General features: G+C 39.9%; 7 protein-coding genes across 17 annotated transcripts; 5 read left to right on the top strand and 2 right to left on the bottom strand.

Moving 5' to 3' along the window:
* Window positions 1-7796: 7796 nt before the first annotated feature.
* LOC116260117 (peptide-N4-(N-acetyl-beta-glucosaminyl)asparagine amidase A-like) lies at window positions 7797-9203 on the top strand. Its single transcript, XM_050079470.1, has one exon. It carries the CDS (start codon window positions 7797-7799, stop codon window positions 9201-9203), a length of 1407 nt encoding a protein of 468 aa, XP_049935427.1.
* A 15262-nt stretch (window positions 9204-24465) lies between these two features.
* LOC116259807 (low-temperature-induced cysteine proteinase-like) lies at window positions 24466-29583 on the bottom strand. Its single transcript, XM_031637735.2, has 6 exons — window positions 29054-29583; window positions 27596-27837; window positions 26435-26572; window positions 25883-26138; window positions 25194-25441; window positions 24466-24756 (listed from the first exon to the last, which is right to left on the bottom strand). Exons 1-6 carry the CDS (start codon window positions 29538-29540, stop codon window positions 24610-24612), a joined length of 1518 nt encoding a protein of 505 aa, XP_031493595.1. The 5' UTR covers window positions 29541-29583; the 3' UTR covers window positions 24466-24609.
* A 21170-nt stretch (window positions 29584-50753) lies between these two features.
* On the top strand, window positions 50754-53698 carry LOC116260209 (probable protein phosphatase 2C 43). Its single transcript, XM_031638361.2, has 4 exons — window positions 50754-51313; window positions 52614-52984; window positions 53090-53326; window positions 53408-53698. The coding sequence occupies exons 1-4, from the start codon at window positions 51052-51054 to the stop codon at window positions 53672-53674; spliced, it is 1137 nt and encodes a 378-aa protein (XP_031494221.1). The 5' UTR covers window positions 50754-51051; the 3' UTR covers window positions 53675-53698.
* Window positions 53699-63897: 10199 nt separating this feature from the next.
* Window positions 63898-96130, top strand: LOC116260300 (serine/threonine-protein kinase CTR1-like). Of its 4 annotated transcripts, none has more exons than XM_031638532.2 (18): window positions 63898-64130; window positions 67300-67362; window positions 67722-68100; window positions 69073-69276; window positions 71420-71611; window positions 74385-74641; window positions 75629-75757; window positions 75922-76011; window positions 78211-78303; window positions 79801-79887; window positions 81719-81839; window positions 82725-83001; window positions 92021-92144; window positions 92239-92258; window positions 93640-93796; window positions 95053-95341; window positions 95555-95627; window positions 95771-96130. In XM_031638532.2, exons 3-18 carry the CDS (start codon window positions 67852-67854, stop codon window positions 95866-95868), a joined length of 2460 nt encoding a protein of 819 aa, XP_031494392.1. In that variant the 5' UTR covers window positions 63898-64130; window positions 67300-67362; window positions 67722-67851; the 3' UTR covers window positions 95869-96130. The 4 variants fall into 4 exon arrangements, with proteins under 4 accessions (XP_031494392.1, XP_031494390.1, XP_031494391.1 ...); XM_031638530.2 differs by having other exon boundaries at window positions 78190-78303; XM_031638531.2 differs by lacking the exon at window positions 67300-67362 and having other exon boundaries at window positions 78190-78303.
* LOC126410368 (uncharacterized) lies at window positions 84369-85965 on the top strand. The gene is made up of 2 exons (XM_050079489.1): window positions 84369-85597; window positions 85891-85965. Exons 1-2 carry the CDS (start codon window positions 84886-84888, stop codon window positions 85932-85934), a joined length of 756 nt encoding a protein of 251 aa, XP_049935446.1. The 5' UTR covers window positions 84369-84885; the 3' UTR covers window positions 85935-85965.
* Window positions 96131-98870: 2740 nt separating the features above from the next.
* Window positions 98871-107140, top strand: LOC116260333 (peroxisome biogenesis protein 7). Of its 7 annotated transcripts, none has more exons than XR_004174087.2 (4): window positions 98871-99976; window positions 103039-103068; window positions 106604-106728; window positions 106808-107140. XR_004174087.2 is itself a non-coding variant. In XM_050079579.1 (3 exons), exon 1 carries the CDS (start codon window positions 98994-98996, stop codon window positions 99969-99971), a length of 978 nt encoding a protein of 325 aa, XP_049935536.1. In that variant the 5' UTR covers window positions 98871-98993; the 3' UTR covers window positions 99972-99976; window positions 103031-103068; window positions 106808-107140. The 7 variants fall into 7 exon arrangements, 4 of the variants coding, with proteins under 4 accessions (XP_049935536.1, XP_031494442.1, XP_031494444.1 ...); XR_004174083.2 differs by having other exon boundaries at window positions 103031-103068; XR_004174084.2 differs by lacking the exon at window positions 103039-103068.
* A 3080-nt stretch (window positions 107141-110220) lies between these two features.
* LOC116260752 (GPI transamidase component PIG-T homolog) lies at window positions 110221-139796 on the bottom strand. 2 transcript variants are annotated; one of them, XM_031639210.2, is made up of 5 exons: window positions 139448-139796; window positions 137672-138961; window positions 136327-136476; window positions 113266-113446; window positions 110221-110954 (listed from the first exon to the last, which is right to left on the bottom strand). In XM_031639210.2, exons 1-5 carry the CDS (start codon window positions 139673-139675, stop codon window positions 110785-110787), a joined length of 2019 nt encoding a protein of 672 aa, XP_031495070.1. In that variant the 5' UTR covers window positions 139676-139796; the 3' UTR covers window positions 110221-110784. The 2 variants fall into 2 exon arrangements, with proteins under 2 accessions (XP_031495070.1, XP_049935493.1); XM_050079536.1 differs by lacking the exons at window positions 110221-110954; window positions 113266-113446 and adding an exon at window positions 113501-113601.
* Between the last annotated feature and the right edge of the window lie 4383 nt (window positions 139797-144179).

The raw sequence follows: 144179 nt of genomic DNA, 5'->3' as shown, positions 1-144179 counted from the left end.
TTGGAAAGTATATCAATGGCCCCCACCTTAGGAAAGAAGTCATGCCTCCACCGCTAGTCGGATATTCGGACAAGCTAACATACCAAATTTGAAAAACCAATCCAACTCATGACCAACTCATAGGGATGTACAACGAGTGAGCCAAGCTCGATGAGCTGGAATTCGACTCGACTCACAGATAGCTCGGCTCGAGCTCAACTCGCTTAATCGAGTTTGAGTTCGAGGCTGACTAGTTTAAGCTTGTGTCCCTTAATATATATTTTATGCTTAAAATTTTCACATTTTTATTTAAGCCATTTTAAGTATTAGTGCTAAAATGAGCCTAATCGAGTTGACTTATTCCAACTTCAACTTAGCTCATTTACAAACTTGAGTTATCAGTTAAGCTTGAACTTGACTCATTTAACTCTCAAGTCGAGCTTAACCAGGCAAGTTTGGGTTGAGCCCAAGTTAGCTCAACTCGTTGGACATTCCTAGTTGCGCAACCAGTTATAAAATTAATATCTTCCATATATATTAAAGTGAAAGTGAATTTTATCTTCTCATTTATCATGTCCACTTTTAAATTAATCACCTGTGGGACCTATGGTTTTGCCTCTTTAAATAAATAAACTTGATAGACACATAAACTATACTATACATAAATTCACTTTCCCTATATTTACTAGTCTCAATTCACCATTCGATGCATTTCTTGGTAGGAAGATGCATGGAAAAGTAATTTATCATTGATATGAGGCTTACACTTCTTTGTTGTTGCATTGATCAACTAACAATAAGATATTGTTGAAACCAGCCCTCTGGGCATCTAGTAAGGAAATAGATTGTCTAAATTTACCATTCAATGCATGAGCATACTTATCATCACTACCTGGCTTACATTTTCAGTTGCGCTCATCTCAGAGCTAAAGCACAAGTTTATCATTAAACAATTCAATTGCTGGACTGTTATTGCTGCCTTGACAAGGGGAATCCCTCGTCCAAGATTGCATTTTCTCTTTGTGTTTGGTGACCTTCGATGTCAATGGTCATGGATGAAGAGATTGAGATTCACCATTCTACTGCAATGACTATTTTTTATCTGGTTGGCATCAGAAGAAGACATGGAAATAGCTTGAAGGTCGTTGAGGGATAGGTGGTAAATTCATTGTTAATCGTTGGCATCCATGCATGCCCTTAAAGATTGAGGCAGATGCTCGTGTGCCGATTTGGGTCAGACTTCTAAATCTTCCAATGCAGATGTGAAACAGAAATGTTCTTGCAGGAATCGTTAGATTGGTTGGTGGAATTCTGTTTGATGTAGATATATTCACGAAAGCTTGAGCAAGATATGGTTACGCCTACACTTTAGTCTTAGTTTCTTTGAATTTCATACTAGTAGGATCTGTATGTATGTTGGATGGAGATAATGTTTTAGATTAGTAGATTAAATATGAAAATAGAAGTAAATTTTGCAGTTTTTGTGGTTTTACTTCTCATATTTTGGCTGCTTGAACAAATCGGCCATCATCATCTAAGGTGCAAGACTCGTTTTGTTCAAGCTGGTCCAAAATTAAGACTGCTCAGAGGAAGACTAGACCTCAATCTAATAATATCCAATTCATTCGGCTAGTAATAAATTTAACATATTAAGGAATCCAGATTCAATCATGGAGAAGCCGATAGATCATCTTGACTCTCATGAAGATTTGGGACCTGATCATATGAAACTGATTGCTCATAATTTGGTGGTCATGGAGAAAGACAATAAAACTCCTCCATATATTGGGAATATGTCAGAATCTGAACTAGGAGAAAACTCAAACAATATGGAGAACAGCTCATTAAGATCTGGTCCTAAACCTGATGTTTTGGTTAAAAAAAGGAGATTAGATTCAGACTGGTAAAACTAAATCCAGCACTAAGAAGGGCAATATGATGGCAAGTAAAAAGAAAAAAAGCCTTAAATGTAAAAATGTCAGCCAATTTAAGAAAAAATGGAGTTTAGGAGCTGGTATAGAGAGTCATGTTATGGAGGCATCGATGGATCAGGTGGATGTTAGATGTAGGTGGATCCTAGTCTTGTCATTCCAACTACCTTGATGCCTTCCAACAATATAAAACTAACTATCTTCTTTATGAAAGTTATTAGTTGGAATGTCATGGCATTAGCTAATGCAACCTCCATCAGGGACCTATCTAATTTGATGGAGGAGCTTAAATATATGGTTGTGTGCTTGTATTTGATGGATGAGCTTAAATATATGGTTGTGTGCTTGTATGATACAATGTTTGCTGAAAATAATTTTGAGAGAGTTGCTAAAAGATTTCTAGACTTTGATTTTTGAGTCCAAGATAGATGGTCGATGGTAATGGACCACAATTCTAGTGGGTTGAAGCAGCAATGAATTTCTTTTACAATTTATATTGGATCTTTTGTACTTTTTCTTCCATAGATGATGCTCTGTTCTTTGATGTTGTAGCCACTTACTTTAATATTAATTTTCATATAAGAAGATGTCAATTAGTAATGTTGGGAACTATTTTGGCTAACAAGAAAACCCCTACTCTTGTCTTGGGAGATTTTTACTCTGTGTGAGGTGCTTTTGATAAAATGGGCAGATAACCAGCTTTTAATGCTTGTTTATCCTTCAATGACTTTTTTCAGTTTACTGGTTTGGAAGAGATCAATGATACTAGTTCTTCTTTCACATGATCTAATACAAGAGATCCAACAGGTTTGGTCCATAGCAAAATTGACAAATGCTTCATTAATGATTGTTAGAGTGATGTTTTCAATGACACTAATAATCCTTTATTGTTCCAAGAGCTTCATCCAAGCATTTGGATTTAATTTTCAGATTGCAGGCATAGGCATGTTCCACTTCTTCAATCATTGGAATTTGTTGCCTCATGGTAAAGCGATTATTAGTCAAATTTGGGAGCAGCACTGTCCAGGATGTCCTATGTTCAAGCTGAATTTTAAGTTGAATAATGTTAAAAAATTTCTCAGCTCTTGAAATAAATCGTGCAAGGGTAGGCAGATCTGGAGGTGATTAGACTTAACAAGAATTGTTTAACGTCCACAACTAGCAAAAAGTAGGATCGAGTGATTGGTGTGCTACAGAACAGAAAATCAAGGATAATCTGGCTCAAGCATTAATTGCCAAAGAAATGCTATGGAAACAAAAGGCTTGTGTTTGTTGGCTAAGAGATGGTGACTGTAACAATTGTTTTTTTCATAGTTGTGCCAAGAATAGAGCTCGAAAAAAAGACTTAAAATCCATTATTATTGGTGCTGGAAATTTTTCGGATGCCTCTTAGATTTTTGAGGCATGCACTCAGCACTTTAAAGTTTAAACATTTCTTTTCAGAGGATAACTCTATAAGGTATGCTTCCATATGATCTTTGAACTGGTGAATTGATTTCAAATGAAGACAATGATAGATTACTTTTACCAGTTACAAATGAAGAAATTCATGCACACTTTTTGGAGCAAACTCGGATAGCTGTCCAAGTCCGGATGGATTGTTAAATTCTTTTTTCCAAAAGTATTGGGATATATAGGGACCTTCAGTCATCAATGGCATCAAAGATTTTTTATCGAAGGAAAGATGATGAGGAGAATCGGTCAAACCATATATTATTTCGATTCTAAAGAAAGATGGTGCCAATCATATTTCTGTCTTTCGACCCAAAGCTATTGGCAATTGCATTTTAAAATACATCTCAAGAGTTATGGTCGAAAGAATGAAAGTCATTTTAACTGAAGTGATTTCTAATTCTCAAAGAGTTTTCTTAACGGGAAGGTGCATCCATCATTCATTTTTGTTAGCCCATGAAATGTTACATTCTATGCATCTAAGATAGTCCTCAAGTATATGCATGAAATTACATTTCTCCAAGGCATACGCTAGGGTGAATTGGAAGTTTTTATAAAATGCTCTTATCTATCTTGGTTTCCATATGTGTTGAATTGAGAAGATTATGGGAAGTGTATCAAATGCCTCTTATGCCATGTTAATCAATGGTACAGAAGGTGTTTAATTTGATAGTCAAAGGGGATCAAAACAAGGGGATCCTCTATCTCCAAATGTATTGTTAATAGTTATGGTGATTTTTGTAAGGAGAATCAAAGCAGCCATATGTCGAAAGCAAGTGGGGTTCCTTTCCTTTCTAGGGCTCTGACAGGAGTTGGGGTTGTTTGTTATACGGATGACATGCTCATGTTTCCTAAGCTTTCTTGAAATCCTTAAAGAACATTAATGCATACCTTTATGAATTTTCAGTAGGTGCTGGGATGGATATTAGTTCAGAAAAATCTCTATTTTTCCCTTTTAAGATGAAAATTAATGAGGAAAATCAAATTGGTTCGCTATGTGGGTGGGACAAAGGTAGTTTTCCCACGAGGTATTTAGGTTTGCCTCTCTTCTTATGATCTAAATGTTAATCATGGGATCCTTTTATCATAAAGACTCAAAATAAGTTGAGTACTTGGAAAGAAAAATTCCTTTTCTATGCTGGCCTATTAGTTCTCATTAAGTCTTTCCCACATATTGGCTTTTTGCCCTTGAATGTTCTTCATCGGGTATCAAAGTTTTGGAGAGTTTGGCTTGCACAATATGGGGATATTCATATGAATATCATAGATCTCATCTTTTTTATTGGAAACTCGTATCTTTATTGGTTGCTGAAGGTGGGGTAGGGATAAATAAATATTTCTTAGCCTTCTTAGGTTGTTTGGCTTTGCAAGTTGAAGGTCTTTGTGGTTCCGTTTTTCATTAGAAATATTTGAGAAACTCTAGTGCTTGGCAACTAAGGTTCCAAGGAACAGTTCTCCTCTATGGTCAGACATTTTCAAGTGTTGGAAATCTGTAGCCAACAAAAATCTATTGGATGGTTAAAACTAGTGCTCTGGCTAAATTCTTGTTGGATCCATGGAAGGGTGAGCCTTTATGTGAAATTTGGAGATTTTATTCATGATCTCTCTTTACCAGTCAATTTGGCACTTCACAAGTATAGAATGATACATGTCAGATGGAATGATAAAATTGTCCTTCAAGACTGCAACAATGTTTTTGCCAAGATAAGGATGAGTTAATTTGAAAGCAAGATGGCCAAAATGTTGGTCCTAAACATCAAATTTCAAAAAGAATAGAGGTTGGGGACCTGTTATTAGAAGGAGGAAGGCCTTATGGGATTCCAAATCCCCTCCTCATGATTGTTGGCTTTCTTATATTTGAAGTTAAGGGAGACTCCCTAGAGAATGCAGAGCTCAAAGGAGAGGAATGAGTTTAGCTTCTAGATGTGTTTTTTGCAAGGATAATATAGAAACCTATTTTGTTGTTCTTTTTCTCATTCGATTTGGAAGCAGACTTTATCCTGGTATGAAGTGGATTTCCTTCCAGGAAAGGATTTTAGCTCTATCTTCATGTGGTGGATCAGAAAGAAATTTAAATGGAAGGAGCTTATATCCTGCTGGGTTATGTGTTTCAGTTTTGACAGTATAGAAAATTTGGTCTTTTCAAAATCTAGGTATTCATCAAGACATGTTTAAAAGTATTGATGAGGCAAAAATGGAGATAAGATCTGCAGGGATTCTATCAAAGAGACCATCTCCTTATGGTTTAGAACTGGTATTTTCTCCTCCATTTTTGCTCTTCCATCTTTTGTAGACTAGTGTTTGGAAGTTGTAATATCCAAGATTAAAGGCTTTAGGTCTTCCAGTGCTTTGGGTTAGAGGGGAGATAGTGCTGAAGCAGCTATAACTCGACTAGTTTATGAACAAGTTGAACTCGATTTCAAATGTATGCTTGAAATGTTAAACAAGTCGAGTTGAAGTTATAAGAACTTGACTCCACTAGACAATGAATATTGAATTATAATGATAAAATAATTGAATAAGTAGAAATCAAGTTAAACAAGTTAATCGAAACAAGACATGAGATAACCGAGTTAAATGAGTCGAATTTGATTTCAATGTTGCATCGTCGAGTTGAGGCCTGAGCTTGTTTTCTCAAGTTTTCTAAGTCGAATCAAGCACGAGCTGGCCCAACTCGACTCATTTCGTGTGCAACCCTGGGCTCTTCTACTTGTCGACTCCTTTTAATTTTGTTAGGGAGTGGGATCAGCCCCCTAAAGCTCTTCTTTTACGTGAGGCTCACTCGTGATCTCATCCATTCTTTTTGCTTTTATCAAAACGGTGGCCTATACACCAATTCGACATTAAGAATTTTTTTTCATCGCACATTTGGTGAGCCTACTTATATGTATCAACTACTCTTGTGTCAAACCCACTCATATAAAAGAAAAATGAATATGATAAAGTGTATATCTGATTCAAATCTGATCCATTGATATCCATATTCCTACGTATTTAACAATCATGCACCATCATGTATATCCATGGCAGTTGCAAAATCAAGGTGGACAGAATCAAAACTCAGTTTGACCCTATCCCTTTTTGGTTTTTTGAGGTCGAAATCAAGTCTAATTTGGTAGTGAATTTCAGTAGACATTCCGTCTTGCTTTGTAAATTCAATTAGGGATCTAGGCTGATCTAGTTCCAGAACTGGGTCCAACCGTCCTATGAGTAAAAGCTGTCAAATTTGGGGGGTACACACACATGAAAAAATATAAAACTATCAAAATTACTAATAAAGGGTACGTTAATACTTTTGAAATTGTTGATCTCTTAAGATCCCGCTATGGTCAATATATGAACATTTTGGCAAGCTTTATTATCTTCTGAAATCTGGTTTTTAATTGTACTTCAATCATTTTGTAATTTTCCCTTCGAAAATCAAGGGCACTTTTAAACCAATAAACTTTCTTCCCCCTTTAGTATACGTTCCCACATACATTGCCCTGGCAAGGGGGCATTCGGTTACGTCTAATCTAATCTCATAATGGATTTTAGATTATGTGAAACTCATGGATTTAAGAGTATAATCTTTCCTTTTTGGTATTTAGTGGGATATTTTGAATTTAAGTTAGACCATGATTTTAGCTTGAAATTTTGATGGGAATCATTTGCCACATTAACAAAAGGCCACCACATCAAAGTTATGAATCTAACCCTATGTCTGGATGAAGGGAAAAAAGGGGAAAGGAATGGATGGAAAGGAAAGGAGTGGAAAGGGAAGGGAATGGAATGTGGAGAGAAAGGATGAGAAAGGAAAGGGAATGATCATCCATTCTTTTCCCTTTTAATCTCTCCATTTTCGAAGGGATTGGAATCACATTAAAAACTCATTTTCATCTCCTTCCTTTCCTTTCATTTCCCTTGCATCCAAACACAGTTATTAGTTCTTCATTCCTTTCCCTTCATATTAATTAATTATCCAAACATAGGAAAGACCTTTCTTTTCATTCTTTTCCTTCTCTCTCCCTCCATCCAAACAAATGGTAAGATTTGAATAATCAAATGCCACCTAAATAAAACTAACTTAAATATTTTATAACTTGAGAGTGCAATATTCTCAAGTAGCTTGATGATTTTATAGGCATTTTGGTAACACATGAATTCGCAAAACAAGTTGCGAAGTTTTAAAAATTTGAAACACATGCAAGTTTTATATGAAAATTATGTTTCCGTGTGATCGCAAGTTTTTTAAAAGGGGAGTCTATTCAAGTCCCTACAAGATTGGGTTTCTTGGATCGGATAAGGATGTTCGTAAGACCGAGTCAGATATCCCGGATCGATATCGTATGGGCGTCGGCAGCAAAAGGTACTCCTTGAATTGAGAGTCAAAGAGGCTAAGAGCAGCTGTATTTCCAAAAACCATCCTTTCCCTGCCAAGTCTGCGAGGCAGCCATGGCAGCCGCCTCCTTCCTCCTCCTCCTCGCCACCACCTTTCTGCAACTCTCATCATCCTCCCCACTGCATGCCCACCCTCTGAAAACCAGGCTTTTCGACTTCAAGCAAACCGTGGATCCGCCTGGCTCCCCTACCACCTTCTTTGAGGTAGCAAGGCCCGTCAAAGTCCCACGAGAGCCCCCCTGCTCCTCCGCCCTCATACTCCAGCACGACTTCAGCTACACCTACGGCCAGCCCCCTGTTGAGGCCCAATACACTCCTCCCCAGGACTGCCCATCTGCTGATTGGTCCACAATTGTGCTAGAGTGGTCTGCAACAAGCAAAGGAAGGCAATTTGATAGGATTTTTGGAGTTTGGCTTGGTGGGGTTGAGATCTTGAGAAGTTGCACTGCTGAGCCTAGGGCCAATGGAATCTTTTGGAAGGTTCAGAAGGACATTACAAGGTTTTCTTCTCTTCTTAAGCAGAATCAGACCCTCTCTGTTCACCTTGCCAATATCGTTGATAAGACTTATACTGGCGTTTACCATGTCAATGTTACTATCCGTTTTTATGCTGAGGAAGGTGTTGGGAAGAGGTTGGGTTTGGGATCTGTTTTGAATTCTCCTGCTGACTTGATCCTGCCCATATCTAGGAGTCCACCACTGAATGATGGGTATTGGTTTTTGGTCCAAAACTCAACAGATGTGCATCAGAAACAGTTCAGCATACCCAGAAATGTGTACAGGGCAGTGTTGGAAGTTTTTGTTTCCTACCATTCTAATGATGAGTTCTGGTACACGAATCCTCCAGACGAATACATTCAAGAGAACAATTTGAGTAATGTACCGGGCAACGGAGCTTTCAGAGAGGTTGTGGTGAGTTTGGATCAGAGAGTGGTGGGTGCCGTCTGGCCATTCACGGTGATTTACACGGGTGGAGTTAATCCACTTCTTTGGAGGCCGATAACAGGGATCGGCTCCTTCGATCTCCCATCTTATGAGATAGAGATCACACCGTTCCTGGGGGAGATTTTGGACAAAGAGAACCACACCGTGGAGTTCTCTGTAACTAATGCTCTGAATGTATGGTATATTGATGCAAATTTGCATCTTTGGATTGATGGTGGCCTTAAGAAGACAAAGTGCAAGTTGCTGAGTTATGATGCGCCACCTGCACGGCATAGTATCTTGTCAAATTTTAAAGGTCTTGATGGGATCTTCAATACAAGCGCGAGCAGATATATAGCAGCAACCGGGCGAGTGAAGACATCCCATGGGAAGATTAATGTTCATACCATCCAAAGGTTTGGTTACAGAAATTGGATGAAATTTAGCAACACTGGGAATGCTCAGACTGTGCGTCAGAGAATCAAAACCGATTCTGGTGTTTACTACCATCTGATGATCTATACTCGATTCAGTTGATCAGAAACTACCCACTCTACCTTTATACCAATCTTCAGAACCAGGTCAATGAAAGTTATACAGATGTTACAAGCGTATCGCTTGGATTCAATGAGAATTCTTTTAGAGGTGAAGAGTCTGGATTCTCATCCAGTTCACTTAGAAACACACAGGACGCAACTGGTTATATGGCTGTACAAGGAAACTTGGTCAAAAGTGGATTAGGAAGGACTAAGGAAGTCTACCGTTACGAGAGCAACCAGGGCTGTTATTTTAGAAATGTGAGTAGCAGTAACTACACCATTCTCTATGATTATTCAAGCCCTCTTTGCAGCAGAAGGTTGCCATTGTGATCAGGAATATCACCAGTGGAGAGGCACACTCTCCATTGAAGAGGTCCTTTTTGGCATCTTATGGAATATCCCGTGGTTTGCCTGCTTTCTTATTTGTTTGTTTTGGGGGTGGGGGGAGGGCGTGTTTCTAGATGGGATCTCATACTACTCTACAAGGTTTGCACAATGAAACCTCAGTGGATGTCTTATTTCATCTCCAATATAATGGACAGATACCAGCAAATATGAATGAAAAGGGTTCCCATTCTCCTTTATATTTGTACTGATTTTGTCATCTGTCCCTTCTTTTTTCTGTTCAGCTTCCTTTTATTGTTTGGTTGGACATTGGCCGCGCAGGTTGGTGAAGAATTAGAGTTGTGTGTCTTACTCCATAGACATTGACATTGTAGTGTTCATGTTCTGCATGATCAGGACGATATGCCCTGTTTAAAAAGGGATAAATCACTCTCTTTACATCTATATGCATTCAATTAGAAGCATGAGTCAGGTTTCCACAGAAAAATGGCTTTACAAGGAAGTGAACTCAATTGGTTTGTCCTTCTCAATAATCCATATAGCTTTCAAATGAAGGAAGAAGTTACTGTTTCAAAGCACATTCAAATCATATAGCTGGAATCACTTCAGAATGAACATATGGTTCTTGTTTGAAAATCTGTGCATAATATGGAGGAACCTATTAAGAAACCATTTATTACTTAGCCTTTTCAGAATCCCCTGATCATTTAGTCGAGCTTGATTAACCGCTGTAAGCAATGATCAATTCCTTCCACAAGCAGTAACTAGCCCTTCAATGATCTGTGAACGTTTCTCTTCCACATTGATGCTGTAAATTTTCTTGACTTCTAATGTTAGTGCACATATAGAGGAGATAGTGATCTCAGTTATTATGGAGGATAAGGATCTCATTAATCTCATGCATGATATTTGATGACAAAATCTCTGTGCTTACACATAATTGTCAAGAAAGTTTTACAAGCTAATGTTATATATCCAACTCATCAGCTGAAGATCATGGCTTACGGTACCTGTATCCACAATTGCAAATCTTATGTCATTTTCCTAATCCAGATCAATCTGGTAAATCATGATATTAATTAGAATTTCCTGAGTTTTGCTGCTTTTGTCGACATGACTGATGCGCATTCACCAGTTTCTGAACATGAACTTTCTGACATGACGATTCTGCTGATAAAGGAAGTATAAAATGGGTTTATGTAGCTTAGCCTCCTATGTATCTCCATGTTTCTTAATGTTTGCTTCTTATTCTATTTCTAGAACACTTGATACAAGCATTTCCCAAGTTCTTTTGCTGTATTGAAACAAAATTCTTTTCTTACCTTTCCCTCCTCCAAGCAAGTGTGCTTCTGTTTCTGTATGTATAACTTGACCATGAATTTAAAAAAGCTAGTCAAATATACCTTCTGAGAATCAAAGACAGAATGACGTTGACAAGAAAATGGATGTTAACAAATCATCCATCTGATCCTTGTGTTTGGGAAAATGATATACTAAGTCTCGTGGTCCAATACAAAGGTTCGTGAACTGAGAAATTATATATAGAAGAGAGCAGTTGCAATGGGTTCACCATCTTCTATGTACAATATATTTTGCTAGACTTGCTTTAATATGACTGTCCATAAAATTTATCCCATAATTAGGATTTCCTAACTTTAAAGTACTCTATCTTTTAGTGGAACAAATATTTTTTATAATTTCATTAGGGCAGAGGATTAAAAAGCAAAAGGTTTTACTATCTTAACCAAATAATTATGTCATACAGAGGTCTTGGAGTCTGTCTAAATCCAGCTTACCGATTCAGAGTTCTCAAATTAAGGACAATGCTTTTGCTTTAAATGGAACTCCCCTTTAAATGAGTACTAAGAAAAATTGTGCTTTACAACATCCATGAAATCTGCTTCCATTTAAAGGGGGAAAAATTGGACAGCATTGTTCAACTATAGAGCAAACTGTTGGCAAGCAGAGAAATGTTTATATAGATGAATTAGAGGGCCAATGGAATGATTTCAGTAACCTGGGGGATTTTGCAATTACTATCGTACCAAAATCTAGCTTTCCATGTATTTAATTGGTCGGAACCTTATCTTTTTGCACCTCCTGTTACAAAATACGGATAACTAGAAAAAGAAAGCTCCTCGAGAGGAGGACGGTTTTTAAATTTTCATTGAGAGGAAGGGACTGATAGGACCTTGCTCCGGAGTAGGTCTAGACGCTTTCCTACAGCCGATCCTATCCCCAAGACCTCTTGAGGCGCCTAAGGCAAACCTAAAGAAGGACAAACTCAACGAAAACCCTACTACAAGAAATGCTAACGGGCATGAAGACAACAACGCAATTAAAACAAACTAGACTAAACTGAATGGAATACAGAAAAACAACCACTAGAAATAGAGCAATGAAGATGATAATGTCTTCCGGCCGGGTCTTAGGCCAAGGGCCTCCGAAAAACCGCAAGAGCAACAGAGCCAAACAGATGCAAATAAGCAAAGACAAAATGTAATCCAAATAGCTCTACAGAAATCAAGGAGAATACTGGACTGGGCTAACTCAGAAGAGACATCGGAATGATTGCCAGTCCACGGGTATTGCAGCAATGCAAGAGGGGAAAGCCAATTCTGAAGAGAACTTCTGCCGGCGCGTCGGAATTGCCGCTGAAGCTCGTTCGGGTGCGGGTGCCTTTTGTTGCAGACGACGTCTTGTGGATGGATTGATTGGACCTTGCTCCGGATTAGGTCTAGACGCTTTCCTACAGCCGATCCTATCCCCAAGACCTCTTGAGGCGCCTAAGGCAAACCGGACTGGGCTAACTCAGAAGAGACATCGGAATGATTGTCATTCCACGGGTATTGCAGCAACGCAGGAGGCGAAAGCCAATGCTGAAGAAAACTTCTGCCGGCGCTCCGGAATTGCCACTGAAGCTCGTCCGGGTGCGGGTGCCTTTTGTTGCAGACGACGTCTTGTGGATGGTGCAACGCGGGCTTCGACGAATGGGGTTGCGTCTGCAGGTGAGAGGGAGTGCCTAGCTGTGAGGAAGGCACCAAGGGAAGGCTGCTGCACGCCGATGAGTGCTTGGCCGTCGGTGTAAGGAAACAAGCTCGGTCTAGAGCTTGGGGAAAGTCCTAGCTACAGTTGTGATGAAGAGCTCGGTCAAGAACTCAGACTGCACCTACGGTGTGGCTGGCTAAGTGTAGGTTTAGTTCAAGTGGGCTTGGTAAGGTTAGGCTAGGTTAGATAACTAGGGTTTAGTTGTCTAGGTTTAGGATTAGTAGATGCTGATCGGGTTTGGGTAGGCTAGGTAATATCAAGTTGAACTTAGGGTATAATCGAAATTAGCATTAGGGTAGGCAATAGCTGAGGAGGTCGGACCATGGGCTACCTTCCCCAAATGTAGGAAGGGAGGCAAGGAAACTTCTTAAAATGATGGTGGTGGCTGGGTTAGATAAGGCAACACGTGAGGAAGGAAAGGGCAAAGGTGATGTGAATGGGATTGGGTTTAGGCCAAACGGCTGGCTGGGGTTAAGCTTTCCTAAAATGTAGTCACCTACTCTAGTGGATCCTCAATTGTAGGGCGAGGTGGCACTTGAGGCCCACCAAATGAGGGAGGGAAAAGGGCGAGAGGATCTCTAGCCCCAAATGAAGGAAATGGATGTGGTGCGCCAAATGTGGAAAAGAATCAAGCTAGATCAGCTCGGATCCTTCTTCCTTGGGATGTTGTCACGTGTCCCTAATGGATGACTGGTGTTTCACACGTCAAGGGAGAGAACCACTTAATAAATGTGCGGAATTGGCACCCGAAATGATCAAATGTGCACCGGCGACAAGGGTGAGAAAACCCTAGGCTAGTATTCAACTAAGACACACGTTTTCCCACTTTGCCCACTCCAAATGTAGCTGTTCTTTTGCTGGTTCAAGGGTAGACTTGTCATCTACCAATGCTGACCAAATGTTCACCGGAATAGTAGCAGAGGTTGCCGGGAAAGTGGCAGGGTTCACCGGAATTCAGAAATTCTGGCGAACACCAAGCTTCACCGTTGTGGCTCCAAATCACACCAATCTGTCACTTTTTCTTTCCTTTTCTTGTATGATAATACTTCTACTTTTCCTTCACTTTTTTGATGCCCTTTTCAAATATTTTTCTCACTGTTTTCCGGCAGGAATATCAGACTCAAACCGTGGCTTGAACTTGATATTTTGGATGGATTTTTGCCGGTAGAATTTCCTCAAACTCTCTAGCAAAGAGACGTTAACTCTTAGGATCCTTTGTGACTCGTAAAAACAGCTTTAAAACCAGTTTCAACCGTGGGAAGTTGCCGATCAAACTCTAGAGGTTTGGCCTAGGGAGTGAACCCAACACCTTGGCTGAATCCAATTCTAAAACAATCCAACAAGTTACACACGTTCACCACAAGAATCAATGCACTAACCTTTGAGTTTTGGATGTAAATCAACACCACGTTCACCTTCGTTGCCTTGGATGAATGTAGTCCTTCCATGGGCTAATCTGGCCTCTATTCCTTCTTCATGTTCAAGAAGAGATGCACCTTTTCTAGCCGTGAGTTGATGTGGGGAAACGAGGGCTGTTGAAGTCGCAATACGCCGAAGCACACCTTGATCTTCTTAGCCACCAATCCGTTGGTCGAGTGGATGAGGAAGAGAACAAGAAAACAAGGAAGGGGAGAAGATTGACCTTCGGTTTTGGAAAGAACTCGTGTGGGGAAGGGAACCAGCCACCGCCGGTGAGGTGAGAAGATGATGGCAAGGGATGATGGCAAGGGGGAGAGACGCACGAGAGAGAGAGAGAGAGAGAGAGAGAGAGAGAGAGAGAGAAGTGAGGACAGAGAGAGAAACTGGGCAAATGAAATTCAATTCTCTTAATTGCATATGAAATCCAAATTACACAAAGTTTAAATACTACCCTAAGTGACTCGGTTCACAGATGGATCGAACCGGTTCACTTTAACTCAAAACAAATGACTCGAGATACAAACCATCTCGGCCCACACAACTTGAAGTAAAATGCATAAGCAAATGAATATGGAATTGGGCGTATTGCCCCTATCTACCTAGGTTCATTCTAGACCACCGCTAGTGACTTGGATCAAGTCCGACACTAGGATGGGCTAGACCTAAACCGAAGCTGAGACTTTCAATTTAGCCTTCCTTGGTTGAATCTGCTCCCAACTGCTGGTCATCCCTGGATGTTTTCGGACCTAGAGCCTTTGCATCTCCTCCCTCGCCACCATCTGCTCGTGCACTAAGTCCTGGTTTAGTCTCCCTGGCTGTCACAATGCCTTGCTCATCTTGTAGTTCCAGTCCTTCAACCCTGGCTCAACTACTCTCGCCGTGTTCATGCATGCTCCTAGGAGGAGGCCTAGGTAGACCCGTATCAGATCCACCCTCCTTAGATCGAGCTTGTCCCTAAGCTCGTATGTTGGGAAAAAGTAAGACAATCTGGTCAAAAAACTCCCAAGGGATCCCTCCATCTACTCCTTCCCATTCAACTAACACTTCATGGCGAGACTTGCCCAATCTTGTGACCCATCTATGCTCTAAGATTCGGTAAGGTTGTAGTGTCAAATCTGGTAATGGCTCTTCCTGTTTAGGCACCAGACCATGGTGAGGTTTAAGCCGTGAAACATGAAAGACTGGGTGCACTTATGCCGTAGGAGGTAATGCCAAATGATAGGCTGTTTTTCCTATCCTCTGTAACACGCGAAAAGGCCCGTAATATCATGGTAAGAGCTTTGAATATGGTTGCCCGAGTAGTGACTTTTGCCTCAAGGGCAACCTCTTCAACCAGGCCATGTCCCCTACTTCGAACTCTCTGTCCTTTCTGCCCTTATCATGTGCCTTCTTCATCATTTCTTGTGCCCTCTTGATGTTGCATTTCAATGCTGCTAATACCTCATCTTTGTTGCGCAAGGCGCAATCCACCCTTTCATCTCTAGCTGTATTGCCTTCATAACGGGGAATAGTTGGAGGTGAATATCCATATATGGCTTCATATAGTGTTACGCCGATTCTGGAATGTAGGCTGGTGTTATAAGACCATTCAGCCCAAGACAAGTATCTAACCCAAGTGTCGGGTCTTTCTCCAGCATAACACCTCAGGTAAATTTCCAATGTTCGGTTCATCACCTCGCTCTGCCCATCTGTCTATGGATGGTGGGCTGTGCTAAAATTGATGACGGTCCCTGCCATCCTCATGTATCCTTGCCAGAACGCACTCATGAATATGGAATCTCGATCACATACTATGGTGCGAGGCATCCCACGCAACTTCCCAATAAAGTCTTGGTAGACTGTAGCAACCATCGGCCCTTGGTAGTACTTTGGTAACGGCGCGAAATGATTGTACTTTGTAAGGCGGTCTACCACTACTAACACTGCTTCTTTGCCCTTTGATTTGAGCATGGCATCAATGAAGTCCATTGAAATATCATGCCATGGCTTCTCGAGGACAGGGAGAGGGTTCATGTGACCAGGAGGCTTAGTTGCCTCGTACTTCTCTCGTTGACATATATTGCAGGCTCGAACATAATATCTAACATCAGCCTTCAACCCTTCCCACCAAAATTGGGCTTTGATTCGCCCAATGGTTTTTGCAACACCCTCATGCCCGGCTGCAGTAGAGTCATGGAAGTGCTTTAGCAACTCGGGCTTCAAAGCTGACTCTTTGGGTACTACTGCCTTGCATTTGTGACACAACATGTTTTCCTTCAGAGAGTATCGTGGGATGGATCCTGGACTTTGTTGAAGAGTACGCTTCAACAACCCCATATCTCTATCAGAATCTTGCTCGGTTATCAATCTTTCTCATATGTTTGTTTCCAAAACCGATAGAGTCACTATGTGCTCAGGCATTCGAGATAGGGAATCTGCAGCCGAGTTCTCAGCTACCTTCTTGTATTCAATTGTAAAATCATACCTAAGCAATTTGGCTAACCAGCGTTGCTGCGTCGGGGTTGAAATTTGCTGCTTAACCATATATCTCAAACTACTATGGTCGGTTCTCACAATGAACCTTCGCCCTATCAGATAGGGTCTCCACTTCTCAACGGCCAACATAATTGCTAGAAGCTCCTTCTCGTATGTCGAAAAGGATTTCGCTCTATTGGTTAGAGCCTTTGTCATGAAAGCAATAGGATGGCCATTTTGACTCAACACAGCACCGATCCCTATGTCACTTGCATCGGTTTCTACTACGAAGTCCTTGGAGAAGTCCGGTAATGCAAGAACAGGGGCACTCATCATTGCGGCCTTGAGTTTAGTAAATGCCTCTCTTGCCTTATCAGTCCATGCAAACTCTCCCTTCTTCAACATGTGTGTCAAAGGAGAAGCAATCAGCCCGTAACCTTGGATAAACCGGCGGTAATACCCTGTAAGGCCTAAGAATCCCCTCATGCTGCGAGGGTCCTTTGGCATTGGCCATTGCTCCATTGCCTGAAGCTTCTCCGGATCTGCTCTAACCCCTTCATAAGATACAATATGTCCCAAATACCCTATTGAGGATTGTCCAAAACTGCATTTGGATTTTTTGGCATAAAGGGTATTCTCCCTCAAGACTTGTAGAACAATGCGGATGTGTTGTTTATGTTGCTCTAGGCTCTTGCTGTAGACGAGTATATCATCAAAGAAGACAAGCACAAAGTCCTGCAGATACTGTTTAAACACGTCATTCATACATCTTTGAAAGGTCGCTGGGACATTAGTGAGTCCAAACAGCATGACCAAAAACTTGTAATGGCCGTCATGAGTTCTAAATGTCGTTTTAGAGATGTCCTCCTCATACATTATGATCTGATGGTACCCCGACCTAAGGTCAAGCTTGGAAAAGACGCGTGCTCCTGTCAACTCATCCAAAAGCTCATCAATGACGGGAATGAGATGTCTATCCTTTATAGTAGCATCATTCAGAGCCCTATAATCTACACAAAACCTCCAAGTGTTGTCCTTCTTTTTTACTAGAAGGACCAGTGATGAAAATGGGCTTGAACTCGGACGAATAATATGGCTCTCCCGCATCTCCTTGACTAATTTCTCAATTTCTGACTTTTGAGTATAACCATAACGATATGGGCGAACGTTCACTGGCTCTGCTCCATTGGCCAAGACTATCCTATGGTCATAAGACCGTTTAGGTGGAAGTCCTTTGGGCTCCTCAAAGATGCCTTCGAACTCACCCAAAACCTTCTGAATCTGATTAGATATCTCCTCTTCATGATTCTCCTGTGAGACTACCTCTTCTGCCATTGACACTAACCATGCTGCAGGCTGTTGCACCCGGATGGCTCGTAAGGCTGCCTTCGGTTCCAAGCTGGGATCGATCACCCTTAATACTTTCTCTCTGCCACCCTCCTTAGGTAGGCACATCTCTATGGTGGAGAAGTCCCACCAAATCTGACCTAGAGTCTTGAGCCATTTGACTCCAAGAATAATATCCACACTGGGTAAGGGAATGACCAATAAATCAACCTTGAATAGGACCTTCTACAATATAAGTTCAATATTTGTGCATTTGCGGGTGCAGGGAAGACAATCCTCGTTTGCTACTAGAACTCGAAGTGTGGGATGCTCTTCCATTGTGCAATCCAATTCTTCAGCAAGATGGTTGCCCACAAAATTGTGAGTGGCCCCTGAGTCGAGTAGGACAAGAACACTCCTGCCTCCAATGAGTCCTATCACTCTCATAGCATCTGGATCAGTCATCATATGACAAGCACCGTCGGGAGGTGCTTCTTCTTCTTTCTGAGGCTCCTTTTTAGCCTCTTAATCATAAACCTCTTCGATTTTAGGAGGTTGTTCATCCTCCTCATCATCTGTTTCCTGCTCCAACACAATGTACACCCTAATGTGCCTGCACCTGTGCGTGGGATCCCACTTTTCTTTGCACCAGAAGCATTGTTTATTCTTTATCAATAGCTCACGTTCTTCACGAGTTAGGGCTGGAGGTGCCCTGGCCTTGTAGGCTGGCTCGGGCTCTTCCTTCCTAGGTGGGGCTGGAAGTAACTTTTGCTGATGAACTTCCCTTGGACGAATAGCTCCCACATTCCTCCATGGTCTGTACAATGCTTGCTTCTTGTGTTGTCTATCTTCTATCGACCGTGCCTTAGCAAAACACTTTCTCAATTTCATATTCTTTTCAGCCCGAATATCGATCTGGATTTCTTCTTTTAGACCTCCAATGAAAGCGGCAATGAGGGACTTAGGCGTCCATTCAACCATGCTCGCCAAACTTTCAAATCTAGCCTGATACTCTTGGACGGTCGAGGTCTGTTTCAGGTTACGCAGTTCTATATCATAATCCACATATGAAGATTCATCAAATCTGAGTAAGAGGGCTTCCTTGAACTTTTCCCATGCGGTGACGGGCTCGTTATGTTTGAGCCACCTATACCAACGTCTACCTTCACCATCAAAATACAAAATTGATGTTTGAAGCCATTCCTCCTCATGGATCATCTGGCAGGTGAAGTATTCTTCCACTTGGAAGATCCAATCCAATGGTTCCTGGCCATTAAAACGTGGGAAATCAATGCGAACTTGAGGAATTCTTGGTTGGTTTCTTTGTACACCCTGACGCTCTCTGAAAGGCTCCCACATAGAGGGGTTCACGCTCTACTCTGTCACCCCATCTACGATCATTATTCACGTTCTCCCATTGAGTTCCACCAAATCTAGCCCTATACTGACTAGTTTGTGGGCCATGATGATCGTGGTTCTCCAACTCGGGGGAAGAATAATGTTGTCCACCGTTGCTATTATAAACACCTGGCGGAGGCCTGCTTGGTCCCGCTTGAGACTGTAAGGGGTTATGGTCGGCATTAGGAGGGCCACCCAAAACACCTTTCCCTTTGTCATGGTTGGCTGGGGGTCCTGGTGGGGATGGTCGACTAGCCTCAAAACTAGACGTCATGGACTTAATCATCTCCTTCAAGACCTCTATCTCATTCATATTGTCCAACTTCTTGTTGTACTCACCCATTTCTTGACGAATTTGGAGCATTTCGCTCTCGATATGGACCATTCTGCCTATGGTTTGGGTTTGGAATTCCATGGGGGGTTGCTCCTCGTGGCCTGGACTATACTCCTCAAGCACGGGTTCTTCAGCAGCCGCAAGTTGCTTACCTCTAGTTGTCACCATGTGAGATAGGTTGTAAATCCCACAAACACAAGTAGCAACAACTTAAACTAGCAAGAACGTCGCTCAACTAAGTATTCAAGACTGAATTCAAAGATGCTCAATTTAAACTAAAATCCAAATATGAAATCAACTGGAACACCAAAACTGATCTAATAAAAGCTGAAAACCACTTAAAACATAAACTCTGCTATGCGGAATGCCAAGGTGCTGCAGTCACTGAACTGGACGCAGAGATTTTTCAGGAAAGTGGTTTCACTTGTAAAATCGATATCTTTCTAACCAGATCTCCAAAAATCTTAAAATTTGGTGGTGAAATACTAGACTCAATAAAGAATCCAACGCCACCAAATTCAGCTTATAACTCAATTCCAGTGCTGCACTCGTTTCTCTGAAAGTCACGCCTGAACATGTTCTGTTCAGACGCTGCCTATTGTAAACTGCGCAGGAAACTCTCCAGCGACAGGGGTCTACTCAAAAATTCATAACTATTGATCCGTAACTCCAAAAATTCTGAAATTTGGATTGAAAATTCCTGAGACGTAGGCGCTTCCAACGAGCCTAAGCTCGACCAATTCCGACGACTGAGTTGACAGTGCCTGCCACCGGAATCCGGCATAGTTTCTGGTTTTTCAGAAACTGAAAAATGATGGCTGAAGATGATGAGTTTCAGCTATGCTACTATCAAACCAAACTAACACTGATGGAATCTGAAAACTGAGTACCGCGGACTCTCAAGATGGCTCTAAGACCAAATTGATAGGACCTTGCTACGGAGTAGGTCTAGACACTTTCCTACAGCCGATCCTATCCCCAAGACTTCTTGAGGTGCCTAAGGCAAACCTAAAGAAAGACAAACACAACGAAAACCCTACTGCAAGAAATGCTAACGGGCATGAAGACAACAATGCAATTAAAACAAAGTAGACTAAACTGAATGGAATACAGAAAAACAACCACTAGAAATAGAGCAATGAAGATGATAATGTCTTGCAGCCGGGTCTTAGGCCAAGGGCCTCCGAAAAACCGCAAGAACAACAGATCCAAACAGATGCAAATAAGGAAAGACAAAATGTAATCCAAATAGCTCTACAGAAATCAAGGAGAATACTGGACTGGGCTAACTCAGAAGAGACATCGGAATGATTGCCAGTCCACGGGTATTGCAGCAATGCAAGAGGGGAAAGCCAATTCTGAAGAGAACTTCTGCCGGCGCGTCGGAATTGCCGCTGAAGCTCGTTCGGGTGCGGGTGCCTTTTGTTGCAGACGACGTCTTGTGGATGGATTGATTGGACCTTGCTCCGGATTAGGTCTAGACGCTTTCCTACAGCCGATCCTATCCCCAAGACCTCTTGAGGCGCCTAAGGCAAACCGGACTGGGCTAACTCAGAAGAGACATCGGAATGATTGTCGTTCCACGGGTATTGCAGCAACGCAGGAGGCGAAAGCCAATGCTGAAGAAAACTTCTGCCGGCGCTCCGGAATTGCCACTGAAGCTCGTCCGGGTGCGGGTGCCTTTTGTTGCAGACGACGTCTTGTGGATGGTGCGACGCGGGCTTCGACGAATGGGGTTGCGTCTGCAGGTGAGAGGGAGTGCCTAGCTGTGAGGAAGGCACCAAGGGAAGGCTGCTGCACGCCGATGAGTGCTTGGCCGTCGGTGTAAGGAAACAAGCTCGGTCTAGAGCTTGGGGAAAGTCCTAGCTACAGTTGTGATGAAGAGCTCGGTCAAGAACTCAGACTGCACCTACGGTGTGGCTGGCTAAGGGTAGGTTTAGTTCAAGTGGGCTTGGTAAGGTTAGGCTAGGTTAGATAACTAGGGTTTAGTTGTCTAGGTTTAGGATTAGTAGATGCTGATCGGGTTTGGGTAGGCTAGGTAATATCAAGTTGAACTTAGGGTATAACCGGAATTAGGATTAGGGTAGGCAATGGCTGAGGAGGTCGGACCATGGGCTACCTTCTCTAAATGTAGGAAGGGAGGCAAGGAAACTTCCTAAAATGATGGTGGTGGCTGGGTTAGATAAGGCAACACGTGAGGAAGGAAAGGGCAAAGGTGATGTGAATGGGATTGGGTTTAGGCCAAACGGCTGGCTGGGGTCAAGCTTTCCTAAAATGTAGTCACCTACTCTAATGGATCCTCAATTGTATGGCGAGGTGGCACTTGGGGCCTACCAAATGAGGAAGGGAAAAGGGCGAGAGGATCTCTAGCCCCAAATGAAGGAAATGGATGTGGTGCGCCAAATGTGGAAATGAATCAAGCTAGATCAGCTCGGATCCTTCTTCCTTGGGATGTTGCCACGTGTCCCTAATGGATGACTGGTGTTTCACACGTCAAGGGAGAGAACCACTTACCAAATGTGTGGAATTGGCAGCCGAAATGATCAAATGTGCCCCGGCGACAAGGGTGAGAAAACCCTAGGCGAGTCTTCAACTAAAACACACATTTTCCCACTTTGACCACTCCAAATGTAGCTGTTCTTTTGCTGGTTCAAGGGTAGACTTGTCCTCTACCAATGCTGACCAAATGTTCACTGGAATAGTAGCAGAGGTTGCCAGGAAAGTGGCAGCGTGAATTCCGGCGAACAACAAGCTTCACCATTGTGGCTCCAAATCACACCAATCTCTCACTTTTTCTTTCCTTTTCTTGGATGATGATACTTCTACTTTTCCTTCACTTTTTTGATGCCCTTTTCAAATATTTTTCTCACTGTTTTCTTGCTGTTTTCCAGCAGGAATATCAGACTCAAACCGTGGCTTGAACTTAAAATTTTGGATGGATTTTCGCCGGTAGAATTTCCTCAAACTCTCAAGCAAAGAGACGTTAACTCTTAGGATCCTTTGTGACTCGTAAAAATAGTTTTAAAACCAGTTTCAACCGTGGGAAGTTGCCGATCAAACTCTAGGGTTTGGCCTAGGGAGTGAACCCAACACCTTGGCTGAATCCAATTTTAAAACAATCCAACAAGTTACACACGTTCACCACAAGAATCAATGCACTAACCTTTGAGTTTTGGATGTAAATCAACACCACGTTCACCTTCGTTGCCTTGGATGAAAGTAGTCCTTCCGTGGGCTAATCTGGCCTCTATTCCTTCTTCATGTTCAAGAAGGGATGCACCTTTTCTAGCCGTGAGTTGACGTGGGGAAACGAGGGCTGTTGAAGTCGCAATACGCCGAAGCACACCTTGATCTTTTTAGCCACCAATCCGTTGGTCGAGTGGATGAGGAAGAGAACAAGAAAACAAGGAAGGGGAGAATATTGACCTTCGGTTTTGGAAAGAACTCGTCTGGGGAAGGGAACCAGCCACCGCCGGCGAGGTGAGAAGATGATGGCAAGGGGGAGAGACGCACGAGAGAGAGAGATAGAGAGAGAGAGAGAGAGAGAGAGAGAGAGAGAGAGAATCTTGGCAAATGAAATTCAATTCTCTTAATTGCATATGAAATCCAAATTACACAAACTTTAAATACTACCCTAAGTGACTCGGTTCACAGATGGATCAAATCGGTTCACTTTAACTCAAAACAAATGACTCGAGATACAAACCATCTCGGCCCACACAACTTGAAGTAAAATGCATAAGCAAATGAATATGGAATTGGGCATATTGCCCTTATCTACCTAGGTTCATTCTAGACCACCGCTAAGGACTTGGATCAAGACCAACACTAGGATGGGCTAGACCTAAACCGGAGCTGAGACTTTCAATTTGGCCTTCCTTGGTTGAATCTGCTCCCAACAGCTGGTCATCCCTGGATGTTTTCGGACCTAGAGCCTTTGCATCTCCGCCCTCGCCACCCTCTGCTCGTGCACTAAGTCCTGGTTTAGTCTCCCTGGCTGTCACAATTCCTTGCTCATCTTGTAGTTCCAGTCCTTCAACCCTGGCTAGACTACTCTCGCCGTGTTCATGCACGCTCCTAGGAGGAGGCCTAGGTAGACCCGTATCAGGGACAAAGGCTACCAGGGAAAATATGAAATTTAACTTAATTAAAAAGCTCAGCTTCTTTTAGCCAAACGCCCGTCTCCTGAGCTTTTACATTTGGCCAAAAGCCTCCTGGGCTCTTGCACTCCTTTTTTACAACTGTCCTCCTGGACTCTTGCACTCCTTTTTTACAACCGTTCTCCTAGGTTCTTACACTCCTTTTTTTTTTTTTTTACAACTGCGTGGACGTGGATGGAGGTACTTCAAAAAAGTCCAGTGACTCTTCCTTTCCTGTGAGCATAAAGCAGCTTCCAAACTTGGGTGGGAAATAGGATACCCATCAACTAAAGTACAGCACATCTACTATTTGTAGTTTAAAAAAGTGTCACTCACTGATGATAGATCGTGTAGGAGTCAAAAACCAATGGTGTTAGATTTTGGATCATAAAACCCAGCATATACATCAAAAATTAATGGTCTTTTCTTCAAAACTCACACAATATTTTGATTTTCCAACTATATCTGAATGACTAGATTAAACAAATGAAATGGCCAGATGGCCAAAAAAGCATCCCTGACTAGATTAAAGAAATGAAATGGCCAGATGGCCAAAAAAGCATCCCTGTCTGGATGGAAAACTCTAAAAGCCCAAGGTCTAGTTATAACTTTTTTTTTCTAATTCACTGTGTTGCAGGATTTCATCTTCTGTGAGCATGATAACCGCATTTTTGTACCCGCAGCTTCATATTTATTGTATTTAAAGATACTCACTTTCCTTATAAACATCAAAGTTACAGCCTTCTATTTCACTCTCTAAGAAACATGGTTCGTTTTGTATGGATGCGTAAGGCAGCTTCATATTTCACATAGTTTTTTTAATAGAAGAGTTTCGAATCCGATAACAAGAGATAAGAGTTGGAAACATATGAAAGTAAAAGCCCAACTATCAAACACACACAAAATAAACAGAAACTAAGGCGCCTTCTCTCTCTCTCTTTTTACACAGCCGCTACGCGTTCCCCGCGCCAGGTCAGCTCGCGCTGTTGGTTCGCTTCCTGCCTTTTGTCTTCAAACTTTGTCCAAGGAAACTTGCGTTTGGCCACCCTTCTCTTCTTCATTTTCATGCCCAGGAAGTCGCCAGGGTTCTGCAAGATGCAAACATTGATGGCAGTGACAATATTAACAAGCTGCTAATGATTAAATCTATTCAATGAATTTATTTTAAAAATTGGAATTTTTTGCTGCAGGAGCCCAACTATGGTTTCAAAACTTTCACAAGAGCCAAAATATAGTTTCTAAAATTTTTATATAAGTTAATCTAAAATTTTTTAAATTTATAAATAAATCTTTTATTTTCTAAAAATTTGAGGGAAGGCCATCCCCACTCTTACCTCCTTCCTCTCCTACATAGCATTCCATGAATTTATCAGTCTTTCAGTCATATTCATGAAACGCTTTCGTCTCTTCTTATGTTTGAATCTTCTCAACGCAAAACCAATGAAAACCAATATAATATATATATATATATATACATATATATATATATTGTGTGTGTGTGTGTTTTCACTATTTAACAATTTACCTGGAGACAGAGCCCATCTCGAATGTCACATATGGGGTAGTCGTGAGGGCAGCAGAGGTCGGAATCTTCGCAGCAAACGGCATTTTCGTACTCGCAGCAGCCATGGAGGAAGCAAATGTGCACAAACTCAAACTGGCAGCAGCATGTCTCACCAGGATTACAGTAAGATCCGTCACCACATTGTTCAGGGGAAGGGCTCGGTGGCGGTGGAGGTGGCGGTGGAGGTGGCGGGGGCGGTGGTGGTGGTGGAGGAGGAACTGATGGTGGTGGCTGTGGAGGAGGAACTGATGGTGGTGGTGGTGGTGGTGGTGGTGGTGGAGGAGGAACTGATGGTGGTGGCTGTGGAGGAGGAACTGATGGTGGTGGTGGTGGTGGTGGTGGTGGTGGTGGAGGAGGAACTGATGGTGGTGGTGGTGGTGGTGGTGGTGGTGGTGGTGGTGGTGGAGGAGGAGGAACTGATGGTGGTGGCGGTGGAGGAGGAACTGATGGTGGTGGTGGTGGTGGTGGTGGAGGAGGAACTGATGGTGGTGGTGGTGGTGGTGGAGGAGGAACTGATGGTGGTGGCGGTGGAGGAGGAACTGATGGTGGTGGTGGTGGTGGTGGAGGAGGAACTGATGGTGGTGGCGGTGGAGGAGGAACTGATGGTGGTGGTGGTGGTGGTGGAGGAGGAACTGATGGTGGTGGCGGTGCAGCTGGTGAAGGGTAAGGGCTGGGTGCCGCTGATCCTTCCTTGGTGGGATAAGAAGCCATGGCATCTATAGCACATTGTCCATATTCCAAGTCCGTGTTCCTCTTTATGTAAACGTAGCCATTGTCGCCCCAAGAAGTTCCCCACGAGTTCTTCACGATCCAGTAGTCCTCGCCTCCTTGTGATCCATAGCCCACAATCACGACCGCGTGATCGATGTCGTCGGGATTGTCGGAGCAATCGCCGGCGTAGACTCCCTGCGTCATTTACATATTGTTTAACTCATCCTGTTCATCTTTAAGACAGATTCATGAGGAAAAACTCAGGCAACTCAAGACACTAATTAAAACCACTGTAAGGTTGAGAGTTGGTCCAAAAATTCAATTGAATCGTTTGGTCGAGTTTGCAGTTTCTATATTACAAAAAACATATCTACAGATATGGCTATCTGAAAGAAAAAAAAAAGAACGTGATCAAGAAACTTGAACGGTTCTACTACACAAGATTTCTTCTCCTCAAATTCAATAAGGGGAATCAACTAGGCGTGGCTTACCCCAGTGTAGAGCTGGAAGTCCATAGAGGAGCCGTCGATGCCGACGCTGACAGGCTGACCAACGACTGCGCATAGCAAGGCACTTTCATCTTCAGGCACATCTTCATATCCATCAATGCTCACAATTTTGCGCTCCTCCTGCAGCCAACAGATCAGTACTCTTCCAATTAGAAGAAGAAAAGAAAAAGGCTCGGTTTCAGGTACTTAAATCCCATCAAAATTCACTATATATATATATATACATATATATATATATATATATCAATCATGTAGTTTTGTGGGAAACTATTAGAACCAGCAACTATCGTGTTGGTAGAATATGTGGACTGAGTAGATATTAAAAATTACTTAGAATATTCAGATCAACTTTATTAATAGTTCAAAACCATATAAAACTATTTTTAAAAAATTGAATTCCTCAAAAATTAGTTTTACACATGACACACTTGTGAACCATCACTCAAGTTTATCAGGCAGTTTATAACCCACCCTATATAGTTTTGTATATTTACTTAATATAGACACGTAGACATAAATATATAGTAAATAAAATATATTAACTAAGTAATCTATTCAACATAATTAATTAAGAAATTTTTTCAAAATGCACTTAAAGAATTAGTTAGACTAAAATACCATTAGTGATGACTAATTATCATATAGACTGTATCACTTTACTGATTAAATGTTAATACATGAATAATTATATCCAAATATAATAATCTTCCATTAAATCTAACAATAATCATGTGGTCATTTTTTATGTTAAAAAGTTGTTCAACGAAAGTTGTCTGTAGTAATAAAATTAAGCATTTTCTCCTGTTATCTTTTAGATGGTATCAAATATGCTTTGATAATGTGAAAAGCTTTCGTTTATCAGATCAACTTTATTAATAGCTAAAAACATATAAAAATCTTTTTTAAAAAAATAATAAATTCTTCACGAATTAATTTTACATATGACACATTGTGAACCAATCAAGTCTGTCAGACAGTTTATAATTCACCTTATATGGTTCTGCAGAGAAACTGAAATCCTCCTGCCTTATATATATGTATATATGTACTCAATTGATAAAACCTATGACAAGATTTTGTTCCCCAAGTTTTACCATCTAAAAGTCTGACTTAAGAAGATGAGATGTGAATCGAGGAGTTTACCTTGGTAGTATTACATGTTCCACTTTGCCCATTGACGCTGGTGTAACTGTAGTCGGCCTCTGTGTCGATACCTCCATTCTGCATGACCCACTCGAAGGCGTAGTCCATATATCCTCCCTCGCAGCCATAGTTGGTAGTGTCACAGTCCACCAGCTCCTGCTCGGAGAGGCTGACCAGCTCTCCGGTGACGAGCGCATTGATCCCTTCCATGGCGCCTGTCGATGAGAACGCCCAGCAGCTTCCTGATTCCATCGTCAGTTTATAATTACCAATCAGTTGCTTTTGTCCTGGATCACCTTTTCTACCAATTCTTTTGGACTATCAGTATAGCATCATTTAGGAACATGATGACACTGTACCACATATATATTAACTTTATAATTGTCATTTCGGCTGCTACGGCCAATGCATTTCCGATACAGGCCTCATATGGACAACTAAATCAGTGTTGTAAATAACGGAATTGGTGTCGTATCGGCCTGCTCACCGACCTGTATCGGCTTTGTCTTTGCAATTTTTTCAATTAAAATATAATTTTAGAAAAGATAAAAACATATAGACCTGTATCGGCTTCACCCCATACCAGCAAAGAGCCGATACAATAGACATAGTATCAGCTGGATCGGTTTTTATGAGACTGCTTGGAAGGCCAAGTGGTGACTCGGAAGATTCTGCGGGAAAGGATGTCATTCAGATACGATATAACCGCATAAACAAAATAGAATATGTAAAAAATTTTGACATCCCATTAAGAAATTAGGATCAAATTAGAATATAAAAACCGACATCTGATCATATTTGGATACAGATTTAACTAAATATTAGTTGCATTCAGAATTGGATCGAATATAGTTTTAAATAAATATCTGGTATTCAATGTGTATAATATGGTGTGAATTTGGTTTGAAAATCAGATTGAGATTATGAATTTGGATTTTTTTTTTTTTTTTTGTTGAAGTTTTAATGTGAATCTGAATCCGAACATTTATAGATATCCGACAAAGCGAATATGATAAAATATATGTCGTTGGTATTTGCATCGTTTCCTGTAAAGGAACGTGCTTCTTTGGAGGCTGTGCATCGAACGTCATATCGGCGATGTACCAACATTGAGACGATAGGGGGAGTGGTCGATCGACAAAATTCCCCGGAAAGTTGTAGAAAAGGGAATTTCACCCTATCAAACGTCATATTTAATTTAACCTTGGCTTTTTAAATAAAAGATGTATAGAAATAGTAAAGAACAGTTGCAATCAAAAAAAAAAAGAAGAAATATTGCACAAAAACAAGGGAATTTCGAAGGTGATCCGCAAGAAAAACGTGCCTCGATGCGGTAATAACTCGTGGTAAAATGACGATATTTTCAGAAACCCAGACGATATTTATGCTTGAATGAAGCTGCTGTCGCGACGTTGAGAGCGACAGGGAGAGAGAGAGAGAGGGAAAGAAGCTCGCTACCGCACTCGCCCTGGTCCTTGACGGGGGTGACGATCCCCTTCTTCCTCCAATCCAGAGACGCCGGAGCCACGCAGGACGCCATGAGCTCCCTCCTCCGGCTCTCCTCCCCCCACCTCTTCGCCGGTCTCCTTATCCTTCTGGTGTAGATCGCCCTGAACTCCTCGTTCGTCAGATCCGCGAATCGGTTCAGACCCACTCTCTGGCTGTGCCCTCGCTTCTCCCAATTCCTCCAATCAATGTAGGCAAGGTTCTCGCTGAACGCCCTGAACCTCCTCTCTCTCTCCCCCTCGCCCCGGTACACCTTCCCGTGCCTCCGCCTCCACCGCTCGAACAGGGCCGCGAGCCTCTCCCCCGACGCCAGGTCCGCCGACTCGTACCCCACGATGGAGGCCGCCGCTCCTCCTCCCCAGGCGACGACGGCGACCGACGAGAGGTAAAAAGCCCAGAGGGCCGCCACTGCCAGAAGCTCCATTTTCCGGCACCCCATCCTCCCGATCAAACTCCTACGCTGTCCCGGCGCTGCTGCTGTTACTCTCGTCCTTCGTGCTTAAGTAAGCGACGGGCTGCTCTGTGCACGCTGTATTTTTGGGGATTTTTCCTTTCTTTTTCTTTTTTTTCTAAGCCACAATTACTAAAATGTGCAAGTGATGTTCGTCAACGACTCAACGGCAAGGCGATCTCAGTTGCCCTTCAGGAACTTAAAATTACGAAATAGATACCCTCCATTAACATGGGTTTTGAAAATGCCCAATTTGGTGAAAATATGTTTACCCAGCTAATTTACAATGGCTTTATAAATGGATCTGAAATTAATCTTAATCTTTTTTACGTTTATGGATTCAATACATAGGATTTACATAGAACATCTCATCCTACCATTACGAACAAATCGAATATGAAAAATATTAATGTCTAACTAAAAAATCAGAAACATTCTGATAAGCATGAATATTCTACTGCATTCAATTTAGTTTTAAATAAATAGTGCACATCCAATGCTTTTAGATTTTGAAAATCAGCCAAATTCGATTCAAAATTTATACTCGGATATGATTTTTTTTTTTTTTTTGTATTTCAATCTGTGAATATCAAGAAAACAAAATATGATTATGGTGTATCTGATTCAAATCTGATCTATTAATATAAGTTTGACCCGAAATGAAGATGGTAGGAAACATACTTGGAGTTTTCAAATCACGCATTTTGCTATGATTCAAATCTGCGATTGTTTCAGGTTTGAGCCGAAATTCTTGCTTGATTACAAGACAGAAGAAAACTAAGGTTCTTTCTTAGGTCTCTTACAGTTCAGTCTTCCTCCTCACCTTTTCCTTCTTTCGTGTTTTCTGTTCATCAGTAGAAGAGATGCCAACAAAATGAATTCGGATCAGATATAACTACTATTATTATCCAGTATGCAGGTTTATATATAAATATATATATATATATATATATATATATATATATATATATATATATATATATATATATATATATATATATATATATATATATATATATATATATATATATATATATATTTATTTATTTATAAAGTTAAACCAAATTATTAAAAATTAATAAATATCAGTATCAATGCCAGATCAGATTATTTACTGATACTAATGGCGAAGGATATACAAAGGCGGATGTGGGCCCATAAAAAATTTATTGAAAGACTTCAAATTACAAAAATTGCTGCATGCCTTAGTGGCATCAAATTTTTATTGGCAATTGAATTGAAAGAACAAACTACTTAACTCCGGAGTTGGAGAGTCCAAACTAACGTTCACACCTATCATACAAAGGCTGTTTGAATCATTTTATAGTTTGAATGAAGGGAAAAGAAACCCTCTTTAGACTTTTGTCTCTTAAATTTGGTGACTTAATAGTCAACGCCGATAGCCAGTTATGTCCATGCTCAGGAACTTTGAGGGGATTCCAGTAATTTCGGCCCTAAATTTTCTAAGAGGTTCTGGTAGCTTTGAGAAAGTGAGCAATTCCTACCAGTCTTTCTCCCCGTTCCCTTGGACCTCGTTTAGCCAACAGCCATTTCGCTTCACTCTCTGCTGATTTTGTTTGTTGGACTGCAAATTCTCCTTCTAACTCCTTGCTTGCAAGAGATAAAGGTATTTTGTTACCCTGAATGAGGTCAAAATTTCTCTCTTCTTCTAGGATCTAGATCAAGCGATAAGGGCAATTCTATCCCTTTGATCTTTTGCACGAGTAAGATGAGTATTTTATTATCCGAATGAGGGTCAAACTTTCTCTCTTCTTCTGATAAGGCCAATCGTATCCCTTGATCTTTTGGGTGAGCAAGGCGAGTATTTTACAGTCCAAATGAAGGTCAAAATTTCTCTCTTCCTCTAAGATCCAAATCAAACGATAAAGGCAATTCTATCCTTCAGAACTTTTGGGTGAACAAGAGAAGTATTTTATTACCCGAATGAGGGTCAAAAATTTCTCCCTTTTTCTGGGATCGAGATCAAGAGATAAGGGCAATTTTATACCTTTGATCTTCCGAGTGAGCAAGACGAGTATTTTATTGTTCGAATGAGGATCAAAATTTCTCTCTACTTCCAAGATCCAGATCAAGCGAAAAGGGCAATTTTATCCCTTTGATCTTTCGAGTGAGCAAGACGAGTATTTTATTATCAGAATGAGGGCCAAAATTTCTCTCTTCTTCTAGGATCCAGATCAAGCGATAAAGCCAATTTTGTCTCTTTGATCTTTCGGATGAGTAAGACGAGTATTTTATTGTTCGAATGAGGATCAAAATTTCTCTCTACTTCCAAGATCCAGATCAAGCGATAAGGGCAATTTTATCCCTTTGATCTTTCGAGTGAGCTAAACGAGTATTTTATTATCATAATGAGGGCCAAAATTTCTCTCTTCTTCTAGGATCCAGATCAAGCGATAAGGCCAATTTTGTCTCTTTGATCTTTCAGATGAGTAAGACGAGTATTTTATTGTTCGAATGATTATCAAAATTTCTCTCTACTTCCAAGATCCAGATCAAGCGATAAGGGCAATTTTATCCCTTTGATCTTTCGAGTAAGCAAGACGAGTATTTGATTATCAGAATGAGGGTCAAAATTTCTCTCTTCTTCTAGGATCCAGATCAAGCGATAAGGCCAATTTTGTCTCTTTGATCTTTCGGATGAGTAAGACGAGTATTTTATTGTTTAAATGAGGATCAAAATTTCTCTCCACTTCCAAGATCTAGATCAAGCGATAAGGGCAATTTTATCCCTTTGATCTTTCGAGTGAGCAAGACGAGTATGTTATTATCAAAATGAGGGCCAAAATTTCTCTCTTCTTCTAGGATCCAGATCAAGCGATAAGGCCAATTTTGTCTCTTTGATCTTTCGGATGAGTAAAACGAGTATTTTATTGTTCGAATGAGGATCAAAATTTCTCTCTACTTCCAAGATACAGATCAAGCGATAAGGGCAATTTTATCCCTTTGATCTTTCGAGTGAGCAAGACGAGTATTTTACTATCAGAATGAGGGTCAAAATTTCTCTCTTCTTCTAGGATCCAGATCAAGCGATAAAGCCAATTTTGTCTCTTTGATCTTTCGGATGAGTAAGACGAGTATTTTATTGTTTGAATGAGGATCAAAATTTCTCTCTACTTCCAAGATCCAGATCAAGCGATAAGGGCAATTTTATCCCTTTGATCTTTCGAGTGAGCAAGACGAGTATTTTATTATCAGAATGAGGGCCAAAATTTCTCTCTTCTTCTTGGATGCAAATCAAGCGATAAGGCCAATTTTGCCTCTTTGATCTTTCGGACGAGTAGGACGAGTATTTTATTGTCCGAATGAGGATCAAAATTTCTCTCTACTTCCAAGATCCAGATCAAGCGATAAGGGCAATTTTATCCCTTTGATCTTTCGAGTGTGCAAGACAAGTATTTTACTATCAGAATGAGGGCCAAAATTTCTCTTCTTTTATGATCCAGATCAAGCGATAAGGCCAATTTTGTCTCTTTGATCTTTCGGATGAGTAAGACGAGTATTTTATTGTTCGAATGAGGATCAAAATTTCTCTCTACTTCCAAGATCCAGATCAAGCGATAAGGGCAATTTTGTCTGTTTCATCTTTCGAGTGGGCAAGACGAGTATTTTATTATCAAAATGAGGGCCAAAATTTCTCTCTTCGTCTAGGATCCCGATCAAGCAATCAGGCCAATTTTGTATCTTTGATCTTTTGGATGAGTAAGACGAGTATTTTATTGTTCGAATGATGATCAAAATTTCTCTCTACTTCCAAGATCCAGATCAAGAGATAAGGGCAATTTTGTCCCTTTGATCTTTCGAGTGGGCAAGACAAGTATTTTAATATCAGAATGAGGGCCAAAATTTATCTCTTCTTCTAGGATCCAGATCAACCGATAAGGCCAATTTTGTCTCTTTGATCTTTCGGATGATTAAGATGAGTATTTTATTGTTCGAATGAGGATCAAAATTTCTCTCTACTTCCATGATCCAGATCAAGCGATAAGGGCAATTTTATCCCTTTCATCTTTCGAGTGTGCAAGACAAGTATTTTACTATCAGAATGAGGGCCAAAATTTCTCTCTTCTTCTATGATCCAGATCAAGCGATAAGGCCAATTTTGTCTCTTTGATCTTTCGGATGAGTAAGACGAATATTTTATTATTCGAATGTGGATCAAAATTTCTCTCTACTTCCAAGATCCAGATCAAGCGATAAGGGCAATTTTATCCATTTGATCTTTCGAGCGTGCAAGACGAGTATTTTATTATCAGAGTGAGGACCAAAATTTCTCTCCTCTTCTAGGATCCAGATCAAGCGATAAGGCCAATTTTGTCTCTTTGATCTTTCGGATGAGTAAGACGAGTATTTTATTGCCCATATGAGGATCAAAATTTCTCTCCACTTCCAAGATCTAGATCAAGCGATAAGGGCAATTTTATCCCTTTGATCTTTCGAGTGAGCAAGACGAGTATGTTATTATTAGAATGAGGGCCAAAATTTCTCCCTTCTTCTAGGATCCAGATCAAGCGATAAGGCCAATTTTGTATCTTTGATCTTTCGGATGAGTAAGACGAGTATTTTATTGTTCGAATGAGGATCAAAATTTCTCTCTACTTCCAAGATCCAGATCAAGCGATAAGGGCAATTTTATCCATTTGATCTTTCGAGTGAGCAAGACGAGCATTTTATAATCAGAATGAGGGCCAAAATTTCTCTCTTCTTCTTGGATCCAGATCAAGTGATAAGGCCAATTTTGTCTATTTGATCTTTCGGATGAGTAAGACGAGTATTTTATTGTTCGAATGAGGATCAAAATTTCTCTCTACTTCCAAGATCCAGATCAAGCGATAAAGGCAATTTTCTCCCTTTGGTCTTTCGATTGAGCAAGGCGAGTATTTTCTTATTAGAATGAGGGCCAAAATTTCTCTCTTCTTCTTGGATCCAGATCAAGCGATAAAACCAATTTTGTCTCTTTGATCTTTCGGATGAGTAAGACGAGTATTTTATTGTTCGAATGAGGATCAAAATTTCTCTCTACTTCCAAGTTCCAGATCAAGCGATAAGCACAATTTTATCCCTTTGATCTTTCGAGTGAGCAAGACGAGTATTTTATTATCAGAATGAGGGCCAAAATTTCTCTCTTCTTCTAGGATCCAGATCAAGCGATAAGGCCAATTTTGTCTCTTTGATCTTTCGGATGAGTAAGACGAGTATTTTATTGTTCGAATGAGGATCAAAATTTCTCTCTACTTCCAAGATCCAGATCAAGCGATAAGGGCAATTTTATCCCTTTGATCTTTCGAGTGAGCTAAACGAGTATTTTATTATCAGAATGAGGGCCAAAATTTATCTCTTCTTCTTGGATCCAGATCAAGCGATAAGGCCAATTTTGTCCCTTTGATCTTTCGGATGAGTAAGACGAGTATTTTATTGTTCGAATGATTATCAAAATTTCTCTCTACTTCCAAGATCCAAATCAAGCGATAAGGTCAATTTCATCCATTTGATCTTTCGAGTGAGCAAGACGAGTATTTGATTATCAGAATGAGGGTCAAACTTTCTCTCTTCTTCTAGGATCCAGATCAACCGATAAGGCCAATTTTGTCTCTTTGATCTTTCGGATGAGTAAGACGAGTATTTTATTGTTCGAATGAGGATCAAAATTTCTCTCTACTTCCAAGATCCAGATCAAGCAATAAGGGCAATTTTATCCCTTTGATCTTTCGAGTGAGCAAGACGAGTATTTTATTATCAGAATGAGGGCCAAAATTTCTCTCTTCTTCTTGGATGCAGATCAAGCGATAAGGCCAATTTTGCCTCTTTGATCTTTCGGACGAGTAAGACGAGTATTTTATTGTCCGAATGAGGATCAAAATTTCTCTCTACTTCCAAGATCCAGATCAAGCGATAAGGGCAATTTTATCCCTTTGATCTTTCGAGTGTGCAAGACAAGTATTTTACTATCAGAATGAGGGCCAAAATTTCTCTTCTTTTATGATCCAGATCAAGCGATAAGGCCAATTTTGTCTCTTTGATCTTTCGGATGAGTAAGACGAGTATTTTATTGTTCGAATGAGGATCAAAATTTCTCTCTACTTCCAAGATCCAGATCAAGCGATAAGGGCAATTTTGTCCGTTTCATCTTTCGAGTGGGCAAGACGAGTATTTTATTATCAAAATGAGGGCCAAAATTTCTCTCTTCATCTAGGATCCCGATCAAGCGATCAGGCCAATTTTGTATCTTTGATCTTTCGGATGAGTAAGACGAGTATTTTATTGTTCGAATGATGATCAAAATTTCTCTCTACTTCCAAGATCCAGATCAAGAGATAAGGGCAATTTTGTCCCTTTGATCTTTCGAGTGGGCAAGACAAGTATTTTAATATCAGAATGAGGGCCAAAATTTATCTCTTCTTCTTGGATCCAGATCAACCGATAAGGCCAATTTTGTCTCTTTGATCATTCGGATGATTAAGACGAGTATTTTATTGTTCGAATGAGGATCAAAATTTCTCTCGACTTCCATGATCCAGATCAAGCGATAAGGGCAATTTTATCCCTTTCATCTTTCGAGTGTGCAAGACAAGTATTTTACTATCAGAATGAGGGCCAAAATTTCTCCCTTCTTCTAGGATCCAGATCAAGCGATAAGGCCAATTTTGTCTCTTTGATCTTTCGGATGAGTAAGACGAGTATTTTATTGTTCGAATGAGGATCAAAATTTCTCTCTACTTCCAAGATCCAGATCAAGCGATAAGGGCAATTTTACTCATTTGATCTTTCGAGTGAGCAAGACGAGCATTTTATAATCAGAATGAGGGCCAAAATTGCTCTCTTATTCTTGGATCCAGATCAAGTGATAAGGCCAATTTTGTCTCTTTGATCTTTCGGATGAGTAAGACGAGTATTTTATTGTTCGAATGAGGATCAAAATTTCTCTCTACTTCCAAGATCCAGATCAAGCGATAAAGGCAATTTTCTCCCTTTGGTCTTTCGATTGAGCAAGGCGAGTATTTTCTTATTAGAATGAGGGCCAAAATTTCTCTCTTCTTCTTGGATCCAGATCAAGCGATAAAAACAATTTTGTCTCTTTGATCTTTCGGATGAGTAAGACGAGTATTTTATTGTTCGAATGAGGATCAAAATTTCTCTCTACTTCCAAGTTCCAGATCAAGCGATAAGCACAATTTTATCCCCTTGATCTTTCGAGTGAGCAAGACGAGTACTTTATTATCAGAATGAGGGCCAAAATTTCTCTCTTCTTCTAGGATCCAGATCAAGCGATAAGGCCAATTTTGTCTCTTTGATCTTTCGGATGAGTAAGACGAGTATTTTATTGTTCGAATGAGGATTAAAATTTCTCTCTACTTCCAAGATCCAGATCAAGCGATAAGTGCAATTTTATCCCTTTGATCTTTCGAGTGAGCTAAACGAGTATTTTATTATCAGAATGAGGGCCAAAATTTATCTCTTCTTCTTGGATCCAGATCAAGCGATAAGGCCAATTTTGTCCCTTTGATCTTTCGGATGAGTAAGACGAGTATTTTATTGTTCGAATGATTATCAAAATTTCTCTCTACTTCCAAGATCCAAATCAAGCGATAAGGTCAATTTTATCCATTTGATCTTTCGAGTGAGCAAGACGAGTATTTGATTATCAGAATGAGGGTCAAAATTTCTCTCTTCTTCTAGGATCGAGATCAAGCGATAAGGCCAATTTTGTCTCTTTGATCTTTCGGATGAGTAAGACGAGTATTTTATTGTTCGAATGAGGATCAAAATTTCTCTCTACTTCCAAGATCCAGATCAAGCGATAAGGGCAATTTTATCCCTTTGATCTTTCGAGTGAGCAAGACGAGTATGTTATAATCAGAATGAGGGCCAAAATTTCTCTCATCTTCTTGGATCCAGATCAAGCGATAAGGCCAATTTTGTCTCTTTGATCTTTCAGATGAGTAAGACGAGTATTTTATTGTTCGAATGAGGATCAAAATTTCTCTCTACTTCCAAGATCCAGATCAAGCGATAAAGGCAGTTTTCTCCCTTTGGTCTTTCGAGTGAGCAAGACGAGTATTTTCTTATCAGAATGAGGGCCAAAATTTCTCTCTTCTTCTTGGATCCAGATCAAGCGACAAGGCCAATTTTGTCTCTTTGATCTTTCGGATGAGTAAGACGAGTATTTTATTGTTCGAATGAGGATCAAACTTTCTTTCTAATTCCAAGATCCAGATCAAGCGATAAGGGCAATTTTATCCATTTGATCTTTCGAGTGTGCAAGACGAGTATTTTATTATCAGAATGAGGTCCAAAATTTCTCTATTCTTCTAGGATCTTTTGTCTCTTTGATCTTTCGGATGAGTAAGACGAGTATTTTATTGTTCGAATGAGGATCAAAATTTCTCTCTACTTCCAAGTTCCAGATCAAGCGATAAGCACAATTTTATCCCTTTGATCTTTCGAGTGAGCAAGACGAGTACTTTATTATCAGAATGAGGGCCAAAATTTCTCTCTTCTTCTAGGATCCAGATCAAGCGATAAGGCCAATTTTGTCTCTTTGATCTTTCGGATGAGTAAGACGAGTATTTTATTGTTCGAATGAGGATTAAAATTTCTCTCTACTTCCAAGATCCAGATCAAGCGATAAGTGCAATTTTATCCCTTTGATCTTTCGAGTGAGCTAAACGAGTATTTTATTATCAGAATGAGGGCCAAAATTTATCTCTTCTTCTTGGATCCAGATCAAGCGATAAGGCCAATTTTGTCCCTTTGATCTTTCGGATGAGTAAGACGAGTATTTTATTGTTCGAATGATTATCAAAATTTCTCTCTACTTCCAAGATCCAAATCAAGCGATAAGGTCAATTTTATCCATTTGATCTTTCGAGTGAGCAAGACGAGTATTTGATTATCAGAATGAGGGTCAAAATTTCTCTCTTCTTCTAGGATCGAGATCAAGCGATAAGGCCAATTTTGTCTCTTTGATCTTTCGGATGAGTAAGACGAGTATTTTATTGTTCGAATGAGGATCAAAATTTCTCTCTACTTCCAAGATCCAGATCAAGCGATAAGGGCAATTTTATCCCTTTGATCTTTCGAGTGAGCAAGACGAGTATTTTATAATCAGAATGAGGGCCAAAATTTCTCTCTTCTTCTAGGATCCTGATCAAGCGATAAGGCCAATTTTGTCTCTTTGATCTTTCAGATGAGTAAGACGAGTATTTTATTGTTCGAATGAGGATCAAAATTTCTCTCCACTTCCAAGATCGAGATCAAGCGATAAGTGCAATTTTGTCCATTTGATCTTTCGAGTGAGCAAGACAACTATTTTATTATCAGAATGAGGGCCAAAATTTCTCTCTTCTTCTATGATCCAGATCAAGCGATAAGGCCAATTTTGTCTCTTTGATCTTTCGAATGAGTAAGACGAGTATTTTATAGTTCGAATGAGGATCAAAATTTCTCTCTACTTCCAAGATCGAGATCAAGCGATAACGGCAATTTTGTACCTTTCATCTTTCGAGTGGGCAAGACGAGTATTTTATTATCAGAATGAGGGCCAAAATTTCTCTCTTCTTCTAGGATCCAGATCAACCAATAAGGCCAATTTTGTCTCTTTGATCTTTCGGATGAGTAAGATGAGTATTTTATTGTTCGAATGAGGATCAAAATTTCTCTCTACTTCCAAGATCCAGATCAAGCGATAAGGGCAATTTTATCCATTTGATCTTTCGAGTGTGCAAGACGAGTATTTTATTATCAGAATGAGGGCCAAAATTTCTCTCTTCTTCTTGGATCCAGATCAAGCGATAAGGCCAATTTTGTCTCTTTGATCTTTCGGATGAGTAAGACGAGTTTTTATTGTTCGAATGAGGATCAAAATTTCTCTCCACTTCCAAGATCCAAATCAAGCGATAAGGGCAATTTTATTCATTTGATCTTTCGAGTGTGCAAGACGAGTATTTTACTATCAGAATGAGGGCCAAAATTTCTCGCTTCTTCTATGATCCAGATCAAGCGATAAGGCCAATTTTGTCTCTTTGATCTTTCGGATGAGTAAGACGAGTATTTTATTCTTCGATTGAGGATCAAAATTTCTCTCTACTTCCAATATCCAGATCAAGCGATAAGGGCAATTTTGTACCTTTCATCTTTCGAGTGGGCAAGACGAGTATTTTATTATCAGAATGAGGGCCAAAATTTCTCTCTTCTTCTAGGATCCAGATCAACCAATAAGGCCAATTTTGTCTCCTTGATCTTTCGGATGAGTAAGATGAGTATTTTATTGTTCGAATGAGGATCAAAATTTCTCTCTACTTCCAAGATCCAGATCAAGCGATAATGGCAATTTTATCCATTTGATCTTTCGAGTGTGCAAGACGAGTATTTTATTATCAGAATGAGGACTAAAATTTCTCTCTTCTTCTAGGATCCAGATCAAGCGATAAGGCCAATTTTGTCTCTTTGATCTTTCGGATGAGTAAGACCAGTATTTTATTATTCGAATGAGGATCAAAATTTCTCTCCACTTCCAAGATCCAGATCAAGCGATAAGGGCAATTTTATCCCTTTGGTCTTTTGAGTGAGCAAGACGAGTATTTTATTATCATAATGAGGGCCAAAATTTCTCTCTTGTTTTAGGTTCCAGATCGAGCGATAAGGCCCTTTTTGTCTCTTTGATCTTTCAGATGAGTAAGATGAGTATTTTATGGTTCGAATGAGGATCAAAATTTCTCTCCACTTCCAATATCTAGATCAAGCGATAAGGGCAATTTTGTCACTTTGATCTTTCGAGTGACCAAGACGAATATTTTATTATCAGAATGAGGGCCAAAATTTATCTGTTCTTCTAGGATCCAGATCAAGCGATAAGGCCAATTTTGTCTCTTTGATCTTTCGGATGAGTAAGACGAGTATTTTATTGTTCGAATGAGGATCAAAATTTCTCTCTACTTCCAAGATCCAGATCAAGCGATAAGGGCAATTTTATCCCTTTGATCTTTCGAGTGAGCAAGACGAGTATTTTATTATCAGAATGAGGGCCAAAATAATTCTCTTCTTCTAGGATCCAGATCATGCGATAAGGCCAATTTTGCCTCTTTGATCTTTCGGATGAGTAAGATGAGTATTTTATTGTTCGAATTAGGATCAAAATTTCTCTCTACTTCCGAGATCCAGATCAAGCGATAAGAGCAATTTTATCCATTTGATCTTTCGAGTGTGCAAGACGATTATTTTATTATCAGAATGAGGACCAAAATTTCTCTCTTCTTCTAGGATCGAGATCAAGCGAGAAGGCCAATTTTGTCTCTTTGATCTTTCGGATGAGTAAGACCATTGTTTTATTGTTCGAATGAGGATCAAAATTTCTCTCTACATCCAAGATCCAGATCAAGCGATAAGGGCAATTTTGTCCCTTTGATCTTTCGAGTGAGCAAGATGAGTATTTTATAATCAGAATGATGGCCAAAATTTCTCTCTTGTTCTAGGATCCAGATCGAGCGATAAGGCCAATTTTGTCTCTTTGATCTTTCGGATGACTAAGATGAGTATTTTATTGTTCAAATGAGGATCAAAATTTCTCTCTACTTCCACGATCCAGATCAAGCGATAAGGGCAATTTTATCCCTTTGATCTTTCGAGTGAGCAAGACGAGTTTTTTATTATCAGAATGAGGGTCAAAGTTTCTCTCTTCTTCTAGGATCCAGATCAAGCTGTAAGGCCAATTTTGTATCTTTGATCTTTCGGATGAGTAAGACGAGTATTTTATTGTCCGAATGATGATCAAAATTTCTCTCTACTTCCAAGATGCAGATCAAGCGATAAGGATAATTTTATACCTTTGATCTTTTGAGTGAGCAACACGAGTATTTTATTATCAGAATGAGGGTCAAAATTTCTCTCTTCTTCGAGGATCCAGATCTAGCGATAAGGCCAATTTTGTCTATTTGATCTTCCGGATGAGTAAGACGAGGATTTTATTGTTCGAATGAGGATCAAAATTTCTCTCTACTACCAAGATCCAGATCAAGCGATAAGGGCAATTTTATCCCTTTGATCTTTCGAGTGAGCAAGACGAGTATTTTATTATCAGAATGAGGGCCAAAATAATTCTCTTCTTCTAGGATCTAGATCAAGCGATAAGGCCAATTTTGTCTCTTTGATCTTTCGGATGAGTAAGACGAGTATTTTATTGTTCGAATGAGGATCAAAATTTCTCTCTACTACCAAGATCCAGATCAAGCGATAAGGGCAATTTTATCCATTTGATCTTTCGAGTGTGCAAGACGAGTATTTTATTATCAGAATGAGGACCAAAATTTCTCTCTTCTTTTAGGATCCAGATCAAGTGATAAGGCCAATTTTGTTTCTTTGATCATTCGGATGAGTAAGACCAGTGTTTTATTGTTCGAATGAGGATCAAAATTTCTCTCCACTTCCAATAACCAGATCAAGCGATAAGGACAATTTTGTCCCCTTGATCTTTCGAGTGACCAAGACGAGTATTTTATTATCAGAATGAGGGCCGAAGTTTATCTCTTCTTCTAGGATCCAGATCAAGCGATAAGGCCAATTTTGTCTCTTTGATCTTTCGGATGAGTAAGACGAGTATTTTATTGTTCGAATGAGGATCAAAATTTCTCTCTACTTCCAAGATCCAGATCAAGCGATAAGGGCAATTTTATCCCTTTGATCTTTCGAGTGAGCTAGACGAGTATTTTATTATCAGAATGTGGGCCAAAATTTCTCTCTTCTTCAAGGATCCAGATCAAGCGATAAGAACAATTTTGTCTTCTTGATCTTTCGGATGAGTAAGACGAGTATTTTATTGTTCGAATGAGGATCAAAATTTCTCTCTACTTCCAAGATCCAGATCAAGCGATAAGGGCAATTTTATCCCTTTGAACTTTCGAGTGAGCTAGACGAGTATGTTATTATCAGAATGAGGGCCAAAATTTCTATCTTCTTCTAGGATACAGATCGAGCGATAAGGCCAATTTTGTCTCTTTGATCTTCCGAATGAGTACGACGAGTATTTTATTGTTCGAATGAGGATAAAAATTTCTCTCTACTTCCAAGGTCCAGATCAAGCGATAAGGGCAATTTTGTCCCTTTGATCTTTCGATTGAGCAAGACGAGTATTTTATTATCAAAATGAGGGCCAAAATATCTCTCTTCTTCTAGGATCCAGATCAACCAATAAGGCCAATTTTGTCTCTTTGATCTTTCGGATGAGTAAGATGAGTATTTTATTGTTCAAATTAGGATCAAAATTTATATCCACTTCCAATATCCAGATCAAGCGATAAGGGCAATTTTGTCCATTTGATCTTTCGAGTGACCAAGACGAGTATTTTATTATCAGAATGAGGGCCGAAGTTTATCTCTTCTTCTAGGATCCAGATCAAGCGATAAGGCCAATTTTGTCTCTTTGATCTTTCGGATGAGTAAGACGAGTATTTTATTGTTCGAATGAGGATCAAAATTTCTCTCTACTTCCAAGATCCAGATCAAGCGATAAGGGCAATTTTATCCCTTTGATCTTTCGAGTGAGCTAGACGAGTATTTTATTATCAGAATGTGGGCCAAAATTTCTCTCTTCTTCTAGGATCCAGATCAAGCGATAAGGCCAATTTTGTCTTCTTGATCTTTCGGATGAGTAAGACGAGTATTTTATTGTTCGAATGAGGATCAAAATTTCTCTCTACTTCCAAGATCGAGATCAAGCGATAAGGGCAATTTTATCCCTTTGATCTTTCTAATGAGCTAGACGAGTATTTTCTTATTAGAATGAGGGCCAAAATTTCTCTCTTCTTCTAGGATCCAGATCAAGCGATAATGCCAATTTTGTCTCTTTGATCTTTCGGAGAGTAAGACGAGTATTTTATTGTTCGAATGAGGATAAAAATTTCTCTCTACTTCCAAGATCCAGATCAAGCAATCAGGGCAAATTTGTCCCTTTGATCTTTCGAGTGAGCAAGACGAGTATTTTATAATCAGAATGACGGCCAAAATTTCTCTCTTCTTCTAGGATCCAGATCGAGCGATAAGGCCAATTTTGTCTCTTTGATCTTTCGGATGAGTAAGACGAGTATTTTATTGTTCGAATGAGGATCAAAATTTCTCTCCACTTCCAAGATCCAGATCAAGCTGTAAGGGCAATGTTGTCCCTTTGATCTTTCAAGTGGGCAAGACGAGTATTTTATTATCAGAATGAGGGACAAAATTTCTCTCTTGTTCTAGGTTCCAGATCGAGCGATAAGGCCAATTAGGTCTCTTTGATCTTTCGGATGAGTAAGATGAGTATTTTATTGTTCGAATGAGGATCAAACTTTCTCTCTACTTCCAAGATCCAGATCAAGCGATAAGGGCAATTTTATCCATTTGATCTTTCGAGTGTGTAAGACGAGTATTTTATTATCAGAATGAGGTCCAAAATTTCTCTCTTCTTCTAGGAACTTTTGTCTCTTTGATCTTTCGGATGAGTAAGACCAGTGTTTTATTGTTCGAATGAGGATCAAAATTTTTCTCCACTTCCAATATCCAGATCAAGCGATAAGGGCAATTTTGTCCCTTTGATCTTTCGAGTGACGAAGACGAGTGTTTTATTATCAGAATGAGGGCCAAAATTTATCTCTTCTTCTAGTATCTAGATCTAGCGATAAGGCCAATTTTGTCTCTTTGATCTTTCGGAGAGTAAAACGAGTATTTTATTGTTCGAATGAGGATAAAAATTTCTCTCTACTTCCAAGATCCAGATCAAGCAATAAGGGCAAATTTGTCCCTTTGATCTTTCGAGTGAGCAAGACGAGTATTTTATAATCAGAATGAGGGCCAAAATTTCTCTCTTCTTCTAGGATCCAGATCGAGCGATAAGGCCAATTTTGTCTCTTTGATCTTTCGGATGAGTAAGACGAGTATTCTATTGTTCGAATGAGGATCAAAATTTCTCTCCACTTCCAAGATCCAGATCAAGCGATAAGGGCAATTTTGTCCCTTTGATCTTTCGAGTGAGCAAGACGAGTATTTTATTATCAGAATGAGGGCCAAAATTTCTCTCTTGTTCTAGGTTCCAGATCGAGCGGTAAGGCCAATTTTGTCTCTTTGATCTTTCGGATGAGTAAGATGAGTATTTTATTGTTCGAATGAGGATCAAAATTTCTCTCTACTTCCAAGATCCAGATCAAGCGATAAGGGCAATTTTGTCCCTTTGATCTTTCGAGTGAGCAAGACGAGTATTTTATTATCAGAATGAGGGCCAAAATTTCTCTCTTGTTCTAGGTTCCACATCGAGCGATAAGGCCAATTTTGTCTCTTTGATCTTTCGGATGAGTAAGATGAGTATTTTATTGTTCGAATGAGGATCAAACTTTCTCTCTACTTCCAAGATCCAGATCAAGCGATAAGGGCAATTTTATCCATTTGATCTTTCGAGTGTGCAAGACGAGTATTTTATTATCAGAATGAGGTCCAAAATTTCTCTATTCTTCTAGGATCTTTTGTCTCTTTGATCATTCGGATGAGTAAGACCAGTGTTTTATTGTTCAAATGGGGATCAAAATTTCTCTCCACTTCCAATATCCAGATCAAGCGATAAGGGCAATTTTGTCCCACTGATCTTTCGAGTGACGAAGACGAGTGTTTTATTATCAGAATGAGGGCTAAAATTTATCTCTTCTTCTAGTATCTAGATCAAGCGATAAGGCCAATTTTGTCTCTTTGATCTTTCGGATGAGTAAGACGAGTATTTTATTGTTCGAATGAGGATCAAAATTTCTCTCTACTTCCAAGATCCAGATCAAGCGATAAGGGCAATTTTATCCCTTTGATCTTTCGTGTGAGCTAGACGAGTATTTTATTATCAGAATGAGGGCCAAAATTTCTCTCTTCTTCTAGGATCCAGATCAAGCGATAAGGCCAATTTTGTCTCTTTGATCTTTAGGAGAGTAAGACGAGTATTTTATTGTTCGAATGAGGATAAAAATTTCTCTCTACTTCCAAGATCCAGATCAAGCGATAAGAGCAAATTTGTCCCTTTGATCTTTCGAGTAAGCAAGACGAGTATTTTATAATCAGAATGAGGGCCAAAATTTCTCTCTTCTTCTAGGATCCAGATCGAGCGACAAGGCCAATTTTGTCTCTTTGATCTTTCGGATGAGTAAGACGAGTATTTTATTGTTCGAATGATGATCAAAATTTCTCTCCACTTCCAAGATCCAGATTAAGCGATAAGGGCAATTTTGTCCCTTTGATCTTTCGAGTGAGCAAGACGAGTATTTTATTATCAGAATGAGGGCCAAAATTTCTCTCTTGTTCTAGGTTCCAGATCGAGCGGTAAGGCCAATTTTGTCTCTTTGATCTTTCGGATGAGTAAGATGAGTATTTTATTGTTCGAATGAGGATCAAAATTTTTCTCTACTTCCAAGATCCAGATCAAGCGATAAGGGCAATTTTGTCCCTTTGATCTTTCGAGTGAGCAAGATGAGTATTTTATTATCAGAATGAGGGCCAAAATTTCTCTCTTCTTCTAGGATGCAGATCGAGCGATAAGGCCAATTTTGTCTCTTTGATCTTTCGGATGAGTAAGATGAGTATTTTATTGTTCGAATGAGGATCAAACTTTCTCTCTACTTCCAAGATCCAGATCAAGCGATAAGGGCAATTTTATCCATTTGATCTTTCGAGTGTGCAAGACAAGTATTTTATTATCAGAATGAGGACCAAAATTTCTCTGTTCTTCTAGGATCTTTTGTCTCTTTGATCTTTCGGATGAGTAAGACCAATGTTTTATTTTTGGAATGAGGATCAAAATTTCTCTCCACTTCCAATATCCAGATCAAGCGATAAGGGCAATTTTGTCCCTTTGATCTTTCGAGTGACCAAGACGAGTATTTTATTATCAGAATGAGGGCCAAAATTTATCTCTTCTTCTAGCATCCAGGTCAAGCGATAAGGCCAATTTTGTCTCTTTGATCTTTTGGATGAGTAAGACGAGTATTTTATTGTACGAATGAGGATCAAAATTTCTCTCTACTTCCAAGATCCAGATCAAGCGATAAGGGCAATTTTATCTCTTTGATCTTTCGAGTGAGCTAGACGAGTATTTTATTATCAGAATGAGGGCCAAAATTTCTCTCTTCTTCTAGGATCCAGATCAAGCGATAAGGTCAATTTTGTCTCTTTGATCTTTCAGAGAGTAAGACGAGTATTTTATTGTTCAAATGAGGATAAAAATTTCTCTCTACTTCCAAGATCCAGATCAAGCGATAAGGGCAAATTTGTTCCTTTGATCTTTCGAGTGAGCAAGACGAGTATTTTATAATCAGAATGAGGGCCAAAATTTCTCTCTTTTTCTAGGATCCAGATCGAGCGATAAGGCCAATTTTGTCTCTTTGATCTTTCGGATGAGTAAGACGAGTATTTTATTGTTCGAATGAGGATCAAAATTTCTGTCCACTTCCAAGATCCAAATCAAGCGATAAGGGCAATTTTGTCCCTTTGATCTTTCGAGTGAGCAAGACGAGTATTTTATTATCAGAATGAAGGCCAAAATTTCTCTCTTGTTCTAGGTTCCAGATCGAGCGATAAGGTCAATTTTGTCTTTTTGATCTTTCGGATGAGTAAGATGAGTATTTTATTGTTCGAATGAGGATCAAAATTTCTCTCTACTTCCAAGATCCAGATCAAGCGATAAGGGCAATTTTATCCCTTTGATCTTTCGAGTGAGCAAGACGAGTATTTTATTATCAGAATGAAGGCCAAAATTTCTCTCTTCTTCTAGGATCCAGGCGATAAGGCCAATTTTACCGCTGAAGTTTTCAAATGCAACCTAATTGTCACGGGCCGACAACTTCGGACCGTGCGGCGCGGCAAACTCTCGCCAGTAAACCGCAAGCCTTCGCCTTTGTTCAAGTGGGTGCAGATTACTTGAACGCTTTCTCGAATACAAAGACACAAAATACACAAGAGTGTCGAAAGAAAACTCGCAATATATTCACTTTAACAAGATGAGTACATCACGAGGGAAGCAAGTAAACTTTTCACTTTACTTACAAAGGTTGGCCGAAGCCGCTTACAAAGTTCCTAAGCCGACCAACCAAAGCTAGGAACCCCAATCTATACACTTGCAAAGGACCTTGGGAGGGTGCTCCTACACAGATGAACACTCAAGCTTACACCAAGGCACAAACATAAACAAAGGAAATCAACTAAAACAAAAGCAAAGACTGTACAACCCTGACACAGGGGAACAGGCTCCCCCCTTCAAAACAAGCGCCGTCCTCGGTGCTATCTGCTGTGATAGGTCTTCACGTCCAACGGGTAGCACTGCTTCATGCAAAACGCATACTCTCACGTTGGGTCTTACTCGCCTATCCACTTTACTTGGTATTTCTTCGGCTCCCCTCTAGAGTTTACTTTTTTGCCGAAGAATCTTCTCCACCCGCCGATCTATTGCTTGTTTGGTCGGCGATACTCGCTGCACTTTGAGGTCTCGTTCTGGGAGGCTTCTGTTAGAGTCTCCGCCCTGCCTTTGTTGAAGAGTGGATACTACCACGGCCTTACCTTTATCCTTCCTTGTTGAGACGGTTGGGACCATGCAAGGGGGTCTCTCGTCCATGATACTTACACTGCGTAAGTGCGCCATCGGTACCATCTTTGATGCGCAGAGGAACTCCATGCCTAGAAGCATCTGGAAATCATCTGTCTGAACCACCTAGAAGTTTGCCCTTCCCGACCAACCCTCAATCTTCACAACTGCATCTCGGACTATGGCGTAGATCGGTCTTGCCCCTGAGTTCACTGCCTTCACGCGTTACTCCCCCTTTCCTCGGGTGAGGCCCAATCTCCCGACTTCCTCCTCCGAAATAAAATTGTGCGTGGCTCCCGTGTCTACCATGGCGATGGTAGGTTTTCCGTTCACCAGAATCTCTATGCACATGAGCTCCGTTGAAGGTGTCGTTGTCACCTTCGTTTCCTCCTCTTTTGTCAAGGCGTGAAGAAGTTGAAGTGCCCCAATTCTGGGCTCTTCCACATCTCCACCTTGTAGCGCATTTGCAGATGACCTTGAAGTGCTTGTCTCTATAGCCCTCGCAGCATTGGCCTGCCCTGTCGGCCTTACTCGCTTTGGGCAGACGCGTGCCTCATGCCTTTCTCCACAAACCCAACAAGTTACTTCTCTTGGTGGCCCATTGTAATCCCTGCTAAAGAATTGTCTTCCCCCAGTTTGCCTCTGAAATGACGATCCACTTCTGTCTCGTCGCTCCTCCTTACCGTTGTGGTCGGACTCCCTCGTAGGCTTGAAGGTCTCAGTGTAGCTTTTGCGTTGGGTATCTGCCAAGCGCTCGGCTGCCACATATGCTTGCTCCAAAGTCTTCGGGTCTGATCTCTCCACATCGGCTTGGGCCCAAGATTGGAGCCCTATGATGAACCAGTTAAGCTTATCCTTTTCTGGCATCTTAGGTACATCCAACATGAGCTTTTGATAGGCTCTAACATATTCCCGCAAGGAACCTATCTGTCTCAGGTTCGCCACCATCTGGTAAGTCTGTCTCTCGGCAACCACAGGCATGAAGTACCCCTTCAACTGTTTACGGAAGTCGTCAAAGGTAGCAATCGTGCAATCGCCATTCTCAACGTCAAACATCTTCCGCCTCCACCAAGCCACAGCATCTCCCTCTAACAACATCGCTGCGGTCTTGATCTTCAAGTCCTCCTCTACTACGTTTTGCAAGTCCAGGTAGTAGTCCACTTGAAACAGAAAGTTGTCGATCGCCCTCACATCCCGGCTACTACTGTACTTCGCCGGACGTTGAACGTCGACCCTACTGGTCCTCTCATGGCTATTGCTGGATGAGCTAATACGTAACAGTCTCTGATTTGAAGCCCGAAGTTCAGCAACTTCGTCCTGCAAGGTCTTCACCAAGTCGGAGAGTGAACGGTTCAAGGCCACTGACTCGGCCATCTGTTCTCACATCAACTTCATCTCCTCCTTGAATCCCTCAAAGGTCTCGGCGGCAAAGCCGATGGCTTCCTCATGGGTGGCCACATCTGCGACCAACCTATTCACCGTCTCTTCCAGGTTTCCCTGGCCACGGTCTGGGCTCGTCTCCCCTTGACGGCCTGGGCTCGCCTCCTCTGGACGGGCCGGTTCCTTGCCTTTGGCACCTCGCAGATTATATGATGATGCCATGGCTCCTTCTTCAACGGTAGCAAGTCGGTGCGACGATCTACACCGACTCTCCAATCGCTTCCCCAGATTGACCTGAATCTGGGCTCTGATACCACTTGTCACGGGCCGAGTTTCTCCAGCCCGCGCGGCACCGAAGGCGTTCCCCAAAGCCTTCGGCCAGCCGTTTCACTCTTAAGCTAGCGGAAGCATTCATCTTTTCTTCGGGACTGTGGACTAGACGATGAGTGCTAAGCACTCGGCACACCATCACACAGGTTTATCCTATTGTCGACCATCGGCAAGCCGTGGCCATGTGGCCCTGTCAGAACTTCGTCATTCTTCCAAGTACCTAACTACATCCAAACGAAATCTGGGTGGGGGTAGACTTCCCTTGGGAGGAAGTCCCCAGCCGAAGCCAGTTGACGACTATATGTCATTAAGTAAGGCGGTCGACCATCGCCCTACTCGATGATGAGCATTCACTTGCTCACCCCCGCGTGACTCTACGCGGTTGTGCAACGCAGCGTATGCGCCCACTGGAAGAATTGCCCCTAACCCACGCGCACTCCCTTGTGTATCCAAACACTACGCGTGGGGAACCCACTGAATTCCCCAACGACGGACTTGCACTTTCAAAGGAACTGCTGATCTTGATGCATTTAAACGTCTTGTCACTGTACCACCGCGCTGCACATTCCACGTGCATTGCTTTCTGCTTGACTCGACGACCTATTGATCCTACATGCCTTCTAACTATGCCTAAGCTGACCAAGCAGCATTACCTTTTACTGACTTGGCCGGGCCAACCGGCAACACTAATAAACTTTAAACTTAAACTCCATAACCGACGACGGCACTTCAGAAATAAAATAGAACTTCAGGCACAAAAATGGAACCCGACGGTTGGAAGCTCCTCGTGTCTAAAGACTCTAAACCCGCCGCTATAGATTTTGAAAACATCACGCCTTCCTCTGCATTTCTCGTCCGAAACGAGGCGCCGGAAAACCAATTTCTCCCCGGATTCCGTCCCTCTCCTCCCTTAACCTGCAGGCAGCGACTGGAGACTGGAGGAGCTCCTGCCTTTGGCCGGGAGAAGAGGAAAAACCGCCCTCACAGATCCGTTTGCTCTTCTTGGGGGTGCTGCTGGCTTGCTCTTCCCACCCTCTGAAAGACACCGATTCTCTTTCACGCTCTCTGTCTCCTTGCCTCTTCGTTCCCGGAAGTCGGTGCAGGAAATCTCGCCTCACCGCCAAGAAAAGCGAGCTAACAAGACCCAAGGGCTGGTCGGCGGAAAACATCAAGCCAGTGAGAATTGACCGTCAGTCCCCGATGAAAAATTTCTACAAGAACCGATTCAAGAGGTTGGTGAGCAACGACGAAGACAAAGACGACCCCTCATTCTGGTCGAAGACCCTTCGCCCGCACCCGCTTGGCGAGTTCTCTATCGCCGTCCTGCAGGCGAGCGAGACCATGGAGGACCATGCTCAGGTCGAGACCAGCAGGCACGGTACTTTCATTGGCGTCTACGACGGTCACGTTGGCGATGACGCCTCCCGATTCGTCGTTGAACATTTGTTTCCTACCTTTGTGAGTGAGTGCCTTGCCTGTCTCTATCAATTTCAACCGTGCTGGTGCTTTTGTATTCTTTTGGGCTTCGATCTTGCTGACTTTTACGGTTAGGAATCTGCATCTTCCCCCGATCTTCATTAATCCAGCGTTATTTCGTCCCCGATCGTGAACTTCGAATTCATTTCTATCGGAATTTTGATCGATATTTAGCTTCGATTGAGATTTTTTTCTTGCTTACGGAAACTTTAAGCGATTTATTCACGATCTCTTATCTGGTTCCTTATGCATCGTTTCTGAGGATTGTTGTTTTTTCTTTTTCATCTGGACTCTGTGTCTCCTGATTGTCGTCAAGAATTAGTTCAATAAATAAAGAATCTGTTCGAGTTCCATGGTTCTCGGGCTATCTGGAAAAATTGGATTTACTAGGGTTCTAGATAATTGCTCTCTCACTCTGTCTCGATGTAATTTGAGCCGGCGGGCAATGTGCGTCATGAGCATATCAAAAATATCAAGAACTAAAAGCTGGTCTGGATCGAGTCTGTATATTCTGCAAATTGGATTAATATTTTAAAAAAATACATCCGAATAGGGATTTAGTTAGCGTTCAATCCATACCCACAAGTCTAATTCAATTGTTCTGGGTAGAAATTGAACTTGTTCTGGGTAGAAATTGAACTTCCGTTGGGACTAAAAAACGGGAAAAAAAAAGAAAGCTGGAATATCAAAAGGGATGAACAAGGATGTTAAACATGGTAGTGGTTCCCTCTCGGGTCATTTTACTACAGTAACCCACCTATTTAATTTCAGGGATTGATTACTTTTCTTACTTCTATTAATGATTCTAGCTAATCTGGAGTCCTATATTCGTGATGTTCGGTAATTAATTTGAAATTCATTATGTTCCTAAACATGGTACTACACTAACCCACCTACTTAATTTTAGGAGTTGATTACTTTTCTTACTTCTATTAATTATTCTAGGTAATCTGATATCCTATATTCGTGATGTTTGCTAATTAATTTGAAATTCATTATGTTCCCGAACATGGTAAGCGAGGTCGATGAGAGAAGTTAAGCGAGGTCAAAGTTTCTCGGTTATCAAAAAAAAAATGTCTCTGTATTCATCCATAGGTGCCACTTTTCTCTTGTCAGTTAGGATAGAACCTGCCTCTTGTTCTTTTCTATTTTTTCTCTCTGTTCCATGAATGTTGTTGCTTTAACAAATGTGTGCAAGTTACTCGATCGAGATTTCATTTTCTTGACGATCTTTCATTTGCTACGTCTGGGATCCGTTTGTGTTGTTGCACGAAATGGACTGTCAGAATTTGTCAAGGAGGGAATGAGCGTGGGAGACGCCATTAGAGAGTCCTTTAGTTCAACGGACGAGGAGTTTCTGGAGATGGTGGGGAGAACGAGGGAAGCGAAGCCTCTTATGGCAGCAACCGGTTCCTGCTGCCTGGTGGGAATCGTTTTGGCCTGCGGCACCGTCTACGTTGCCAACGCAGGAAACTCGAGGGCGGTGCTCGGGGGCTTCCTTGATTCGCATATCCCGAAGGACTTCGTTGTCGAGCAACTGAGCGAGGATCACTTGGCCAGCACTAGCGACAGCGTGAAGCAGAGCCCCGTCTCCCCTGCACAGCTGGGAGATCCCAATATCGTCGAGCTGAACACCGGCGCCAGGGGCTTCGTTCAGGTCACTCGCGTCCCCTCCCCATCTCTACCTTCCGCGGTTTCATCTCTACCATCTCCCATGAAAATGAAACGCTGTTCATTCTTTCCTCTTTTTCATCAATTTCAGGGAACCAGGGCCATTGGTGACGCATATCTGAAGAAGCAGGAATTTTCTCTTCCACCCGAATATCCACGTTTCCGACGTCCGGAGCCACTGACGAGACCTTTATCAACCGCAGAGCCTTCAATACGAGCGCACTCCCTTCAACCCAACGACAGGTTCTTGATATTTGCATCCAGTGGCCTGTGGGAACATCTCAGCAATCAAGAAGCTGCTGAAATTGTTCTTCGCAACCCTCGTGAGGTATACATGATCTTCAGCAATGGAGCATGCAGCTCCTGGTTTCTCCATATATGATCGGTTATAATTCGTTACTCTTATCAGGGAATCGCAAGAAGGTTGATCAGAGCGGCTATTAAAGTGGCAGAAAAAAAAAGTGGTGTGAGATACGCTATCATGAAGCTGCTCGGCGAGGGGGGGCGACTTGCATGCCATAACGACATCACTGTTGTGGTTGTTTACACAGACCATGAGATGATTGGCAGAGCTTCTGTTGATACCTCCATCACTGGGGCGTCCATTAGAGGGTTCATCGACGCTGAGACGGCATCAGACTTCTCATTGCTGGATGAAGTTGAACTGATGAAGTGAAGGATGACGGTGGCTTCCATATATAGTTGGAACTGCTGCAATCACAATATTCGAGTGGTGACTTGACTTCTCTTTTCTGACAAGAATTTGGCAATCAAATTTCTCATTTACATTCTTTTTTCCGGGGCAATTGGCCAGTTTCTTGGTTGTGGCTTTACGATGACCTTCTTTTCATCAGCTGATGCGTTCTGCATGTACCATTTGGCATATACTGTAAATGAATTGTTCTGTGGAAGTTCAAACTGTTCATATATAGTTTCATGAAAAAATGGATTTCTTTTCTTGTGTAAGTCGTTACTATCGCACGCAAATTCGTATGGTGCATATAACCAGGTTTTCTTTATAATCCTTTTACTTTTTTCGATTTTCATTTTTAACTTTACAAAAAAGTTTTTTTTCAGTATGAATTGTGGGTATTTTAATCATTAAAAATACTAGCGCACGTAAATTAGTGAGCCATATTGGCGCATATAACCAGATTTTCGTTTGTCTCATTTATATTTTCACAAGAAATATTTTATAAGTTGATATGGATCATGTTCTATAGGTTGGAAATGACGAAAATGTGCCCACTGATTAAATAGAAGGCCCTCATCAAATAAGATCAAAAGTGGAGCTTGAAATTTTTCCCCTCATAAAATGCCAAAGTGCCCCATGAATAAAAGGTGAGAACAGTTATACCATGTTAGCTCCATAACATGGAAAGCGCCTTCCAATAAAATCATACACTTTATATCAAAACACAATGTCATAAACATATGTAAACATATATATGTAGGTACATACAAACGTATACATAATCACACATACAACCACCTCATGATGTGTAGAAAAAAAAACAATGCAATGTTATTTACATGATTCAAATGCTATCTTACGTCAATAGATCACATAAAATGTATTCAGATAATATTATTATCCATTTGTATAAAAAATATCATTTATATCTGATAGATGATATCCAAGTACATAACAAAATTTTCCAATGAAAGTAGTTCATATGCAAAACATGTGGCGAAGATCAATGTCCAATGTTGTTCATCTTTAAACCCCCTAAGATGAAGAATAATTATATCAACTTTAGATAATGAATATGTAAACCGCCGATCAAATATCTAAAGTACCTCAGGTATTGACCAAATCTTCCAATAGGTTCAGCTTATCAACTTAAGTATTTGCCTTTTTCAACAAGACTTGATTTTATTGTATTCACTCTATTGCATACATCAACCACATATTTTTCCAGCCAATATTGCATATCACTCATTCAGTTGACTATGAGCTTCACAAATAATTGTGAAGGTTGGACCCTTATTCCACATATCTGAACTCATCTACACTTTTCCTTCCCATAAATTGTGAAAGAATATCTAGTGGAAATGGGACATTTATAGTGCCTTTAGGCAGCTAATAGATAACATGATCTAGTAATATGCAATGGAACATGATATGTAATAATCCACGCAGTCATAATTAACAAGGAACATTCTTGACTTACATTTACTGCGTTTGTTTCAATATTATGATAATGTTCTTGTGACTTGGCACTTGATGGGCTGTACACGAGCCAAGTGAAGCTCGAGATCAGTCAACTCCACTAGACTTGACTCGACTCGACTCGACTCATGTATTGCTTGGCTCGAGCTCGAGTCGAGCTGTACAAGGTCAGCTCAAGCTCAAGTTCATAAAGTGGGTCCCGGCGCAAGCTTGACTCGTTTAAGCTTGTTTACCAACTCCCATATGATTTGATCTCTTTCATTGGTTTTAAGTTTGGAAATCATAAAAAAAAAGATAATTTAGATTAAAAAAAAAAGATAACTTAGATTAAAATAGCTTACTCGACTTTAATTGAGTCGAGTCCATGTAACTCGAACTCGACTTATTCATAAGCATCAATTTTCAATGAGCTCGAGCTCAACTTATTTACAAATGAGTCAAGCTCAAAGTTTTGTTTAACCGAATGAGCTTAAGTTGGCTCAACTCATTATACAACGCTACTCACTTGAGGTCCTTGCAGGCAAAAGAAAAGCATAAGTAGTTACATGACAAACACAAACTATTGTTAGATAGGATAACCCACCCAGCATGTCTCAATTTAATCTTTACATATTAGTTAATTCCTAACTTATGGTAATTTCATGCTTTTGAATGCACTCATATATTCGGAAATTTGACCAGAAAGCATATAATCCCACAATATTCCACCTGATCATAAGATTTATTTACTTCCTAGTAAATTCAAGAACCTTTCTAGAAAATTTGTTCACTTAACATAGTGTAGTGTGAAATACATGTTCAGCCAATTCATTTTTTATTTTTAGTGTAATCAAAGTTGCTGAAGATTATCTTGTGAGAATCTTATTGAAATGTATCGGTTTGATTTACAATGATGTTCCAAACTTTTTGGTTTCAAAACAATAGATCATGAAGACATAGTTACATTTGTTTTATGGAAGTATTGTAGTCTAAATTAGTGTCTCACAAACATCACATTTATATGAAGCATGACTTATAACAACTTCAGCTATTTCTCCCTGTTTCGCATCTTCAACGAGACCTTTCATGAGATTGAACATTGACATGCTTCATGCAAATGCAAACTATCAATGTTGTTCTTCAAGACTTTCAGGGGTTGTTTGGCAGTAGGAATACTTTGAGACTATTCTACAAATTTGACCTGAAGATTTCATACAATACATGTTTCTAATTATCCATGAATGAATTTCAATCTTTGAGGCAGATTTATGCAACATTCACATAGCATTCTTGCTATCAAATGACCTCTTGGGGGCTGTTTATATGACAACATAAAACCTAATTTCGCCTCCAAATTAAAACAAGGCTTTTTCAAGTGTTTAGGTGCTACCAAAATTTGGTTGTTTATCAAGTTGCTGATGAAAATTTTCATTAATGAACCTATTGAAATTTGCAGTTTGATTGGACCCTACACACCAAGTTTCGTATGTCATATGCAGCCGACTAGAACCAAAAGCTGCAATACTACAGAGCTGTAAAGGAGGAATTAAAAACTCTAGCAGTGCTTTTTCCCTTTAGAGAAATATAAGCATGTGTAGTGTTTGGCACAACAATACATATAGAGCATGAGTTGTACGAAACCGATCATCTCCTTAGGAGTGTTTTATGGAAACTTAGATAGACATTTGATGAAAATGTCTCTCAAGACAATATTGATGAAGTAGCTTAGAGGTTTTTTGGCAACAAATGTTATTGTGCCATGAATCTACCCCCAACAAATGAGACAGATTTATCGAACATTGTTACAACAATGTGTGATGAATATGCCTCTCTTTTTTGGGGTAGATTTATGAGATAGTAGCATTGTGTTACTATTGTCAAATGGTTCCTTAGTGCCAAAAATATGACCATAAAGATCATATTTTGAAAGTAAACAATTGAAGAACAATTTAAAGTGCTAATCAATTACACTTCTTTCTCAACAACCATCTTATTGGAGGTTATGCCTCTGACTTCTGTTAAAAGAATATCAAAGAATAAAATTCAAGTAAATTACTAGAGAACAAAATAAGATGACTTCCACAAGTTTTCATAAGAACAAAATGGAGAAAAAAAAATAAGAAACATCAATAGGTACACTCATAGTAAGGATTCTACATTTTCTACTATAGGCTAATAATCTACTAGAAGTAAAAGATTGCATTTTTCCAAAACATGCCCTGCCTTCCAACCTAGCTTGAACCCATTTAATCCACCATTTTCTGTTCAAATCCAAGTGAATGTGACAATGAGCAATTTCAGAGGGTTGCAACCCACACACTTATTCCTAATTCATGATGACTTCTGCTTAAAGTGCATTTATATCACAAATGAACAACTGCAATTCTTGTTTTCCACTTCCCAAGCAACCAATCCCCACCGGGAATGGAGTATGATCAGTCAAGGCACAATCGTAGTTGCATACTCTTACCTTGAACACTATTGGACTACATCATATTAATAGTGGCCGAGCTAGAAAAAAATTCTAGAAAGGACAATCATATACATACTATAGCAAATATTTAAAAATAAAAGAAACTTTGAGGCAACTGCCTACACCAGCCCATATATGCCTCCACCTATGATATTTAGTTAATCAGCCATTGTCAGGTTGAAAGGGGAAACATATAAAACTCCCAAAAACTTTTGTCTGGCCCCAGTGAAAAATTTGGAAAGTATATTAATGGCCCACACCTTAGGAAAGAAGTCATGCCTCCACCGCTAGTCGGATATTCAGACAAACTAACATACCAAATTTGAAAAACCAATTCAACTCATGACCAACTCATAGGGATGTACAACGAGTGAGCCAAGCTCGATGAGCTGGAATTCGACTCGACTCACATATAGCTCGAAACGAGCTCAACTCGCTTAATCGAGTTTGAGTTCGAGGCTCACTAGTTTAAGCTTGTGTCCCTTAATATATATTTTATGCTTAAAATTTTCACATTTTTATTTCAGCCATTTTAAGTATTAGTGCTAAAATGAGCCTAATCGAGTTGACTTATTCCAACTTCAACTTAGCTCATTTACAAACTTGAGTTATCAGTTAAGCTTGAACTTGATTCATTTAACTCTCAAGTCAAGCTTAACCAAGCAAGTTTGGGTCGAGCCCAAGTTGAATCAACTCGTTGGACATTCCTAGTTGCACAACCAGTTATAAAATTAGTATCTTCCATATATATTAAAGTGAAAGTGAATTTAATCTTCTCATTTATCATGTCCACTTTTAAATTAATCACCTGTGGGACCTATGGTTTTGCCTCTTTAAATAAAAAAACTTGATAGACACATAAACTAAACTATACATAAGTTCACTTTCCCTATATTTACTAGTCTCAATTCACCATTCCGATGCATTTCTAGGTAGGAAGATGCATGGAAAAGTAATTTATCATTGATATGAGGCTGACACTTCTTTGTTGTTGCATTGATCAACTAACAATAAGATATTGTTGAAACCAGCCCTCTGGGCATCTAATAAGGAAATAGATTGTCTCAATTTACCCATTCAATGCATGAGCATACTTATCATCACTACCTGGCTTACATTTTCAGTTGCGCTCATCTCAGAGCTAAAGCACAAGTTTATCATTAAACAATTCACTTTTGAAACTCAACATCGAGCCTGTATCATTAGCATAGCTCGAGTTCCCTATACGAGTGTGGTACATAATTCTAAAATTTGATACTACTAATAACATGCATGTATGCATGAAAATGTATTCAAAAGTCAAATAGGACTAATTAATTTAAGCCATTTGATTAAACTTGCAACTTTGTTCAAGCTGTTAAATCTCGACTTTGCTAGTCTAAGAGATATATAAACCATGTGATTAATATGATTAATGAATGTTAACTAAAGCTCCATGTAGTCAATCGCCCGCCCATTCATCTGGACCCTAGGCACGGCCAAGTTAGTCTAACCAAAGCTGGATTGTAGCCGACAAAGATCAGATGGTAACCATGGCCGACTAAGGCTAGCTGAGTCCCATGGGCTAGCCTAGCCCACTCTCAGTTTGATGATACAACAAATCGGTACCTGGTTTGACATAGATTTTGATGCAACCTAGACAATTAAGTCACATAAATACTATTGGCACAATACGTTTATTACTCATATGTGATACACACAAAACGAGAAAGTTCAAGGTTTCTAACAAAAAACAGACAGCATCTTGTCTACCGATCTGATTTTTCTAAATTCCAATTCGTTGGAATCGCAGAAAAAGCTGCCAAGTGCAGTCTAGAAGAAACAATTAAAATTTTTATTGTAATCAATCTTAAATTTATATGTAATTGGAAAAAATACAATAATTTTCACTATACCTGATATTTTAGCAAAGTCTCTGCTGCAAGTGATTACAACATGCGAGAGGAAGGATTCAGCAAAATTTCGTCACTAATAGACACATCCTCTCTCCTTTATTTTTTTTTTCTCTCCCCTTTCATTCTCTCTCCTTTCCTTCCTCTTTCTCCTCTTCTCTCTCTTCCTCCTCTTTTCCCCTTTCTCTTCTTTTCTCTCTTCCTCCTCTCCCCCCTATTTCCCCAGCCCTCTCTTTCTCTTCTTCCTCACGTTGGATCCTAAAATGGGTGGCAACCCTTATTTATAGCCAAAAGTTATTAATTTTTTACCTCTTAGTATATTTTATTTTATTTTATTTCGTTTGAGGAGGTTTAGAAAAACGATATTTGTCTAATTAATTATATTTAAATTATTAGTTTTATCTTCGGTTTAGCTTAGTATCTAACCTTAGCGTAAGAGTTGTAATCCGTCATTAATTGAATGCTAAGTTCTTAAATTGTTATTAGCTAAACTTAATTATAATTAACATAATTTAATATTGATTAGTTAATTGCTAATCAACCCTTGGTCATGGCTGAACATTACAAGTTCACCACTTGCCAATGACCATAATACCCTGGTTTCATTGGTTCTTAGACTATTTTACTCCCATAGTTTGGCTACTAATTCTGTAACTATCAGTCATCCATAATGTATTATTAGTTCCAAATTCTCATGTAATATCTCAACAATATCACACAGAAACACATTAGGGCTAAAACTGTAACTCATAAAATGTTTCTGATGCCAAGAAGCTTGATGTTACCTCATATTTCATTATTCAAACGATGTATTGAAAATAATCACTCTTAAGGGCAGGGGCCAGGCTATAAATTTTCCGTTAAGAGGGTTGAAGTATAGTTCCAAAATTTTGAAAGGAGCCAAAATATAACTTTTCAATATTTGTGTACATGTAAAATGAATTTCTTAAAAAAATTATATGTATATATATATATATATGTTTGTTTAAATGGAAGGTGGAGCCATTCCCCCTGCTGTTCCGTGGCTCCACCCTGGTGAGGAGGAACTGCAACATACCACTGCCTCGAGATTGGATAAGTGGGCTACAAATCTTGCAACACTTTTATCGTGTGATGCAAATATGCCTTGAGGGTGCGTTTGAATAACACTTGGTTTGGTCCGGTGAAAGATGGCTTGAGATGCTTTCCGTCATGTTTGAGTGGAGACACGGTGCTCGAGATTGAATGTTTATCTCGAAGATTTTATTCTACCATGCAAACAGGTCTTGTTTTTGGACTGATGTAGTTTAATAGAAGATCTCGGAACTTGAGATCCATAAATTGAAGATCAGACCCTCCCATTTCATGTCTCGAATAAAGCAATTTTCCAATGTTATATGGTAGAATGAGAACCACCACTGTACAACTCAAGTGCGGCCTAAGGTTCTTAGCTGGACAATTTATTGATTATAGTGTAAATCTTTTATTACATCAACAAAAGCATGCCATATAAAATTAATGAAGATAAAATAAAAAATAATAACAGGCTTTCTAAGAGTGATCAAAGAAACCCTCTGGCATGTTCCCTAATAGGCTAATCTAAGTGCTTGAAATATACTTCTTGAGATGGAATGTCCTATCTGACATTTCAATTGCCCCCCGATCCAAACACTACTTGAAATCCATGCCCTCGGACAACACGATGCATGAGTAGCACTGCACACAAACCAAGCTGTGCTCGAGGACAAGACCAACTATACTAAAAAAGCTTTTTAACTTCAACTCAAGTCAAGCTCTATGCAATAGACTCGAGGTCAACTCAAGGCTTGACTCACTTAACACATTTATCTAGCTTCTATTAACATAAGTACTTAAGTTGTCTCTTTTTCCTTTTATTAATTTAACTCGTTAACTTCTTTAGCCGGCATCTTTTAACTGATCAACTACGAATGACCATTTAAAAAAATTCAAAGGAAAAATGCACATACCATGCAGATCTTCTCTTAAAAGAAGTAGGAACGAGAAATCTCTCATTCACACAACATTTTTAAACGTTTGTTTTATCAAGACGACTTGGAGTCTAGCCCAGCCCAACGAGACATGGAATCCATCCCAAGAAAGAAGAAAATTCTCGGTCATCGAAAATACTGGGATATTTCCGTCGCCGATATTTCGGCCGTAACAGATTCTTTGAGGCCCCGTTTGATAGCCAGGGTAAAATGAAAAGGGAGGGAAAAAACTGTACGGGCGGGTGAAATTTCACCCGCCCGACGTAAAATGCATCAAACGGGGTGAAATTCACCCCGTTTAACATATAAGCGAGCGGGTGAAATTTCACCCGCTCGAAAGTCCGAGCTCGCAGCTCGGACTTTTGAGCGGGTGAAATTTCACCCGTTCGACCGCTTTCGATTTTTCACTCTCACGTCCCGAGCATGTGGCCGAGACTGAGGAGGGGTTTCTGCAGCAAAGCACAAAGAAATGGAGGGTGAAGCAGGTGGTGCGGGAATAGCACGAAGGAATGGAGGGTGAAGAGCAGGTGGTGCGGGAAGAGCACGAAGGAATGGAAGGTGAAGCAGGTGGTGCGGGCAGAGCACGAAGGAAGTGACGCCGATTTCATATCAATCTCAGAAATCGGGGCTTTACTCTTCTCCGTGGCGCTGGATTCTTCCCATTGACACTGCCGATGGCCTACCATAATCAAGGCTTCTCAAATTTCTCCCAATTCAAAAACCCTAATCACCCTCAAATAGAAACTGCAAAGACTGCTGGAAAAAGCTCGACTCTATGCAGCCGACTCAGAAAACCCCCAAAATCTATGGTGGATTGAATGCTCCTGGCTTCACTTGATGTGGAGGATCCATGCAAAATCCTCCTACAGGACACAGTGGTGGGGCGAGAATTCGAGACCTTCATATCAAAAGATTAGAACACACTGTGCAACGAAGAAGCAGCAGTGGGGCAAGGGCAGTGGCGGTGGGACGAGGCAGCGGTGGGGTGAAGCAGCAGAGGATGAAAATGAGAAGGGGAAGACGAAGGGAGCCAACAGAGGATGAAAATGAGAAGGGGAAAACGAAGGGAGCCAGCAGAGGATGAAGATGACAAGAGGAAGACGAAGGGAGCTCTAACAGGCAGAAAAGTGTTCCAATGATTTCGATCACACCCCTCTTGGGTGATTTGATGAAATGCGATTATTGTCCCCAGATACTCCACCATTTGTTATTGTCCACAGAATGCGATGTGGGTGATTCAATACTCCACCATCTGCACGGGATAACTGGTAACGAACAGCTTGCTCGCAAGGTGTTCGATAAAATGCCCAAAAGAAGCATCGTCTCATGGAATGCCATGATTGATGGTTACTGCAAAGTTGGTGAGTTCAATGCGTTGCTTGGGATTTTTAATAGTCTGTTGATGGGTGATTTGAAGCCCAATTTGAGCAGCTTAGTGAGCATTACAGCTGGTCAGTGTGGGTTTCTTGACATTGGCAGGTTGATTCATTGCCACAGGATGAAGCTTGGGCATGAGTTATCGTTGGGCATGAGTTGGATTCAGTATTATGTAATTTCATTATGAAAATGTACATTGAGCTTGGGCTTGTAGATTGTGCTCACCTCCTATTCAATTAGAAAGATCATTCGTTTCATGGATACTTTCATTGGAGGGTACACAAAGATTGAAAATTTTCATCAAGTTTTCTTGCTTTTTACCAGGTTAAATTTTTCCTGTGCATCAAACATGGTTAAATTTACCACGTTAAATTTTTCGTGTGCATCAAACAAAGCCTCACATTGGAACAAGGAGAAATTTCATCCTGTAAATTTTTCCAAAAAAATTTACCATGATAAATTTACCATGTTAAATTTCACCCGACAATCAAACGGGCCCTGAAGGGTGGGTGGGAGGAAAATAAAAATAATAATAATAAGGACACTTTTTTTTTAAAAAAAAATTTACTTTTATTTCACCTCTCGCCTCGAGGGGCGTTGGTGAACCACCGATGGATCCAGCTGGCTGTCGGGGGATCGCCTCCCCCTCTCTCTCTCTCTCTCTCTCTCACAGTGCACGTGACAAAGGCGCGAGAACGCGACTGCGTCATTGTCTATCAAGTTATCAATCCCTCCCTCCTCATTTCTTCCACGCCAGGAAAACATCCGTGCGCACCTGAAGATCAAGGTGTCTGCCTCTCTGCTCGCCGAGGGAGGGGTATCTTTGGCTTTAGAGAAAAGATTGAAGCATTGATAGGGGAAAAAAAGATCACCGAGACACGTAACAAGAAATTATGTGGTACTTTCTTTATGCGTGTGATCACGTGTGATGGTTTTTTCATGTTTTGGTCATTTTAATATTAGTTTTATTTCCCCCCTCTTTTCTTTAAAGATTTCGCAATAAATGCTCCCCCCAAATGCCACTCTCGTCTTCTCGCCTCTCTGAGAAATCTGGCTCCCTTTCTCTCTCGTCACTTGCGCCTCCCTCGTCTTCGTCGTCGCGGAAGTGAGGGGGAGATCCTTCTTGCGAATATCGTGGGCTTTCTCTCTCTCGCTCGCCCTGTTGCACGCTGCCGCTCTCGTATCTGATTTTGCCGTTCATGAGGTCGATCGATATCGTAGGCCGACTTTTTTGATGCTTAGATCTGAAGGTACGAGTTTCGTCTCCGTTTTCTCGACGAATTTGTTCCGTGCGTCGTGTTCGTGGATAGGAGTCGGTTCAGGGCTTTCCCATTCGTGACCGGAATTTGAATGTTCTGTCTTCGAAATGCCTCTTCTTTGCTCGATTCCCTCGGTTGGCCAGCAGTCTTGGGCTCTGCTCTGCTTCAATTTGTTTTGATATTGGTTTTGGTGGAAGCTTTGGGGATCAGTTTCTTGACTTGGAAGCCTTCTTGATGGTCTTTGTTGCTGGTTATTCTTGTTTGGTTTCACTTGCGCGGTCGTACTGCTTCCTCTGAAATCTTATTGTGACGCAAGATCCATTCCTTGAGATCCTGCATCATGCATTTTCTTTTTGCGGATGTTCTTGGTGTGCACAAGAAGTGCGTAGGCATGGTTACCGGGTTGTCATGTTTCAAGTGCAGTGGGCAGTGGTTTTCTGGTGGCCTGAATGGTCCCTCGTACTTATCCATATTCTAGATGTTTTCATTCTAATCCTTTTGTTTCCTTCTTTACCCAAAAAGATCGTTAAGTTCAAGGTTCCTGGAGTCATATTATGAACGCTGCATGTTTTATTATACTTTGTGGGTGTCTAGAAGGGATAACTGATTTTTATTGTCAATCTGTCATTGCTGTACATTCTTCTTGTTTCTTTTTTCCTCATATTAGATAATTTCCAGTACTATAGTGGTAACCGGACGTGATGCCTGGGGGAAGTTAGCTGGCTCCTTGAATTTCTTTTTTTGGTCTGCTTAAAACTTGGAAGTTTAAGTACATGCCATATTTCCATTTAGCTTGCAGCAGGTTTATTGTGTGTCTTAGGTCAAAAGACTGACAGAAATCCCTTTTTGATGGAAAGAAATGAATTGTTTGTTTGAGGACAATAAATACACGAACGAAACTGGTATATGCAAAATGAAAAACGTTTGCTTATGCAAAGATGGTGTCAAAGATATAGACGCAAAAATATCTACAAGTTGTAATAAGAGGTATCAGTCAGCTCGTGAGTTAGGAACTTAGGAGCACAGTCAACATGGGAACACAGTCAACATGGGAAAAAAATGATTAGTTAATATTTATAGCATCATCTTGGAGAAAAGCTGTGAACCAATTTTAGAAAGGGGCTGCAAAAGGGTATATATTGCAATCGTTAGGTTATTTTCCATCTTATGCAGTAACAGTTGCCGGTTGTTGTACATGTAATTGGGCAAGATGCAACTTATTCATCTATGGGAAAGAGTTATGTGTATGATAACTGATGCAGCATTATCCCTTCAGATAGGTTGAGCCTTGAGGTGAGAATTACCTTAAATGTGACGGATTGGGGTGAGATATGACCACCTGGAAGGCTGGAACTGATAGTGAATTACTGAATTATAATTCGGTTGGAAGACTGTGTTGGCTTGTGAGGTTGTGATATTTTAAGATATTTCCATTTGCATTGCTTTATTTTGCTAGTGCTCTTATGGATAGTGTGAACCAGTGTCACAGAAAATGCGTTTTATTAAAAACAAATGTAAAAAAGAAAACGTCAAAACAAGTCAGCCAAAAAAGGAAAAAAAAAACACATTTTTTTTTGAAAAAATGCGAAAAGCATGTTTTATCTTTTTTTTTTTACTTTTTTTCGCCTTTTATCACGTTTTTTACATTTTTAGACACAAGATTTTTATTTTTCAAAAAAATTTACCAAGGTTTTTCTGAAGAAAATAACTTTGCTATATTATACCCAAGAAAATCATCACTGGTTTGTACTGAATTCGATATTTGCGATAATGGTGTGAATGCTGAAAATGATTGTGCACTGTTTGTACTTGGTAATAAACATCACTGAAAATTGTGAGAAGATTGTAGAATGCAAAGAAGAACCTTCTCGTACTAAAGTTTTCTTCAGGAGAACCCAAAGAAACACAAATAAGATTGTAGAATGCAGAGAAGCAATAAATTGATTTTTAACTTTTTTTTTTTTTCAAAATATCACGTATTTTTATTTTTTTTGATATTTTTATTGTTTTGGTAATATCGTGATGTTTTAAAAATATCGTGATATCTGTGGCTATGATAAATATATCCGTAAAATTCTCATGATATCTGTGGCTAAGATATATATATCCACAAAATTCTAACAAAGCATTCTATAACTTCATATATAGTCCTTTTCTTTTTACTTTGGATGTGGAGGTTGTAACAAGTTTTAATAAGAGAACTAATTGACCAAAACCCAGAATGTCAGGCCTAGATCTACTTTTGTTTTCTTCAGAAAAATTAAAAAGAAAATGGGTCAGCCAGTCAGGTATAAAAAATAATTAAAAAGGAAATGGGTTGGATATCCAAACTATATCCTGTATGCTTCTATTGCCTGACTACCCATGCGTCATTACTTTATCATGTATTGGCGCTTTTTACATTGTGGGTAGGCTAAGGTGTTTGTGGATGCTACAGGAATTATTTTCATTCAGTTATGTAGATTGACTAAAAAGGAAAGATGCAGCAGAATGTATAAGTACAGTAGTTGTAGTCATCTGGTTTGTAATCTTGAACTTGTAGAAAAGGGCGTAGGTCTGATAGATAAATAAATCTACTATTCTATGTCATATGTACATTGCATTCTTGCTGCTGCATCTGCATTGACACAATAGAGGTACCACCATCGCAACCTTATGCCAGTGAGGAGGAGGAGGAAGAGGAAGCAGGGGGGAGAAAGAAAGAAGCAGTGAGGAGGAGGAAGAAAGAAGAACTAACCCTGGCGAGGCAGTGTTGGCTGCAAGGGAGATGGAGGGCTCCCAGCACACAACGCGCGCGCGTGCGTGGAGAGCGAGCGAGAGAGAGAGAGAGAGAGAGAGAGAGAGAGAGAGAGAGAGAGTGTCGTATTTTTGTTTTCGCTTTTAAACCTTCTCCCTTGTTATAATTTACACAGGAAACCTTCTTTTACATTTTACACAAATTCACAAATATTTGTTCCTACACATGCATGCACTCATAGTTTGCTGCACCCATAGCCAAGTTCTTTTGGAAAAATGACACACCTGTGACCTCTGATTCAGATGATAATTTTGAAGTTATCTAATGGATACAATGAACATACTCACTTCTCTGTATGAGTTTTCTTTTTCCATTTTTATTTACTTTTATTGATTAATTTGTATTATTATTTTTTGGTTATAGGCCAACATTATGTTGCACAAGCTGCGGCATCTTTTTAATAATGAAAGAGCAAAATATTTTCAGGTTTGTTTATTCTGATTCCCTAGGTTGTAACATAGTGAGCCTTTTATTAATATGTGTATTTCCAAGGTTCTCAACATAATTGTATTTTTAGTTTCAATTAACTTTACTATAGAAGGCCTTTTCAGAATAGTCATGTTTCAGTTTTAGTTCCATTTACCTTTACTTGTAGAAGTTATTGATAATCTTGTTTCTGATGCTTCCTGTATCTTTCATGTTATTGGTTACTTTATAAGAAAGTGTCTAGCTTTCTGCTGTTGGAAGCCATGATGCCCATGTCTTCAACTCCTAAAAATTGATGGAATAATTTCAGCTTGATTTTCCCATTGACTATCATCTGTTTTGACTGCATTTGCTTGTAGATTATCAAATATTATGATGGTAAAAGCTACTCTTCTGAGGCCTTTTGTTGATTCCATTATGAACTTTGAGATGCTGCTCATGGGATGACTGGTGGAGCGAGATGTTCATATACATTTTGTCCACAAGGAGATGGAGGAAACAACAGGAGATCCTGGGCCATCTGAATCTGAGACTTCTAGTGCCAGCTGGTGGTCTTCAGGTTTCACAGAAAGGTTGCAATCTGTTTCTTTGGCTTCTCCTGAGGAAAACCTGAGTACAAGAGATTCTGCTTGCAGTCGTGAACAAGATCAATTATCACCTCTAGCAGCATCACAGATACTATGGGAAACAGGAGCTTTTAGTGGAGTAATTCCTGATGGATTTTATTCTGTACTTCCAGTTAAGTGAACCTTCCATATCATTTCTGTTGCTTAATTGACTCATCAGGCCACTACCATTGCTTGACTAGGACGGTTTTTGGTTCCCACCAGATCTGTGATCTTAGTTTCTTGCTTGAAAATTGGAATCCTAGGATCGTAGATTGAGGGACATGTGCATTAGCAATATTTTTGACGGTAACTTTATTGAAGGTGTGTCTTGATGTGGGTTGATGCCAGGTCTATCTTTGGCCACTTCTTGACTGATCTATCTCTAGGTGCAATTGATCGCACAATCCATTTTTCCTTGTATACCTGTAGCTCTTAGTTTGCTTCACGTTGAACTAACTTACTGAAGATCTTATTTTTTCTCTTATTTTATTTCAATTGATACTGAAGATCTTATTTTTTCTCTTATTTTATTTCAATTGACTTCTTCGTGTTTTTGAGTATCTTACCCAGGGTATATAAATCCTCTTAAGCTGTAGGATTGGAAACTAGAACATATTTTTCATCCTCCAGCATTGTTAGTTAGTTTGGATATTCATTGTAAAAACTGTAAGGTGTCCATGTGATAAATACTTTGCAAATTGTAATACAAGTCATGCTTAATACATACATTGATGATGAAATTGCTTTGTGCAAGATGAGTTGTGTTTCAACATTGGAAAATGTGCCTTCTATGTTTCTGCGGTATTCTTTGTCATTCATTGGTAGTCATGCTTAATAATTAATATGTATGCAACTGTATTAAGAGAAGACTTGTATGGAGGAAAATTTTGTTATTTCCTACCGGCCTCTTCCTTGGAGCTGTAACTGCTTTAGTTATTCATGGTAGTCATGCTTAATATGATACTAGTTGCGGTTTATATTATTTGATTGGCACAGATGCTGCTCATTCATTTCACTTACATAGAAGCATTCCCTGTTACTAGTTCTACTTCAAATGCAAATGTATCCTTCTAACTTTTTTATAATTTCGGTTGTCCTACAGGAAACAAAACTCAAGCAGCTTTTTCACAATATTCCTCCCATCGATGAGCTTTACTCTATGGGTCTTGAGGGTCTCAAAGCTGATGTCATCCTTGTTGACTCAGAGAAAGACAAAAAGCTGTCGAAGCTAAAGAATTTCATTGTGGCATTAGTGAAAGGATTGCACTCAAATCCAACATCGATGGTTAAAAAAATTGCAGGGGTGGTCAGTATTCTGGCCTTGGTTGTAAAACATGCATTGTTACACTGAATTTGATATCATGACCATGCATTCTTAACTGTGCTTTCATAATATATAGTAGAAAGCAATCTTTAGGTTTTAGGTTCTTTTACAATTATCACTGTAATGGTTGCAGTACCACTCCATGTAGGTGCCATGTTGTCTAAAATCTTAAGATTCTAAACATGTTTCTTACTCATTAATAAGGTGTGTAAACAACTTTTCATTATTTATGTGACTCATTATTGTAGTATGATACCTGTCACATTCTGTTGCATGAATGTGCCTTGTTATTTTTAATACTTGGATTGCGGACGAATCCTGTGTTCCTTGAGGGCTTCTGTCATTGATGTTTTGCAATACGATGATGCAGCATTTGGTTGCTTCTATAACTTGAATGAAACTGTATGTCACAATTTATATTGGTGAACTTCCATTATTATATTAATATTTATGATAAGGAAAAATAAGTTGGACATTCTTGAAAAGGGTATTGCTAGGGGTGCTCTCCTTATTTATTGCTGGATTAAAACGTGAAATATGTAAAGAAGCTTCACATGAAGTTCTCCACTCTGGAGGTCTATCTTTCTGATATAGAGCAATGTGATAATATGGAAGATTTTGGAAAATATAGCACATCTCTCTATATGGCATTCAGACTCCAAACATAAGGAAAGCAGGAAAGGCTGAATAGTTCCTCCCCTCTAAAATGACCCGACAAGAGGTTGTTCCTCTTAGGAAAGGGGTGTGCCTTCGTCACTAAATCTAGCGTAGTTGCAGTAATCATGAAACAAGTCTTGCCATAACTCGACTACCTCCTGCTTTGTGAAAGAACCTTTAAAAGCAACATTCAGTAGCTGGTTGGACGGATTGTTTAAGCAGAAGTGGGACAATCAAACAACTGAAAGGCAGAGGGGACCTGACCATAGATATAATAACTGATATGGCAAAACTGTATTTTCTGTCAGCCAGTCAATTCCTGCCGTAGAATCTCTAAGCTAAGCAAGTACTTTGTTGAACAACCGCTTCTATGGAAACTCATCCTCATGCAAAATTTGGTTCCTCTCACACAGATTCTGTAGATCACTTAGGCTAAATGAAACTTCCTATCATTTCAAGAGCCAGCCTGGTGATAGCTATAACCAGAACTATGAATGCAATTTCATCCATCATACTAGCATGTGGTAGAAAAGCGTCAGTTTTCTATATGGGATGATCTGGTAAGTGAATAGTAGATACTGAGGTGATTCCACGTCCTTACACAATCACTTTTCTTGGGTCAGTGGAATGCATGTTCTCGGGAGCATACTGGAGATGGGCAACATGTCATTCACCACTAAATTATTAACCTCAGAACGCTTTGGAGGGTGTTTGATGGCCTGGAGAAGTCATCCAGGTTGGTCTTAACCCTTCAGATGATCTCATGTTTGGTACAAAAGGACTCCTATAGGCCGAATTTTGCCCTCTCCTTTTGAACATAACCATGGATTGAAGGCCATTTGTCTTTGGAAGTTTTCTTCTATGTATGATGGCTTACTGTATGGGATGTACATTCTTCAACCAATTTGAAGAATGTCCTATCTGTCAAAGACAACCATAGGCCCTACAAATGATCATTTCCCAGTACAGCATTAAGTGCTTCTTTTTTTTACTGGGAAAATTTTTTGTGGTATTTTGAAAGTACCAGCAGACTATTGCTTACAATATTATCATGATATTTTCCTTTATCTATAAGGATCTCCCTTTTTTGTCAATTTAAAAACTCTAGAAGTTAGTTTAGGTTTTTATCAATATCTTTATCATAAAGATAGTAGAAAAGTCTTGCTTTCAGAAAATTTCTATTATTTTTTTATGCTTTTTAGTTTTAAAGTTCTTGAGATATTTCCATGGAAAACAACTTTACTGAAAAATACTGGAGCATGCATCAAATTATGTATGTTTTGTACTGGATTTTATATGCACTCTTTGAAAGGTACTTTCTGTAATTCTTGTGAGTTGAATCTTCTGATCTTCTTACACAATGATTGATGTATGTTGATGGTATATTCTCTTGTATCTTAAAATGCTAAAGTTTTTCACAGTGTCATTCCCTCTAGCTGTGTTTGATCGTTTGTTAGTTGATGATCAGGTATGCAATTTCTATAAGCGTCCAGCCTCTGAACTAAGTCCTGCAAAATCTCCTGTGGAGGATCTTTCTCTTGTATCGGAGAATCATGTTGTTCAGTTGTTAGGGCAAATAAAAAATGGATTGTGCAGGCCTCGAGCAATTTTATTTAAAGTTCTTGCAGATGCTGTGGGCTTTGAGTGTAAGCTTATGGTGGTATGTTCCCTTGTATTTGTTTCTCATGCTTTTCTGATTAGATGCTTTATATGTATGCACGCGTGCGAGAGAGAGAGAGAGAGAGAGAGAGGGAGAGAGAGCTCAACTAATGGCGCAGGTTGAGATGAACAGGCTTCTCATTTCGTTTAGAGTTTTTAAATGCTTACCTTTTCAACTATAGTTACTAATATCTGTTTTATTTTAAAATATTTTGACGATGCTGTCATTTCGAAGCTGGCCGATGGTATCAGCAAAATATCATGATACTTAATACTTTTAAAGCAACCAAGAAATGACTATATCAAAATAGTATCCAAAGGTATTCCTGAACTACTCTTCATTTAGAAGTTTTATTGTTTTGAAATGTGTGTTCTATTTTTTTTTGTTTTCAAAGCATTATCTTAAATATCATTTTCCCCAAATATTTGGTCAAAAGTGGAAAATAAGGAGAAAAACTGAAAAGTTTGTGACATTTTGAAAAGTTCACTAAAAGAAAAATATCATGGTTGTCGCTTTTTTTTTTGTTTCAGAAGATATATTTTCCACTATATTTTAATTTTTTTCGATTGTTTTAATATTTTAACAAATACTTTATTTTTTATCAACGTTTTGTAAGGAAATTAGTAAAGAGTACTAAATTTGGTAATTTTCTATTATTTGATATATATATTTGTTTTTTTGAATTCCCGAGAATTGACTGAGGAAAACAAAAGTTTCTATTAATACCCAAGAAAAACCTTGCAAATTTGTAAAAATATTTCAGACAAACTTTTCTACTTATTTCTTTATAATTTGCAAGAAAAGCAGAAAACTGTTATCTCATAACCTTTTTTTGTTCTTTATATTTTTCATATTTTAAAATCACTGAGGTTTTTCTTAGGAAGACTGTATCTGGAAAAAATTCCAGAGTAACATCCCTGAGAAATTGCCAAGAACAATTTTGGTCACCATGCTTTTAAGAATTTTAAGATTTTCACGGTCTACATTGAGCTACTTGTATATAATATGATAGAATATCTGTACAAAAGAACAACTAGACTAGATGCATATTGACAGACATTGTTTACAATGTAATAAAATATAATATGGTCATCCATTTATGTGGATACAGATCAGACAGCCACCTGTTTCACCTTCTGCTGTTGTGCAGCTACAAGATTCCTTCTTCGAGGTGAAGAGCTTACTCTCTTGCTCTCACCATTACACTGCTTCCTCTGGTGGACTAGATATGGGGTCCAATTTGCTAGGTGACACACTGTTAGACACTGGTTATGGGATCACAGGTCGGGTCCATTGGGCTGACCCGGTCACATCCGTAAATATGATCGAGAGGCCAGAACTGAGGGGCTTGCGGAAAGTATTGGGTGTTTCCTCTGGGAGGAGAACCCTAATCTGGGATTAGGGTTGGCGTGTGCGTGTGTTTCTCAAGGGTTCTACTTGTAAAGGGGGATGCCTGTTACTGGTGGCAAACACACACACAAGTGGCAATCTGGTCTAATTCATTTATATCTACAAGGATATGTGTTTACATTAATAACCCAAATCAAATGGAGGCTCCCACTGTAATTTTATTCGTGGCTTATAAGGGATCTTGCCTTTGGATCATTCTGGAACAGAATAAATATGATCAAGCTTTTGACAATTTGAACTGCCCCAATCAATGAGCTGAGTTCACCAAATGTAGGATGAAGTTTGATTTCAAAGGGCCTGAAAGCTCAGAGTGCCATAATGTCGTTAAAACTTCAGCATGTGAAATCATTATACTAGTGAAGGCTGATCTACATGGTCAAATGTACTACTCTGTGCCTAGATGGCAGACCTCCTGAAGGAGTTGGCAGGACTGGGCTGTTCTAGTAATTTTCAAAGTAGATAAAAGAGATGATAGAGCAGGAAAACTAAATTTTAAAAGCAGTGGAAGTGTTTTAGTATGATTCTTCATTCTAATGATCAGGTCATTTGCAACATATAAATGAGGGGTGGTTTGCATAGTCAAAAGTTTTAGGTGCCTGGATGACAGACCTCCTAATGGACCTGCCAACATTGGGTACTTCTAGTCAGTTTTATAATAGAGAAGGTTAAAGGAAGCTAGAAAGACGAAAGTAAATGTGAAAGACGTTAGGTGTGGGTTTCGAGAGGAGCGCACACACAAGAGAGAGAGAGAGAGAGAGAGTTACTTTCCCCCATTTTGTTCAGGAGATGATAAAATAATAAAAGTAGCAGCTAACCAACCCCCTCTAACTTGGGCATGGAGCTACTAGTTACTGATTTTCTGGAATTATGTTTCTAGGTTGGCTTTGCCTATCCTAGTCTGTTTAAATCAGAGTCACTTAGTTGACCAGGTTGGGAATTTAATTGGTTAGGCTCAGATTGGATGAAAAATAGTCGTGATTTTAACTGGCTATGTCAAATCGGAGGAATACGCTTGCAACCATGACTCTCTGACTACATAATTTGTAGTATCAAATGTGGTGTAAAGCATCTGGTCGTTTGTTCAGCATTATATCTTCAATTAAATTCTATCCTTTCAAAAATTTTTATTGCTTTGTGAATTCACTATAGTATATGCATAGTTTGTCTTGAACGGAACTTAACTTGGATTTGAAGTAGTGAAGTGTAATCAGATTAGCAGATTTTCATGATGCAAACTCTTGCGAACTCTTGTATATATGTTCTGCACACTCAGACAGGCACACATGCAGAACGACATGCACACACACACACTAGTGAAATGTTGTATGCATGCATGATTCTTACTTTGACAACTGACTTTCAGGGTCTTCCAAATGATAGCGTCGGGTGTTTTGACCAGTATAAGCATATGTCAGTTATAGTTGAACTGAACTCAGTTGAACTGTTGGTTGACCTTATGAAGCTCCCTGGTCAGCTGGTACCTTTCTCAAATAAGACACTCATGATGTACCATATATCTGCAACTGGTGAAAGTGACTCTGCTGAGAATGATTCATGTGATTCACCACTTGAACCAAATAGTCCTTTATATGGGCTTTGTGAGAAAATTGATAGTGAAGGGTGAGAGAACCAGCTTGCTTTCTGGTGTTTTTTTTTTGCAGCTTCATATCTGCTGCATGCTGTTATTTCAATTCAAAGTATCCCGTTTCGACGTTTATATTTCATGCTTTTTATCCGTTAGAACTATCCTTCTTTTTACGTTTAATTTGTTCCATGTAGATGACTAGACCTGGCCCGCTTTGTTTTGTCATTTAATGGTCATCTGTCATTTTCTCTTCTGGGGCACTTGGGGACGAGTGACACTTTATTAAGTTAAAAATTACAAAATTCCTATTAAGATGAGAACTGCATATTTTAGAGTTGCAGAATTCATGCTTAAGATTGGTCTTCTTATAGAACACCTTCACTTATGAGTACTGCTTGTTTCTTATAATGTGATTGGTTTAGTTTTTGAAGAAGCAAACACATCTTATTCTCGTTGTTCATGAATTCTGCAAACTGTGATCTGCTAAACTTCAAGTTGAAACTGTTTTTTTCCATAACTTGTAAGTATGTTTAAGTGGTTCTAATGCCTTTTTTCCATAACTTCAGTAGCTTGTGCTTAAAAGATGTTCCAGTTTCTTGACTTTCTTGTATTGAAAGTTTTGGAATGATTGCTTTGGACTGCTAAACTGCTGGATTGGCATTCTGAAAATGGTTAATTACGTTCAATCTGAGTGGAACTTTCCAGTTGGCTCTAAGCTTAGCTGTTATCAATACACAATATTTTATATGTTGAATCATGAATTTACTCGGAAAATCACATATCTTTTTACCAGGTTTTGGGTAAAAGATCCCCAGTTGTGCATCATTTCTATGTTACAGCCGCAATTCTTGCATAATGTTTGTGAAGAGTTTTTCTGCTATTATTCCGACTTTTGCCAATGCACTTTCATTTGGAGCTTTTAAGTAGAAGCTTGCAGAGATGCTAATATTTTTCCATGCAGTAACAGCACATGCAATTTTCTTATTATTATCTTCTAGCTGACATAATTTCTAATGCTGCAGAGGAGATCATGATGATAACAGTCCTCATGGTTTCAGTCATAGAAGGAATGAAGGCATTCCAAGTGCATCTGGTACTCAACTGCGAAGTATACTACTGCGTCCATTGGGTGCGACTGATAGTAAATTGAGGTAGTGTATGATTTAAACCAGCCCATACTATTGCCGTGTTGAATTGATCTTTCCTAATCCTCATTCTGCGATGCTTTTACAGTATTTCTTGAGCACTTCCACTAGTCCAGCTTAAATGTGCCATTTCAATGGTGTAATCTCATTAAGATTTTCCATTTGAGCAGTGTGTCACATAGTGAACCAAACATTGCAAATGCGTTTTGGCGACGCAGCCGCAGGAAAGTCATTGCTGAACAACGCACAGCTAGTTCCAGGTTGTTCTTAGAGACCTATAATACTTGGATTTATTTAAAATAGATCTTCAGTCTTCATTAGCTAGGATAATCATTTGTTTAGTAGCAAGTAAGCTCAGATATTCGATGGTACATGTCAGAACGCTAAAATCATTACTCACCATCTCCATGAATTTCTTTCTACGATAATTGGTGCATCATTTTAGTGGGAAGTAATGAGCTAATGAAGCATATGTCGCAATCTACTAAAGTAGTGCATTAATATCCTAAAAATTGGTCAAAAATTGAAATTTTGTAGGGAAGGTTGATGTGTTTAGATGCGTATAGTGGGTGAAATCCGTTTATTAGTGAATAGCAAAGTAATGAAAAAAATTACTCCCTCTTTTACAGAAACTTGATATTTCCTTTTAGTTGAAGAAAATTTGTAGAGATAGATGCTAAAATACCTCCTTATCTTCCAAGTCAAATGAAGTAATTTAGGAAAATAGCAGGCCAGTAAGTTTTCCAAATAAAATGGATTACCTTGTATATTAAAGGAGGCAAAATTTTCCATAATAAAATGAACGATGTGGAAAAACTACCTTTTATAACCAAATAGCTGTGCTACAAAAGCATGAGGCTTTTTTTGGATTTTTTCAAGTTGATCGCATTTCCTATGATGTTGACAGAAGGCGAATATTTCTGAAAGATTATGTCCTTTGTCTGTCTTCTAGGCCTTGAGTATAAACTGTCACAAAAAAATTTGCATGGGTATTATACGGCGAGAAATTTCTCGGGTATAATACGGCAAAGTTGTATATCTTGAGAATATCTCCGGAATATCTCAGGAAAATCTCAGCGAATTTTTTAAAAATTTAAAACATTTAATAAATCTTGAAAATTATATAAAATAAAAAATAATAAGAATACAAAAAAAGGGGAGAAACACGTATAATACCCGTATCTCGTACAATACACATATTGTACGCATAGTATACTGGTTTTTTTCGTGTTTTTTTTAATTATTTTTTGGCGTTTTAAAAAAAATGCTTTTTTTCACGTTTTATACGGCTGACTTGTTTTTCATGTTTTATACACTTTTTTAATAAAAAAAGTTTTTTGTGACAATAGTATAAAGCTATATGCCTTATGGTGCTCATTGTAGTCTACAGTATATCGAACCCTTGGAATAAAAAAAGTTAAAGAAGAAATATGCCCAAGTTCTGCATCATATGGGCAGCCCTACTAATGACCTATACTCATGTCAAACATAAGGTGAACACACCAAGGTGGCGAATTCTAGCTTATAGCGACTTAATTTTTTATTTGGAAGACTTATGTTATTCCAGTATCAGGTCATTTTACCATTTTCTTTGTTGCCAAACCATGGACTATTTCACGGTGTTAAAATTGCTAAGCGCCAAATAATGAACTACTCCACTGACTACTTGGCCAGTTCATGGTGTTAAATTGCTGAGGCATAAATAGTGAACTACTCTGCTGAGTCACTGACTAGATCTTACCTTAGGTGCTGGTTTAATTTTTCTTTTTTTTTTTCAAATGAGGCTCACTTTTCTGTGCTCTTAACATATCTGAGTTTTGTTGTGTCAGTTCTTTTTTTTGTATTGTATACGAGGTTCTTGCATGCTTATTATGCACTGAGATGTTCTGTATTATATATTATATGTATATATTTATTTATTTATATGCTACATAATTTAATATGTACAAGGCTCATATGCACCGATATGAATATGTGTTATCTAATTTAACATGTATGCTTTACTTGATCCGCAGTGATACTTTGTCTTTTATTACTTTTGAGTTTTGACACTTTAAGGGCTGTATTTTTACACTTTTTTAGTTTTTTTTTTTCTTTTATAAATAATCTGGACCAATTACTGCCAACTAAATATTCTTTTAGGAGCTTGACCAATCTGATTTTGGTTTCTGATTCTTTACTGTTTCTTTATATGTCTGTTTGCCTTTCTTGCAGGCTGCAGCCTGTGTTTATGTTTTGAAAATGCTGCCTTGCATGGACCCTTCTGTCCTAGGGCCATGAGATTTAGTAAAAGTTGATGTCGAAGAAACTATTATCCTTGACAATGATATATATATATATATATATATATATATATATATATATCCCCTTGCACCTTGCACTTAAGTCTCATTTTCATAATCTTTTTTTAATCATACCTTTTATTGTTAAATGTTAAGTGCTCTTGACAACGTTTGCAGTCCAGAGCATCCTTTATTTCGGGCCCGTGGTCGGTCTATGCTTGGTGCAAATAGGCAAACATTTGCAGAGGATGACAGCGTAACTGCATCAAGGTAATTTGGATATAATTATTCAATTCCAATTACTCGAGGAATAAAAAAATTTATTGCTGTGCCAATTACTGTGGAAGTACAGATGGAATGCTAACTTGTTCCAAGAAAGAATTTGCTTATAAGCTTGAGTCATGTTCATATTTCACGATTTAAAAGACACTCGTTTAGAGAGTCACTCCTTTAAAATGGACATGGCACAAGCATAACAATATTATCCCTCTCTTAAGCAAGGTATCCATGTCAATGTACCCTATCTTCTAAGTGAGATTTCTTGCATGGAAAGTCCGATCTTGTGATCCTTTTCTAAATTACTGGTTAAACTCTTGCGATTCTGTTTTATAGACTCCCCTGCTTCTGATACTTTTGTTAAATTGTTGGTTAAACTCTTGCAGTTCCACTCTGCAGAGTCCTCCATTCCAGGGGACATCACTGTTAACTGAGTGTGCCTTTTTACTCTTCTTGTTCAGATTTTGGACATCTTGTTTGACATGTCATTTTGTTGTTTAAACATGCAAAATGCTTATTTATCATGATACTGTGAAAGACCTGTTGCAATGAAAGTAAGTTAGTCATTGTCCATAGAGTGAAGCTAGGATTGCAGAAAGGTGAAAAAGGGTGTAAGGAGTTGCTTGTGCTGTTTCAAGTGTGGCTTTTATGGTGGAAGTTCGCATTAAAGGTTGTGCGAGTATCTGGAGATGTGGGTTGCCTTAAACATATGCAAGGAAAAGCAAATCCAAGGACTCATCTTATGCTTGAGAGGGAATATACAAATAACTTTTCTAGTTTGATGATGGCAGTGCATCATGCAGGCTGTAGTCATCAGGGTGGATATAAATGTATAAATTGAATGTATCATCATCTTACATAGTTGAAACTTATGTTGTGGGATTTTATTTTTTAAAGACGGAACTTGGATATGAAAATTAGTAGAAAAAATAGGAAAACATAATGGAGTCTATTTTATCATGGAATTTAAATAATTTGTATTTCTTTCAGTGTGGAGAAAATGTAATTGATTCTACTTTTTCTTTTTCTTTTTTCCCAATCTTTTTTGGTCTGGGAAATTGATCATAGTCTGATAATGCAACTAGGAGACATGTATGATGTTTGTAGTAACTAGTAACATACACATGTTCAATTGTCTCAATTCTTGCCTTTCATTTTGATTACTGTTGGAGGTTCTCAAATTTTCAATTTATTAGAGCATACCCTTGGTAGGTTCTCCTGATTTGTTTCATTGTGCATGACACATCTATATTACTGTTTTGTCCATCTAATTGCATAGTTAGATTCCTAGATTTGTAGTTTTTTTCAATGACATTACCATCGCATGTGAATGCAAAGGAGGAAACTATGGTTTGAAAATGATTACTTTTCTTCACAGATGACCTATACCATGTGGAGAACTTTACCTCTTGCAATGAAGTTGAATTATGATTTATTGAATGCAGCCTCTCTTAGAAAAAAGTTGATACATTTTCTCCCTCATTTTGACAGATCAGATGGTGCAGCAACATCAGAGCCTCGTAGAATAAGAAGAAGAAGCATCAGTATTACACCAGAGATCAGTGATGACATTGTTAGGTTATTTTCTGTATTTTCTCTTTATAATTTAGTGTTTCTACCTTCTTTTTTCTCAATCTTGGCTTTGATGTTTATCACTCCTCTGTTATTTCAAACCTCTTTATTTGTCAGATATGCTGGTGTTTGCCTGTTAAATTTGCATTTACTTCCATATAACCAATAGGTCATCATTCTTTTGTATTGATAAATCAAGGCAGAATCACATGACACTTCCTTTTGTGAATAAACAAAAACGGGGTGGGAAGTGTGGGATAGAGTTTTCACTGTTAGGAACTTGAAAATCTCTTAGATTTTTGTTATTTTTATGGAAATTTCCATAATTTATTTTATTAGCATTCCCCTGGTTATTCTTTCCTTCAATAACTCGTGCTATTGGGCCGTGTAATCCTTTGAAATATGACGACTATCATCAGTATATTCAGACAATGTGGTTCGCAACCTGGCACAATTCATTCACAGGACTATATGGTGGCTCACTTGGGGGCACGTACCTTTGGTCTGATATGGAAAAAACAGGTGGGACTTGCTTGACATAGAATCGGGCAGGCTTAGCTGGGTTTATATGCATTTCTCCATTTTTTTAAATGTTCACTATCATGCTAAAAGCCTAAATCATAATTGTTGTCAAATGAGATTCAAACTTGAGGCACTTCGTCACTAATTCAACTTTGTCTCTCTTTTGTTTAGGCTTTGTGGTCTGAAGAATATCTTATGTTAAACATGTCAAATGTTTCTATAGAAATATGGGTTCTCTACTCTCTTGGGCAAAGTTACTCCTTTTCTATGTGTTCTATAAGAAACTCATGTAATTGAAACTTGCCGTACTCAGGGATTGAGGACGTGTGATTATTTAAGAATGGTAATTTATCTACTTCAATAGATGCATTTCAAATGTTACCCTTACCTTTTGGTAAGATTGTTTTATTTTTACCAAGCAGAAACAGAAATTGGTTACTTGATAAATTGAGAAAGAAAATTGTGTCATGACTCATTTAGCTTTTCAGCAGAAAAGGATTAGTACATAAATCTTAAACAACTGAAATAGACTTGAATTTTTTAACCTCTCGTGCTGCCAATTCCTTGTAAGCACCAGATTTTTTTTTAATTCTAGGAAAATCTGTTTTACTTTTTACTTAAGTTCCTGTGATAGAAAAACGTTCTTGTGATAGAAAAACATAAAATTTCCTTGTAAGCACCACAATTGTTCTCTTTATTCTAGGAAAATCTTTATTACTTTTTACTTAAGTTCTTGTGTTAGAAAAACGTTCTTGTGATAGAAAAATATAATACATGTAGAAAATTAACCCATGGATGCCTTTGGTCCTCAATCCTCATGCATTATCATCTTCCAATACAATGCATGTCTTCTTTGCATTTCTGAACTAATGGATCGTTCTAGCAGCATCCAATTGTGAACTTATCAATGCAGCATCTACGAATGGCTTAGTACGAAATCATTTAAGTCCACATGTTTAATGATATTTCTCCTTCACTTTGCATAGAAGCTTATTCTACGTAACTAACAAAAGAGTGGAATCTAGTCTTAGGGATTTGCTAATTCATCATGACGAGCTATTTCACATGATAAAATGAAAAGAGAGGGATGGCAATCTATCGCTGTAGATAATGCCAATCAGCAAAGTGTTAGGGTGGCAATAAATAATCATTTATTTCATTTGTCATCTATTTGATGTAAAGCTTAAATCTAAGCAATATTGGGATTATATTCTACGGCGTCCCACAATACAGAGGCTAGAATGTACTGAACTGCTTGTCTTTTCTGTGTCTTCATATTTGATGAATTGTTATGTTTTCTTGTATTCCTCTTTAGGGCGGTAAGGGCAATGAATGAGACACTCAAGCAGAATCGCCTTTTGAAGGAAAGTGCAGATGATGAATCAGTTGGGCACCTTGTAGACAGAAAGAATGGTTCTTCAAGTCGATCAAGAAGTGTATGTGTCTGAACTGTTTGACTTACCTGAACCACATCGCATCTTATGTTCCATGCTTCTGCTAGCATAATTTAGCTTAACTATTAGCCATTCCTTACTTTTGTGATTCCTTTCTGCATATCCCTTCTTGAAAACATCCAACTGTAGAATTACTTCTATGGATATCCTCTTGTTTTAATGTATTTCTATCAGGGTGGATTCTTTGATCTTTTTATGACCGTGCATTTTTCACTACGTTGAAGGCATTCTTATGTTCTGTTAACAAGTCATTTATCTGAAATGTTCTCCCCACAATTGCATTCGCTGTGGCTATTTTTCATAGGCTTCTGGATTCTTTATTTTAAGCAAAGGAAAATCATAGGTTTGTGCACAAGCACAAAATCATAGGTTTGTGCTGACATGTGATTCTTAAATAAGTCTGTGAAAGTTGGTCTACTAAACCTGTGACCAAAATCAACATGTCGATATCTTTTTTAGATTAATACCTGATATGGTTGTGCTCCAGAATCTGTTGGCATGTGCTTCAGAGATGTACTCAAAAATGAAGAGTTGCTTCTGGATATGAATGGCACATGTGACTCCTTTATTCAGTTCACTTTGATAAAATTTGTTGCTCTGATTGGTGAGCCTGTTTCTTGTTGTAAAGATTGGACTAAAATATCTGGAATGACCATCCTACGTTGTCCTTCTCTCTCTTACTGCTAATACAATGCTCCTGAACTATGTCTTACGCTTTGTAAAGCCATGAATTTGGTTGACAAATGCAATGAAAACAATTTCTCGTCACCAGTCAATTTCTTGTCTTATTTTTGTCTTTCCTTTACCCCCACTTCCTTGATCTGTTGAGTGAATGTATTGTTTCTAATCAGCTTCTTGTCAGTTCAGGTTGCAAGCTTCCATCAAGATGTCCATGAAGCAGTGACTGTTGAAAGTGGTGCTTTCTCTAGGAATCAAGCCAATCTTGCACAGAAAGCGATCTCATTACCTTCATCTCCTAGTAGAGGTCAAGCTTCAGAGAGAGGAGTACCTGCAGAATTTGATATGCTGTCCACTTGGAACAAAGTATTAGAATCTTCATCATTTGTGAATAAGCCCTTGTTGCCTTTCCAAGATTGGAACATTGATTTCTCAGAACTGACAATTGGTACACGTGTTGGAATTGGTAAGTTAAATTGTCAACTCAGTTTTTCTGCTTATCTGAGACTGTTGTTGATAAAATACTGCTAACCTCGAAATTTGTACCCACCATTGTTTTCTAGATGGGAGGTGATAACTTGTTTCTTTGTGACTGTTCAGGTCACCCTGTAAAGAACGTGGTACTGAGAAGTATCTATAAAAATGATTAAAAGATGTTATAGAAGATAAAAAAACGCAATGGAGGACGAAAATAAGCTGTAAAAGTTCATGCACTTCCGTTTGCATAAAGCATTGTAGAAGCACATAAAAAATGTTATTTTGATGATAAAGTGCTTAGGAAAAACATAATCCGAAGGGGGAAAACCCATGTTTATGCCAGAAAGAAGAGGGAAAAGCCCTTGTACTAGCTAATTAGCTAATGATTCTCCAAATAACAAAAAATATCCCCATTCAAAACGTAGAGTTGCAAATGTGCGTTTTTGCTATGTGTAGCTCAAATTTTGTTTTGGCCATTGTACAGGTTAAGAAAATTTTTGAGAATGTATACAAGACTAGCTTGCTTATACTAGAATGTCCTAATCTTTGTGCCAAAGATTCATTCCTTTTGGCAATATCAGATATATATAAGATAAATCCTAAGGCCTAAAAATGCACGAAGTAATTCTCTTCTTTTCCTGAACTTCTGCAGTAAACTTCCCTGAGACAGCCCTTGGCTAATGTGCAGACCTGTGTTAAGACAGTTTTGGATGACTTACCTTATTTTTATCTGTGCAGCATGGGTTTTAGCCCCTCCTCACAGAGCAGGAAGTCAGCTCCTATAGGTGTTATCAAGTAGAGCCATGTTTTGGCTAGTTTTGTCAGATTGTTCTTCAGCAAAAGAATTTCAAGCTATCATACCATCCTTTAGAATGTATAGATAGATTCCTGCTTCTGCATATACAGAATAGCTTATTCTTTATTGCCGATTGGCAACAATTATAGAAAATCTCTTAGTACATAAGGAGCACTCTTACATAAGCATAATCTGGTATGAAAGTTATGCCATCTACCATAGCAGGTAAAGGAAAGACAACTGTTAGAATATGTCGTTGTGGGAACCGGGTCCATATCCGGACCCGGTTCTATGGGGCGCGGGTACCGAGGCGGGCGGTACCCTAGGCGGCTTCTCCTCTCTCCCTCTTTATATTGTCACTTATGTTTAAGTGTTGAATTAAGTGAAATATAATTCTCTCTCTCCTAGGGTTGCGGTGAGCCCCTAGGTCAGAGCTTCCCCGTGGTTTTTCACCTCTTTCTGAGGTTTTCCACGTATATTGTGTGTTCGTTCTCTACTCTCTCTTTGTGGTTCGTGTTTCTACATGGTATCAGAGCCAGCGAAGTTGGAGAAGCGTTTCTTTCCCGAGGATCGTCAAGTTTTTTCGTCGCCCGACGCCGTTGAAGTTCCGGCGCCGCTGCTGCCCTTGTGACGCCGTCCTCTGTTCCGCCGCCGCCGTCCTCTGTTCCGCCGTCATCCTCTGTTCCGCCGCCGTCCTCTGTTGCGCCTCCGCAGTCCTCCGTTCGGCCCGTTCTTGGTTTCTGCCACCGTGGGTGGCCTCTGTGTTGCGCCGTCGCCTGCCTTCCGTCGTCGCTGTCTCATTCCCGCCGCCGTCGCCGCTGCCTCATTCCTGTCACCGCTGCCTTATTCCCGCCGCTGTGCATCTTCTTGCTGTGTGCTTGTTTGTGATGGCAGAAGCGATGGGGACTCAAAAAGATACCGTTCTTGACGCGGGCAGCGCCTCCAAGACTGAGAACGTGCCGATCCAGGTCACCTCCATCCGTCTGACCAAGGACAACTACCTATCTTGGTCTGCCGCTCTCGAGATTGGGATTACTAGCCGTGGGCGTCATTCTGCGGAAGCCGACCTCTTTTGATATGTGGACTGTGCTTGCAAAGATGTATGGTCGCAAGAAGAGACATCTGCGCACCTATCAGATTAAACGCAGTATTTACTCCTTGACACAGGGTGATTTGTCTGTTGCTGCTTTCTATGCTGCCCTGAAGACCAAATGGGAGGAGCTAGATTATCATGTGACTGATGAGTGGAAGTGCGGTTCAGATCATTCCCTCTACTGGGAAAAGGAATGGATGGACCGTACGTTTCTGTTTCTGGGAGGCCTGCGGGATGAATTTGAGTCTATTCGTAGCCAGATTCTTAATGGTGATGAGATTCCGGGGATAGAGGAAGTATATGCTCGTGTTGAGTCTGAAGAACAACGTCGCCAGGTGATGCATCTTGACACCGGTCATGGCCCTTCTGCCTTTGTCAGCCGTGCCTCAGGGACTGGGCAGCGTCCTGCCCGGCATTGCACTCATTGCAACAAGTTGGGGCATTCGGTGGATTTCTGTTGGGATCTTCATCCCGAGAAGAGACTGGTCAGAGGTCGTCCTCCCTCTGGCAAGCGTAGCCCTTCTATGTCTGATTCCAGTCAGAGCAATTCTTTTAGTGGTGCAAAGTCCAAGCTGTCCCCTGCTCAACTCAAGGAGCTACAGGCGTACATCAGCCGCCTATCTACTACCCCTGAGCAGTCCTCCACGTCTGAAGGGGCTCAGCTAGCCCAAGCCCTCGTTGCCTCGACTGATCAAGGTAACCCTTCTCTTGGTGATTGGATTGTTGATAGTGGAGCCACTCACCACATGACAGGGGACTCTAAACTCTTTCAAGAATATCAACTTTCCTCTGGCAAGCAACGCGTGTCTATGGCAGATGGGTCTTCTATCTCTGTGGCTGGGAAAGGGAGCTTGTCCGTGTTGAACAAATACCGTCTCCACAATGCCCTGCATGTTCCAAATATTCCTGTCAACTTACTCTCTGTCAGCAGTATTACTAAAGAATTAAACTGTAATCTGATTTTCTCTGCTGATCACTGTTCCCTGCAGGACTTGGTGACGGGGAAGAAGATCAGGATTGGTTCGGTTACTGATGGGCTCTACCGGCTGCCGGTACAAGTTGCTTCAGCGTTGATTTCTGCCACGAGTGGTCACTTGTCTGGTGTGAACGATAGATCTACTGTTCTGCGATGGCACGAGTGTCTTGGACATCTCCCCTTCCAGTTAATAAAGAAGTTGTTTCCTCATTTGTTTGCTTCTGTCTCCATTGACTCATTCGCTTGTGAAGTGTGTCAATTGGCTAAACATGTCAGGGCTTCGTACCCTATTTCATTGAATAAAACCACTCATCCGTTTGCCTTAGTTCATTCCGATGTTTGGGGTCCTTCTGGAGTACCCACGTGTGGTGGTTGTCACTATTTTTTGACGCTTATTGATGATTACTCTAGATGTACGTTCGTGTACTTGTTGCGAGAACGTAGTGAGGTTCCAGCAGTTGTGAAAAACTTTGTTGCCTTTGTTGAGACTCAATTCCATACTACTGTTCAAGCTTTCCGTACGGACAATGCAAGGGAATATGTCTCCCAATCCCTTGATGAATTCTTGAAAGGCAAGGGTATTGTTCATGAAACCTCTTGTAGTTACACCCTTCTTCAAAATGGTATAGCTGAACGTAAAAATCGTCATCTATTGAATGTTACCCGGGTCATTATGTTCCAACGTCATGTCCCGAAACGGTATTGGGGTGATGCACTTCTCACTAGTGCACATCTCATTAACCGTATGCCTACTAGGGTGTTGGATGGTCAGTCTCCTTATTCCACCCTGTGGCCCACTCAGAATCCGTGGCCTCTTACTCCTCGTGTCTTTGGGTGCAGTTGTTTTGTGCATAATCATAGCCTTACTCTCAAAAAACTTGATCCCCGGTCTATTAAAGGAGTTTTCTTGGGGTACTCGTCCACTCAGAAGGGGTATAAATGTGTCGATCCCACTACTTCCAAAGTGTATGTTTCGAGGGATGTCACATTTCATGAACATGAGTCGTATTTTCCGGTGAATCCTCTTCAGGGGGAGTGTCTTGGGAACAAAGGGGAAGAGTATTCCTCTAATCAGCTGATTCAGTTTATGGAATTTTTGGATTACAAGGTTAGTCCCAGTGTGATTGACACGGTCACGGTCAGTAATGAGAAGGGCAGTCATATGGAAGGGGTCACGGTGGATGCTCAGCCCACTGTTGCCCGGGATCACTTGTTTGGCCAGGTTTATGTCAGAAAGGAGAAAGCTACAGTGGAAGATGTTGGTGATGAGGATAGAACCAATCCCAATCCTGTGATCTCCCCGAATGACCCAAGTCCATCGAATGAAGAGCTCCCCATTGCTTTGCGCAAAGGCACCAGGTCATGTACTTCTCACCCTATTCAGAGATTTGTTTCTTATGCTAAGCTCAGTACAAATTACAAATGTTTTATCACAACCTTATCCAAAGTTGTTATTCCCAGGTCGGTGGATGATGCTAAGGATGATCCCAAGTGGTTACATGCTATGACGGAGGAGATGGGTGCGTTAGCTAAGAACAAAACATGGGAAGTTGTTGATATCCCTAAAGGGACACACTTAGTTGGCTCTAAGTGGGTTTACAACGTGAAGTACAAACCTGATGGCACACTGTAGATCGATATAAAGCTCGTCTGGTTGCAAAGGGGTTCAGCCAGAAGTATGGGATCGACTATCTTGAGACCTTTGCCCCTGTTGCAAAGTTGAAGACCGTGAGGGTTATTCTTGCTCTTGCTGTGCACAAGAAGTGGCGCATGGACCAGCTTGATGTTAAAAATGCGTTCTTGAACGGCCATCTGGGGGAAGAAGTCTATATGAGCATGCCTCCCGGGTATGTTCAAGAGGGAAAATATTGTCACCTCAAGAAAGCTTTGTATGGCTTGAAGCAGTCGCCTAGAGCTTGGTTTGAGAGACTAAGGATCGTTATGAAGTCTACTGGGTACAAGCAAGGAAATGGAGATCATACCCTATTCATAAAGTAGAGAGATGGTCTGGTGAGTCTTCTCCTTGTCTACGTTGATGATATGATTGTCACTGGCAGTGATGAAGAAGAAAACAGAAAGATGAAGGAGAGATTAGCTAAAGAATTCGACCTCAAGGATCTGGGTAAGCTGAGATACTTTCTGGGGATAGAGATTGCTCGATCAGAGACAGGGCTGGTTATGAATCAAAGGAAGTACACTCTTGACTTACTAAAGGAGACAGGTAAACTTGGTTGTAGGCCCTATCTTACTCCTATGGAGTCGGTGACTAAGATAAGTATCAAGACGGGCACTATTCTGGATGAGGAAGGAAAATGGCGATATCAGAGGCTAGTTGGTAAGCTTATCTATCTTACTCTAACTCGCCCTGATATCACGTATGCGGTAAATGTGCTAAGTCAATTTATGCATGCTCCCACGGATTGTCACTGGAAGAGTGCAGAAAGAGTGTTGGGATATCTAAAGAATGACCCAGGAAAAGGACTGCTGTATACTCGACAAGACAAACTTACTATTGAGGGCTACTCAGATGCAGATTGGGCAGGTTGCACTGACACAAGGAGGTCCACTACAGGGTATTGTATCTTTCTTGGAGGTAACCTAGTTGTTTGGAGAAGTAAGAGGCAAGAAGTATGTTCGAGGTCTAGTGCTGAGGCTGAGTACAGGGCTGTTGCAATGGGGGTTACAGAGATGCTGTGGCTGAAGATTCTTTTGACTGATATCGGTGTGGAACTGGGAGATAAAATGAAGATGTACTGTAACAACAAGTCTGCGATTAATCTTGCCAATAATCCAGTGTTACATGACAGGACCAAACATGTGGAGATTGACCGTCATTTTATCCGGGAACGCATTGACTCAAAGGAGCTGATTCTGCCATATATGAAGTCTGAAGATCAAATTGCAGACGTCCTAACTAAAGGGCTTTGTACTTCTTCATTCGAAAAGAATGTTAGCAAGCTTGGCATGTTTGACATGTATGCCAAGCTTGAGGGGGAGTGTTAGAATATGTTGTTGTGGGAACCGGGTCCATATCTGGACCCGGTTCTATGGGGCGCGGGTACCGAGGTGGGCTCGCTACCCTAGGCGGCTTCTCCTCTCTCCCTCTTTATATTGTCACTTATGTTTAAGTGTTGAATTAAGTGAAATATAATTCTCTCTCTCCTAGGGTTGCGGTGAGCCCCTAGGTCAGAGCTTCCCCGTGGTTTTTCACCTCTTTCTGAGGTTTTCCACGTATATTGTGTGTTCGTTCTCTACTCTCTCTTTGTGGTTCGTGTTTCTACAACAACAAACTTTAGAAAGAACCTAGAGTCATATTTATGTGAGTATATAACTCTGTTGATTTTTTTTGCAATAAAATCATTTTGAATGCTTTTGCCTTGCTTCCAACTGCTTAACTGCAGTGTTGATTCATGGAGTTTGAGTTCCATTTTGCTTGCATAAATGTGTGCATATAATGTACTATATGTTATGGAGGGATGTGTAATTGTGTTTATCAGGGATCTAAATCTTAATTAGATACATATAAAATAGCTATGCAATAGTTTTTGACTATCTGGCTGAATTTGTTCTTAGCGTGTGATAGACATGGATATGGCTTAGGGGGTGTTTGACAGCATGAAAAAAGTTCTCATGTTGTAAGGTGGGTGAAAAGTTTCTGGAAAAATGGTTGGAACTCTTTGTCAAGATAGAAGCCCTCATCGATATCACAGACAAGTTGGCTTCACATAAGTATCACTCAAAGTGGTTAATCATTACTATGTTGTCTAATCATTTACGAATCACACTTAAAAGGATATAATCACACTCACAATGGATAATGAAGACTTTTGTTATATGCCTAATAGCATCAGAGTTCAGAGGATGCATCATGCAGCAGCAACACAACGTGGCCTTATCTCAATCACACGAGGACTGAGATAGTCTTTCAGAGCGCCCAATGGCTAAAAGACTAGCTATTATTGGACATTCCCAACAACTGGTTTTGATTAAATGCAAAATGAAAGTTGGGCATTCAGTTTATTACATCAAATTGAAAAATAAAGAACAAAAAGAAAGAAAAGAAGTACAACAGTAGAAGGAATATGTCAAAATGTACAAGAAGATTGCATGCATAAAATACAACAATAAGAAAAGAAGTGCAATAGTACAAAGACAGTATACATCAAAATATTTACAAACATATTGACATGCATAAAATACAGCAATACTTAGATATATATCATTGTCACAAATATTGTCCTCAGGTTTTGTATGTTGATGTTTGTCTTGGAAATTAATTGGGAATTTTGTCTTTTTGAGGAAAATTTTGGAAAGAAATTTCTGGAAATCAAAATTTTTTAAATTAAAAAATTATGAAAATGAGTTTTATGATGTTTCCTAAAAAGTATTGATAAAAATTCAATTTAAAATGTTAAAAAGAGCCTAACCACACACACACACACACACACACACACACACACATATATATATATATATATATATGGGGAGTCAGGGAGATAGAGGGAGGCATTGAAATCAACCAGCAGCTACTTCTATGGCTGGATGGTCGTTTTTTAAAATATGTCACTAAAAGTCATCGGAAAAGATGAATTTGCAATGACTAGTTGCATGGCCACAGTTTTTACTGACAAAACATAATAAAAAATAACAAATATATATATATATATATATATATATATGTTGAAAACTTGAAATCCTTTGACCATCTAACGATCCGGCCTGGAGAGGCCAGAGGCATCCAGATGCTTGGAAAGATGTGTATCTTTTTTTTTTTTTTGTATATTTATGTGTGTCTCTATGTATAACATGGATAAGAGATTCAAATTTAGTCTTAGAAACAATCTACTGATACCAACCTTTTTAAAAAAAAATCATTTTATTAAAAATTTCAAAAGCTTACCACTTCTAAGGAAGCACCATGGGCAATATGAACAAAAGCCTTGCTATTTAGTGCATTTAGTCAAAAGGGATTTATGGGGAGTCACGTGAAAAAATGCTTGAGAGTTGTGAGCCAATAATTTATGCATTGAGAAGATGACTAGTTGAAAATGATAGAAACCTAGTTGTGTTTTCAGAAGACTGAAATACTCCACAAGAGAGGTGAAGAAATCTCAATTAACGAAACCATTTGATGGGGTTTTCAGTCACTTGAAAATACAGCTGGATTTGCATTTTTTTTTTCAACTTTATCTCCACCATTGGATTTCATTAAAATCAATGGTCTAGATAATTCTCATCAAATCTGGTCTATGAGGGTTTGGTGGCTACCCGTTTATATATATATATATATATATATATATATATATATATATATATATATATATATATGAGAGTGTGTGTGTGTGTAACAATAAGATTTTAAGTAAATAAACACATATGTAAGTTGATTGTATCCATAAAATATGAATTATTATACAAAAGTTACCAACATATACTAAAAAAATTGAAAAATAGATCAGCCGCATCCCATACCCACACCCATGTCCGGCGGTGTCAACATGAAGATGTCTGCCTCCAAATCATATTGATAAGCAGGTCCTTCCTTGTATCATCCCTTGGAGGTAATCCTATGCTTCATTGGTTAGGGAGATTGCTGCATTGGTGCAAGTGCTCCTCTCTAAACTATTAAGAATCCATGACATCACCTTGGAGCATTTCATATGCCATTCATACTCTTCAACAACTTTGATTCTTTAATCTCCTTCAAGCTCCTTGATTTTTTTAGGTGCCTTCATAGTGAGTTGAAACTTGAAAAGAGGTTTTGGATCCATCAGCATATCGCCACAAGCCTGTCCCTTGGATGTGAGGTTTCTTAGTGGAAACTCATGTTGCGTAGTTGGTTGTGTTGCATTTGTAGAGAATAATGGTGTTATTTCATCAAAAGATGATTAAGAATAAAAAAGTAGGAGGATCGCCAAAGAAGATAGATGTGAAGATAACCTCTTGCATGAACCATAAAAATGCACCAAGATAATGCACCAAGATCTTCATAATGCATCTAAGTCATTGTCCCAGTTTATAGAAGTCTCTATTTTCATTGTTGTAATTGATCATTTTCTTTTCAAGGCTTTTCCCATGGCTTTTATCCTGAACTATGGCAGTGAACTATTGCTGTTTTAGATAAGGAATTATCTATGCTGCAGGGTTCTTTGGAGAAGTTTTCCGTGGTATTTGGAATGGAACAGATGTTGCAATAAAGATTTTTCTGGAACAAGATTTGACTGCAGAGAACATGGAAGATTTTTGCAATGAAATATCACTGCTAAGGTGATGCTTAAATTCCCTTTAACATGCTTGGAACTGCTTTCCCTGGTTATCTCTTCCTTTTACATTCTAACCTTTTCTTTATATTATTTTGCAGCCGTCTGCGTCATCCAAATGGTAATCTTGTCTGCTCTTATATGTGCCTTTCAGTAGCTATTACCGTTTTATGAAGGATGGAGTTCTCTTTCACTTCCATTTAAGTAGATGCTTGTCAAGTGTCAACTCACTGTAAATAAGTGAAATCACCGATAACTGCACGTATTCCTTGCATAAATATGCTTGACGTGGATATTTCATGAGACATATAAGCTGTCACATAGGTGCGGGGTGCGCGTGCCGGAGCGGTACATCCCCATAAATTTAGGTGCGGCGGTGTGGCGAAAATATTTATTTGTTATTATTATAATATATATATGTAAGAATTTAGAAATTTAGAGTATACACTATAGTCTAGACTCTAGACACTCTACACTACACACTTTATGGATAAATTATATATGAATATTATATATTACATATAAGTTATTGTATTACGGCATTAGCATGCTTACAAAGTACAAACATTAAACAAGTAAACAAAAAAACAACAAAACCAGGACAGAACACAGAAATGCAAAAAAAATGCTAAACAAGAAATAGCAGTCGTTGCAGCAAAACACAAAACTGAGAAAGTTGAAAAATTAACGGTCAAATATGAACATTTACTGATTTAAGCATAAAACACAAAAATAGAAGCACCTGTGCTATGAGTCGTTAGTTAAATCGCTTGCACAACCAAATGAAATACAAACTCAAGAGTGCAATGAGGAAGTGTGGATGGAAGAATCAAGCCAAAAACAGATAGAAAAACAGTTGTTTTGTCGGAAATAGGGTTGAGAAAGATGCATACGACAATCCTACTGAAATAGGGGCAGAGAAGCCGTTTGTTCCACTTGAAGATCTATCGCATGTTGCCGCCGGTCGTCGTTCGACCCCCTCAGTCACCGGAAATGACTTTCCATTGCGCTAGATGCTTCAATGAAACCAGCAAAACCCACACAAGGAAAGAGCACACGGGAGGAGAGGAAGCGGGTATACGATCGTGCCCTAAACCCTCTTTTTAACGTTAAAATTTTTTAAAATAAAAAATGTTGAAAAAGGATGAAAATAGGCTTGACACGGTTTGACCACACCCGATCGAGTCAAATGCTAGTTGGGTGCGTGTCCAAAATGGACGAAAATGATCGGGTGTGTCAGCCGCACCCGACTCTTGTTGACTTGTGTTGGGTGCGTGTCCAAAATGGACGAAAATGATCGGGTGCGTCAGCCGCACCCGACTATTGTTGACTTGTGTTGGGTGCGAACCCGAGCCACACCCGCACCCACACCCGAGTCGTGTCGACACGGGTGCAGCAGTCACATTGGAGGGTCCGTGTGACTTAGCATATAAGTTCCTTATGTGCACTCTGAATTTTATTTTCCATTGCTTATCTTGACTACTGCTTTTTATATTTTCCAGTCATACTATTTCTTGGTGCATGCACAAAACCTCCCCATTTGTCCATGGTCACAGAGTATATGGAAATGGGTTCGTTGTACTACTTAATTCATATGAGTGGTCAGAAAAAGAAGCTTAGCTGGCGCAGGCGATTAAAAATGCTTCGTGATATATGCAGGTTGGTTCATGTTACTGTTAAATGTCCACAGTTGGAAATTTTGTTTGTCCATCATGAAATATTCTGGTTGGGTGATGTTAATTGTCTTTATTTACAAATTTCTCTTAATTTACCCGTCAGAGAGAGAGAGAGAGCACCGTTCTCCGGCTTCTTTCATCTGACTTTGTTTTCTTTTTACACTATGGAAACTATAACAATTCTTTCCCCCTTCTTTCAAGCTTTCTGTGTCTTTGTGCATCTGTGATACTAATTTGTTTCCAGAAGTTCTCTTGCTGGTTTTTGCATTCCTTTTGGCGGTGTTTGCTAACCCTGAAAAATATTTGAGGATGTACTGCACGGTTGAAATTTCACCTGCCTTAAATATTTGGACCACTGCACAACATGAAAAATTTCACCCTGGTAAATTTGTCATGTTATCAGTCACCCGCCTAGTGATTGACTTTCTCTTGCTTTCCTCCTGTACTGCTCTCCCAAAATTCTCTGCAATTGTGCATTCTGCAATCATAATGGCATCCGTTTGCACCGCATGAGATGTTTTTTTGTTTGTTCCCAAGCAATGTTGTGTTTTCCTCAAAGCATAGTCTCTGTCGCTACTGCAAATGAGGAAATTACTGAACTATGTTGAAGAGTCCAGTATTTTAAAGTTATTCCATGTTATGCTCCAGGCAGAAACTTCCAAATGCTCGTCATTATGGGGTTGAATTTCATGTTTCTAATATTTCTTTTCTTCTAAATGTTTTGAAATTTTCTTTAAGTTTGCTCATTATAGATGATTCATTTCAGTTATGTCCTTTAATTCTTCATATTTTTCCAGATAATTTGGGTTGAAAGTTGTATATTGGACTCACTGAGGGTTTCACTGTATAGTTATTAGTTAACTGTCGTTTTGAGACGAACTGTCTAGATGAGAATTAGTGGAAGTTGCATAATGCTAAATTCTCTTCTATGTTGTTAATGACGTTTAGGTGAGATTTAACCGAAGGTTTTTATCGTTAATCAATTGTGAGTTCCTTTGTGTAGCCAAGCACATATATATATGCAGCACATTTTTTAAATACATTTGACAGTGAATGGTTTTAGTTTGCATCTGCTGAGGGCATCCTAGGCCTAACATGTCTAAGATTTTCATTTACCACAGCTGACGCTTATGCCTATAGGAAAAGCCTGTTTATTAGATCTTATAGTAGCTAATAGTTCTTTGAAACATTCTTGGAGTAAGTTTAGTAGTCTGATTTTTTTTTCTTGCTGATTTAAAGAGGGTTGATGTACATACATCGGATGAAAATAGTGCATCGTGATCTGAAGAGTGCAAATTGCCTTGTGAATAAGCACTGGACTGTTAAAATTTGTGACCTTGGGCTTTCACGGATGATGGTTGATGCACCTATGAGGGATTCCTCTTCCGCAGGAACTCCTGAATGGATGGCCCCTGAGCTCATACGCAATGAACCCTTCACCGAGAAATGTGATATTTTCAGCTTTGGCGTGATTATGTGGGAACTTTGCACCTTAAAGAGGCCATGGGAAGGCATACCGGCAATGCAAGTAAGTATCATTTAGAACTTTCATAACCAAAAGTAGAAATTTACTGCAAGCACACTTCTGTAAGGACCTTAATCTTGAATTGGGAGGTCGTCTCAACTTAGTACCATCTTGGGCAGCTTTGTTTGGCATGTTGGAGATCCAAGGACCAAGTTGGGCATGCATTAGTTCTGCTTCAATCTTCAAGATGTAATCATTGTCTTCCTTGTCGTTCAGGTGATATATACTGTAGCGCAAGAGGGTGTGCGGCTTGAAATTCCTGAAGGTCCTCTTGGCAAGCTAATTTCAGGTTCTCTTTCCTCCCTAAAACCCATCTAGTTTTCGGGGTACCAGTCTCTCATTCCTTAATACGTTTGTCGTTTATGCATCAGCACGTTAACTGATTGAAAAGAGAAAGAATTAAAGAAAATGTGAATCGTTTATATAATGCAGATTGTTGGGCTGAAGCTGATCAGAGGCCTGGCTGCGAGGAGATACTTTCTCGTTTGGTTGAGTGTGAGTACACTTTGCTGGTACCATTGTGTACATAGAGTATGTGAGTTGCTCTCTGCTACAAGAGGGGAGGGAGGCCATGCCTAGCATTGATTCCGCAGTCTCCATCATTGTATCTGTTTGTTTGAGTACAGAAAGCAATGTCGCTGTTGAGGATTTGTAAACAAACTTCGAGATCACATTGAGAGCTGAAAATAAATAGCAAAAGGCAAAAATTTTCTCTGTTTTGCAATCCACTTGTAAGCAATTGCTTTGGCCTAATCAAGCTGAAAGGAATCAATTGATTACATCTGAACTTTATTTGCCCGACCATCTGCCTCAAATTTGTCTCCGAGGGGAAAGGTTTTCTGATGTGCTCAGTAGTTTTTCATAATGGCGTGTATTTCTGATTTCCTGTTAGTTCTCTGATCAAGGTAAATCCTGTTGTCTTTGAGATTCTCGTTAGACGGTGGACCGGGTGCTGGTCAAGCTCGTGCTCATGCTCTGTCACTATTTATTTCCATGCATGTCTCAGGGAGGGACATTGCAATTTGCACAGCTTCAATTCTCTAGTCGTATTTGAGGAAAATCTCTCCCACGGTTCGTAGATTACGCCGGATCACATCCCACTGTCTAGGTTCCTCTTGGATGTGTTTCACAGATGCTCTTTGTGGGATTCCATTAGTTGATTTCCATTTTGATCTCCATCTCTGTGCTAGCAAGTGGGATCTTGCCTTCTGCGATCAATTGACAGCAAGTGCGGTCGGAGGCCGCACATCGTCTTCTTGTTGCTGTTCCTACCAACATTTCTTTTTCGTCCCCTTCCTGTGGATTGCTACTCAACTGCTGCTGGAACTCCTTACCGCTGCTGTTGATATTGGAAGAATTCTTTTGCTTTCTCAAACCGTTGCTGCTCTCTACATATACAAGTGTACATTACCTCAGACCAGATGGTCAGAAACAAAAATTAGGTTCTTTTATACACGTGTAAGTTGATCACTTTTTGGTGTTGTAGACGTGCTATTTTTAATCATAAAAAAATTGATCTCTTAAAATACTAAAATTTTTGTAGTGATAAGCCAAGGATTTTGAATAAAAATAACAAATCATGCTTTGTATTAACTTATTAAATACAGACATGTTAGTATAATGATTTTGTTTTTTAATATTTATTAACACGAATTTAGGTAGCCTTGTTTTGGGATTGATTATTTCAACTATTGTTTTTGCTCACTTTCACCTATCTTTTTTATCACTCACTTTTGCTTCCATTTTTTTTTTGTACAACCATCATCGCCAATCTATGATTGGTAGATCCTAATGAGAGAAACATACCTGAAAAACCAGTGTCAAAATAAAATCATAAAGTTTCTCGGAATAAAAATCGATATGCCTGCAATGGATGTGACTGTGATGTCTTCGGTGGAACGCAAAATGATTAAAAGTAGATGGCTGGTGGGACATTATCTCCGTCTTCGTGTGGTACCGTTCCAATTTTTTCGGCTCTCCGAACAGAGGAAAAATCGTACACATTTTCAGTCTGAAAGGGATGAAGCATTTGTAGAGCCTAAGACTTTGATCATTTTTTTCATATGCATCTGAACCATTCCCATGATGTGACTCATAATAAGAACAATGGTGGAGGTCGAGTGGTCTAAAATTTCATAAACTTTATTAAGTCGCCAATAGCAATTGGATCCTCTGGGTCCTGCTCCAATACTAAGCTTATCGCATGTACTCCACAAAAATTAAACTGGTTCACACCTTCCCCAGTGCTGACACTCTTATGGCCTAGCAACCAGCACAAGTAATACCGAATACTTTCATTTGAGGGGCAAGAAAATAGAATAAAAAGTTTACGACTAGGATTCAAGGAGGCAACAATTGCAAGTTCCTTACAACAACTAAGAACAATTGTGGTTCTCCTCGTGACCAAAGAAAGGGGTTCTAGAACTAGAAGGCATCATCTCAGAGAAGGGCCTGCCGAAATGCTTGCCAACCTTGGCTGTGTGAAGTCGCAGGTGCGTCGAATGATTGGTTAAAGCAAACCCATCTCCGTAAGAGGTAACTGGTACCAAATTCAAAGACCGATGAAGTGTGTGTGTGTGTGTGTGTGTGTGTGAGAGAGAGAGAGAGAGAGAGAGAGAGTTTCATTAAATGGGGCACGTCTAAACAGTAATGGATGGGCAGACAAAACAACTTAGAAAGAGAATTGTGGTCTGAACTTACCCAGAAGTTCAAGACTCTGAAGTACTTTCATGATGGCAGTAACAGACCAAAGATTAAAGTGCAATGCCTCAAAGTCATAAACCTCCCCCATGATGCCGCTTATAAACTTCTTTACTTTAACAGAGATCGACAAGAGACATAAGATGCATAGGAATCGCAGGCAACACTTGCTTAATGACAGACGGCCTGCCATGGAGAAATATTTCTCTTGCCAAGATGGAAGTCCCATCCTCATTTGTCCACATATAAGGAGCCCAACAACTCGCCTTGATCCTCCCCATCTTGAGAGGCAGTCCTAAAGAACATCATAGGGAGATTAGCAATAGGGAAGTTAAATATGCATGAATGATGAAGCTGCTCTTCTTTAATCTTCTTTAAAGCTAAATAGCATTACCGAACACTTGGAATCATTAATATGGAGGCTCGAAAGGATAGAAAACACTCCACTCTGTAATGAGTAAATAAAGTGGTTGTTGGTCATCATCTTGATTTATAAGAAGTCGTTTGATATCAGTTCCTGAGATTGCAAACGGTGGTAGTGCAATACTCAATTTGATGAGTGTACGAGCATTGTAATGAATTCATTCATTGTTTGATGAAATTGAGAATAAACAAAGTGTACAATCTGTCCAATCTTTGATTCTGTTCTGTCCATTCCGCAATGGCAATCACGTTTATTGCAACTGGAAATACCAATTAGACTAAAAAAAACATGGTTATGTGCATTTTCCACGGCAGCACGTTGAAGATGTATCGGAAATTCGCGTCACGCAAAACGTCTCTCCGAATCCTTGCCGAGTTGAACTGGGGAGGCATATATACGGCCTCCCATCACATCTCATCTCCTGACTAGCGGAGCAATCCGCACTTCTGCAAGCAACTGCCCGAATTCGGCGTCGTTCTGAGCGCCGCCGCTGCCACCATTTTGTCCAAGCGACACCTGTAACGAGCGAGGATGCCGGCGTTCAAGACGCCCTTTTGCGGCTACGCCGTTCGGTTCAGCCCCTTCTACGAGTCCCGGCTGGCGGTGGCTACTGCCCAGAATTTCGGTATCGTCGGCAACGGCCGCCTCCACATCCTTGAGCTCTCCGCTGGCCCGCCAGGCGCCGCCGGAGGCGGAATCGTCCCTACGGCCGCCTTCGACACTGCGGACGCTATCTACGACTGCGCCTGGTGCGAGGACAACGACCAACTGCTGGTGGCGGCGGTGGCGGACGGATCGCTTAAAGTGTACGACCTCTCCCTCCCACCCCAATCCAATCCTGTTCGGTCCTTCCACGAGCACTCCCGGGAGGTTCACGCCGTTGATTGGAACCCTGTACGGAAAGATTCCTTCCTCTCCGCCTCCTGGGACGATTCCTTGAAGCTCTGGACCCTCGATCGGCCGCTCAGCCTCCGGACACTCCGGGGCCACAGCTACTGCGTCTACTCTGTGGCCTGGAGCCCCCGCCACGCTGACGTCCTAGCGTCGGCCTCCGGTGACGGCACCCTCCGCCTGTGGGACATCCGCGAGCCAGAAGCCACGCTGGTCCTCCCCGCTCACGAGCTTGAGATCCTCGCCTGCGACTGGGATAAGTACTCCGACTGTATCGTCGTTACTGGCTCCGTCGACAAGTCGATACGTGTCTGGGACGTTCGCAGCCCCCGTGCGCCAATTACGGAGATGCTCGGCCACGGCTACGCCATCCGCCGCCTTCGGTGCTCGCCACACCGTGAGGGTTTCGTGGCGTCGTGCTCGTATGATATGAGCGTCAGGTTGTGGAACTACCGGGCGGTCGATGACAGCGCTACCACTGTCGCGAGATGGGATCACCACACGGAGTTCGCTGTCGGAGTGGACATGAGCGTGCTGGTTGATGGCTTGATGGCCAGCACCGGGTGGGACGAACTCGTCTACGTCTGGCAGATCGGAACCGATCCCAGGGCTCCCTGACTCCGGTGACGTCGGAATTTCTTCCTCCTTATTATTCTTCCTCAGTCCTTATATTTATTCTGTAATCGATGCATTGTAATTGTGATGCATTGTAATATTTCTTTTGTTTAATGGTGAATTGGCTCCTCTCTTTTTCCCTAATCGCTTGTTACAGCATCTTGATGCAATCCAACTTTGACCATCTTATGGCATTTCCAACATTATGGGTGATAATCTTCTTGTGCGGAGCCTCTAATTTGATGTTTGCCATGTTAAAAAATCTTTCTTTTGTACTCTGACATCATATGAATGATGTCATACGAATGGCTTTCCCTTCTTTTGGGGTTAAATAATTGTGAAGCTCCATCTTTGTTCTGCTTCTGCTTGTTTGATCCCTTCATCTACATTCAGATCTCTTCCTGTCGTGGAATTGTTTGGTTACGTGACTCATGTCCAGCGGTGACGAAGGGAGTCTGAAGGGATTTTTTGGTGCCTGGAAGTTGGGCAATAGGATGGCGTGAGCTTTGGTTTTGGAGAGCTGCTGCTCTGGATATTTGACGGTGGGGTTCTTTGAAGTTTGGGAATTAGATGGGACTAGGTCCAGTATTTGGTATTTGATTGTAGGGCTATTTTAACGGTAGTGCTCTTTGAATTTTAAAAATTGAGTGGGGCTAGGTTTGTTTTTTTTTTTTAATTTTCATTCTTCGTATTATCATGATAGGCCTCTTTGAACTTAAGAAGAGCTTGGATTTTAGGCCTCTTTGAACTTAAGAAGAGCTTGGATTTTATTCATTACAATTTTTATACAATGCTTTGGATTCAGTTTCGTGGTTATCATGAAAATCAAACTTCATTGGTCCATCCTGCAAATAGGAAATCTGGTATATCTTCTGATTGTGTTTAGAAAGAAGTGGGCACGAATTAGATGATGATACAGAGAGGGTGTCTACTCTATATGTCGTTTGTTGATCATAGACAGCCTAGTGGAGTAGGGTTTTTAACCAGCATCTTTTAGACTTTTACTAGGAATTTCTTTAGGTTTCAAATACTGAGGTCTGTTAAGGTCCCAAAACTATGGCATTTTCATTTTGAGAAATGCTTCATATCCACTATAGAAAAGACAATTTTTAGTTTATTGATACATGTTTACTGATCTATGTCGTTGAAGGCACACCTAGGCTTACACCTTTGCTGTCAGGCTTAGCTGATTGTCTTGGCTTGCTCGTTTAAGTGAGCACATTGACTAGGATGCCTAGGCTTGCTTAAGTACTGAATACTAAATAGGCTAGGTTTTTCCATTGACTACCTAAATTTGTTCTTTTAGGCTAGGTTTTTTCATTAACACCTATTTCTTTCTTTTTGTCCTTTTTTTGAGACAATTTTTTTCTTCTGTTTTAGGTGTACTTTCTTCAGTGTTCCTTATTGCATGTGATTTGGTATTAAGTGTATATCTGTGTGTGCACTCATACTTACGATTATTTTTATGATTAGAATTCATATAGAGATATGTTGTTATACTTTGAATATTTTATGTTATTTTAAGGCTTTAAGCTTTTGACTCTTCCATATTTATGTATTATCTTATTAATATTTTTTTCTTGTTTATTAGAATTATGATAGAAGACAAATTTACGGTAAGCAATGCTAACATTAACTATGATTATATTGAGGATTTATGTTCCCTCTATTTTTTTTATTAGATTAGTAGGTCTAGGTTTCGTTTTAGGATTTTAGTCTTAAAAATTAGAAGTAGAAACTTATCAGTTAACATTTAAAAATGGTAAGATATTTCTTTGTCTGTAACATTGAAATATACTGATATTTCCTTGTAAAATTTTCATTTTGGGTGCTAATAACGTGTAAATGTTAGTTCATCATATACTGATATTTCCTTGTAAAATTTTCATTTTGGGTGCTAATAACGTGTAAATGTTAGTTCATCATCTTCATTAAATTTGACCTTAACAAGCTTTTAGTGATGTTTAATCTATGTCACATGTTTGCAGGTGTTTTGCCGATGCCATTGTGTAGCATTTTCAAAAAAGTTGATTGTGGCTAATATATTATATATAAATAAAAAATAAAATTACTAAACAAAAATACCAAAATAGACAAAAAAATACAAATACAAATCATTTTGCGGTGTTTGAGTTGTGTTCTGCACTCACGTCTGGCCATGTTGACACAGATGCACCTAATGCTTTTATGTAGGTATAACACTTAATGTGACGGTCTTTTTTTAAGTTTTTAACAATGTTTATGTGTCTGTGTATAACTGTGTATGATGATTATATATGTGACAATATATAATAACAGTTATTAATACATTTTATTAGCTTCTGAGATCTTTTTATACTTCTCAAAGCACCTAGTCCAGCTTAGGCATCCGTAGGCACTACACCACATAACACTTCTAAAAATGTGGTTACTGATCATGGAATAATATTAAAAATCAAGGAGACCACACGTTTAACATAGCCTGACAAGCATTTGTAGCATGTGAATGTCAAAGTTATAATACTACTATGTGATTTAATTAATGGACACGTGTCCTTCGAATGGCAAGAGTAGGAGGGCATCTACCTGGTGTTCCTCATCGTATGCTTTCTTTTGGGGCAATCTAGGAAAAGCGACTTTTGATATGATAACAGAAAAGGAGGTGTGGAAGCAATGGAGGCTCTTCAGAAAGGCTTGGATCCCTCTGCAGGCTCTGTTAGAGGATGTCAAGCTATATCTTGCTTGAAGTGGCCATCATTGGACGCATATGCTGCTAAGAAGCCAGCATATGTTAACCTTCATAACTTTCCATGGCTTGTCCAAACAGGCAAACAGCTGATGAAGCTGACTCTGGAAAAGCTATGGTAGCTTGATAAGGGCATGGGCGACCATTTATGATTTGCAAGACAGTCTTTTAGAATATTGGGATTTGAAGGTGTTTACCTGAGTTTAATACAATTGAATCACTTCCTTGATGATTATTCCGTTGGTTTCTCCAAAATTTTTGCATTTTTTGAAACAATTTCTGAGCTCAGAGTGTGCCTTGCAGTAATTAATACTATAAATTTGGATATTGTGTGCAGTACTGCAGTGCTATTTGAAGAAACATGGATGGATTAAGGTGCTATCTTCTTGCAAAAATGAAAGTTTTGGGAGATAAACAAGCCACAAGGCACTGCTGGACCTCATAGAATATTTTATGATCTCTGCTGCTTGATCTGAGTGCTAGTCTTTGGGAACATGTGGAGAAATTTTGTACTAAACTAGCAGGTCCTAAATAATCACATATCAAATCGTAGTTAAGAAGCAACGAAATGTTCTGCAAGGCAGAGGACTATTCATCTAATAAATTTCTGTCTCAATCTCTTCAATTCACTGAGAGTGAAGATGTCTATTAGTGAGTTACCTAGCCATTTTGGGCTAACTATGAGGGTACAAGGCAGAAGGATCTCTATGGTAGCTTGAGAGGGTGTGCTTATCGGGAAAACCATGCAGTGGTTGGAGTTTTTGGTGTTTGTTTCATATATTTAACCTTGTTATGCCAAAGATAAATGCATATAGCAAGAAAGAACCAAGATAACCCAATAGAATCCCATTCTAGTCACTAAAAGTACAGATGACGTAAACTTAATTAGCGAATCATGGACTGTCATGGGTATTATTTTCTTAAATACAAAGTTAAAGAACCAATATTCCTATTTAATTTTCAAATCTCATGCAAATCTCTGTTCCAGAATGCCTTTATGTTGCTTTAGATTGAAAACCTTTTTTCACGATTTCTTCAACTTGATTGAGGTTTTCAGGTACATTTTCTTCATGGGATCCTACAATTGTTTTTCACATTATACAGACATCAACTGTTCTTGATTATGAATGTATAATCAGTTGCTCCATCCTTCATTACACCTGTATGATTGAATTTAACTTCCACAAAAATTTATGCAGTAGATCACGAGGTAGCTTTTTTTTTTGTGTCTCATTGCTGTTCCATGTTGCTAGATTTCTTGTCCTCAAGGAGGAGGACAAATACATTGACCGGAGTTGCAGTGTGCTTGTTTGATTCAGTTCACCATGTTTCTGTAAATCAGGCCCAAACAAGGCAAAAACTTCAAGAATATCACCAACTCAACAAGGCAATACACAAGAGACCTCTAACAAGAGGAGAAAGAAACATATATTGATTTTCAACAATAATACAAAAAGCGGCTTACAAAGCCATAGCAAAACAAGGGACAGCAGTCCCTTATTTATAATACAAGAAAAGAAGAGAGGAGGAGGGGAGATGGCTGTTTGGCCATTCCAACGGCTAGAAATCTAGCTGTTGGAGACTGGCCCAAGAGCTAGATCTCCTCTTAAATAAAAAAAAAAAAGGTGCAAACAAAAGAAAGGAAAGAGTACAAAAAGAAATAGAAAGTTACAAGCATGACCTAGGTACCCTAAACTGTACACATATCTACATATATGTAAGACATATTATATATATAGGAATACATACATTCTAACAGTTTCTTGTCCCTTTGGTCCTGTGATGCTAAAGGCCCCATGGATGGATTGATGCATTATGTTTGATTGTGCAAGAGGACATCAAAATCGTTCTAACATGACTATTTTGGAGGCCATGATGTTTTCTTATGCAGGTTTACTTATCTCTAAATTTAACTTTTATCCATAGCACATATATTGTAGCCATTTTTAAGCCAGCTGATAATATCAGCAAATTGTCTTCATATTTTCAAAAAATTGTCACAAAAACAAGTGTCACTATATCATCCTGAGGGGTTCCCAATATTCCTCCAAGTTTTTGTGAATGACTTTTCTTCATATTTTGAAGCATGTGATTTTTTAAATTTTGTTTCATTTATGTTTCCAAAAAGTGGCTCTACTTGCTTGTGTATATTTTTGCAAGAAAAAGATCAGAAACATGAAAATCTGTTATCTCATAACTTCTCTCTTTTTCATGTCTTTTAAATTTTAAAACTTTTAATAGTTTCCGGGTGTCTTTGTGGGAAAATTCAGTTCTTAAAAAAAAAAAAAATTCAAGAAGAAAAGCTTGCCTAGACATTGCTAAGGACATTGATGACTGGGATATTACTGTACCTATGTTACATGGGTATGAGTACGGGTGCGGGTTTCAGACTGTTTTCAAAAACTTAGGTACAGGGATGCAACTATATATATATAGAAGAATTCAAACAAACAAAATAACTTATTCATGATTCAAAATTTATAGATTCTAAAGAAGAAACTATTGAGCAAAATATGAAAATGACATACTAAAAATCCAAAATATCAAATATAGTAGCATCAAACTCTAGTGTAGAGTTGTATAACTTATATTAATAACATTCATTATTTGAAATGCAGCTCTATATGTAAAAAAAAAAACTGAAACCTAAATTTTGGACATGAAAGAACTTGGTCAACTTTGACCGAGTCCTAAATCAGACGGTCCTCAGTACGTTGACCATATCCAGTATTGTTTGACCCAGTACCCAGGCAGTACTCGGGACTCTACCAGTACCAGTACTGGTGTCTTTCCTAACTGTTACGGGTACACTGCCTCTACAGCAATACCCATGTGACAATGTATTGTATATTGCCACTTCATAATTAGCTAGCATGATATGTAATCGCTTGTAAAAATTTTGTGGCTTGTCATGGTTTACCATGGAAGTCCATAAGGTATCAACACGAATTAGCGGTCTTTAGTCCCCTAACTGTCGTACATCCAGGTAAACTTTTGGTTGGTTTTCCAAGGTCATGACTCATGAGTGACAATATTGACTGAATATTTGGCATCTTCTTTAGGGTCTATTGACCTTTGACCGTGTATGGAGTATCCTTTAGTAAGCTGGTTCATGACAAGGTCCTTTAGCTGAAAGGCAGGAAGCAGTGGTGGATTGTAATCTGAACTTTTTGTCAAGAGGATAATCCTGCATTGGGTTGGTTAGTTCTTTGTCTGGTGCTGCAGGTTCTTCTCGACAAGTACTTTTGGTTTCATCTTTAGTTCTACTTGCATCAAATCACTTGTTCCTGATGCTGGTTTTAAACATCTTCTATTGTTACTGAATTATCGTTTCAGACTGATATCCTAAAGTGACTTTCTAAGCAGTTCTTCACAAGACTATTTGCCTTCTACTTTACTTTCTACTTTAGCCTTTGAAGCTTATTACTAACCAGATAGGTTACTGGAGAACAGAACGCAGAAGTTATGCACTGAGTTTGATTCCTAGTTCCGTAGTTCGTCTGTTGATTGTCTAGCAATTAATTGATCTAGGTGTGCCATCAACGATGGCTAGTGAAGCTTTTTTAACTAGTTCCCAAGGAAGCTGGGAAACATGCTATCAAGATGGAAAATTGAGGTAATCCAATCAATAAGTAACCTCGCATGTTGTCCTGATAAAATGATTGGCAGTGGCCAATACAATGCCGACGGAAAAGATGGTTGTTGGTGATATATTATACAGTATGATATTGAACGATAGGCATGTTATTCTGTCATTACAAGTCATAAGTCAGCCTCTGTCCACAATTAGGCGCATGCTGTTTATTCGGTGTGTTGTTTTTCTTGATCTTAAAAGCAGAAAAGGAATTTTCTTTCCAGACTTGCTGTCAGGCTTTTTTGTAACTTATCCCCTCAAGTCGTATCTTTTCAGGAATCTGCTAAACATGCTGATAAATTATCAGCACATTCAGATCTCAAGCCAAGTTAAGCTTGGGATTTGGTCAATCTTGCAGACTATATTTACCTTTCTCAGATTTTCTGCTTGTTCTAGTTAAGGTGAACTATTTAGACTTGCATTCCCTTTCCCTTTATTTTTATACTTCTATTGATGTTTACAGCCCTTCTGTTTTGGTAGGTAAAGTTGGAGAAAACCGTAAATGTTGGTGATATTTTAAGAAGTTCATGATTGTATCGTCAAGACTGCCAGCAGTGCCAAAATAGTACAAACGCTAATATCAGGAAAAGCTTGTGATATGGTCATGCTGCTAAAAATCAAATGTCGGAATAACATCGTGAGGCTTTCCCTAGTTCCAAGGAAAATCCCTTTCTTACAAGCAAATGTACATTGTACAATTTTTCGTTTCTTTTACAATTTTAAACTTTGGTATGAATGATTGTCTATATTTTTGTAAGAAAAGTTTAATAACCTTTTTGTTTCTTATATATTTTAATTTTTCTGAATTCTGGAGATTCTGTCTCAAGATAAAGTGATAAACCACATTTTGAGAGGAAAAAAATGGTTCTGATAAAATATTCTGGGGAAATTATTGAGATCGGTAGACTTTTGAGTGAACATGTCATTTGCATTCCATTAATCGCTTTCCCCAAACTATGTTTGATGTAGATTGTATCTTGCAGTTGAACAATATTCAATATAATGTTTGTGCTGGCGTAAAAAGCATTTAGATATGGTGTTGTTGGTATTAGCGTCTCTCCAAGGCAGCAAACAGTTGGGTATAACTCTTAAACGTTGTCAGAAAAGCTTCTGCTGGGTCAGTCTCCGATTTTAAAGTTCATTTTTGTCGTTTAATATCTGTGAAAATGTCGAGAATTCAAAATATGTAAGTTCAATAGAAAAGTTGTGAAATTATCAAATTTTGTACTGATGCTGTTACAATATTGAAAAATATCCAAACACTAGTTTTCAAAATCATAAAAGAAACAAAAGAAGGAAAGTATGCACTGGGAATACATATGAAGTAAAGCAATTTGTTTTACCATTCTTCTTCAGCAGTTGAGTTTCTCCTTCCCAGGTCCAGGCATGTGTGCTCTTATTCTCTGAATTCCGGTACAAGAATTAAACCGCTTCCAGTCGATATCAATGTGACCCTCAAAAAAGGAACTGAAGAAATTGGGCTGAGCATTCACGAATTTTGAAGAGGTAAGGTCTGAAATTATTGTCAAAATATTCAAAAAATGCAGATTTCGAACAACAGAACCAGAAAACTGAATCTACCCTTCAGAATAAGTGTTAAAGTGACGGGATCAAAGTTGCAAATATGTCTGCGTCTTGGATGGATGTGATCAAATCGTTCAAATGGACGAGCTGGATCTTCTGAATGTGCAATTATTTGCAATTCTTTGATGCTTCGCTGATGATGATGATGACGATCATAATTTAACAATTGGATCTAAAAAGTAGTTAACCTCAGCAGGTGAGTGAAGAAGACCCACCACCTGGCTAAAGGCCCAAGCCTCCACCCTATATGATACTAAGCCTGCTTTCAGTGCCTTAGGGTGCTGCTTGCCATTTGTGAACAATAGAGGTCATCTGCATGGCATCAGGACTTGAGGGTATCGTTTATATATTTCGATGGTGCTGGCTTGACTCTGTTAGTGACTTAATCAAACCAACTCAACTGGGATAAACCAAGTAATCGTAGAATCTGGATTTACCAGACGAATATTGGGAGCTTATGCTGATGACAATATAACAAACTGCTACAACTACTTGCTAACCTAGGCTGTTCATGATCGTTGAGCTGAACTGAGCCAGCTTCGACTCAGCTCGAGTTTTAGCAGGCATAGATTGAGCTCAGCTTTGACTAAGCTTGAGTCTCCTCTCAGCTGGCTCGAGATCAAGCCCAACCATGTATTAAGAAAAAAGATTTTTTTCGTTAAAGATTGACATTCTTTGAAAAAATGATATTAACTGTTACTAAGCAAACAAACAATTGCGACCTCCAAGATTGAGTAGGCATGCAGCTATCCCAAAAAACATAAAGTGCCACCGTGTTAGCTTAAAAGATGCGAGATCACACTATTAAATCCCCAATCTAGTGATCCATTACTGTGTTTTTCCTTTCTTGAATTCAATATAGTACTGCAAAACCTAGTCTAAAAAGATACACTAAAAATCTCCTCAATTTCGTATGAGCTATAATTAAAAATGTTTTTAAAAGGAAATATCCTCTCTTAAAGATGTCCAACAAGATTAATAACTAATCTAAACATGCTGCACAATTTGATATGGTTCAAAAACCTAATGCGGCATATAATAATTGGGATATGAGTTCCAACTTTTGTTCATAATTCAAAGCAAAATAGCAGGATTATTGCAAGCCCTAACAAATGGCAAAACTATTACATTCTTTATAAGGGTGATATAAAATTTTTAAGTACTGGGGCCTGCAGTTGTTACCATTCCATGGGCAATAGGCCATTCCCGACCAAGCAGTAGAAATTCCTTTCTGCTTAGCGTGGAGAAACTGGTTGAGTTTGATGCAGACTTTTGGAGCTACAGTGTTTACTTACTGTTCGACGACAGTAATAGTTTGTTACTATCTCATTAATATGTCCCAACAATTGAGACATGTTCATATAACACTGCAATACAAATGTTCTATAAACCGACCCAACTTTTGAGATAAATTCATGTAACAATAACAAGTTGTTCTTATCATCAATCAGTCACTAAGAGATTGTTTGGTAAATAAAACAATTTGTGAGTGTTCTATTAATTTTTCTTAAAGATTAAAACATATTTATAGACACTTAATTCAAAATTTGCCCTAAAGATTAAAGCATATTTATAGACACCTAATTCAAGTTTGTCTTGAAGCTGCTTCAATTTTTTGGCTAGATTCATTAAACACTCACATGTGTGAGTGAGTATTCCAACAGTCAAACGACCTGGAACAACTTGTGAGCCCTTCAAACATCCCAGCAGCAAACACAATCAAGGAGCTGCTTATAAGCCCTGCAAACCTTCTTGATCCCTGTACCGCCCAAACTGCAAGATGAACATTGTATGCATTATCTCCTGCATTCCAGCGGAACCGTTCCAGTCTGAACCCATGCTTCCGCTCTTTTCAAGTCCATTTGATCCATGGTCAGCCTAAGGTAACGTTCCTTACAACATTTAAGCATATCTCTTCAAATAAACCACACTATAATCTAATATGTATTTTTTCGGCTTTTATTTTTAATTTTCTCAACCATATCTAGAATGAAAAATGGGGCAATATGCGAAAATTTGTAACAATATAGCCGGTATGCCGTATGGATACATTACAGAACCAATACCATTTTTTACAACATGAGTAAAACCCAGCTGACTAGATAAATGATCTCTCTCTCTACCATTTTTTACAACATGAGTAAAACCCAGCTAAATAGATAAATGATCTCTCTCTCTCTCTCTCTCTCCAGCCTGCGCATGTCACTTCAGACATTCTCTGATTTTCTGGGAAGGAAGGACATTTACACGATATGAAAGCAAAATTCGCAGTAACAAGTCTACGCTATAAAAGCCTGTAAGCCTGTCGGTGAATCTCAGAAACGTTGTCCAAGTGAGTTGAAAACAATTTACCGCAATAACCGAATCCCTTTTAGTAAGGCCTGCATACAAAATAAAGCCACTGACGTGGGGAAAGATAAACCAACAGTAGTATTTAATATCATTCCCGGGTGTAAGTAACTCCAAGATAACTGTATGATTCTTCAACGTAAAACAACACCTGACCAGTTAGAAACAAAAACAAATAAAAACAGAGTTCCAGTAAAAGGAACCCAAGGACCATATTCTTCTCCAATTTGAGTTTTGCTCAAGTCTCCAATAAATTCAAGAACATGTTTGCGGTCAGGATAGTTTGTGGATTCCAAACGGCTATAGCAGCTGAACCAAATAAGATAGCAATTACAACCCAGGAAGTTATAAATACTTGGGCATGCACTTAGAAATCCCCAATTTGCCAATACTTGGCCTACCTCCACGCCGGATATCTCATATGGAACATGGTAGAACATTCATATTACCCTCTGACATGGAACTTAAGAAGGAATTACTCATGACAACCTTTGGTCATTTGCTATCGTAGAATCATAGTTCGATCAATTGTTCAGAAAATAATGCAAAGCAACAGCAAAGATGGCTACCAATATGACTCTGAACAGTGTGCGCCTCATCAATGATGGTGATGATGCCGCTTCTTGTGATCTCCCCCTTACCTTAGTGGACAATTTGGACAGCATCTGTACTAACAGACCACCTTTCAGAGCAGCTGTAGAAAAAAAAGGAATACATAGGCATGAGAGGAATTTCTCATAGTTCTGATCATTAGTCCCCATGTCACAAAAGAAACGGTAAGAATAATATTTTGGGGCTGAGATCAGAAAAGTTGTTATTGAAAAGCCACTGATCAATAAACAATGGGTGCTTGCACTAAGCATGTCAAGAACCCATAGATAGATGGTCAAAACGTATTAAATTCGTATCAATTAAAAAGAGTAGGGGAAATTTCTACTTAGGGGAACATGATCCCAAATATGGGCCCCAGTTTTCTGATTTCCCTGATAAATGGGCCTGTTTTCTACTGACCACTGTCAAATAATGGACTATCTTCACCCCTTTATAGTATGAGTTAGGACGAAGAAAATGACAGCAGTGAGCCTCTTTTTAACAAAGTAAACACCCTTGTTTAACTCAAAACGGCAGCGCTGGAAAATACAAGTTCTCACACTGGAAGCATTTCATGGCAGTTGTCCATCTCAAGGCCAGGCCCGTGTCAGGAAAATTAGATATGTGAGGTCAGTATTTGGAAATATTCCCAAAATAGACTCCAAAAAAAGGAAATTCCTACTAAGTTATTTGCTAATAAATTGAGGAAAAAAGATGTAAAGCTGAAGTAGCATATGAATGTCCAGTAGGATGTCTGTCAGCATTCTCACGATTTCTGAATTCAGTGTACATGCAACTTTACTAACTTGGCATAAGTGGCAATCTACAAAAAATGTTCTCATGGATCTCTAGCATAGTACCCAAAATGGCCAAAACCAATCTGTGGATTTTACATGTTGTACAACATGCAACAAGGAATTAAGCTTGATTTAGCTTGTTATTTTTGTTAACCTGCCATATTAATTTTAAATAACTTGTTATTTGTTATTCATAAAATTTAATGCTTGTGCAGCTTCACACAAGACATAGCAATAGAATGCCTAAATAAATGTGGACAGTAGCTTTATTATCCAATATTAATTACACAGCAATATATGGCCTATGCTTAATACTGAATAGACTGAAACAATTTGGTAGTCTTGGGAACAAAAAAGCAAATTAATACTCATCCCCGCCTCTGGCACATAGATTTTCTGCCTGCAACCATAAAATGAATATCAAAAGAATGCTCACAAAATGGAACCAGCAGCAACCCATCCTCAGTGGCAATACGGTGGACCTAGCCACAGGTGTCCTATTATATACAACTCCTTCAAGATCACTGGTACAGCAAATGACTACTTTAGTCTACGTAAATGTACCACCTACATGGACTTAGAGACAGTTCTATTTCACATAAGCAGTTTGGAATGGGAAACTATTTGGAAGAAAAAACTGGCTACACTAATGCTAATTTGTACACCCAAAATAGCATTGAACACAGTCTTACGGTTGCCCCTTCTATTTTCTTGATGTCAATGATTTCCAAGAAGTGTTGGACTTGTCAGCCAGAGGGATACATGCTTAACCTGCATACCCCTGATCCCCTGAGGTTTTTGCATTCCTGCACACAAATAGCCCCAGATATTGAGCTATTGATCTCCATATTTCAAAGGCCAACCTCCCTGCTAAAGTGTGCATTGTCTGTTTAATGACAGTTCTCCATAAGTCTAGCATACTAATGAAACGAAAAAGCTAAAAACAGAAGACAAGATGCAGTTTCTCATCATGATCATTTGTCTTTTTGGTACAACCAATGCAAACTGACTGTTGAGATTTCCCTTGCAAAATCAAGTAGCAAAAAAAAAAAAAAAAATTCTTCCAGATGCATGTAAATGCATTTGTCGCGTCAAATCCTTCTAAAAACCACACGAACTACAACATTGATCAACACTTAAATTTTTTTGTGCTGTTCCAAGTAGTCAACCTAATAAAATATAAAAAGCATGACATCAACGGCAGACCAGAAAGATCGATTATTTTTCATCTATTTAGACATATACATTAACAAAATGCCTGTCAGATCAACATTTTCCACAAAACAGAGGCTCATAATCCTGTCTTTGATCGCAGAAGGCCAGCTTATCAATCTTGACAGATAATTTGCATGATTGCATTAGACATTGATATCAAGCAAAATCTGATCTATGACGGTTAAAATGCACCCATTCAGCAAAAAAGTTTTCAAAGATGACATATAACATCACATGAATGCTGGTTATTCTTCACTTCTCTACAAAGAACAAAGGATCCAAGAAACAAGAAGCTAACAATGATAAATGGAAAGTCCAGTAGATCAATAACATTTTCAGCTCATTATGAAATTCAACAACTCAAATGTTAAGTAAACGAGAGACAATTAGCAAGAAATCTACCTTTGCTTTTTAGGTATCTTTTTTCTTCACCAACTCGCCGCCTTAAAACATTCAATAGTGAACCAAAATACAAGGCAAGCATAGTGCATGTCAAAGTGATTACGTTGTAAGGCATGCTGAAATCAGGTGTAGCCAATGGCACAAGCAACACTTCCGTATACAACTGGCTAGACATCACCTCCTGTGGAAAAAGACCAATTCGATAAAAGCATAGTACCCATTATTAAAAAGAGTAGTGGTGACTAACAAGTAAATATGAAAACAGCTAAGAGATAATACCAATTGTTTCTAAGCCACAGTGAGCGCATATTCAATCTAACAGGGCAGCTTATAACCCTACACATCAAAAGTAAAAAGAGTTGCTTTTCAAAAGTAAAAAGAGTTGCTTTTTATTTTTTATGTGGTAGGCTATAAGCCATTACATAAATACATGCATATGTATATTGTAACAACCTAAAAAGTTTAGTTCAGTATTGAAGATTTGTGAGAGATCTTTAAGGGCTTATAAAAGAGATTGTTAAAGTAGTTAGTTGTCCTGGATTCTAGCCTTTTTCGGGCTAAACCTGAAACTGTTAGGGGGCGGGGTTGGAATCCGTGGGACCAATGGCCCGAGCCCAAGAGTGGGTCGGGTTGTTATAGTGGTACCAGAGCACAGTTCAACACTCGGATCAGGGGTCCTATATGCGGGGATGCATGTGCCTTCAGAAGGATGGATTGTAACACCCCAAAAAGTTTACTCCTGTATTGAAGATTGTGAGATCTCTTCAAGAGCTTAAAAAGGGAGTTATTAAAGTAATTGGTTGTCTTGGTTTCTAGTCTTTTTCAAGCAGAAACTGAAACTAGTACTAGAGAGCAGGTTGGAATCCGTTGAACCAGGGGCCCAAGCCTATGAGTGGATCAGGTTGTTACATATCTAACTATATAGGCATATATATTTGTGTGTGTGTGGACCTTTTGTAAAATTTAGGAAAAAATAAGCAAGAAATAGTGTATGGCATGTCTAACCTTCAACAACATGCACGCAAACACATAGATATATGGAAGGTGTGTTTCACCATACCAATGTTATCCGTATTGTACAATGTTAAAGATACAAAAAAGGGGTTTTCTGAAATATTAGGAAGTTAGGGAAGGTCTCTTTAAATGTTTTGTTATTCTTTAAATGTTTTGTTATTTTTAGTGGACTTCTCTTGTAATTTTCCCTAACCCTAATCTCTTAATAGAGATTAGGGTCACGTAATGCATGATAACTTTTTGCCGCCTCTCTCTCTCTCTCGTAACATGGTATCAGAGCGGGTGTGGGCGTCGACGGCAGAGTGCGCTTTCCGGTGACCTTCTCCGGCGATCACCATCTTCTCCGGCGACAATCTTTCCAGCGAACAGCCAAGTGAGTTCGTTCCTTCTTTTTCTTTCGTTCTCTCCCTTGTCACCGCTACTCCTTATTCCCTCTTATCACCCAATAAGGAGACAGTGAGGGAATAGGGGTTGGGCGTGCCGTGAGAAGGAGGACCTGATCACGCCTATGTGGAAGGCGTGATCAGATCCTCATATTGGTCGTATGAAGAGACTATTGTGGATGCAGCGTGACGTGTGACGCTGTTGTTTGTGATGATCGTAAATACAGTTTCGGTAAAGTCAAGCTGCGTGAGGTGTTGTGGATGCTTTGTGGAGTCTATGTGCTGCTTATAAATTCAGGTTTTTGAATATGATCAGATTTTTTCTATAGATCGTGGATACAAATTCAGTAAAGAAAGGCTGCGTGAGAACTGTTGCTGATCCTTAGTACAAGTTTTTTGTTTGATTGCGTGGATTTCTTTGACACGTGGACAGGAAGTTTTATGAGAACTAGCTGCTGTTATAAGTGGCAGCAGTCTTCAGTCGTTGGGAGCAACAGTCTTCAGTCGTTGGGAGTTCATTCTTGTTTTTGTCATCGGCTGAACCAGATCTGAAGTGACAGTAATTTCCTAGCCCTCTTTCTTTAAACGTTTGCGTCCTATTTACTATGGCTGAAAACAGTAAATCTGAAGGGTCTACTGACTACAAGATGGCTGGGAATTCATTCTCTTATGGAACCACGATGAAAGTTAATGGCTCAAATTATGAAATATGGTCTAGGGTATTCATAATGTCGGTGGCTGGTCATAGGAAGAAATATATTCTTGAGGAGGATGAACCTATTGAGAAAAAAAGAATATATGCTGCGTGGGATGAAGATAATTATATTGTTATGTCTTGGATTATGAATAGTGTGGAGTCTCATATAGCCCCAACTATTGCATATTATACCAAGGCCAAGGATATGTGGTCTTTCTTGAGAAAGACATACTCGCATGCCACTAATGTAATCAAGATCCTACAACTAGAAGAGGAGTTATGCAACATTCGACAAGGGGATCAGGACCTATCTCAATATTTTGCTACTTTGACTGCTGCATATGAACGGTTAAAGGCTCTTCGCCCACCTTGCCAGCATTGTTATGCATCACACGTTGAGACTGGTATGGTGGCAAAGTTCTTATCTGGCCTATCTTCAGAATACTCTGTGGCAAAGTCTCAAATTCTAACAGGCAGTGAACTTCCAGATTTAGCAGACACGTATAATAGGCTGAGTCGCTTTGCAGCCACTCTTTCTCAGACTACGCATGACATACCAGTCTCTGCACTTGTGATATCAGGAGGACGGGGCCCTAGTTCTTTTGGAGGCACTAGGGGGCGTGGTACAGGCCGTGGTGCTGGACGTGGCAGATTTCAGTGCTCTTATTGTGGCAAAATTGGTCATCTAGAGGACCGTTGTTGGGACAAACATCCTCACCTCAGGTCTAATGTTTCCTCTGGACGTGGTGGAGGTAGAATCACCACAAGCAGAGGTCCTTCTTCATCCCAGGCAACTCATTCAAAGGCAACAATATCTATGGTTGAGTCTTCTACTGATCCTTCTATATCTATGTCATATTCTCTTAACCTAAGTAAGGATGGATATGATCGTGTTCGTGCTCAGAGGTCTGGCTCTACATCTGCCTCTACATCTACCAATGCTGCTGTTGTAGATTCAGCATTCTCTATTGGTGCTCCTACTGCTGATCCAGGTATGACATGGATGATAGACTCGGGCGCTTCTAGACATTGTTGTAATCAACCACAAAATTTTTCATCATTTGTCAGATTTTCTACACCACAGTATGTTAAGCTGGCTGATGGCAAGTTGTCCCCTGTTTTGGGTAGCGGTGATATTTATCTTCCACATTTAGGCACTATTACACATGTGCTATATGCACCTCAGTTTCCTGTTAATTTGATATCTGTGAAGCAGTTAGCTATCGACTTACAATGTAAAGTCATTTTTGAATCTGACTCTTGTTCTTTTCAGGACTTACCAACTGAGAAGATGATTGGTGGCGGCCATGAGCGTGAGGGCCTTTATTTTTTGTCAATCCCAGTTGATGTTGCTGCATCTTCAGTCCCTTCCAAGCCTTCTCCCTTCCAATGGCATCTCAGATTGGGTCATCCTTCCGTACCAAAACTTCGTCGCATGTTTCCAGACATTCCTGCATCAGAGTCCTTCTTATGTGATGCCTGCCAGTTGGGCAAGCATACACGGAGCAGCTTTCCTTCGAGTCAGAGTCCTTTTGATCTCATTCATGTGGATGTATGGGGTCCTAGTCGGGTTCCTTTTCGATCATATTTTCGATATTATCTTGTTCTAGTTGATGATTTTACTAGAGTCAGTTGGGTTTTCTTGTTAAGGGAAAGATCTGAAGTCATATGTATTCTTCAAAAATTTATCAAGGAAATAAAAACTCAGTTTGGATTCATTGTCAAAAATATTCGCACTGATAATGCTCTTGAATTCAAGTCTTCCATTCTACTTCAGTTTTATGCCGACCATGGAATTCGACCTCAATATACTTGTCCACATACGTCCCAACAGAATGGTGTAGCCGAACGCAAACATCGGCAACTCCTAAACGTAGCTCGTACCCTCATGTTACATTCTCACATGCCTGCCTATTTTTGGGGTGATGCTATCCTTACTGCGTGTTACCTCATTAATAGATTACCCTCTTCCTCCATTCAAGACCGTATTTCAATTCAAATTCTATATCCAGGGCGTTCATTATTTCATTTACCTCCCAAAGTTTTTGGATGCACTTGCTTCGCACATATCCTAGGCCCGAACAAAAGCAAACTTGCTGCCCAAGCCATCAAATGTATCTTTATTGGCTATTCAGCTAATCAAAAGGGATACAAATGCTTTGATCCGTGACCAAGAAAGACATTATCAGTGCGGATGTTACCTTCTTTGAGTCTTGTCCTTATTTCCCTCCGTCAAGTCCCTCTTTATCTGAGATGCATGCACCTATACCTCTTCCTATTCCACCAGTGTCACTTGAGTCATTTCCATCATCTCAACCTAGGTCACATGAACGTTTTCTTGAGCCTCCGTTGGTTTACACTCGTCGTCTAGGTCCCTCTCTCAACCGTCCACCAGCATCGTGTCAAGAGGTAAGCTCTACTGATAAGACTGACTCAGGTTTAAGTGATGACTATTCTACAGCAGATCTCCCTATTGCTATTCGCAAGGGCAAGCGACAGTGTACCTTACATCCTATATCTAATTCTGTCTCTACTGCTCATCTGAGTACACACTTAGTACAGTTTGATCAAGCTTTATCTAGTCATGTTATCCCGTCCTCGCACCATCACGCCCTGTTAGATCCACGTTGGCGACAAGCTATGCAGGAGGAAATGGATGCTCTTCTTTCTCGGGAGACTTGGGATTTGGTAGACCCCCCAACACGCTGTGATGTGGTTGGCTCACGATGGGTATTCACCATCAAGTATCATTCTGATGGGTCAGTTGAAAGGTTCAAGGCCCGTCTTGTCACAAAAGGGTTATACTCAGACTTATGGTGTTGACTTCTTTGAGACCTTTTCGCCTGTGGCCCGGTTGGGCACTATTCGCTTGATTATCTCTCTTGCTGTCCAACGAGAGTGGCCTCTTTTTCAATTGGATGTCAAAAATGCCTTTCTGTATGGAGACCTTTCTGAAATTGTTTATATGCAGCAACCACCTGGTTTTGAGCGACAAGGGGAGTGTTCCAAGGTATGCAAGTTAAAGAAGGCTATTTATGGACTCAAACAGAGTCCCCGTGCATGGTTCCAAAAGCTTACTGAAGTGTTATCTAAGTGTGGATTTAGCCGATCCCAGCTTGATCACTCATTGTTTATCAAGCGAGGCTCAGCAGGACTTGTGATATTAATTGTCTACGTGGATGATATTGTTCTTACAGGGGAAAATGATCAAAAGATAGCTCAAACAAAGGAGTTTTTACAACAACACTTTGTTACGAAAGACCTTGGACAACTTCGTTATTTTCTTGGTATTGAGGTGGCTCGTAGTAATAAAGGAGTTGTAGTGTCTCAAAGGAAATATGCTCTTGATCTTCTACAGGAAACGGGACTATTGGGGGCTAAACCTGCCACACTTCCCATGAATCCTCGCATTCATATACATGATGATGACTCAGAGCCGTTTGACTCTAGATCTTACAGATCTCTGATAGGGAAACTGTTATATTTGACTGTCACTCGTCCCGACATTAGCTTTGCTGTGAATAAGTTGAGCCAATTCATGGAAAAACCCCGAAAAGTTCACTGCAGCTCTAATGATTGTAAGATACTTGAAATCAGCCCCGGGAAAGGGGCTATGGTTCAAGGAAGGAGAATGTGTTGACATCGAGGCGTATAGTGATGCTGATTATGCTGGATCTGTAGATGATAGGAAGTCTACTACCGGGTTTTGTGTCTTTGTGGGCGGTAATCTTATTTCCTGGAGGAGCAAGAAGCAGAATGTTTTGGCTCGTTCTAGTGCTGAGTCGGAATATAGGGCTATGGCTCAAACTGTGGCTGAAATGTCGTGGGTTAGATCACTACTTGTAGAGTTGGATGTCTCAGTGAATCTCCCAATGAAGATGTATTGTGACAACAAGGCAGCTACATATATCGCTAACAATCCTGTCTTCCATGAGCGGACTAAACACATTGAAGTGGATTGCCACTATATTCGGGACTTAGTTCAAGGAGGAATTGTTAGCACTATTCATGTCTCCTCAGAAGATCAGGCAGCAGATATTCTCACTAAAGCTCTTCCCATAGGCGATTTCCTGAGATGTTGTAACAAGCTGAGCATGATTGATATATATGCTCCAGCTTGAGGGGGAGTGTTAAAGATACAGAAAAAGGGTTTTCTGAAATATTAGGAAGTTAGGGAAGGTCTCTTTAAATGTTTTGTTATTCTTTAAATGTTTTGTTATTTTTAGTGGACTTCTCTTGTAATTTTCCCTAACCCTAATCTCTTAATAGAGATTAGGGTCACGTAATGCATGATAACTTTTTGCCGCCTCTCTCTCTCTCTCGTAACATACAATACGTGCATCATATAGGTTTAGAAAACCTATACGGTATGCTTACGATACACAATACGCTTGTGTACCGTAAACGTATCGCCTGTATCGTACGATACTTGAAAAAACATAAAATTCATTTATGTTTTAAAGTTTAAAGTCCTCACTCTCTCTATTCTTGTGTTTAAAGACTCCAAGAGACGTGGGAGGAAGAGATTTTGCCCATTTTCATCAAAAGTAGCTAAGGATTCATCGATTTGGGAGATATTATCATTGAATCATGAAAGATGATAATTATATGTTTTGAACTTATGAAATTGTCATGTAATCTAAGTCCTAAGACTCCAGTCCTAAGACTCTAAGTCTTAAGATTCTATAAAATTTTCAAGTTTAAAATTGTGATGGATGCTTATTATGTTTTTTTGAATCTCTGGTTTCTTATTTTTGAATGTGTTGTTGATACACATGAATGTTCTTTATATATGATGATCTTTTTTATATTTGAATACATTTTTCTTGATTTCTAATTTTTTTTTTAGTTTTTTCAGATTCTTTTATGATTCTTTTCTATTTTTTCTGATTTTAAAATATTTTTTAAATTAAAAATTAATTTTACGATATGCTATGCTATGTTTACAATACATTACACTACACCTTTTACAACATTGCACCATACAGTATATTTGGTTGGTTAAGTGCTATTGCACAAAATATTGTCCAAGGCTTACTAACCTAACCAGATGAACATAGTTGGACCATCCAAATCTATAAACACCTAAAAAGGCACAAAAATCCAATGCATACACCAGATTTTGTGGCAAGACCATTCTAGACCGTCAATTTTGATAATTCTAAAAAAATTCAATCTACATATCAATTGCAGCAATTTCCTTCAAAAGCATATAATGTTGGGCTATAAAAATAGTTTGGACAGATTTGCGAAAAATAGCTGATGTCCAACCATGCAGCCAAATGGCCAACCGATGGCACATATATCGGATAATCAAATCTATGAATCCTCTACAAGCAGGGACATGTACGTACAGTCGTACACATACAGATATACGTGTTTTCATGTATGGAAAGAGATCCCTGGATTTAGCTGGATGTAAACCCAGCTAGATAGGATCCTTTATCTTGGAGCATCCAATAAAAAAAATCAGATGGTGTAGGATCTGTCCTTGCCTCCTCCTCCCTCCTAACAGTTACCATTCTATGCAGTTCTAGAAAGAAACCACGGTTGGCATCATCAAGTCCAACAATGAATGTGGATCCATTAGCCATGGGGATGATGGTTGGCAAGGCAAGTACTCTCAAGAAACAAAACAAGGTGTTGGCAGTTAATGGATTTTGATTGTTGTAACCTCTGCTATCTGTTGTTTCATCATGTTGATCAGTTGGTGCATTTTAGGTTTTGCATGTTTCATTCATGCATAAATATCCTGCAGAAGATGTGTCTCATGTACTACATACATAAGCATTTCATTGGTTTGCCTGAAAATTGGCCGGATTCCAGTGAATCAACAATCACCATCTTTTCAGGCCTGCATGGGTGTCTCCCATGTACGGATATCAATAATGGCAGGGGCACAGAAGGAATTAGGTGAAAATAACAAGGTTAGTTTAGGAATGAATCAGCTAGGAAGTTTCCTAACTAGTGTGCCAGTTTTAGGCAGTTGCCAATCCTATTTGGGTTTCAGCTTTAGGAAATTCCATTGATTATGGATGGTGTGGCTGGTTTTGGAAAAGCTACTGCCAGATTTCAGAGGGTTAGATTTGGGCAAGTGTAACTTTCTTTTGTTGAATCCAAGTTAGAAACCTAGATTCTAGGAAACCATCCTAATAAAATAGGAAACTTGCTAAATTTTAAGGAACCACAGAGCTGGCGCCATTTAGGAGAATTTCCCAGATGCCGTCACCTTATGTGTAGCGATTGGGTTAGCGCTAACGTTAGGTCAGCTATTAAATAATTAATTAATATATAGAATGAATAACATAGTTACAGTATAGAATATCACATTCATCCATATATATGCACGTACATACATAAGTATCATAGCATAGCATATCATGTTTGGCACACAAGCATCATCTACATATATATAGTATATGACATCATCTCACATCCATACGCATGACCCATACCATCATATCATTATTAGCTACGCATTCATACATGTCAATTCACATCTTACATGTACAAACTCATGTACCAACATGCATATCATGCAACTAATATCATACAGTACGCATAGCAGTATCTCTTCATTTGTTAGGATGAATTAGGTAGGGTCAGCTTGGATTTGTAGATGAGATACAACATATGCCGTGATTGTTCTCTTTTTTATATGTAGTGTATGTTCTTTTTTCTTTTTTTTAATATAGTGAGATAGAAGAGATATTAGGTTATTAGTTTTATTCTCAATACATTGTTCTGGTTGTGGATTAGGGTTGCATTTTATATATGCAATTCTGATTTAAACGTGTGGTTTGCTTAAATCTGTTAAACCAGACTTCTATATGACAGGCAATTTTCATGAGGCAGATAAGGAAATTTCAAAGTGCAAGTTTAACTGCAACTAGGTCAATCTGTCTGAATTGCACAGACCAATTTTTATGAAAATTGAATATCATTCACTATTGATTTAGTGACTGTTTTTTCCTCTGGTTTACAGAGAAATTACGGAACTGTGGTTTTCTTGTTTGGTGATAATTGCAAATATCTTTAGAAGTATAACAGCTTTTTGAGTTCCGTAAAATGGGACTGATTTCCGAAAGTGTCTAAACAACATCTTTCTTACTGATTTTTGACACTACTAATCCCCTGTCTTTAGGCAAATTACAGATTCTGCCTCAAACTATAGGTTGCATTTGGAGGGAAACTTTTGTTGTTTTCAGCAGTACTTTTGCACTTTTGTTATTTGTAAAGTTGCACTTCATAAGTTTGTCTTTTTAGGTGTATTTCAGTTGCCATGTAGTCTTGTTATTTATTATTCTGCAGTCTTCTTATACATTAGTTAGTGTTAAGGTAAAATGGTGTGCATTTAGGTAGTTTTAAATGTCCATCTACTTTATTAGAAGTAACAATTGTTTTATCTTTTCTTCATGCCAGACAGTGATTTGGTGCTTCAAGTTTGTGAGTTGAACCCATGCTTTGGAGTCCAATCTTGAAGAGTAGGCATTAGCTTAGATTTATCTTTAGGAGATTGTCTCTTGTTACTTGTTAGTTAGCTTGATTGAATGGTCCATGTACTGACTTGATTCCATCTTTGCAAACATTCAATTCCGCTAATCAATAAAGTTTTATTCTTAGTTTTCGAGGAGTCCAAATTAAGCCTTTATACCCATTCCCTGTAGATCGACCCATACTCACTGAGCGTCGAAAATTTTCGATTTGGTACGTATCAAGCAAAATCACATTACCCTCCTAGAAAAAAAGTTCGAATATTACTAGAAAGTAGTTAAACATATCAAACCTGTTACATGATCATTTTAACTATTTGCTGTTGTAGAAATAATAGACGCACAAGAACCAAAGATCGAACACAGATGTAACGTGGAAAACCTTCAACTAGAGGGAAAAAACCACGGGTAAGGAGGTCTGGTGCCCACTAGCCGCCAGACTCTCTCTCTCTCTTAGAAACTTCATTAACGCACAAGATTAGGGTTTACAATGGTATAAGTATGCCCAAACTAGGACCCAATGGATCGGGTCCAGACTCGGACCCATACATCAAGATCTGTCAACACTCCCCCTCAAGTTGGGCATACATATCAAACACGCCCAACTTGGATACTGTAGAAACATGGACCACAAGGAGAGAGTAGAGAAAAACACACACAGTATACGTGGAAAACCTCAGAAAGAGATGAAAAACCACGGGGAAGCTCTGACCTAGGGGCAAACCGCAACCCTAGGAGAGAGAAAATAACATTAACTTAACTCTACAATTACATGTAAGTGAAGAATATATAGGAGGGAGAGAAAGAGTGCCGCCTAGGATACCGTGCCCGCCTCGGTATCCGTGCCCCATAGGACCGGGTCCAGATATGGACCCGGTTCCCCATTACAATATATTCTAACACTCCCCCTCAAGCTTGGCATACATGTCAAACATGCCAAGCTTGCTAACATTTTTCTCAAACTGAGATGTACATAAAGACTTAGTTAAGACATCTGCAACTTGATCTTCAGACTTCATATAGGGCAGAATCAACTCCTTTGAATCTATGCATTCCCGTATGAAGTGGCGATCGATCTCCACATGTTTAGTCCTGTCGTGCATGACCGGATTATTTGCCAGGTTAATAGCATACTTGTTGTCACAATACATCCTCATCTTCTCTTCCATTTTAACCCCAATATCTGCTAAAAGAATTTTGAGCCATAGCATCTCTGTAACCCCCATAGCAACCGCCCTGTATTCAGCCTCAGCACTGGACCTGGAACAAACTTCTTGTCGCTTACTTCTCCAGACCACAAGGTTACCTCCAAGAAAGATGCAGTATCCTGTGGTAGACCTCCTAGTATCTGTGCATCATGCCCAGTCGGCATCAGAGTATCCTTCAATACTTAGTCGATCTTGCCGAGTGTAGAGCAATCCTTTCCCTGGGTCATTCTTTAAGTACCCCAATACTCTTTCAGCACTTTTCCAATGACAATCAGTAGGGGCATGCATAAACTGACTTAACACACCCACAGCATACGTAATATCTGGGCGAGTAAGAGTGAGATAAATAAGTTTACCAACCAGCCGCTGATACCTCCCTTTTTCTTCCTCATCCAAGATAGTCCCAGATTTGATACTTATCCTTGTGCCAGACTCCATTGGGGTAAGAAAGGGCCTGTATCCCAGTTTACCTGTCTCTTTTAGAAGATCCAAAGTGTATTTTCTTTGGCTGATAACAAGCCCAGTCTCAGATCGCGCGATCTCAATTCCCAAGAAATACCTTAGTTTGCCCAGATCTTTGAGATCGAATTCTGCAGCTAACGTTTCTTTCATCTTCCTTTTTTCCCCCTCATCGTCACCTGTGACAATCATATCATCAACATATACAAGTAGAAGGCTCACCAGACCATTTCTCTGCTTGATGAAGAGGGTGTGATCACCATTTCCCTGTTTATACCCATTAGTCTTCATTACAACCCTTAGTTAGTCTTTCAAACCACGCTCTAGGGGACTGCTTGAGACCATACAAAGCTTTCTTGAGATAGCAACACTTCCTGTTCCGAGCATATCCAGGCGGCATGCTCATATAGACTTCTTCCTCAAGGTGACCATTCAAGAAGGCGTTCTTGACATCAAGTTGGTCCATGCTCCACTTCTTCTGCACTGCAAGAGCTAGGATGACCCTTACGGTCTTCAGTTTCGCCACGGGAGCAAACGTCTCAAGATAGTCAATCCCATATTTCTGGCTAAACCCTTTAGCAACAAGGCGGGCTTTATAGCGTTCTACTATGCCATCAGGTTTGTACTTCACATTAAACACCCACTTGGAACCAACTAAGTGAGTTCCCTTGGGGATGTCAACAACCTCCCACGTACTGTTCTTTTCCAGGGCGTCCATCTCCTCTGTCATGGCCTGTAGCCATTTAGGATCCTTCCTGGCATCTTCCACTGACCTGGGAATAACAGCCATAGATAAAGAGGTAACAAAGCACTTGTAGTCTTTGCTGAGTTTAGCATATGAAACAAATCTCTGAATAGGATGAGAAGTACATGACCTGGTGCCCTTGCGCAGGGCTATGAGAAGTTCTTCATTCATTGGACTTGGATCATCCGGGGAGGTCACAAGATTGGGAAGATTGGGATTGGCAACATCGACATCTTCCATCACATCCTTCTTCTTCCTGCTGTAAACCTGACCAAATAAGTGACCTCGAGACTGTTCTTCCACAGGGCCCCCCTCCATCTGACTGTCTCTGTCCTTCCTGACAACGTCTTCCACACTTGGAGAACTAACTGTATAATCCAAGAAATCCATGAACTGAATCAACTGATGCGAAGAATACTCTTCCCTTCTGTCACCTAGACACTCCCCCTGAAGAGGAGTCGCAGGGAAGTATGCCACATGTTCATGAAAGGTAACATCCCTGGAGACATATACTCTGGAAGTGCTAGGGTCAACACACTTGTATCCCTTCTGAGTGGAGGAATACCCCAAAAAGACCGCTTTGATGGACCGAGGATCAAGTTTCTTGAGAGTGGGACTATGATCATGGACAAAGCAAACACAACCAAACACTCGAGGGGTCAAAGGCCAGGGATTCTGAGTAGGCCACAAAACAGAATAAGGGGAATGACCATTCAACACACGAGTAGGCATACGGTTAATGAGATGAGCACTAGTGAGAAGTGCATCACCCCAGTACCGCTTAAGGACATGACGTTGAAACATAATGGCCCGGGTGACATTTAACAAATGACGATTCTTCCTTTCAGCCACACCATTTTGAGGAGGTGTGTAGCTACAGGATGTTTCATGTATAATACCCTTGCTTCGCAGGAAGTCATCAAGGGATTGGGAGACATACTCTCGAGCATTGTCAGTACGAAGGGTCTGAACAGGGGTCTGGAATTGAGTTTCAACAAATGCCACAAAGTTTTTGACAATGTCGGGAACTTCACTACGTTCTTTCAACAGATACACGAACGTACACCGGGAGTAGTCATCAATAAGAGTCATGAAATAGTGAAAGCCACGACAAGTGGGTACTCCCGAAGGACCCCAAACATCAGAATGAACCAAAGCAAAAGGACGGTCGGCTTTATTGAATGAAATAGGGTACGAGGCCCTAACATGTTTAGACAACTGACACACTTCACAGGCGAAGGTGTCCAAAGAAATAGAATGAAACATCCTAGGAAACAACTTTTTAAGCAACGGGAATGGAAGATGACCAAGTCTCTCGTGCCAACGCATAATGATGGATCTGTCCTCCATGCCAGGCAACTGTCCACTGGTGGCTGAAATCAAAGCAGAAGCAACTTGTACGGGCAGTCTGTAGAGACCATCAATAACCGAACCAATCCCAATCTTCTGCCCCGTCCCCAAGTCCTGCAGTAAACAACGATCAGCAGAGAAAATTAGATTACAGTTTAACTCTTTGGTAATACTGCTGACAGATAACAAATTGACAGGAATGTTGGGAACATGTAGGGCATTATGAAGACAATATTTGTTCAGTAATGATAAACTCCCTTTTCCAGCCACAGAGATAGAGGACCCATCAGCCATAGCCACACGCTGCTGCCCAGAGGTCAACCTGTACTCTTGAAACATCGTAGGGTCCCCTGTCATATGATGAGTGGCCCCACTGTCAACAATCCAATCACCGAGAGAGGAATTACCTTGATCACTAGTAGCAACTAGGGCCTGGGCTAACTTAGCCCCCTCAGAAGTAGAAGCATCATCCTGGGTAGACAAACGACTAATGTATGCTTGCAACTCTCTAAGTTGATCTGAGGAGAGCTTGGATTTTGCAACATTGGTCGACCCTGGACTAGGCTCGGGCACAGAAGGAGCACGGCGATGAGGAGGAGGACGACCTCGGACGAGACGCTTCTCAGGATGAAGGTCCCAACAAAAATCAACAGAATGACCCACTTTGTTGCAATGGCTGCATCGGCGAGTAGGACGCTGCCCTGTCCCTGAAGTATGGCTCACAAAGGCTGCTGGAAAGCTCCCCTGATGGGAGTCAATATGCATAATCTGGCGCCGTTGCTCCTCAGACTCAATACGAGCATATACCTCTTCGATTCCAGGAATCTCATCACAGTTAAGAATCTGGCTCTGAATGGTTTCAAACTCATCACGCAGGCCTCCAAGGAAGATAAAGGTGCGGTCCATCCATTCCTTTTCCCAATACAGGGCATGATCTACACCACATTTCCAGTCATCATTCACATGATAGTCAAGTTCCTCCCATTTGGTCTTCAGGGCGGCATAGAAGGAGGCAACAGATAAATCACCCTGTTTAAGAGCATATATGCTACGTTTGATTTGATATGCACGTAAAACACGTTTTTTACTACCATACATACGTGCAAGAACAGTCCACATATCATATGCTGTCGATTTACGCAAGATCAAAGGCTGAATATCTGCGGAAACCGAACTAATAATCCATACTTTAACCTGACTATCTTCCAAAGCCCAGGTCGGCCATTGCGAATCAGTTTTAGAAGGTGGAGGCTTCTCCCCAGTGATATAGTGCAGGCGACCACGACTAGTAATGCCGATTTCTAGGGCAGCAGACCACGAGAGATAGTTATCCTTGTTCAGCCGAATGGAGGTGACATGAACAGGCAAGTTCTCACTCTTGGTATTGCTGCCCGTGTCCAGGGCATCATTAAGCTTGGAAATCACTGCGTCAGCCATGGCAATCCCCAAATAAGGTCACAACTGGCCGGCGGCGAAAACAAGACAGCCGGCGGCGACGCGGAAGAAGAGGGCAGCGGAGAAAAAACCAGTCGACGGCGGCGCTGGGACCTGTGACGGCAGCAGGGCAGGGCGGCGCTGATAACGACGGCGACGCTGGGAGCGGCGACGGCAGCAGGGCAGGGCAGGACGACGCTGGGAACGGCGGCAGCAAAGAAGAGATCCACACCGGCGACGGCAGCAGGGCAGGGCAGAACGGCGCTGGGAACGATGACGACGGCGGTGCCGGACGGCGGCAGCGTTCCTGGTCGGCGACAGCAGTAGAAACAACGACGGCAGCGGCGCTGGGAACAGTGTCGGCGGCGGTGCTGGAAACGGCAACGGGGGCAGCACGTGAACGGCGGAAAAGCACTACTTGCACACCAACGATCTCACACGCGGTGGCTCTGATACCATGTAGAAACACGGACCACAAGGAGAGAGTAGAGAAAAACACACACAGTATACGTGGAAAACCTCAGAAAGAGATGAAAAACCACGGGGAAGCTCTGACCTAGGGGCAAACCGCAACCCTAGGAGAGAGAAAATAACATTAACTTAACTCTACAATTACATGTAAGTGAAGAATATATAGGAGGGAGAGAAAGAGTGCCGCCTAGGATACCGTGCCCGCCTCGGTATCCGTGCCCCATAGGACCGGGTCCAGATATGGACCCGGTTCCCCATTACAATATATTCTAACAGATACATTTCTCTCAAATGGAGTTACATGTAAAGCTTTAGTTAGAATATCAGCAGTTTGGACTTCAGACTTCATGTATGATAATGTTAACTCCTTGGCATCAATTCTTTCTTTGATGAAGTGACGGTCAATCTCAACATGCTTTGTTCGATCATGAAGCACTGGATTGTTAGCCAAGTTAATTGCAGACTTGTTGTCACAATACATCCTCATAGGCCCTTCAATCTCTATCCCAATATCAGTCAGCAAGATCTTTAGCCACAACAACTCTGATACTCCAGTAGCAACTGCCCTATATTCAGCCTCTGCACTTGAGCGGAAACAGACATCTTGTCTCTTGCTTCTCCAAACAACTAGATTTCCTTCCAAGTAAACGCAGTACCCTGAAGTAGATCTTCTGGTGTCAACACAGTCTGCCCAGTCTGCATCAGAATACCCTTCAATTTCTATAGACCTTTGTTTCACATATAGAAGTCCCTTGCCAGGATTCTTCTTCAAGTAACACAAGATTCTATCTACAGCCTTCAAGTGCGCATCTGTAGGTGCATGCATAAACTGGCTCATCACATTTACAGCAAAGGTGATATATGGTCTAGTCAGAGTGAGGTATATCAATTTACCAACTAGCCGTTGATATCTCCCTTTAGCTTCTTCACACAAAAGTTCTCCATCCCTGCTACCGAGTTTGTGCCCAGCATCCAGAGGAGTAGAAGTTGATCTGCATCCCAGGTTTCCTGTCTCCTTCAGTAAATCCAAGGTATACTTCCTTTGATTAAGCACAAGAGTTGTACCTGATCTGGCAATTTCAATACCAAGGAAATACTTCAGCTTGCCAAGATCCTTGAGATCAAATTCAGCCGATAGTAAACCCTTTAATCTTGCTATCTCTTTTTCATCATCACTTGTAACAATCATATCATCAACATAAACCAGCAGTAGAGTAACATTACCTTCTATCCTCTTTACAAAGAGAGTATGATCTCCATTTCCTTGTTTGTAGCCATGCGTCTTCATAACAAGTCTGAGACGTTCAAACCAAGCTCGGGGAGACTGTTTGAGCTCATACAAAGCCTTCTTCAGTTTACAGCATTTTCCAGGTTTCTCAAAACCCGGGGGCATACACATATATACTTCCTCTTCGAGATCTTCGTTGAGAAAGGTATTTTTAACATCGAGTTGACACATCTCCCAACCCTTCAGTACCGCCAAAGAAATAATAACTCTAACAGTCTTCATCTTCGCAACTGGGGCAAACGTCTCTAAGTAGTCGATCCCATATTTCTGACTGAACCCCTTGGCCACCAGACGTGCTTTGTACCTCTCAATGTTCCCATCTGGTTTGTACTTAATGGTGTAGACCCACTTTGACCCCACCAAATGAGCTGCTTCAAGAATCTCTACCACCTCCCATGTTTGATTTCTGTCTAAGGCCTCCATCTCTTCTTGCATAGCATGAGTCCACTTGGGGTCACTCTGAGCCTCTGTAACACTCCTGGGAATTACAGCCATAGACAAGGAGGATACAAAACATTTGTAGTCAGTGTTCAATCTAGAATAAGATACAAAGTTACCAATAGGGTGTTGGGTACATGACCTGACACCATTTCTCAGGGCAATGGGAAGATCCTCCTTTTCATTTCCTGTCTGACTTTCTCTCTCAACAGGTTGCTTCTGAGCATGACTTGGGTCATCCAAGAAAAAAGTAGGATTGGGATTCGGAGTGAGCTTCTCACTATCAATCACCTTGTCAGTACAAACTCTCCTCCTAGAATACACCTGCCCAAACAGACGATTGCATTCTTTCTCTGTCTCCATAGGACACTCTCTCTCCTTTCCCTGTTCCTGTACCTCAATAGACGTCCCATCTCCTTCTTTTCCAAGCACATCGACAGATGGATTCTTTTCATGCCTGTAATCCAGAAAATCTGTAAACTGAATGTCCTGACTTGGAGAATACTCTTCCTTAGACATTGACTTCTCCCCCTGAAGAGAATTCTCACCAAAATAAGAGACATGTTCCAAGAATGTGACATCCTTGGTAATGTGAACACGACCAATGGTGGGATCTAGACATTTATACCCCTTTTGAGTAGGAGAATACCCAATAAATATTCCCTTAATTGATTTGGGGTCAAGTTTTTTTACATCCGGGCTGTGATTATGAATGAAACACACACATCCAAAGACCCGAGGAGGGAGGTGAAAAGGTTGGCTACTCCCTGGAAGCATGGAATAGGGTGTACGACCATTTAGAACTCGACTAAGCATGCGATTAATCAAATAGGCACTAGTAATGACTGCATCTCCCCAATAATATTTTGGAAGATTCTTTTGGAACAGTAAAGCTCTGGTGACATTAAGTAACTGACGATTTTTTCTCTCAGCAACTCCATTTTGAGGAGGAGTATAACTACATGATGTCTCATGAACAATCCCTCTCTTTCGAATGAATTCCTTGATAGTGAGACACATATACTCACGAGCATTATCAGACCGGAATGTCTTGACAGACTCACCATACAGGTTTTCCACTAGGAGGATGAAGGTTTCTATAATATGAGGCACTTCGCTATGGTCTTTCAACAGATAAACAAAAGTACATCTGGAATAGTCATCTATGAAAGTCATAAAGTACTGAAAACCACCACGAGAATGAATGCCTGAATGCCCCCACACATCATAATGAATCAAGGAGAAAGCTTTATTAGCACGACTATTTGAAATTGGATACGAAGCTCTAACATGGTTCGCAAACTGACACACATCACAAGATAACATGAAAATGTTTAAACTGGAACATAATTCAAGGAACAATTGTTTCAAAATCCCAAAAGAGAGATGACCAAGGCATTCATGCCAATATAAAAATAACTGACGACACTCTTTCTTCTTCTTCTCTGTCCTGCTGACTGCTGACATAAGGGCTGTGGCAACGCGTATAGAAAGCCGATATAACCCATCAGACACCAAATCAATCCCAATCTTCTTTCCTGTCACCAAGTCCTGAAACAGCCAGTGCCTGATTGACCTTCACCTCATCTGACGTGTCTACCTGACCAACATCAATCTGGCTCAAATAAGCGCGCAACTCACGAATTTGTTCTGCAGAAATAGAAACTTTACCATCACTAGGATTCGTTGCATTCGAAATAGGCTTCTTCTCACTAGAAGACCGCCCCCTACTATTCTTCTTCTCTGGATGCAGGTCCCAACAAAAGTCCACAGTATGACCAAGTTTCTTGCAGTGGGTACATTTACGGGAAGAACAGGTAGTTCCCATAGAGACACGGCTAACGAAGGCAGACCGTTCATTGTGAGACATGGGATTCTCCTTTTTCCCACTTATGATCAGTCTCCTCTGCTCTTCAGCTTCAACACGAGAATAAACATCTTCAATACTGAATGATTCCTCAGAGTTAAGAATCTGACTCCTTATATTTTCAAATTCATCGTTCAGTCCAGCTAAGAAAAGAAATACCCTATTCTCCCACTCCTTGGCCATATACTGCATCTGGTCTTGAGGAGAACTCCATGTAAGATCAGAATGGTAGTCAAGATCCTCCCACTTAGATTTTAATGCTGCGTAGAAATCTGCGACCAAGAGATCCCCTCGTCGCAGAGCATACACGTCCTTCATTAGTTGATATACACGAACTTTTCTTTTCTTTTGACAATACATCTGCTCCAAAATAATCCACATATCCCTCGCAGTCTTCTTACGAAGAATGAGGGGTTGAATATCTGAAGACACTGAATTAACAATCCAAGTTTTTACCTGGTTGTCCTCAAGAAACCATGTATCCCAAGCCATACTATCCACAGCAGGTTCGACCTTTCTCCCATTCACATAGGCAATTCGTCCTCGACCAGCGATCCCCATAGTAATTGCAGCGAACCATCGTAGATAATTCTCCTTGGTAAGCCGAATGGTGGTAACTTGAACCGGTACATTATCAGTTCTCACGGTCCCAACATCAGGTTGATCGGTATGGACTGTGAAGGAGGAAGACGAGGCGGCCATGATCACCAACTACAAACTGCTGACTATCAGAGACACACAACATCGGCAACCCCTGAGAACAGCACACCTTAGAGTCACCGATAGCAAGGATCAAGTCAGGCGGCTCAGAGGGCACCAGTAGATGATGCAGAGACGTTGGGATCTGGTCGGACAGCGCTGGAGCCTGGTCGGGTGACGCTGAAGCGATCAGCGGCGCTAGAAAAAAAAAAACGATTCTAAACCCTTGCTGACTAGATAGGAGAAATTCAGGAAGTCATCTCTGCTCTTGCAGACGTCCAAGCAAAGCTTTTAGGGCTTGAAAACCACCTTAGATTAGAAACCCAAGTTAGCCATCTCTCAAACCTAGTCACTCAGACGAAACCCATAACCACAGTCACACCTTCCAAAACCTCTTTTCCCAATCTAGTATTAGGACATCTCGAGTCCCTCGAAGGTAGAACCAAAACCATTGAGACCAAGATCACCCAAATTCAGAAGCAACTCTCATGAACGATAACCTTGCGATCAAACGGGCTCTCTCAGTCACAAATGCCATCGAGTCCCCTGCAGTCGCATACGTCAAGCCTTCTGAAAACTCATCTGTCGGAGCTGCAACGTCTGCTTTAATCAAGCAGAACAACACACTGATCCAGATGGTTACTCAAGTAATTGATAACCAGATCCAGTTAGCAGCCAAACTTGTGGATCTTTCGGCTCAACTCAAGACCGCAACTGCAAAGGAAGATACTCTATCAGACTCTCTGATAAACGAGCTCGGAAAGAAGTTCAAAGACCTTTCCATCGGCAAACAAGTCGAGAAGAAAGGAAAACTGCACGTTGTCACAGATCCGTACTCTATACTTAAGGACGAGAAAAAGAAAATTAAAGATGGATCGACGACCGTCAGTTAGCTCGAGCCAAACTCAGGCATCGACATCATAGCCAGAGTTTGAGGATCAAATCCGAGACTATCGAAGCAGTCAACGAAGACGCCGTAACTTCCAAAGAAGGGTGAATTCTCTGATCCGGCGCAACTACAGGGAAGTTCTGGAAGAACAATTGCAACCAGAACAGCAACTTCAAAGATCCCTGAGCGAGCGAGCAAATATGGTACCAGCTGAGGTACTGTATGCCTCGAGGAACAACACTAGCCAACATCGTGTCTACCAGCACCTATCAGAAGAAGCTATATCATGCCTTGATGAGCAGCAGGTAGACCGGCCATTCATTCAACCTGAGAGCCACAAAGCACTCAATCGAAGCGGCTTCCGGTTTATTCATATCGGGCTTGCACAAGTCCGACTCCAAATCCTGCACAGAAGAGACGAAGGCACGCAAGCCTTGGTCATCTTCCGTGATAACCGGTGGCAAAACGACCAAGCAATCTTTGCCACCATGGAGGTAGATCTGTCACGCGGGAACCAGATCATATTCATCGTCCCCGACACAATCATGACTTTAGGTGATGTCTACCGCCACTTCCAGATTTCCATTCAGACCAGAGGTTATACCAACTGGAGGAATGGAGAAGCAAACTTAATTCTCACACGAGGATTAATCGGAAGGTTATCCAACACACCAAACATGGCTTTTGTCTACCAAATCAGTCACGTCACCGACTATCTGGCTAGCCATGGTGTAACAGCCATCCCCGGAAGAAGGCTGAATGTACAGGACATGCAGGGCCTCAATTGGATCATCCGGCCCTCGACGACAAACACGCCCATGCAACCCACAGAAATGGAATCAACCAACCTGGTTGATGGGCGCATTTCTATTCGGTTTGCCGAATACCAGCCAGCTCCCGAAGAAGACGAGGAATCACACATCACGGAGCACACTGCACTCACCCTCCTCGACGATGATATTGAAATAGAGGAGGAAGAAGACGAAATGGCCTACTATCAATATCTGGCCATTGCATGCAAAGAGACAGAACAGGTGCCAAAATATGACACCTATGATGACGATTCGGAGGAATTCCTAAACCCCTGGGCTTCCTGCGAGCAGGAGAAAATCTTCGTACTAGATGAGTTCGAGTATCCCCAGATGAAGGAACTCTCCTCTGTCATCGCCTCTGCTACATCAGCACAGTCCCCATACAACCCTCCCGCAGACGTATCCATGAGCATGCCCGGATACGCTCCTGCCAGAGGAAGGAACCCACCGATAAAACCAGTAGTGGATCTACCTTCCAACAGCCGCACAAAATTTAAAGGCGGCCTGAATGACAAAATGTGGAATTTGCCCACCGCAGCACAAACAACAGGGGCAATTTTCATCATTCCAAAACAAATCGGCCTATTCCACGATGTCTTCTCATGATGGGAGTCCATAACCAAGAATTTGGTTTCAAAAAAGGGATTCTCCGATGCAAAATACAAGGCCGAATTTATGGAAAATCTACTCGGTGAAATCGAGAAGCTTATCTGGATCCAATGGAGGATGCAGTATCAGGCCGAGTACGAAGCTCTCATTGCCACTGATGACGGCAGAGAAGGTACACAGAACATCCTATCACAGATGCGCAGGGTCTTCTCGTTAGAAGATCCAACACAGGGATCAACAGTTATCCAAGATCAAGCGTATCGTGATCTGGAAAAGTTATCCTGCAGCAACGTAAAATATATCATTCAATACATGAATGATTATCTCAGACTTGTTGCTAAATCTGGGAGAATGTTCATTAGTGCAGAACTCTCAGAGAAATAATGGCTAAAGATGCCAGGAGACCTGGGAAATAGAATCAAGCAGGCGTTCAACCTCAAGTACCCAGGAGTCACCATAGGACTCACTCCACGAGTCCTATTCACTTACCAGTACCTCGAACAAGAATGCAAGGATGCAGCATTTAAGTGATCCTTGAAGAACCTCTCGTTCTGCTCTCAAATCCCAATTCCAGTATACTACAAAGAGGCAGAAAAGAAGAGATACGGTATGCGTAGGTCTACGACCTACAAAGGCAAACCTCACCCCACTCATGCCAGAATTGAAAAGAGAAAACACTTGCTCAGAAACAAGAAATGCAAGTGCTATCTATGTGGGGATGAAGGACACTTTGCCCGAGAATGCCCTAATGACAAGAGAAACATGAAGAGGGCAGCCATTTTTGAGAGTCTGGAACTTCCTGAGGACCATGATATACAATGGTATAAGTATGCCCAAACTAGGACCCAATGGATCGGGTCCAGACCCGGATCCATACATCAAGATCCATCAACAGCTGTTAAATTGGAGCACTATTTTATTGTTGAAAGTTCATGATTGTCTGCACATATTTTAGGGTAGACAAAAGAAAACAATAGTTTGTGGCAGCACAACCACTAATTTCACTTCAATGTAGTAACTTGTCATAAAGATGACAACAATAGAAACTTCACATGCCATTGCAAGGATAGAAGATCAGACCTTGACTTACATGTTTATTACAATTTCTGGATACGATATTTTGGAAATAATGCAAAAATTTATTAATCAAGGCACACCATCAAACCATGCATGTTTAGAATCAAGCATCTGTATATGTTCATTACCTGCAGTTTATGTAACAAGGGTGATTCAGCTGATAACTTCTGTTCATGATAGGTTGTGCTTGTTTTGAAGCCTGGAAAACTGATAAGAGCAGAAGGAAGATCAAATCCTTGATTGGCGTCTGGGGGATATTCATCAATATGAAGAAATCCCTGAAATAACAAGATAATCCAATTCAATTATTTATATAGAAGAAAAGACTATATATCAACTTCAAGTCAAAATCTATTATGATCCAATTATCCAACAAGCTGCTTATCAGTTGTGTTTAGTTAGCTCCATGTTCATTTACAAGAACAAGAATGGTTACTTCACTGTCTTTTATATAAACCAACACGATCTTAAGAGTTTAAGACAATGTTGCCGTTATCATATTGTATTAGCCCGTCTTAGCCATTGTGCAATCTGCCCATCAGTGAGACAATGCTGGATGATCAGAATATTGAATCAGCCAAAATAGCCCAACTCACTGTGATGGTCAGCAAACTGATACGAGGCTAATTCCAACAAGGATAGTAAGCGCAGCTCCAACTCAGCTGTAGTTCCTCATAAAGAGCTTACAAAAATAACATTCAAGATCCTACTGCCAGAAAAGCACACAAAAGCACATAAAAAACAATGAATAGTGCCAAATGTATGAAAAAGACCAAGAAGAGCAGTAAAGCAAATAAAATATACAGATTTATTGGGTGGCATGAAGAGAAGATACCTTAAATTAGGGGTCAAGTCTCCTTATATACACTACAAAGAAGAGAGAGACAGCTGTAGGCTGGCTTTGAATTGCTAGTCTAGCCATGGAAGACAGAGAGAGTCTAGATTACAAACAGGAGAAAGAGAGGAAGAAAAGGAGAAATAGAGAAAAACGCATAAAACAGAAACACGTACAGAAAAAAAAAAAATATATATATATATATATATATACAATGTAATAAAGTATTACACTTTTGAAGCATTTCTAATCTTGTTTACCCTTCTCCAGTCATTCGCTGTGATTATCATATCATCCGAATATAATAGTAAAATAACAATATCTACATCACATTTTTTAACAAACAATGTTCTGTCAATTTAGCAACTATTGAATGCAAAATCAATCATAACTCTACCAAGTATCAAGTCTAACAAACCAATAGCCATGCATTGGGAGTTTGCTCAGCTCCATTAAAGGTTCTTTGCCTACACAAATGTTCATGCTACTTGAGAATCTCATATTTACTTCATTCAAACCCCATTGAAAGATATCATTAACGTCCACTTGTTACATATGTCGTCATTTTCAAGGGATCTGAAAACTATTGGTATGACTATCAAACCACACAAAATACATCCAGTTTCCATTTACTCTACCTTATCAAAGTCAAGGATCAGCGCTGCTGATGTTGAGTTATGAGGTAGCACAAGAAGAATCTCCATCAAGCCAGGAGTCACTCTATCAACTGAAGGTGAGACACTTATTCGCTTCACTATATCAGAAACTGGCATGAGATGACCATCAATATAGACTTGTAGTGTGTGAAAATAAACTTTAACATACCAAGGCACAATTTGGAAAATCATAAGCTCCGCTGTATTATCATGCTGATTGGATCCCATAATGGCACAGCAGCTACTAGTCAGATGTTTTTTGGTGGACAAAGTAGATTCCAGAGATATAGCCAATGATCCTCTTGCATTTCCACTTCCCATCAAAAATCTACTTGAATGAAATGGTGCCTGACAAGAATTCCATATTATAGGTTGCTTCCATGTCATGCCTACATTCAGAGGTATAGAAAGCGTGGAATTTTTTACAGAGAACTTATAAACTACAGAGCGAAGTTTTGAGGCAACACCCCTCTTTGATATGCCAAATCCTCTTAGTATTCCATCTGGCATGGAGGACAATTCAAAGACCGGATTTCTCCAGGACTGCTCAGATAAAGTACCATCATGACTACTGATCTGAATATCAGCAGCCACACTTTCCAGTTTCTTAACTAAATCACCTTCAAGCTCAAGGAAAACATTGCTGGACTTTGCAAGAACACACCTACCGGTTATCTGTTTTCCAAACAAAGAACCAATAGACCAACTAGGCTGCATTATTTTCTCAGAGAAATGAGCACTTGGCATACTAGGTTGAAGCACAAGAGTCAAAGTTTGTTCAAGAAAAGTGCCTGATTCTCCCCTTTTTGCACCCAAATCAAATTCAGATGAACTGATGTATAAACGCTGTGAATGATAGAACCCTCTGTATATGGATTGCCTGTCCATTATTTCAGCAATCCCAGCTTTATCTCGACAAGGAAGAAGCTTCAACCATGGAGTAAGATTTTCTGTACACACAGCTTCACGAGGCAATGCACCATACCTCAAATTGTGGGTCCTATCTGGCTTAAAAGACCAATTTGGGAATGCATAGGAAGTGGTTGACTCCAGAAAATTAATGGAAGCACAGAAAAGGCCTGAAAGAGCATGAGTCAGATTTCTCCAAGCTGTCTCGATTTCATCAGCTGGGGCATCCAAGACAGCCCAGAGCTCAACCCCAGGTGGCTTTGCATTGCTAGCCGACATATAATCATACCCTCCCCATCGTTCATAATTCCACCTTCCTTGTGTAAATGATAACTCCATTTCCCGTACCCTGAACTTCTGGACCTGCTTGCGGGCAAACAGATATGTAACAACTGTCAGAACAGATTATCCAATGCCAAATATATCCAAGATTTCAGGAAAAAACCCTGCTTTCAGTTCATTCTATGATTTTTCCCTTGGGGATACTCTACAATATACACTGGGACTAAGGGTTCCTGGAAAATTTTCGAAGTGTAGCTTCAGTAGCCCTATGGGATGAAGGAAGCATGGAAAGAAATAACTTAAGACTGCATGTTTGACCATCTTGATAGAAGGACATGAATTGGCTATTTGAACAATTCACTTCGTGAAGTGCACACTTGCAACAGTCAATGCCTGCATTCTTCAGGTTTTACTTGATTAATATAAAACAAAACCTAGCACAAATAGCAAGCATCTCCATACAGCATTTAAAAACCAATTGAACAAATGATGGAACCGATCATGCAAAATCCCTAACAACAGTAAAGTAACCACATTATAGAGAACGTAGCAGAGTCAGATGCATACCAATTGATATATTGCTTTAGGGAAGAGGCGATGATGGTGACCATAGTCCTGAGCAAGAGGAACACGGCTGGTGAAATGGAAATGAGCCAAGACCTTCTGGTCCCTCAGGGGACGAAGCAGCAACTCCTCTGTGAACTCCTCTTCCTTCAATGCTGCCAGGAGGCAGCAGGAGAGGAGAAGGAAGAATATAGAGGAGACAACGAAGGAAAACCGACATCGAACAGCCATACGAAGTTACGTACAGAGGAATGTCCCTACCTCTTCTCCAGCATCTGTTAAACCAACACCATTAGTGACACCAAGAACCAAGAGAGAGACGGAGATGGAGACGGAGACGGAGAGGCCAGGAAGTGAAATCTATGAAAAATGAGTCGGTAAGAAGGACACTCCGTTATTAATTTTCATTTAATTAAGAATTATTTATGTGCTCAAAGTTATGTTTAAGGCAGTGAGTCACATAAAACACGTTTTTTTTAAAAAGCCTCCAATAAAACGCGATAAATTAAATGACTGTTTAAAGCTTTAAAAAACAGTTTTTTTTAAACATTAAAAACCAAAAACGCATTTTTAACCCGTTTTTAACACGTTTTTTTCACATTTTTTTATTTTTTTAATTTTCAATGCAAATAGTTTTTTTTTTATTTGTTACAAATTTATTTATTTTTTGATGTTTGTGTTATTAGTTTTTCACATATTTTATTTTTCTCTTATTTTTAAATTTATAAAATTTTTAAAAATTTACCGTATTTTTTTCACCTTTTTTTCTTATTTTTTTCAAGCTCACCATTACGCCGTATCGTTTAAAATTTCGTAACTATTTAAACATTATTTGTTGCTCACATCATTATGTAATCTCATTTTTGTCCGTATAAAATGTCTCCACAAAAATTTGGGCATCACTTTGGGCTCTTGTATTCAAAATGTTAAGAAATAATATTAGTTTTAGGCATATGGGTAGTTACTAGTTAATGTAATTTTTAGGAAGTTTTATATGTTTAAACTTTTATTTCTGCCTAATCCCTCTTTAACAGGGGGATTAGGCTTAGTAAGAAGAAAACTTTTGTTGTCTCCAATATTGGAGTCGCTACATGGTATGGTATAGAGCCGGCCTTCAACGTCTAACAACGGGTGTGTCTCTTTTTCGGTGGGTTCTACACGTTTCCTGTGTCACTTCTATTCCTTCTTAATTTCTGGTATTTCTTTTTTAAATTCTTGATGTTCTCATCATTTGACCAGAAATGTGGAGGAGGAGTCTAATCACACAAATATAAAGAAGTACAATGCATAACTATTGTGTAGTGTTCATTGGTTTTCAGTTATGTCATTTAAGAGTGCACATCCCAAACAATTAAGGTGTGGCGGTGGGATGAGAGTATTTTATTATTATTATTATTATTATTATTAATTTATTATTATTATAATATATATGAAAAAAAATTGTCCATAAGGCATAAACCACAAAAACATAGTGCCATAGTTCACTCTCAATCATAAATGGACAAATGCACATGCATTATGCAATTGAATAACACAAGGGAATAATAAGACCAATCACAATAAGGTAATAAATATTTACTTCATCAATATAAAACAAAATAAATAAGAAACAGCAGAGACTCGACAATTTTTCTCAATGTAGCATAACTGAAAGTCTGAAACAGTGAAACCAGGAGAAGAAGACCAATGAATGATGACCCTGCATTAACAATTTAACACATATATGATATATGTTTCTCAATACACAGAAACCAAAATAGCCATCAAGCAAGTGTGGTTTTCATTAACACTTAGCTCAAACCTGAACTAATTTGATGCCGCTGGAAGAGACGATCGCAGCCTACGCCGGTCGCCGGATGGAGAAGAAGCTGCTGCCGGTGGAAGGGACGATCGCAGGAGAGAGAGGGAGCAGCGGCAAAGGAGCGAGGTCTTGAGTCGTGCTCGATTTTGTTGAAAATAAAAACAAAAAAACCCTAAAAAGTATACCAAAATAGACCGACTCATTTTGACCACACCTGACTTACTATTGACAGTATTGGGTGCGAATCTGGGTCGCACTCGCACCCACGTCGCATTGACACTGGTAAGACATCAATTTGGGTGCACCCTGGTGACTTAGGTTTTCAGGTATGGTTACTATGGTCGTCTATCTTTTGTGTGAATCAAGTCTATTGATTAAATTCTGTTGCATCCTGTGGAATGTCTATGATCTGCTGTTCTTATGCTCTGAGTACACAGAAAAGTCGGACGTTATATGTGGTGGTTGTAGATTGATATGGGTCTGCGTGAAACATCTGCTGAGTCCATGATCTGATGTTTTTAGAAAAATCTTGCAGGAGACGTGTGTGTATATATATATATATTGCGCAGCATCTTCTGATCTTTGTGTTGGCTTGGTTGACCCTTAGCCTACTTTTGGTACTCATGCATCTCCCCTCGCTGTGTCAGGATGAGGAGGGCAAGGAACTTCTCCTAACATTTGGGGGAGAGGTACAGGACGAAGTGGTTTTGGCAGGTTCCAATGTACTTACTGCAGGAAGACGAGACTTCTCAATGATATCCCACAATAGGGACAATTGGCTGTTCATTGAAAACTTCTTTTTTATAAAGCAAATCCACTTCGATTATTGAATAATCCACATCACTTTTGCTTCTGTTCTAACAAAAGATTCCCATTTTATGCGGAAAAGACCCGCATCGATAATTATGATCTTACATATGGACAATTCCTCCATATCTCGTTCATTCGGAACAAGATATTTTCTTTGTGCACCGGTAAAAAAAAACATGTTTTTTTGGAGAGAGATACTATTTTACCAATCGAGTCACAAGTATCTGACATATTCATACCTAACGATTTTTCACAAAGTGGTGACGAAACATATAACTTGTACAAATCTCAGCCTCTTTCAACTTATTGTCAGCCTCTTTCAGATATGAATCTATCTGAGTCAGGGACATCTAGTAGAAGGGTGTTGGGGTATACATAGATGATCGAATACATGCACTCAGGGAAGAAGCACCAAGATCTTTGCTCATTCTTTCTCACTGAACCAAAGTAAAACAGAGTATGATTAAATTATGTCTTAGAGAACTTCAGAATCTGTCTTCTGCCTCTACTATAGTGGGCAATTCGGCCTTATCTACTGTAGGAGCCTCGAGACATTTTTTTAGCGGAGCATACCTTTTTTCTTCTATGACCAGGTTTGCTCAGCCTAGGCATTGCCGATGGCATACCATCTCCCATTATTTGCAGTGGAGGTGTGAGGTTATCTAATTCTCTTATTCTCACACAAGTTTTATATGCTCTCGAGTTTATCAAAGATTTAGTGCAGGAGGGAATAATATCCACATTCCATGTTTCTTCAGAAGATCAGACAGTTGATATCCTTACGAAGCCTCCTCCAATTGAAGATTTTTCTAATTGTTGTAATAAGCTGAGCATGATAGATATTTATGCTCCAGCTTGAGGGGGAATGTTGAGAAATAATGTTAGTTTTAGGAGTGTGGGTGTTTAATGGCATTTTTAAGAAGTTTTATACGTTTCTTTTTAGTCCAGGCACTCTTTAGTATTTATTCATCTTTTCTGGACTATTTTTGTAAACTTTTAATTCTGCCTAATCACTCTTTAAGTAGGGCTGGGCATCGTTCGGGCCGGGCTTCGGGCTGAACCAATAGAATTACCGGGCCTCGGGCTTGATTTTATGCCTGAGACCCGACGCTTTTTTCGACCCGTTATCTTCACCACATTTTCTTCCCCAACGAAAATTTCCTTCACCGGCGAACCCGAATTTTTCCTCACGGAAATGCTTAATCAGAAGTGCAGCGAGAGATTGGTGACTGCGTCGCAGAGGAATGAGGATGCTATTTTGGATCAACAAGTCATTGCAATGAGTAGCTTTGATCTTTTTAATCAGAGACTGTTTGGGAATCCTCCATTTGAGTATAATCTGAGACGACGATGCTCTGCCCAATATCATTTTTCGGTGGTGAAATCTGGAACTGGATAACAGCTATTTTCGCGTTCTCCATTCTGGTCGGACCACCAGCGACATGGCTGGCCTTGTGATCAAGGATGAGGCCGCCTGAATGAGGGCCGTGGTTGGAAAGGGTTGGGCAAGGCAGCTTGGCGTTGTTGAAGGTTCCCCCAAGCTTTTTGGCGATTGGAGAGGCAATGACGGCCTTACCGGTGATGGCGAGGCAGTGATGGCAGCGGCGAGGGAGGACAGGATGTAGCAATCGCAAACTTGCCATCTCGCAGAGCCATAGAGGAGAACGGCAGAGCATCGGGGCTGAAAAAATGAAACCCTAAGTCCCAAATCTTTGAAAAAAAAAATCTTTCTTTTAGTTATTGGGCTTTTCGGGTCATCGATGGGCAGAATTTCAAGCCCGAGCCCGACCCATTAAAGCACCGGGCTAGGCTGGGCCAGCCCGATAACCATTTTTGTTGGGCCCGGACCCGAGCCCGAGTCGGGCTGGGTATCGGGTACCCGGCGGTGACCCGGCCCGGTGCCCAGACTTATCTTTAAGGTGGGACTAAGGTTAGTAAGGAAAGAACTTTTGCTCTCGCCAATATTGCTGCCGCTACAGAAATATATTATAGGTATGACTTATGAGACTTGTGAAAGGATCTGCAGTAACTCTACTATGAGGAACAGAGGAAGAGCTCCAAGGTAGAGAATAATTCTACTATGTCCTGTCCTATATGACACGGGTACGTGTAATTTGCCCAAGT

The sequence above is a fragment of the Nymphaea colorata genome, chromosome 9 (assembly GCF_008831285.2).
Source record: "Nymphaea colorata isolate Beijing-Zhang1983 chromosome 9, ASM883128v2, whole genome shotgun sequence".
Taxonomy (NCBI): domain Eukaryota; kingdom Viridiplantae; phylum Streptophyta; class Magnoliopsida; order Nymphaeales; family Nymphaeaceae; genus Nymphaea; species Nymphaea colorata.
The sequence above is the reverse complement of the archived record's forward strand: the minus strand, read 5'-3'. Positions and strand labels throughout refer to the sequence as shown.

Bases quoted from the DNA above. Each gene is read 5' to 3' on its own strand.
- LOC116260117 (XM_050079470.1), top strand. From the start codon at position 7,797: ATGGCAGCCGCCTCCTTCCTCCTCCTCCTCGCCACCACCTTTCTGCAA.
- LOC116260209 (XM_031638361.2), top strand. From the start codon at position 51,052: ATGAAAAATTTCTACAAGAACCGATTCAAGAGGTTGGTGAGCAACGAC. The intron at 51,314-52,613 runs GTGAGTGCCTTG...ATGGACTGTCAG, and splicing joins TTTGTTTCCTACCTTTGTGA to AATTTGTCAAGGAGGGAATG. The intron at 53,327-53,407 runs GTATACATGATC...TACTCTTATCAG, and splicing joins TTCTTCGCAACCCTCGTGAG to GGAATCGCAAGAAGGTTGAT.
- LOC126410368 (XM_050079489.1), top strand. From the start codon at position 84,886: ATGTGGACTGTGCTTGCAAAGATGTATGGTCGCAAGAAGAGACATCTG. The intron at 85,598-85,890 runs GTAACCCTTCTC...TGTTCCCTGCAG, and splicing joins CGTTGCCTCGACTGATCAAG to GACTTGGTGACGGGGAAGAA.
- LOC116260333 (XM_031638582.2), top strand. From the start codon at position 98,994: ATGCCGGCGTTCAAGACGCCCTTTTGCGGCTACGCCGTTCGGTTCAGC.
- LOC116260752 (XM_031639210.2), bottom strand. From the start codon at position 139,675: ATGGCTGTTCGATGTCGGTTTTCCTTCGTTGTCTCCTCTATATTCTTC. The intron at 138,962-139,447 runs GTATGCATCTGA...GCCCGCAAGCAG, and splicing joins CTAAAGCAATATATCAATTG to GTCCAGAAGTTCAGGGTACG. The intron at 110,955-113,265 runs GTAGATTTCTTG...TTTTTTCTACAG, and splicing joins AAGATACCTAAAAAGCAAAG to CTGCTCTGAAAGGTGGTCTG.
- LOC116260300 (XM_031638531.2), top strand. From the start codon at position 67,852: ATGGAGGAAACAACAGGAGATCCTGGGCCATCTGAATCTGAGACTTCT. The intron at 68,101-69,072 runs GTTAAGTGAACC...GTTGTCCTACAG, and splicing joins GATTTTATTCTGTACTTCCA to GAAACAAAACTCAAGCAGCT. The intron at 71,612-74,384 runs GTATGTTCCCTT...ACTGACTTTCAG, and splicing joins TTGAGTGTAAGCTTATGGTG to GGTCTTCCAAATGATAGCGT.
- LOC116259807 (XM_031637735.2), bottom strand. From the start codon at position 29,540: ATGGGGTGCCGGAAAATGGAGCTTCTGGCAGTGGCGGCCCTCTGGGCT. The intron at 26,573-27,595 runs GTAAACTCCTCG...TGTTGGCTGCAG, and splicing joins GAACATGTAATACTACCAAG to GAGGAGCGCAAAATTGTGAG. The intron at 24,757-25,193 runs GTAAATTGTTAA...TGCATCTTGCAG, and splicing joins GAGATGGGCTCTGTCTCCAG to AACCCTGGCGACTTCCTGGG.